The 144,179-nt window shown below is 35.6% G+C and overlaps 2 protein-coding genes and 2 long non-coding RNA genes across 7 annotated transcripts; 2 read left to right on the top strand and 2 right to left on the bottom strand.

The window, feature by feature from the left end:
• Positions 1–33,915: 33,915 nt before the first annotated feature.
• On the bottom strand, positions 33,916–87,839 carry LOC126832379 (uncharacterized protein KIAA2012 homolog). 3 transcript variants are annotated; one of them, XM_050563130.2, is made up of 28 exons: positions 87,395–87,839; positions 84,147–84,452; positions 81,823–81,982; positions 80,824–81,009; positions 79,491–79,684; positions 78,287–78,376; positions 69,586–69,679; positions 67,863–67,988; positions 67,342–67,428; positions 66,358–66,492; positions 64,634–64,780; positions 63,203–63,367; positions 62,002–62,100; positions 56,475–56,584; positions 55,671–55,742; positions 52,399–52,498; positions 51,998–52,198; positions 50,749–51,116; positions 49,078–49,249; positions 46,746–46,826; positions 44,475–44,561; positions 42,916–43,212; positions 40,512–40,756; positions 39,715–39,870; positions 39,278–39,483; positions 38,767–38,939; positions 38,362–38,512; positions 33,916–37,732 (listed from the first exon to the last, which is right to left on the bottom strand). In XM_050563130.2, the coding sequence occupies exons 1-28, from the start codon at positions 87,497–87,499 to the stop codon at positions 37,483–37,485; spliced, it is 4,563 nt and encodes a 1,520-aa protein (XP_050419087.1). In that variant the 5' UTR covers positions 87,500–87,839; the 3' UTR covers positions 33,916–37,482. The 3 variants fall into 3 exon arrangements, with proteins under 3 accessions (XP_050419087.1, XP_050419088.1, XP_055959351.1); XM_050563131.2 differs by lacking the exon at positions 55,671–55,742; XM_056103376.1 differs by lacking the exons at positions 44,475–44,561; positions 46,746–46,826; positions 49,078–49,249; ... (16 more) ...; positions 84,147–84,452; positions 87,395–87,839 and having other exon boundaries at positions 42,916–43,311.
• Positions 87,840–89,886: 2,047 nt separating this feature from the next.
• Positions 89,887–92,673, top strand: LOC126832393 (uncharacterized). Its single transcript, XR_007684692.2, has 3 exons — positions 89,887–90,192; positions 91,183–91,335; positions 92,383–92,673. It is a non-coding gene; the product is annotated as an uncharacterized LOC126832393 (long non-coding RNA).
• Positions 92,674–94,726: 2,053 nt separating this feature from the next.
• LOC126832394 (uncharacterized) lies at positions 94,727–98,198 on the top strand. Its single transcript, XR_007684693.1, has 3 exons — positions 94,727–94,977; positions 96,618–96,770; positions 97,806–98,198. It is a non-coding gene; the product is annotated as an uncharacterized LOC126832394 (long non-coding RNA).
• Positions 98,199–110,056: 11,858 nt separating this feature from the next.
• LOC126832382 (catenin beta) lies at positions 110,057–143,894 on the bottom strand. 2 transcript variants are annotated; one of them, XM_050563135.2, is made up of 16 exons: positions 143,742–143,894; positions 121,186–121,258; positions 119,428–119,558; positions 118,897–119,014; positions 118,581–118,768; positions 117,524–117,828; positions 116,728–116,932; positions 116,384–116,528; positions 115,905–116,008; positions 115,301–115,507; positions 114,455–114,709; positions 113,802–113,963; positions 113,076–113,226; positions 112,634–112,758; positions 112,111–112,237; positions 110,057–111,458 (listed from the first exon to the last, which is right to left on the bottom strand). In XM_050563135.2, exons 2-16 carry the CDS (start codon positions 121,229–121,231, stop codon positions 111,277–111,279), a joined length of 2,451 nt encoding a protein of 816 aa, XP_050419092.1. In that variant the 5' UTR covers positions 121,232–121,258; positions 143,742–143,894; the 3' UTR covers positions 110,057–111,276. The 2 variants fall into 2 exon arrangements, with proteins under 2 accessions (XP_050419092.1, XP_055959130.1); XM_056103155.1 differs by lacking the exon at positions 143,742–143,894 and adding an exon at positions 122,654–122,672.
• Between the last annotated feature and the right edge of the window lie 285 nt (positions 143,895–144,179).

The raw sequence follows: 144,179 nt of genomic DNA, 5'->3' as shown, positions 1-144,179 counted from the left end.
AAAGAGTCTCCAAACTTCCAATGTACAATTCCGTTTCTGGCTACTATAAAAATTCTCTTTTCAAAGCACTCTAAAATTCTTTAAACTCCCTAATCATTCGTCCCTTATCAAAGCACCATTAAAATTATCCAAACCATCAATGTATCCTTGTTGAAGTTAGCGAAACAGGACTCATCTGAACTAGACAATTAGTTGTAGATGTGAATGTAATAGTTCCGTAGAGAAATCAAAACGCTGAAGCCAAATAATAAAAAAAGCCCTGTTTTTACGCTGTTTGAATGGCATTTAGTAATTGAACACATTAAAATAAACACAACAGTTCTATGGATAACAATTACTGCATTTCTATTAAAGCTACGGTCCAACAATGATTCTCTTGTCGTTATCAATCACGTTGAAATTTACCTGCGTGGCAGGTAACATTGACATTCGAGATTGTGTTAGACTTATGGAAAGGATATTAAACTCCCTTGAGTGGCATTTAGCGATTGAACACATTAAAAACACAACACAGTTTATATTATTAATACATTATTATAAATTTCTTATTAATAGGGCTTCAAATTGTGTTTATTTTGTCTATATCAAATATATGGCTTTGTTGCTCCCTGGTCACTGTTAACCCCCATCAATTAACTATATTTAAGTTTTAATTATCCTTTGATCAATTTAACTATTATCTTGTATTATAACAGCATTTATCTATGGCTTCTTTTTTGTTTTACTATAAATATCACCTTTTAGTTTAACTAAATATCATTTGTGCTTGATAACGATAAGAGAATACTTGTCGAAACGTCATGCTATACTTATAAACCAGTGATTGTATTTCCATATAAACTGTGTTGTGTGGTTTTTTTTTATATTAAACTCATTTATAATTGATTGGAATCCCATCGAGAACATAAACTAGACCTTTCAAATCATCACCACAATGCAATTAGCAAATTATGAATTCCCTTGTGGCTTGTTGCTATGGAAGACAAAATGATACAATTTTAATGATTCGTGTTTCTATACATTCTTATGTAGAGTGGGCCATGCTCTAAAAGTTTTACAACAAACAGATAATATTTCGGGCTTATTTTAACATTATATTAGACTGGAAGTCTGACCACGTTTGATTTTTGAGGATATAACCATTTGGGAATTTTTTACAAATGGCTCAAAATTCTGACCGGAAGGATCCACTTCAGTCGGTGGAAAGTCTACTTTTGATTTCTAATCTATATCCTGCATGAAAGTTGTACATAGGAAATTACTGAATATTTTTATATCAAGATTTTAACTTAGACTTTTTGAAGCAAAGAAAATATTTTCAAGTATAGCATTTTTAATACTTTAAGAAACCTATAATATATTAATTTCTTTGTCGTCTAAAATTATTTTTCTATTTTAATATTTTATGATATAAGAATGTTAAGGATAAAATGCCAAAAAAGAAAGTCAAAGACAATTTGTTGTTTAAAATGTTGATTTTGTGCAAAAAATGTTGACATAAGAATTTAGAAACAACAATTAATTTTAATCAGATTGGTTTGAACTTGCCGTAAAATGGATATAGTAACCATTGGCTATAAGTACATGCAATTAAGATTTTTCACCTTATGTGGTCTTTAAAATATTGCTTTCGTATGTGAATTAAAGCATTTGTAGGTTGTCGTTAGATGTTTTAGGTGTTATTCGGTGCTGGGTTTACCCATAGGCTTGGCAGACTGAACCCGTCGTCATCCTATCGGCTCAGATGTGTTTAAAACACGAAAATTAAATGGAGTTTAACGTCCTACTCCGACTGGACTTATGATGGCGTCGTATACGCCATACGGTTTCCTATGAAGAAGAATTTTGCCCGAAACCATGCCATAAAATCCCATTAAACATTCTCGGCCAACACCGGTAGAGAACCTACTACCTCCAGTCTAGCGAGTCAGCGTCTTACTCACTTAGCCACCGTGGCCCCTGTTTAAAACACACTTCAATCTTCCTCTATTCGTGAGGGTGGGAGATTGGGAGGGGTCTCATAAGTGGGATATCATATAGGGCCCATCTCTGCATTTAAAGGACAATATTGGTGCCAGTCATTATCACATATGTAATAGAGCTGGTTAAACACGTTCCAAATATAATTTTAACGCAGAGATCATTGCTATGATAGCTGAGTAATACAGGTTTCCTGAATCGGAAGTGACGAACGCCAAAGGAAAACACCAGTGATCCCTCTATATAACTGACTGATGTGACGAGTGATAACAGATACACGGCCGAATTTCTGCTCACTAATAATTCTTGCCAAGACCAAAAGTTGTTATATGGGACTGTAAGAGGATACCTGACAATTCAATAAAGTAATTGAATGTCATTAGATAAGAGTACACGAGAAAAATAGAAATAGTCCGTACATTCCCTTGTTTATATTCATTCTATACCTTATAAAAACATGGTAATGCACGGACTTTTTCTGTTTTTCTTTCGTGTTCACTTATCTAGTGGCAGTCAATTCTTTTTATGAATTGTCAGATATCCTCTCACAGTCTCACACAACAACTTTTGGTCTTCGAAGGAATTATTAGTGAGCAGAAATTCGCCCATATATCTGTTATCACTCATCACATCAGTCAGTTATATAGAGAGATGACTGGTGTTTTCCTTTGGCGTTCGTCACTTCCGATTCAGGAAACCTGTATTAGTCAGCTATCGTAGCAATGATTTCTGTGTTAAAATTATATTTTGAACGTGTTTATCCAGCTGTTTATGACTGACACCAATATTGCCCTTTAAATCCGGCATTGGTAATAGTGCTTTTTCAAATGCATAAAATGAAATGTGAAATTGTGTAACAATATTGTCGTTGCGACACTGTTTTCAAATTTATAGACAAGGAATGCCGAAATATGATGGCTGAAACAATACTGTTATCTTTACAAATTATTGATTCTAAATTCATAATCAAGAAATTTAGCAAGTGTGCAGGTTGTTTTGATAAGTTAACTAAGCTATATATTAATGAACATGTTTGTCATTTACATGTTTCTTTGTTATAAAACATATATCATATTTATTGACCAAATTAGGTAACAATCCCTATCGATATCCAGGGTTGAGTGCATGTCCATTCCATATTTGGAATTTAGCTGTTATCAGTCTTTTACCTAAACACCACAGACAAAAGAATAGGCGCCTATAAAAGAGGGAGTGAGGGCTAGAATAGTCAGACACGCATTGGTTTCTCTAGACGACTATTTCACGATGTAGTGGTTTCCTGGGTCTTGTAACACTGGTTAGACTTTTACAGGAGTGGGGTTGGAGAGAAAGAGATGTTAATTTTAAATATTGTAATGTAGACTATTGTTTAACTGTTATGATATAAAAACGTATAGAAAAAAAAGCTATCATTGTTTCTGTTACATATTTGAGAAAACTTAATGGTCAAGTCCTTAAGAAAAGAGATACAACAGTAGCAGCCCAGAGTCAACCACTTAGACGATCATGCCAAAAGAGAGATACTATCTGGCAGCGGTAGTGCTGCAATGGCTGCAACGATTGTAATACGACAAGAGGCAAAGAAGGATAGGCGTTGGGTTTGTTTTGCCAAAAAATAGTTACTGTCCTTACGGTAAAAGGAATAAATATATAACAAAATGATCCTGTAAACATATCTTATTTATTTTGCTTCTTATTGTGAACAATATTCAAATGGTAACACATCAATAACAACACATTTGTACACTTATGGATGTTTAATCTGTAATCAAGGATACAAAGTCAGAGGGGTCAAAACCAAAAGTACGACACAGATGTTAGTAGCGCGTGTGTCCTCCATGGGCCATCATCACGGTAGGCTACAGCATTAACGCGACCCCTATAAATGTGTAGGGTGGTCCGGTGATGAAATGTGAAGCCTCCCTACGCCATTACACTTCCCCCATCCCATCAATTCGTTTCGAAGACGCAGCAGTCTGCAAGACGTTCCCCAAGACGTGTCCACACACGTTGACGGCCATCAGCGTGATAAAGATGAAAGCGACTCTCATCACTGGTAAGCACACTTTGCCAGTCTACTCTTCTCCATGTCTGGTGTCATTGAGCCCATTCATAGGGTAACATACGAACCTGACGTTTCGTTTGCTGCTTAGTATATTAAAAGCAAGAATCGTTTGTTTCTGGGGTTTTTTCCCCAGCTCACATGAATCCAAAGTTTTCCTACCCGCCTAAGATCAAAGTTTTAAAACAACTTGTTAATTACGACTTTAAACATACTTATTTACCTATTAGACCATAAGTCCATAAATATCTGCGCGTTTGGGGGATGGGGGGAGGGGGTTGTGTGTGTTCAGCCGGGGGTTGGATGATCTGTCATTAAGTCAAGTCAGGTGGTTTCGATTCCGGGCTTGAACATGACAAGGAGTAGCTAGAGTCGCCTGTCCAACCTGGAGGGTTTTCTCCGTGTCCTCCGGTTCCCCCCACTGCTATAGACCCCAACGCGCAAGCGAAATATTGAAGTAAAATCGAACCACATGTTAGTCCCGAAATGACCCAATTTCTGTCGTGAACGTTTTTCTCTCTCTCTCTCTCTCTCTCTCTCTCTCTCTCTCTCTCGTTCAGCCGAATTAAAGAAAACGTCCTATAGCCCAGTCCCAGGGTTATTGATCAGAATATTTTGAAGGTTTCAAGATATAGAGGCATTCTATAGAGCCCCCATGAACATGTTAACTTTGCAGGATGACATTTTATATATATTTGTTCTATTTTTACATATCAAACATTTAGATTCATAAATATTTGCTAAGACCCAATATTCTAGAATAACAATTGGTCTCGCCCAAAAGCATATAGGTTATGAACATCTGAACATTTATATTCGTAAATATTTTCTAAGAACCACTATTCCAGAATAACAACTGGTCTTGCCAAGAAGCATATAGATTATGGTCATCTGAACATTTAGACCCAATATTCTAAAATAATAATAATTGGATTAAAATGATTAAAATCAATCAATCCTAATGTATATTATGGCAAACCAAATTTCACATTACTCTCTGAAGATTTCATGTCGCCATCTATATATCTCAGAATATCGACGTCTGAACAATAAACTAGCACTATCCACCAACATCGAGGCCAAGGTGGTATCTAACCTATGATTGGCTTACAAAATTGAAACATGGAAAAAGTTATATTAAGTATTAAAGGTTGTGAAGAGGATATACACACTGAATACCAACAATATGCCAAAAAAAACGAGAAATTAGATACATTTATTTTATATACCGTCATTGTATCATTTGTAAATCGAAAGAAAAATGAAATGTTATTTTGGCTCCTCTATACAGTTGATCCTAGTCTTGATGATAGAGACTAGTAATTTCAACGTCTTACGTCCGGCTTCTAAGAACCGCCTCGGTGCCAACACCCACAACATGCTTTCATGTTCTTATCTGTCTTATGAGATCATTATTCTGCAATACAGAATATTCATTAAATTGCCCTACAACCTATCCTATATGACGAAGTCTATTATATTGCTTATATTGCTCTGGATGATGAAGTCTATTATTGTTCCTTATATGGTAAAGTCCATGCAGAGGTCCAACATTTAAATACATGTTCGCTATCCAGATAAAACGCCACAGAATGAAAAAGTTATAGTTCAGCTGTTAACAACTGTATTTTGTCCATTTCTAAAAATGCATTTTTCTCAATAATTAATTAACCGAATTAACTGAATTATTTTTAGATTCCAACTAGACAATTTGCACAATCAGAAGAAAATTTCAAATCATATGTTCCATTTTTGCACCCGATTCTTTATCACAGAGACTAAAAGAGTATTTTAATCATCGATCGAAATTTTCTTTTGCCCTGGAGTCTAAAAGAGTATTTTAATCATTGATCGAAATATTCTTTTGTCCAGGAGTCTGAAAGAGTATTTGAATCATCGATCGAAATTTTCTTCCCATGGCACAATAAATGCAAAAATTGAACGCACAGGTTAATAAAACTGTGTTGTTGCAAACTTCAGTAAATACTAAATAATTAATCGTTAAGATTTTAGTTTTTGTAACCGACTCAATGGCACCGATGGTGAACAACAAAGTGAATGGAATCTCAACAATTAAAAATAAAAATAGAACAACAATTAGAAGAATATTCGTTCTTTTCGAATCTGTGGATTCCCGGCTTATTCCTTTAGTTAAATATTTTCTGGTCTTGTCGGCTTTTCTCATGGTTATGATTAGCTTCATAGTTATAAACAGCAACCCCGCCGTTGGAATTATTTGAATGAAAATTATTCTCATAATCTTCTGAATAAGAGAGTATGTGTATCGATTGCTCTTAATCCAGTCTTGGTATGTTTTCATGCACGTTGGAGTGAACCTGTTCTGTTCTTCATTCCACGCATCTTTCGGCTCGATTTTATATCTAAAGAAATCACTGACGAAGAATGCAACTGACAGTATGGCCATCCCAACCATAGCTCTATAGGCTAGCCTGTCTCTGCACCACGTGACTGTCCTGGTTGGGTGGCACACGGAGATGTAGCGGAACATCCCCAACAGCAATGTCAACCAAATCGACAAAGTGTGGCACATTTTTGGAAGCGTACCAAGAAACCCGAATATATAACACCATGTGTATGGGTAGAAAGACTTGTCATCGGACAAATATAAGAACATCGCTTCTGGAAAACTTGTCAATGACGTCAGAAGATCTGATACAGCAATAGCCGATAACAGGGTTGAGACCAGTGATTTCATTTCACTTTTCTTTAAAATAATCAGAAATAGAATATTGATTATTGTGACACCTATACTGATATAAGTTCGTATGGGGCCTTGGAGGTACCAAGATGTCGAGGATTTGTCCACACGTACAAAACCACCCATAGTCTCATTTCTTGATGTCACCAATGAAGATACGTTATCTAAATCGGCTATTTCCATGTTCACAAATTTGGGGGAATATCTTCCACATCAAACACCACACTTGTTGTAAGAATGAAAATAATTTAAAAGACGCTTTAAATATGTAATTCCTTTTCAAAGCACAATAATAGCTTTCAGAAATGTTAATGTATAATGTAAAAGTCCTCCAAACCTCCGCTCTATAACTGTACAGTCCACCAAACTTTCAATAAATAATTCCTTTGCGTGGCAGGTAACATTGACATGTACGCAGGTTTGTGTGTACGGATCTCATACACATAATGTTACAACAAAGGAATAAAAATACTTTTTATTAGTTGACCTATGTAATCGTCTTTATTAAACTCATTTATAATTGATTGGAATCCCATCGAGAACATAAACTAGCCCTTTCAAATCATCACCACAATGCAATTAGCAAATTATGAATTATTATTATTATTATTATTGTTCGATTTATATAGCGCTTCATTACACGTGAAGTGTTTCTAGGCGCATATCACAAACATATACTTCAAACACACAGAAACAATCAAAATCAGGAAAACATAATTAAACACAGCTGCCTGTTAGGCGCTATTATTCAAAGGTTTATATCCATCAAATCAACCGGCTAATCTCAATATTGAACTCAGTCGAGGTATTACCTGATGAACACCTACACCAAGTAGAGTTCAAAAATAAAAACGAAGTTTAAAAGAATCAACTTCATTAACAAAAATTAAACAATCAAAAACTAAACAGATAAATCAAATTTAAACGAAACAAATAAAACAAAGAAAATGAAAAGAGCAGTTCGTTACCATTCTACATTAACAAAATAAAGGAAATCAACTTGTGAAATTTTTAAAAAAAAATAAGAGCAAAGTAACACTAATGTTAATAATTATCAAAAGGAACCAAGATCTTAATGATAAAAACATATATTTAAAGTTTCATCCAAATTGGATAAAAACTGTGGTCTCTAGAGGGTCCACAACCTTGATATACCTTATCTATCTATTTCTTAATTAATTACAGGTATGTAAATTATTGTACCGGTAACCTAAATTTTATGAATATTGTTGTGATGTTATGACGATGTGCAATGCATATTGATATTGTGTTTACCTGTTTAAGATGAGTCAATAAAAATCTTTTCTTAAATATTTAGCACCCATGCCATTTAATTGGACGTACGGTATCCGAGACTTTGTTTAATATTATCATAGCAATCCAATAGTACATGTACCTATGCCTATTTAAAGATACATTCCTGTGTACAAACTGGGTGATTTATGGTATTATAATAGGACTAAACACATATTCAAACTAATTAATTTGTCATAATTTTGCTTCAAATCCTTCTCAAAACATTGTAATTTAGGCTAAATAAATCTTGTCAAAACATTCAAACATACGGTAGGCCTATACTGAAATGAAATAAAAAAATTCAAGATTCCCTTGTGGCTTGTTGCTATGGAAGACAAAATGAGACAATTTTAATGATTCGTGTTTCTATACATTCTTATGTAGAGTGGGCCATGCTCTAAAAGTTTTACAACAAACAGATAATATTTCGGGCTTATTTTAACATTATATTAGACTGGAAGTCTGACCACGTTTGATTTTTGAGGATATAACCATTTGGGAATTTTTTACAAATGGCTCAAAATTCTGACCGGAAGGATCCACTTCAGTCGGTGGAAAGTCTACTTTTGATTTCTAATCTATATCCTGCATGAAAGTTGTACATAGGAAATTTCTGAATATTTTTATATCAAGATTTTAAAAATAGACTTTTTGAAGCAAAGAAAATATTTTCAAGTATAGCATTTTTAATACTTTAAGAAACCTATAATATATTAATTTCTTTGTCGTCTAAAATTATTTTTCCATTTTAATATTTTATGATATAAGAATGTTAAGGATAAAATGCCAAAAAAGAAAGTCAAAGGCAATTTGTTGTTTAAAATGTTGATTTTGTGCAAAAAATGTTGACATAAGAATTTAGAAACAACAATTAATTTTAATCAGATTGGTTTGAACTTGCCGTAAAATGGATATAGTAACCATTGGCTATAAGTACATGCAATTAAGATTTTTCACCTTATGTGGTCTTTAAAATATTGCTTTCGTATGTGAATTAAAGCATTTGTAGGTTGTCGTTAGATGTTTTAGGTGTTATTCGGTGCTGGGTTTACCCATAGGCTTGGCAGACTGAACCCGTCGTCATCCTATCGGCCCAGATGTGTTTAAAACACGAAAATTAAATGGAGTTTAACGTCCTACTCCGACTGGACTAATGATGGCGTCGTATACGCCATACGGTTTCCTATGAAGAAGAATTTTGCCCGAAACCGGTAGAGAACCTACTTCCTCCAGTCTAGCGAGTCAGCGTCTTACTCACTTAGCCACCGTGGCCCCTGTTTAAAACAAACTTCAATCTTCCTCTATTCGTGAGGGTGGGAGATTGGGAGGGGTCTCATAAGTGGGATATCATATAGGGCCCATCTCTGCATTTAAAGGACAATATTGGTGCCAGTCATTATCACATATGTAATAGAGCTGGTTAAACACGTTCCAAATATAATTTTAACGCAGAGATCATTGCTATGATAGCTGAGTAATACAGGTTTCCTGAATCGGAAGTGACGAACGCCAAAGGAAAACACCAGTGATCCCTCTATATAACTGACTGATGTGACGAGTGATAACAGATACACGGCCGAATTTCTGCTCACTAATAATTCTTGCCAAGACCAAAAGTTGTTATATGGGACTGTAAGAGGATACCTGACAATTCAATAAAGTAATTGAATGTCATTAGATAAGTTTACACGAGAAAAATAGAAATAGTCCGTACATTCCCTTGTTTATATTCATTCTATACCTTATAAAAACATGGTAATGCACGGACTTTTTCTGTTTTTCTTATCTAGTGGCAGTCAATTCTTTTTATGAATTGTCTGATATCCTCTCACAGTCTCACACAACAACTTTTGGTCTTCGAGGGAATTATTAGTGAGCAGAAATTCGCCCATATATCTGTTATCACTCATCACATCAGTCAGTTATATAGAGAGATGACTGGTGTTTTCCTTTGGCGTTCGTCACTTCCGATTCAGGAAACCTGTATTACTCAGCTATCGTAGCAATGATTTCTGTGTTAAAATTATATTTTGAACGTGTTTATCCAGCTGTTTATGACTGACACCAATATTGCCCTTTAAATCCGGCATTGGTAATAGTGCTTTTTCAAATGCATAAAATGAAACGTGAAATTGTGTAACAATATTGTCGTTGCGACATTGTTTTCAGATTTATAGACAAGGAATGCCGAAATATGATGGCTGAAACAATACTGTTATCTTTACAAATTTTTGATTCTAAATTCATAATCAAGAAATTTAGCAAGTGTGCAGGTTGTTTTGATAAGTTAACTAAGCTATATATTAATGAACATGTTTGTCATTTACATGTTTCTTTGTTATAAAACATATATCATATTTATTGACCAAATTAGGTAGCAATTCCTGTCGATATCCAGGGTTGGGTGCATGTCCATTCCATATTTGGAATTTAGCTGTTATCAGTCTTTTACCTAAACACCACAGACAAAAGAATAGGCACCTATAAAAGAGGGAGTGAGGGCTAGAATAGTCAGACACGCATTGGTTTCTCTAGACGACTATTTCACGATGTAGTGGTTTCCTGGGTCTAGTAACACTGGTTAGACTTTTACAGGAGTGGGGTTGGAGAGAAAGAGATGTTAATTTTAAATATTGTAATGTAGACTATTGTTTAACTGTTATGATATAAAACGTATAGAAAAAAAAGCTATCATTGTTTCTGTTACATATTTGAGAAAACTTAATGGTCAAGTCCTTAAGAAATAAGATACAACAGTAGCAGCCCAGAGTCAACCACTTAGACGATCATGCCAAAAGAGAGATACTATCTGGCAGCGGTAGTGCTGCAATGGCTGCAACGATTGTAATACGACAAGAGGCAAAGAAGGATAGGCGTTGGGTTTGTTTTGCCAAAAAATAGTTACTGTCCTTACGGTAAAAGGAATAAATATATAACAAAATGATCCTGTAAACATATCTTATTTATTTTGCTTCTTATTGTGAAAAATATTCAAATGGTAACACATCAATAACAACACATTTGTACACTTATGGATGTTTAATCTGTAATCAAGGATACAAAGTCAGCCGGGGGTTGGATGATCTGTCATTAAGTCAAGTCAGGTGGTTTCGATTCCGGGCTTGAACATGACAAGGAGTAGCTAGAGTCGCCTGTCCAACCTGGAGGGTTTTCTCCGTGTCCTCCGGTTCCCCCCCACTGCTATAGACCTCAACGCGCAAGCGAAATATTGAAGTAAAATCGAACCACATGTTAGTCCCGAAATGACCCAATTTCTGTCGTGGACGTTTCTCTCTCTCTCTCTCTCTCTCTCTCTCTCTCTCTCTCTCTCTCTCTCGTTCAGCCGAATTAAAGAAAACGTCCTAGCCCAGTCCCAGGGTTATTGATCAGAATATTTTGAAGGTTTCAAGATATAGGGGCATTCTATAGAGCCCCCATGAACATGTTAACTTTGCAGGATGACATTTTATATATATTTGTTCTATTTTTACATATCAAACATTTAGATTCATAAATATTTGCTAAGACCCAATATTCTAGAATAACAATTGGTCTCGCCCAAAAGCATATAGGTTATGAACATCTGAACATTTATATTCGTAAATATTTTCTAAGAACCACTATTCCAGAATAACAACTGGTCTTGCCAAGAAGCATATAGATTATGGTCATCTGAACATTTAGACCAATATTCTAAAATAATAATAATTGGATTAAAATGATTAAAATCAATCAATCCTAATGTATATTATGGCAAACCAAATTTCACATTACTCTCTGAAGATTTCATGTCGCCATCTATATATCTCAGAATATCGACGTCTGAACAATAAACTAGCACTATCCACCAACATCGAGGCCAAGGTGGTATCTAACCTATGATTGGCTTACAAAATTGAAACATGGAAAAAGTTATATTAAGTATTAAAGGTTGTGAAGAGGATATACACACTGAATACCAACAATATGCCAAAAAAAAACGAGAAATTAGATACATTTATTTTATATACCGTCATTGTATCATTTGTAAATCGAACGAAAAATGAAATGTTATTTTGGCTCCTCTATACAGTTGATCCTAGTCTTGATGATAGAGACTAGTAATTTCAACGTCTTACGTCCGGCTTCTAAGAACCGCCTCGGTGCCAACACCCACAACATGCTTTCATGTTCTTATCTGTCTTATGAGATCATTATTCTGCAATACAGAATATTCATTAAATTGCCCTACAACCTATCCTATATGACGAAGTCTATTATATTGCTTATATTGCTCTGGATGGTGAAGTCTATTATTGTTCCTTATATGGTAAAGTCCATGCAGAGGTCCAACATTTAAATACATGTTCGCTATCCAGATAAAACGCCACAGAATGAAAAAGTTATAGTTCAGCTGTTAACAACTGTATTTTGTCCATTTCTAAAAATGCATTTTTCTCAATAATTAATTTACCGAATTAACTGAATTATTTTTAGATTCCAACTAGACAATTTGCACAATCAGAAGAAAATTTCAAATCATATGTTCCATTTTTGCACCCGATTCTTTATCACAGAGACTAAAAGAGTATTTTAATCATCGATCGAAATTTTCTTTTGCCCTGGAGTCTAAAAGAGTATTTTAATCATTGATCGAAATATTCTTTTGTCCAGGAGTCTGAAAGAGTATTTGAATCATCGATCGAAATTTTCTTCCCATGGCACAATAAATGCAAAAATTGAACGCACAGGTTAATAAAACTGTGTTGTTGCAAACTTCAGTAAATACTAAATAATTAATCGTTAAGATTTTAGTTTTTGTAACCGACTCAATGGCACCGATGGTGAACAACAAAGTGAATGGAATCTCAACAATTAAAAATAAAAATAGAACAACAATTAGAAGAATATTCGTTCTTTTCGAATCTGTGGATTCCCGGCTTATTCCTTTAGTTAAATATTTTCTGGTCTTGTCGGCTTTTCTCATGGTTATGATTAGCTTCAGGGTTATAAACAGCAACCCCGCCGTTGGAATTATTTGAATGAAAATTATTCTCATAATCTTCTGAATAAGAGAGTGTGTGTATCGATTGCTCTTAATCCAGTCTTGGTATGTTTTCATGCACGTTGGAGTGAACCTGTTCTGTTCTTCATTCCACGCGTCTTTCGGCTCGATTTTATATCTAAAGAAATCACTGACGAAGAATGCAACTGACAGTATGGCCATCCCAACCATAGCTCTATAGGCTAGCCTGTCTCTGCACCACGTGACTGTCCTGGTTGGGTGGCACACGGAGATGTAGCGGAACATCCGCAACAGCAATGTCAACCAAATCGACAAAGTGTGGCACATTTTTGGAAGCGTATCAGTAAACCCGAATATATAACACCATGTGTATGGGTAGAAAGACTTGTCATCGGACAAATATAAGAACATCGCTTCTGGAAAACTTGTCAATGACGTCAGAAGATCTGATACAGCAATAGCCGATAACAGGGTTGAGACCAGTGATTTCATTTCACTTTTCTTTAAAATAATCAGAAATAGAATATTGATTATTGTGACACCTATACTGATATAAGTTCGTATGGGGCCTTGGAGGTACCAAGATGTCGAGGATTTGTCCACACGTGCAAAACCACCCATAGTCTCATTTCTTGATGTCACCAATGAAGATACGTTATCTAAATCGGCTATTTCCATGTTCACAAATTTGGGGGAATATCTTCCAATGTTATTCCGACTTATACGCCAAGACTCCTGTTTTATAAACGTTGATGGGTTTTTTTCTTTATATTATTGTAATTCCCAGCCTTTATAGTACTATATCTTTAAAATACTACGTTTTATTTCAGTTCGTTTTTGTTTGATATAATATTATAGAATTAATCCACATCAAACACCACACTTGTTGTAAGAATGAAAATAATTTAAAAGACGCTTTAAATATGTAATTCCTTTTCAAAGTACAATAATAGCTTTCAGAAATGTTAATGTATAATGTAAAAGTCCTCCAAACCTCCGCTCTATAACTGTACAGTCCACCAAACTTTCAATAAATAATTCCTTTGCAGGCTACTATAAAAGTTCTCCAAACTTCCATTGAATATTTTCTTTATAATATTTATATGCTACTATAAAGTGTCTCCAAACTTCCAATGTACAATTCCGTTTCTGGCTTCTATAAAAAATTCTCTTTTCAAAGCACTCTAAAATTCTTTAAACTCCCTAATCATTCGTCCCTTATCAAAGCACCATTAAAATTATCCAAACCATCAATGTATCCTTGTTGAAGTTAGCGAAACAGGACTCATCTGAACTAGACAATTAGTTGTAGATGTGAATGTAATAGTTCCGTAGAGAAATCAAAACGCTGAAGCCAAATAATAAAAAAGCCCTGTTTTTACGCTGTTTGAATGGCATTTAGTAATTGAACACATTAAAATAAACACAACAGTTCTATGGATAACAATTACTGCATTTCTATTAAAGCTACGGTCCAACAATGATTCTCTTGTCGTTATCAATCACGTTGAAATTTACCTGCGTGGCAGGTAACATTGACATTTGGGATTGTGTTAGACTTATGGAAAGGATATGTTGACATAATTCCTTGCATTATTCAAAAAAATTATGAATGTTTTCTGGTGGTCTTTAACTTGTGAAATTTACACAAATGACTATAATCTTGTCCAAGTGAAAATAATCAATCCCGTACAAAGTTATATTATTACATATTGGATTTGTTTTGTTTTGTTATAACGGTACGCTGCGTAGTTAGACATGTACGCAGGTTTGTGTGTACGGATCTCATACACATAACGTTACAACAAACGAATAAAAATACTTTTTATTAGTTGACCTATGTAATCGTCTTTATTAAACTCATTTATAATTGATTGGAATCCCATCGAGAACATAAACTAGCCCTTTCAAATCATCACCACAATGCAATTAGCAAATTATGAATTCCCCTGTGGCTTGTTGCTATGGAAGACAAAATGAGACAATTTTAATGATTCGTGTTTCTATACATTCTTATGTAGAGTGGGCCATGCTCTAAAAGTTTTACAACAAACAGATAATATTTCGGGCTTATTTTAACATTATATTAGACTGGAAGTCTGACCACGTTTGATTTTTGAGGATATAACCATTTGGGAATTTTTTACAAATGGCTCAAAATTCTGACCGGAAGGATCCACTTCAGCCGGTGGAAAGTCTACTTTTGATTTCTAATCTATATCCTGCATGAAAGTTGTACATAGGAAATTTCTGAATATTTTTATATCAAGATTTTAACTTAGACTTTTTGAAGCAAAGAAAATATTTTCAAGTATAGCATTTTTAATACTTTAAGAAACCTATAATATATTAATTTCTTTGTCGTCTAAAATTATTTTTCTATTTTAATATTTTATGATATAAGAATGTTAAGGATAAAATGCCAAAAAAGAAAGTCAAAGACAATTTGTTGTTTAAAATGTTGATTTTGTGCAAAAAATGTTGACATAAGAATTTAGAAACAACAATTAATTTTAATCAGATTGGTTTGAACTTGCCGTAAAATGGATATAGTAACCATTGGCTATAAGTACATGCAATTAAGATTTTTCACCTTATGTGGTCTTTAAAATATTGCTTTCGTATGTGAATTAAAGCATTTGTAGGTTGTCGTTAGATGTTTTAGGTGTTATTCGGTGCTGGGTTTACCCATAGGCTTGGCAGACTGAACCCGTCGTCATCCTATCGGCTCAGATGTGTTTAAAACACGAAAATTAAATGGAGTTTAACGTCCTACTCCGACTGGACTTATGATGGCGTCGTATACGCCATACGGTTTCCTATGAAGAAGAATTTTGCCCGAAACCATGCCATAAAATCCCATTAAACATTCTCGGCCAACACCGGTAGAGAACCTACTACCTCCAGTCTAGCGAGTCAGCGTCTTACTCACTTAGCCACCGTGGCCCCTGTTTAAAACACACTTCAATCTTCCTCTATTCGTGAGGGTGGGAGATTGGGAGGGGTCTCATAAGTGGGATATCATATAGGGCCCATCTCTGCATTTAAAGGACAATATTGGTGCCAGTCATTATCACATATGTAATAGAGCTGGTTAAACACGTTCCAAATATAATTTTAACGCAGAGATCATTGCTATGATAGCTGAGTAATACAGGTTTCCTGAATCGGAAGTGACGAACGCCAAAGGAAAACACCAGTGATCCCTCTATATAACTGACTGATGTGACGAGTGATAACAGATACACGGCCGAATTTCTGCTCACTAATAATTCTTGCCAAGACCAAAAGTTGTTATATGGGACTGTAAGAGGATACCTGACAATTCAATAAAGTAATTGAATGTCATTAGATAAGAGTACACGAGAAAAATAGAAATAGTCCGTACATTCCCTTGTTTATATTCATTCTATACCTTATAAAAACATGGTAATGCACGGACTTTTTCTGTTTTTCTTTCGTGTTCACTTATCTAGTGGCAGTCAATTCTTTTTATGAATTGTCAGATATCCTCTCACAGTCTCACACAACAACTTTTGGTCTTCGAAGGAATTATTAGTGAGCAGAAATTCGCCCATATATCTGTTATCACTCATCACATCAGTCAGTTATATAGAGAGATGACTGGTGTTTTCCTTTGGCGTTCGTCACTTCCGATTCAGGAAACCTGTATTACTCAGCTATCGTAGCAATGATTTCTGTGTTAAAATTATATTTTGAACGTGTTTATCCAGCTGTTTATGACTGACACCAATATTGCCCTTTAAATCCGGCATTGGTAATAGTGCTTTTTCAAATGCATAAAATGAAACGTGAAATTGTGTAACAATATTGTCGTTGCGACATTGTTTTCAAATTTATAGACAAGGAATGCCGAAATATGATGGCTGAAACAATACTGTTATCTTTACAAATTATTGATTCTAAATTCATAATCAAGAAATTTAGCAAGTGTGCAGGTTGTTTTGATAAGTTAACTAAGCTATATATTAATGAACATGTTTGTCATTTACATGTTTCTTTGTTATAAAACATATATCATATTTATTGACCAAATTAGGTAACAATCCCTATCGATATCCAGGGTTGAGTGCATATCCATTCCATATTTGGAATTTAGCTGTTATCAGTCTTTTACCTAAACACCACAGACAAAAGAATAGGCACCTATAAAAGAGGGAGTGAGGGCTAGAATAGTCAGACACGCATTGGTTTCTCTAGACGACTATTTCACGATGTAGTGGTTTCCTGGGTCTAGTAACACTGGTTAGACTTTTACAGGAGTGGGGTTGGAGAGAAAGAGATGTTAATTTTAAATATTGTAATGTAGACTATTGTTTAACTGTTATGATATAAAAACGTATAGAAAAAAAAGCTATCATTGTTTCTGTTACATATTTGAGAAAACTTAATGGTCAAGTCCTTAAGAAAAGAGATACAACAGTAGCAGCCCAGAGTCAACCACTTAGACGATCATGCCAAAAGAGAGATACTATCTGGCAGCGGTAGTGCTGCAATGGCTGCAACGATTGTAATACGACAAGAGGCAAAGAAGGATAGGCGTTGGGTTTGTTTTGCCAAAAAATAGTTACTGTCCTTACGGTAAAAGGAATAAATATATAACAAAATGATCCTGTAAACATATCTTATTTATTTTGCTTCTTATTGTGAACAATATTCAAATGGTAACACATCAATAACAACACATTTGTACACTTATGGATGTTTAATCTGTAATCAAGGATACAAAGTCAGAGGGGTCAAAACCAAAAGTACGACACAGATGTTAGTAGCGCGTGTGTCCTCCATGGGCCATCATCACGGTAGGCTACAGCATTAACGCGACCCCTATAAATGTGTAGGGTGGTCCGGTGATGAAATGTGAAGCCTCCCTACGCCATTACACTTCCCCCATCCCATCAATTCGTTTCGAAGACGCAGCAGTCTGCAAGACGTTCCCCAAGACGTGTCCACACACGTTGACGGCCATCAGCGTGATAAAGATGAAAGCGACTCTCATCACTGGTAAGCACACTTTGCCAGTCTACTCTTCTCCATGTCTGGTGTCATTGAGCCCATTCATAGGGTAACATACGAACCTGACGTTTCGTTTGCTGCTTAGTATATTAAAAGCAAGAATCGTTTGTTTCTGGGGTTTTTTCCCCAGCTCACATGAATCCAAAGTTTTCCTACCCGCCTAAGATCAAAGTTTTAAAACAACTTGTTAATTACGACTTTAAACATACTTATTTACCTATTAGACCATAAGTCCATAAATATCTGCGCGTTTGGGGGATGGGGGGAGGGGGTTGTGTGTGTTCAGCCGGGGGTTGGATGATCTGTCATTAAGTCAAGTCAGGTGGTTTCGATTCCGGGCTTGAACATGACAAGGAGTAGCTAGAGTCGCCTGTCCAACCTGGAGGGTTTTCTCCGTGTCCTCCGGTTCCCCCCACTGCTATAGACCCCAACGCGCAAGCGAAATATTGAAGTAAAATCGAACCACATGTTAGTCCCGAAATGACCCAATTTCTGTCGTGGACGTTTCTCTCTCTCTCTCTCTCTCTCTCTCTCTCTCTCTCTCTCGTTCAGCCGAATTAAAGAAAACGTCCTAGCCCAGTCCCAGGGTTATTGATCAGAATATTTTGAAGGTTTCAAGATATAGGGGCATTCTATAGAGCCCCCATGAACATGTTAACTTTGCAGGATGACATTTTATATATATTTGTTCTATTTTTACATATCAAACATTTAGATTCATAAATATTTGCTAAGACCCAATATTCTAGAATAACAATTGGTCTCGCCCAAAAGCATATAGGTTATGAACATCTGAACATTTATATTCGTAAATATTTTCTAAGAACCACTATTCCAGAATAACAACTGGTCTTGCCAAGAAGCATATAGATTATGGTCATCTGAACATTTAGACCAATATTCTAAAATAATAATAATTGGATTAAAATGATTAAAATCAATCAATCCTAATGTATATTATGGCAAACCAAATTTCACATTACTCTCTGAAGATTTCATGTCGCCATCTATATATCTCAGAATATCGACGTCTGAACAATAAACTAGCACTATCCACCAACATCGAGGCCAAGGTGGTATCTAACCTATGATTGGCTTACAAAATTGAAACATGGAAAAAGTTATATTAAGTATTAAAGGTTGTGAAGAGGATATACACACTGAATACCAACAATATGCCAAAAAAAACGAGAAATTAGATACATTTATTTTATATACCGTCATTGTATCATTTGTAAATCGAAAGAAAAATGAAATGTTATTTTGGCTCCTCTATACAGTTGATCCTAGTCTTGATGATAGAGACTAGTAATTTCAACGTCTTACGTCCGGCTTCTAAGAACCGCCTCGGTGCCAACACCCACAACATGCTTTCATGTTCGTATCTGTCTTATGAGATCATTATTCTGCAATACAGAATATTCATTAAATTGCCCTACAACCTATCCTATATGACGAAGTCTATTATATTGCTTATATTGCTCTGGATGATGAAGTCTATTATTGTTCCTTATATGGTAAAGTCCATGCAGAGGTCCAACATTTAAATACATGTTCGCTATCCAGATAAAACGCCACAGAATGAAAAAGTTATAGTTCAGCTGTTAACAACTGTATTTTGTCCATTTCTAAAAATGCATTTTTCTCAATAATTAATTAACCGAATTAACTGAATTATTTTTAGATTCCAACTAGACAATTTGCACAATCAGAAGAAAATTTCAAATCATATGTTCCATTTTTGCACCCGATTCTTTATCACAGAGACTAAAAGAGTATTTTAATCATCGATCGAAATTTTCTTTTGCCCTGGAGTCTAAAAGAGTATTTTAATCATTGATCGAAATATTCTTTTGTCCAGGAGTCTGAAAGAGTATTTGAATCATCGATCGAAATTTTCTTCCCATGGCACAATAAATGCAAAAATTGAACGCACAGGTTAATAAAACTGTGTTGTTGCAAACTTCAGTAAATACTAAATAATTAATCGTTAAGATTTTAGTTTTTGTAACCGACTCAATGGCACCGATGGTGAACAACAAAGTGAATGGAATCTCAACAATTAAAAATAAAAATAGAACAACAATTAGAAGAATATTCGTTCTTTTCGAATCTGTGGATTCCCGGCTTATTCCTTTAGTTAAATATTTTCTGGTCTTGTCGGCTTTTCTCATGGTTATGATTAGCTTCAGGGTTATAAACAGCAACCCCGCCGTTGGAATTATTTGAATGAAAATTATTCTCATAATCTTCTGAATAAGAGAGTATGTGTATCGATTGCTCTTAATCCAGTCTTGGTATGTTTTCATGCACGTTGGAGTGAACCTGTTCTGTTCTTCATTCCACGCGTCTTTCGGCTCGATTTTATATCTAAAGAAATCACTGACGAAGAATGCAACTGACAGTATGGCCATCCCAACCATAGCTCTATAGGCTAGCCTGTCTCTGCACCACGTGACTGTCCTGGTTGGGTGGCACACGGAGATGTAGCGGAACATCCCCAACAGCAATGTCAACCAAATCGACAAAGTGTGGCACATTATTGGAAGCGTACCAGTAAACCCGAATATATAACACCATGTGTATGGGTAGAAAGACTTGTCATCGGACAAATATAAGAACATCGCTTCTGGAAAACTTGTCAATGACGTCAGAAGATCTGATACAGCAATAGCCGATAACAGGGTTGAGACCAGTGACTTCATTTCACTTTTCTTTAAAATAATCAGAAATAGAATATTGATTATTGTGACACCTATACTGATATAAGTTCGTATGGGGCCTTGGAGGTACCAAGATGTCGAGGATTTGTCCACACGTGCAAAACCACCCATAGTCTCATTTCTTGATGTCACCAATGAAGATACGTTATCTAAATCGGCTATTTCCATGTTCACAAATTTGGGGGAATATCTTCCAATGTTATTCCGACTTATACGCCAAGACTCCTGTTTTATAAACGTTGATGGGTTTTTTTCTTTATATTATTGTAATTCCCAGCCTTTATAGTACTATATCTTTAAAATACTACGTTTTATTTCAGTTCGTTTTTGTTTGATATAATATTATAGAATTAATCCACATCAAACACCACACTTGTTGTAAGAATGAAAATAATTTAAAAGACGCTTTAAATATGTAATTCCTTTTCAAAGTACAATAATAGCTTTCAGAAATGTTAATGTATAATGTAAAAGTCCTCCAAACCTCCGCTCTATAACTGTACAGTCCACCAAACTTTCAATAAATAATTCCTTTGCAGGCTACTATAAAAGTTCTCCAAACTTCCATTGAATATTTTCTTTATAATATTTATATGCTACTATAAAGTGTCTCCAAACTTCCAATGTACAATTCCGTTTCTGGCTTCTATAAAAAATTCTCTTTTCAAAGCACTCTAAAATTCTTTAAACTCCCTAATCATTCGTCCCTTATCAAAGCACCATTAAAATTATCCAAACCATCAATGTATCCTTGTTGAAGTTAGCGAAACAGGACTCATCTGAACTAGACAATTAGTTGTAGATGTGAATGTAATAGTTCCGTAGAGAAATCAAAACGCTGAAGCCAAATAATAAAAAAGCCCTGTTTTTACGCTGTTTGAATGGCATTTAGTAATTGAACACATTAAAATAAACACAACAGTTCTATGGATAACAATTACTGCATTTCTATTAAAGCTACGGTCCAACAATGATTCTCTTGTCGTTATCAATCACGTTGAAATTTACCTGCGTGGCAGGTAACATTGACATTTGGGATTGTGTTAGACTTATGGAAAGGATATGTTGACATAATTCCTTGCATTATTCAAAAAAATTATGAATGTTTTCTGGTGGTCTTTAACTTGTGAAATTTACACAAATGACTATAATCTTGTCCAAGTGAAAATAATCAATCCCGTACAAAGTTATATTATTACATATTGGATTTGTTTTGTTTTGTTATAACGGTACGCTGCGTAGTTAGTCATGTACGCAGGTTTGTGTGTACGGATCTCATACACATAACGTTACAACAAACGAATAAAAATACTTTTTATTAGTTGACCTATGTAATCGTCTTTATTAAACTCATTTATAATTGATTGGAATCCCATCGAGAACATAAACTAGCCCTTTCAAATCATCACCACAATGCAATTAGCAAATTATGAATTCCCCTGTGGCTTGTTGCTATGGAAGACAAAATGAGACAATTTTAATGATTCGTGTTTCTATACATTCTTATGTAGAGTGGGCCATGCTCTAAAAGTTTTACAACAAACAGATAATATTTCGGGCTTATTTTAACATTATATTAGACTGGAAGTCTGACCACGTTTGATTTTTGAGGATATAACCATTTGGGAATTTTTTACAAATGGCTCAAAATTCTGACCGGAAGGATCCACCTCAGTCGGTGGAAAGTCTACTTTTGATTTCTAATCTATATCCTGCATGAAAGTTGTACATAGGAAATTTCTGAATATTTTTATATCAAGATTTTAACTTAGACTTTTTGAAGCAAAGAAAATATTTTCAAGTATAGCATTTTTAATACTTTAAGAAACCTATAATATATTAATTTCTTTGTCGTCTAAAATTATTTTTCTATTTTAATATTTTATGATATAAGAATGTTAAGGATAAAATGCCAAAAAAGAAAGTCAAAGACAATTTGTTGTTTAAAATGTTGATTTTGTGCAAAAAATGTTGACATAAGAATTTAGAAACAACAATTAATTTTAATCAGATTGGTTTGAACTTGCCGTAAAATGGATATAGTAACCATTGGCTATAAGTACATGCAATTAAGATTTTTCACCTTATGTGGTCTTTAAAATATTGCTTTCGTATGTGAATTAAAGCATTTGTAGGTTGTCGTTAGATGTTTTAGGTGTTATTCGGTGCTGGGTTTACCCATAGGCTTGGCAGACTGAACCCGTCGTCATCCTATCGGCTCAGATGTGTTTAAAACACGAAAATTAAATGGAGTTTAACGTCCTACTCCGACTGGACTTATGATGGCGTCGTATACGCCATACGGTTTCCTATGAAGAAGAATTTTGCCCGAAACCATGCCATAAAATCCCATTAAACATTCTCGGCCAACACCGGTAGAGAACCTACTACCCCCAGTCTAGCGAGTCAGCGTCTTACTCACTTAGCCACCGTGGCCCCTGTTTAAAACACACTTCAATCTTCCTCTATTCGTGAGGGTGGGAGATTGGGAGGGGTCTCATAAGTGGGATATCATATAGGGCCCATCTCTGCATTTAAAGGACAATATTGGTGCCAGTCATTATCACATATGTAATAGAGCTGGTTAAACACGTTCCAAATATAATTTTAACGCAGAGATCATTGCTATGATAGCTGAGTAATACAGGTTTCCTGAATCGGAAGTGACGAACGCCAAAGGAAAACACCAGTGATCCCTCTATATATAACTGACTGATGTGACGAGTGATAACAGATACACGGCCGAATTTCTGCTCACTAATAATTCTTGCCAAGACCAAAAGTTGTTATATGGGACTGTAAGAGGATACCTGACAATTCAATAAAGTAATTGAATGTCATTAGATAAGAGTACACGAGAAAAATAGAAATAGTCCGTACATTCCCTTGTTTATATTCATTCTATACCTTATAAAAACATGGTAATGCACGGACTTTTTCTGTTTTTCTTTCGTGTTCACTTATCTAGTGGCAGTCAATTCTTTTTATGAATTGTCAGATATCCTCTCACAGTCTCACACAACAACTTTTGGTCTTCGAAGGAATTATTAGTGAGCAGAAATTCGCCCATATATCTGTTATCACTCATCACATCAGTCAGTTATATAGAGAGATGACTGGTGTTTTCCTTTGGCGTTCGTCACTTCCGATTCAGGAAACCTGTATTACTCAGCTATCGTAGCAATGATTTCTGTGTTAAAATTATATTTTGAACGTGTTTATCCAGCTGTTTATGACTGACACCAATATTGCCCTTTAAATCCGGCATTGGTAATAGTGCTTTTTCAAATGCATAAAATGAAACGTGAAATTGTGTAACAATATTGTCGTTGCGACATTGTTTTCAAATTTATAGACAAGGAATGCCGAAATATGATGGCTGAAACAATACTGTTATCTTTATAAATTATTGATTCTAAATTCATAATCAAGAAATTTAGCAAGTGTGCAGGTTGTTTTGATAAGTTAACTAAGCTATATATTAATGAACATGTTTGTCATTTACATGTTTCTTTGTTATAAAACATATATCATATTTATTGACCAAATTAGGTAACAATCCCTGTCGATATCCAGGGTTGGGTGCATGTCCATTCCATATTTGGAATTTAGCTGTTATCAGTCTTTTACCTAAACACCACAGACAAAAGAATAGGCACCTATAAAAGAGGGAGTGAGGGCTAGAATAGTCAGACACGCATTGGTTTCTCTAGACGACTATTTCACGATGTAGTGGTTTCCTGGGTCTAGTAACACTGGTTAGACTTTTACAGGAGTGGGGTTGGAGAGAAAGAGATGTTAATTTTAAATATTGTAATGTAGACTATTGTTTAACTGTTATGATATAAAACGTATAGAAAAAAAAGCTATCATTGTTTCTGTTACATATTTGAGAAAACTTAATGGTCAAGTCCTTAAGAAAAGAGATAGAACAGTAGCAGCCCAGAGTCAACCACTTAGACGATCATGCCAAAAGAGAGATACTATCTGGCAGCGGTAGTGCTGCAATGGCTGCAACGATTGTAATACGACAAGAGGCAAAGAAGGATAGGCGTTGGGTTTGTTTTGCCAAAAAATAGTTACTGTCCTTACGGTAAAAGGAATAAATATATAACAAAATGATCCTGTAAACATATCTTATTTATTTTGCTTCTTATTGTGAACAATATTCAAATGGTAACACATCAATAACAACACATTTGTACACTTATGGATGTTTAATCTGTAATCAAGGATACAAAGTCAGAGGGGTCAAAACCAAAAGTACGACACAGATGTTAGTAGCGCGTGTGTCCTCCATGGGCCATCATCACGGTAGGCTACAGCATTAACGCGACCCCTATAAATGTGTAGGGTGGTCCGGTGATGAAATGTGAAGCCTCCCTACGCCATTACACTTCCCCCATCCCATCAATTCGTTTCGAAGACGCAGCAGTCTGCAAGACGTTCCCCAAGACGTGTCCACACACGTTGACGGCCATCAGCGTGATAAAGATGAAAGCGACTCTCATCACTGGTAAGCACACTTTGCCAGTCTACTCTTCTCCATGTCTGGTGTCATTGAGCCCATTCATAGGGTAACATACGAACCTGACGTTTCGTTTGCTGCTTAGTATATTAAAAGCAAGAATCGTTTGTTTCTGGGGTTTTTTCCCCAGCTCACATGAATCCAAAGTTTTCCTACCCGCCTAAGATCAAAGTTTTAAAACAACTTGTTAATTACGACTTTAAACATACTTATTTACCTATTAGACCATAAGTCCATAAATATCTGCGCGTTTGGGGGATGGGGGGAGGGGGTTGTGTGTGTTCAGCCGGGGGTTGGATGATCTGTCATTAAGTCAAGTCAGGTGGTTTCGATTCCGGGCTTGAACATGACAAGGAGTAGCTAGAGTCGCCTGTCCAACCTGGAGGGTTTTCTCCGTGTCCTCCGGTTCCCCCCACTGCTATAGACCCCAACGCGCAAGCGAAATATTGAAGTAAAATCGAACCACATGTTAGTCCCGAAATGACCCAATTTCTGTCGTGGACGTTCTCTCTCTCTCTCTCTCTCTCTCTCTCTCTCTCTCTCTCTCTCTCTCTCGTTCAGCCGAATTAAAGAAAACGTCCTAGCCCAGTCCCAGGGTTATTGATCAGAATATTTTGAAGGTTTCAAGATATAGGGGCATTCTATAGAGCCCCCATGAACATGACATTTTATATATATTTGTTCTATTTTTACATATCAAACATTTAGATTCATAAATATTTGCTAAGACCCAATATTCTAGAATAACAATTGGTCTCGCCCAAAAGCAAATAGGTTATAAACATCTGAACATTTATATTCGTAAATATTTTCTAAGAACCACTATTCCAGAATAACAACTGGTCTTGCCAAGAAGCATATAGATTATGGTCATCTGAACATTTAGACCCAATATTCTAAAATAATAATAATTGGATTAAAATGATTAAAATCAATCAATCCTAATGTATATTATGGCAAACCAAATTTCACATTACTCTCTGAAGATTTCATGTCGCCATCTATATATCTCAGAATATCGACGTCTGAACAATAAACTAGCACTATCCACCAACATCGAGGCCAAGGTGGTATCTAACCTATGATTGGCTTACAAAATTGAAACATGGAAAAAGTTATATTAAGTATTAAAGGTTGTGAAGAGGATATACACACTGAATACCAACAATATGCCAAAAAAAAACGAGAAATTAGATACATTTATTTTATATACCGTCATTGTATCATTTGTAAATCGAAAGAAAAATGAAATGTTATTTTGGCTCCTCTATACAGTTGATCCTAGTCTTGATGATAGAGACTAGTAATTTCAACGTCTTACGTCCGGCTTCTAAGAACCGCCTCGGTGCCAACACCCACAACATGCTTTCATGTTCTTATCTGTCTTATGAGATCATTATTCTGCAATACAGAATATTCATTAAATTGCCCTACAACCTATCCTATATGACGAAGTCTATTATATTGCTTATATTGCTCTGGATGATGAAGTCTATTATTGTTCCTTATATGGTAAAGTCCATGCAGAGGTCCAACATTTAAATACATGTTCGCTATCCAGATAAAACGCCACAGAATGAAAAAGTTATAGTTCAGCTGTTAACAACTGTATTTTGTCCATTTCTAAAAATGCATTTTTCTCAATAATTAATTAACCGAATTAACTGAATTATTTTTAGATTCCAACTAGACAATTTGCACAATCAGAAGAAAATTTCAATTCATATGTTCCATTTTTGCACCCGATTCTTTATCACAGAGACTAAAAGAGTATTTTAATCATCGATCGAAATTTTCTTTTGCCCTGGAGTCTAAAAGAGTATTTTAATCATTGATCGAAATATTCCTTTGTCCAGGAGTCTGAAAGAGTATTTGAATCATCGATCGAAATTTTCTTCCCATGGCACAATAAATGCAAAAATTGAACGCACAGGTTAATAAAACTGTGTTGTTGCAAACTTCAGTAAATACTAAATAATTAATCGTTAAGATTTTAGTTTTTGTAACCGACTCAATGGCACCGATGGTGAACAACAAAGTGAATGGAATCTCAACAATTAAAAATAAAAATAGAACAACAATTAGAAGAATATTCGTTCTTTTCGAATCTGTGGATTCCCGGCTTATTCCTTTAGTTAAATATTTTCTGGTCTTGTCGGCTTTTCTCATGGTTATGATTAGCTTCAGGGTTATAAACAGCAACCCAGCCGTTGGAATTATTTGAATGAAAATTATTCTCATAATCTTCTGAATAAGAGAGTATGTGTATCGATTGCTCTTAATCCAGTCTTGGTATGTTTTCATGCACGTTGGAGTGAACCTGTTCTTCATTCCACGCGTCTTTCGGCTCGATTTTATATCTAAAGAAATCACTGACGAAGAATGCAACTGACAGTATGGCCATCCCAACCATAGCTCTATAGGCTAGCCTGTCTCTGCACCACGTGACTGTCCTGGTTGGGTGGCACACGGAGATGTAGCGGAACATCCCCAACAGCAATGTCAACCAAATCGACAAAGTGTGGCACATTATTGGAAGCGTACCAGTAAACCCGAATATATAACACCATGTGTATGGGTAGAAAGACTTGTCATCGGACAAATATAAGAACATCGCTTCTGGAAAACTTGTCAATGACGTCAGAAGATCTGATACAGCAATAGCCGATAACAGGGTTGAGACCAGTGATTTCATTTCACTTTTCTTTAAAATAATCAGAAATAGAATATTGATTATTGTGACACCTATACTGATATAAGTTCGTATGGGGCCTTGGAGGTACCAAGATGTCGAGGATTTGTCCACACGTGCAAAACCACCCATAGTCTCATTTCTTGATGTCACCAATGAAGATACGTTATCTAAATCGGCTATTTCCATGTTCACAAATTTGGGGGAATATCTTCCAATGTTATTCCGACTTATACGCCAAGACTCCTGTTTTATAAACGTTGATGGGTTTTTTTCTTTATATTATTGTAATTCCCAGCCTTTATAGTACTATATCTTTAAAATACTATGTTTTATTTCAGTTCGTTTTTGTTTGATATAATATTATAGAATTAATCCACATCAAACACCACACTTGTTGTAAGAATGAAAATAATTTAAAAGACGCTTTAAATATGTAATTCCTTTTCAAAGCACAATAATAGCTTTCAGAAATGTTAATGTATAATGTAAAAGTCCTCCAAACCTCCGCTCTATAACTGTACAGTCCACCAAACTTTCAATAAATAATTCCTTTGCAGGCTACTATAATAGTTCTCCAAACTTCCATTGAATATTTTCTTTATAATATTTATATGCTACTATAAAGTGTCTCCAAACTTCCAATGTACAATTCCGTTTCTGGCTTCTATAAAAATTCTCTTTTCAAAGCACTCTAAAATTCTTTAAACTCCCTAATCATTCGTCCCTTATCAAAGCACCATTAAAATTATCCAAACCATCAATGTATCCTTGTTGAAGTTAGCGAAACAGGACTCATCTGAACTAGACAATTAGTTGTAGATGTGAATGTAATAGTTCCGTAGAGAAATCAAAACGCTGAAGCCAAATAATAAAAAAGCCCTGTTTTTACGCTGTTTGAATGGCATTTAGTAATTGAACACATTAAAATAAACACAACAGTTCTATGGATAACAATTACTGCATTTCTATTAAAGCTACGGTCCAACAATGATTCTCTTGTCGTTATCAATCACGTTGAAATTTACCTGCGTGGCAGGTAACATTGACATTTGGGATTGTGTTAGACTTATGGAAAGGATATGTTGACATAATTCCTTGCATTATTCAAAAAAATTATGAATGTTTTCTGGTGGTCTTTAACTTGTGAAATTTACACAAATGACTATAATCTTGTCCAAGTGAAAATAATCAATCCCGTACAAAGTTATATTATTACATATTGGATTTGTTTTGTTTTGTTATAACGGTACGCTGCGTAGTTAGTCATGTACGCAGGTTTGTGTGTACGGATCTCATACACATAACGTTACAACAAACGAATAAAAATACTTTTTATTAGTTGACCTATGTAATCGTCTTTATTAAACTCATTTATAATTGATTGGAATCCCATCGAGAACATAAACTAGCCCTTTCAAATCATCACCACAATGCAATTAGCAAATTATGAATTCCCTCGTGGCTTGTTGCTATGGAAGACAAAATGAGACAATTTTAATGATTCGTGTTTCTATACATTCTTATGTAGAGTGGGCCATGCTCTAAAAGTTTTACAACAAACAGATAATATTTCGGGCTTATTTTAACATTATATTAGACTGGAAGTCTGACCACGTTTGATTTTTGAGGATATAACCATTTGGGAATTTTTTACAAATGGCTCAAAATTCTGACCGGAAGGATCCACCTCAGTCGGTGGAAAGTCTACTTTTGATTTCTAATCTATATCCTGCATGAAAGTTGTACATAGGAAATTTCTGAATATTTTTATATCAAGATTTTAACTTAGACTTTTTGAAGCAAAGAAAATATTTTCAAGTATAGCATTTTTAATACTTTAAGAAACCTATAATATATTAATTTCTTTGTCGTCTAAAATTATTTTTCTATTTTAATATTTTATGATATAAGAATGTTAAGGATAAAATGCCAAAAAAGAAAGTCAAAGACAATTTGTTGTTTAAAATGTTGATTTTGTGCAAAAAATGTTGACATAAGAATTTAGAAACAACAATTAATTTTAATCAGATTGGTTTGAACTTGCCGTAAAATGGATATAGTAACCATTGGCTATAAGTACATGCAATTAAGATTTTTCACCTTATGTGGTCTTTAAAATATTGCTTTCGTATGTGAATTAAAGCATTTGTAGGTTGTCGTTAGATGTTTTAGGTGTTATTCGGTGCTGGGTTTACCCATAGGCTTGGCAGACTGAACCCGTCGTCATCCTATCGGCTCAGATGTGTTTAAAACACGAAAATTAAATGGAGTTTAACGTCCTACTCCGACTGGACTTATGATGGCGTCGTATACGCCATACGGTTTCCTATGAAGAAGAATTTTGCCCGAAACCATGCCATAAAATCCCATTAAACATTCTCGGCCAACACCGGTAGAGAACCTACTACCCCCAGTCTAGCGAGTCAGCGTCTTACTCACTTAGCCACCGTGGCCCCTGTTTAAAACACACTTCAATCTTCCTCTATTCGTGAGGGTGGGAGATTGGGAGGGGTCTCATAAGTGGGATATCATATAGGGCCCATCTCTGCATTTAAAGGACAATATTGGTGCCAGTCATTATCACATATGTAATAGAGCTGGTTAAACACGTTCCAAATATAATTTTAACGCAGAGATCATTGCTATGATAGCTGAGTAATACAGGTTTCCTGAATCGGAAGTGACGAACGCCAAAGGAAAACACCAGTGATCCCTCTATATAACTGACTGATGTGACGAGTGATAACAGATACACGGCCGAATTTCTGCTCACTAATAATTCTTGCCAAGACCAAAAGTTGTTATATGGGACTGTAAGAGGATACCTGACAATTCAATAAAGTAATTGAATGTCATTAGATAAGAGTACACGAGAAAAATAGAAATAGTCCGTACATTCCCTTGTTTATATTCATTCTATACCTTATAAAAACATGGTAATGCACGGACTTTTTCTGTTTTTCTTTCGTGTTCACTTATCTAGTGGCAGTCAATTCTTTTTATGAATTGTCAGATATCCTCTCACAGTCTCACACAACAACTTTTGGTCTTCGAAGGAATTATTAGTGAGCAGAAATTCGCCCATATATCTGTTATCACTCATCACATCAGTCAGTTATATAGAGAGATGACTGGTGTTTTCCTTTGGCGTTCGTCACTTCCGATTCAGGAAACCTGTATTACTCAGCTATCGTAGCAATGATTTCTGTGTTAAAATTATATTTTGAACGTGTTTATCCAGCTGTTTATGACTGACACCAATATTGCCCTTTAAATCCGGCATTGGTAATAGTGCTTTTTCAAATGCATAAAATGAAACGTGAAATTGTGTAACAATATTGTCGTTGCGACATTGTTTTCAAATTTATAGATAAGGAATGCCGAAATATGATGGCTGAAACAATACTGTTATCTTTACAAATTATTGATTCTAAATTCATAATCAAGAAATTTAGCAAGTGTGCAGGTTGTTTTGATAAGTTAACTAAGCTATATATTAATGAACATGTTTGTCATTTACATGTTTCTTTGTTATAAAACATATATCATATTTATTGACCAAATTAGGTAACAATCCCTGTCGATATCCAGGGTTGGGTGCATGTCCATTCCATATTTGGAATTTAGCTGTTATCAGTCTTTTACCTAAACATCACAGACAAAAGAATAGGCACCTATAAAAGAGGGAGTGGGGGCTAGAATAGTCAGACACGCATTGGTTTCTCTAGACGACTATTTCACGATGTAGTGGTTTCCTGGGTCTAGTAACACTGGTTAGACTTTTACAGGAGTGGGGTTGGAGAGAAAGAGATGTTAATTTTAAATATTGTAATGTAGACTATTGTTTAACTGTTATGATATAAAACGTATAGAAAAAAAAGCTATCATTGTTTCTGTTACATATTTGAGAAAACTTAATGGTCAAGTCCTTAAGAAAAGAGATACAACAGTAGCAGCCCAGAGTCAACCACTTAGACGATCATGCCAGCGGTAGTGCTGCAATGGCTGCAACGATTGTAATACGACAAGAGGCAAAGAAGGATATGCGTTGGGTTTGTTTTGCCAAAAAATAGTTACTGTCCTTACGGTAAAAGGAATAAATATATAACAAAATGATCCTGTAAACATATCTTATTTATTTTGCTTCTTATTGTGAACAATATTCAAATGGTAACACATCAATAACAACACATTTGTACACTTATGGATGTTTAATCTGTAATCAAGGATACAAAGTCAGAGGGGTCAAAACCAAAAGTACGACACAGATGTTAGTAGCGCGTGTGTCCTCCATGGGCCATCATCACGGTAGGCTACAGCATTAACGCGACCCCTATAAATGTGTAGGGTGGTCCGGTGATGAAATGTGAAGCCTCCCTACGCCATTACACTTCCCCCATCCCATCAATTCGTTTCGAAGACGCAGCAGTCTGCAAGACGTTCCCCAAGACGTGTCCACACACGTTGACGGCCATCAGCGTGATAAAGATGAAAGCGACTCTCATCACTGGTAAGCACACTTTGCCAGTCTACTCTTCTCCATGTCTGGTGTCATTGAGCCCATAACAAACGCCACTGACGGTGATGATCCCTGAGGATAGCTCCAACATAAGGTCGTCGTGCACGGAGTATTACTTCTCTTAGACGTCGTCTTACGGTGTTGGCACTTACTGGTCCTTGTCTCCCGACGACTGCTGCACCTGTTCGAGTCGCTGGGCGGAATCTGTCACGCAGATCAGTGACCCGGATGTAGCGGTCTTGAGTCTGGGTTGTAACGCGTTGTGGACCAGGACGTTGACGGTCACGTGTTGATCCAGTAACTCGAACACGTTCCACCAACCTTACAATAGTGGACTGATGACAATTGAAGTGTCTGGCAATAGCACGTGTAGACATGCTAGCCCTGGACATTCCCATGGCTTCATTGCTTTGATTTTCAGTAAGTCTCGGCATCTCTAGCTCGATTCTTTCACACGTCCAACAACAAATTACGACGGATTGACGTTTCACAGTTTATGTACTGCACATTAAGTTGAAAACATGCTTTTAAAGGGCTCACACACAATGCTGCATCTCGTGCAATTTTTTTTTTTTTTTGCACACGGGCCGATATTTTTTGCGTTTGGGAGCATTGTGTGAAACAATAGTTCATAGTATTGCATAATATTATACATACAAAACCACCTAGTAATAAAATATTTGGGAAAAAAAAGTGATGCGTTTTCTATGGCGCTCAGTATACAATGTTCCAAGATGATCAATTCAGAATTCCAGCCCCTACAACCCTATGATGATTCATGCCTGAAAAAGATAGACCAATTGGGGTGAAACAATCATTGAATGAATCATAGACATCAGATAGTCATCAAGTACCTGCAACTGAAAGGACCAACGCCAAAACAGGTACATGGCGACATTTTCCAAGGACTGATTACGTTATGTCAGCTGTGAACGATTTCTTCATGACTGGCATCCAGGCCTTGCAAGGTCGTTGGCAAAGATGTGTACACCTCGAACTCGAAGACACACACACAAAAAAAGAAACTATCGACTTTATTCAGGTCTTTTACAGATGGTCTTAGAACTTTTTAGCCAGCTCTTGTACAGTGCAATTCGAACTCGAACACTCTTCTTCGAGTCTAGACCAAAAAATCAATAAAATGTGCAATGCTAATTTGTGTGTGGGGTGGAGAATTCAATAAATAGAACTACATTACTGGTATTAAATATTTACAACATTTACGATCCGATAGTTATGAAATTTGATCGATAACTCTCTTATACTAGTCCTTTGTAGTCCGAAAAGACGCACCGACGAACAATGACAATACAGGTTTAGATATGTGGGCAAATAAAAACTCAAAATGATCTCATTTAATAAATTTTTTAATTGAAATATATCAGATTTCATTTTATTTATTTGTAAAGCATTCACATTCTGATTACAGACAATATGAAGGCCTCCTTTAAATATTTCTATAAATAAATGTTTTATTTATTTTAAATAATTCATAATTGAGCATTATATAAATACAATTAACAGAATATCACAGGATATTTATTTATTACCACCCAAAAATGCATTCCGGGGGGCACTGGCTCACTGTCCAACAAATCTCGGGTATGATTCTGATGCTGGCCAAGAAAGTTCTTCTGTATGTTATGCGGAGGGCCTGGCAAGGAAAGTGTCTACTTGTTGGGATAAACGTAAAAGAAACTGGCCAGTTGAAATTCGAAATTAGAGTAGGCGGTAGCGCTGCCGTCGGGTCCAAACTGCCTTCATAGCACACTGGCGTATACCTGTCTTCATTAGCCTAGTCAGTGCAAAATAGTAGGGGTCTTTAGCAGTGGGAAGACCCAGAGAAAACCCACGAGGTTGGACAAGCAACCCTACTCCTTGTCACGTACAATCGAGGAATATTTATCTAAAGGAAATGAACCGCCCAACCGTCTCCTACCTGTGCGGGACAAGCTTCTCATTTGGCTCCTCTTGCAAGTTTCCCTGGCAACACTTGTCTGCGATATCACCCAAGGTGAAAGCGGACATTAAGACTCAAGGAAGAAGAACTAACAAGAGAAAACTTGTCCAAACGTCGTTTTGCTATATGTGTACAAGCCAGTCATCGTTTTCTATATAAACTATGTTTTTATGCTATGTTAATATCCATCATGTTAAAATATTAATATAACAGATAATGCTGAGATACGGTATCTTGTAACGGTGGTAACCGTTATGGAAGCCGGTTATGTCAAGATGCAAATATGAAGACCTGTCTATTATACGCCTCAAAATTTTTTTTAAAAAAAAAAATACAATTTTTGTCTTTTTATTTCTAATCACACCTATCTATTTGATTTATAATTGTATTTTATATTTATTTTAAAAGATTTTAGATTTAGTATGTCATCAAGATGTCGTAAATTTGACCAAAACTGCTGATTATTTTGGAGTTAAAATGTCCATATCTGACATCATTAGTTTATAAAAGGATGAATTACTCAATTTTTCTCCGACAACTGGGTAACCTCCAAATCTGGTACATTGTATGTGCACAAAATATCATATTGGTGAGATTAGAATCATTGTATCTGACTTGTTTAAGGCAAGAACATGGTAAGGAAATCCCTTATGTGGATCCAGGAAGTGGCCCAATAGTCTGATCTCAACATCAACATGCGTAAAGTCTAAACATAAATATTAACAAGCGGTTGCCATGCAAGATATGCCCACATTTTGCAAGAGATGGACAGAGAACAAGTTAAAAAAAAAATGATGTGAATTTTTGTACAATCAGGGGCCATAATCCATGAAGTTACGGTCCGTTACATGCTAATTTTGAAAGTAACCGAGATCTTTGGGAGATAGATCTATATTTCGAGTTTCGTCAATTGTGACCTGTAGAATGTCCACAAACAAATTGTGGACAGACGTCCAGATGGACGAACAGGGATGACGTCAACATATGTCCACGTGAAAATGTGGGCGTATAAAAACAACAAAATCTTTCCAAAAATATGACAATGAGAACAGGCGAATTTTTAATTATGTAAGAAAGCATAGACACCCTTTTTACCCCCAGCTAAATTAATTGGTATCATTATATACTAATAGGCCCTATACAAGTGCCTATGGTCTGAGCAGGTTTACAGCTCATACTATGAGCCTCATAGATTGATCAATATATATATATATATATAGAGAGAGAGAGAGAGAGAAAGAGAGAGAGAGGGTTTAATGTCCACTCGACACAAACTAGGTCATATTGGGACTAACATATGGTTCAATTTTATTTCAATAACTCGCATGCGTGTAGGGGTCTTTTGCAGTGGGAGGAAACCGGAGGACCCGGAGAAAATCAATGATGTTGGACAGGCGTGATCAATATAGGATAGTCAATAGAGCACTGTAGTATAGACTATATTAGTGTTATATTAACAGACATTACCAAGCTTTCACAGCCCTTCTTTTAACTCTATACATGATAACAGATCTTTAAGGTCACACCCAATATAGTACTACATGTGACGTCACATTATATGGTGTTGATAACACATGCATTTTTTTACATCGGACCTAGTGATACAAACTGATTGAGGGGGGTTAATATAGGCTATGCCTATTCCCTATTTTGAATAAAAATATTGTTTATAAAAATATACAAACTGGTCCGGGCAGAATTGGTGCTTTTTTCTCATTTTATGTACCATACCCATTTTCACTAAATAGGAAATTGTTTTAGAATTTAATTTGCAGAAGAAAAAAGTTATCATCAAAGGCTAATTAAATGGCCTCAATATTATCCCTATCAGTGATATTGGCAACCAAGCTATTATTTACTCCTGATAAGTTTAAGACGTTATATGTTGCAAAACTCAGATGGAGTGTGCTGAATGTTACAGATGCATATTGCTTTAAATGTTAAAACAAAATGAATGCAATAAAAAATATACAATCACTGGTTCCCCCAAATTACACCATAATTTGATTAACAAATCAGTTAAAATGTTTGAAAGACTCAAAATTCTACACAGAAGTATTAAATAGTTTTAAACAATATAAAAATCTCTTTGATAATAATATTTGAGCAACGTATAATTGAAAAGTATCGTAATTGAGACATTTTCTTAATTAAAATACATGGACTATAATGCTTTAAAATCTGAGACAACATTCATTATGTTTAAAAATAAGACTTCCCTTAACATCTGAAACAATAGTCATTATGTTTAAAAATAAGACATCCCTTAACATCTGAGACAATAGTCATTATGTTTAAAAATAAGACATCCCTTAACATCTGAGACAATAGTCATTATGTTTAAAAATAAGACATCCCTTAACATCTGAGACAATAGTCATTATGTTTAAAAATAAGACATCTCTTCAATATACAACTATATACAATAAGTAAACAATAAACTACAGAAATTTACAAATTAGCTATATATACAAATTGAAATAAAATACTTTATAAACAATACTTTTAAATTGAAAACTTTATAGGCATTTACTACATACATTATTTGAAACATTGGTCCAGCAACTAATCCAATTTAAATACAGATCTATATTTTGATGACCTCCACTACATGAAGATCTGACCGGTTGTAGCGATGGTGTTTTAAGTAACTATTCATAAATACAATTTTTGCTTTGTTTGGTTTTCTATTGTTACAAATATGTACCCACAATTATGCAAATAAAAAGATGAGAATTTGACGCCACAAACTATTTGATTGGCTAATTCCTCATGTCACCCAGAAAGCAGGCTATTGAACAACTTCTCCAGATCTAAGTGTAGTAAAACAAAATTTGAAACTATAAAACTGTCCAACAACAATTTTATTGTTGGAGTATTAATAAAAAAAGAAACGTAAATGTTATGCAAAAGGAGTGATAACTTCATGATTAATTGACTAGTAACTTATGTTTTCCTTTACATTTGCTCCAACTTCTGTAATTCGAATTCTGGTATGTCTAAACCTAACCATTGCAAAATCTCATAATACGAGAATACAAAAGCTTCGCTGATTTGATGAGAATGCTCAGACAAGCCCTGGGATTCCAGTTGTAAAGAGCGAGTGAATTTTAATCTAGCTTCAAGTTCAGCTCTCTTTCTAGCTTCAGCTATAGCTTTCTGTCTCTCTTCTTCTATCAGTCTGGCTGCTTCTTCTTCCCGGCGTTGTCTGGGAAAAAAAATCATTGTATGAGAACACTTCTGTAAATCTGACAAAGTACTTTCAATATCTATGGTATGGAATGTAATTCCTACCTACCCTACTCCAAAAACTGTAGAGTGTTTCAATGCCATGAGCAGTAACTCTGTGAAAATGTGTTATATGATTTTGAATTTTGATAGGGTTCCTCCTTAGAACTAGTTAAACAATTCGAGCTAGCTTGACCTGTAGAGCATTCCCCAGAATTCTGGACAGACCAAAGGACAAATGATTTAAGAGGCAACGGCAATATACTCCCACACAAAATGTAGATGTATAAAAAAGATATGGTAGCAGAATAATTATTACTTTGTGTAAAACACATGGCAGTGTTAATCAATAGAAACCAGTGTAAACTTCAAATGACCATGGAAATAAGCCTACACAGCGCCAATGTCTCGAGAGCAGCTGATCCGAAAGAAAAACTTGGATGTTTAAAAAAAATTGATATTTTGCGAAGGGGGATAACTCTGCTGAATATTGATAGTGTTCCTCTCATCACCCAATACTTCAAACCAAATATGAAAATAATCTGTTAAAAACTGTAATGTGGACTATAATATTGATTGATGCATTAGGAACATAATTAAAACAATTACTTTTCTAAGGCCTCTTTTTGCTTTCTTAATTCTTCCTCTTCTTTCATCCGTCTCTCATATTCAATTCTTTCTTGCTCTTCCATCTGTGATTTCTTCTCTTCTTCTAATCTATATAATTCTTCTTCTTCAGCTTGTCTAAGCAGCAATAATTCTGAAGATATATACAAAATGTTTTAGAATAGTTTAGCTGTTGGAGAGAGAGAGAGAGAGGGGAGAGGGGGAGAGAGAGAGAGAGAGAGAGAGAGAGATGCTTCAATTTTATTTCAGTAATTCGCTTGTGGGTAGGGGGTCTTTAGCAGTGAGAGGAAATTAAATTCAGTTTATTCTCATCTGCAAAATTAAACATAAATTAATAAAGAAATGGTGCTTATAAAGTTTGTCATTAATTCGGTCAGGTGGGCGTACCTAATCTCTTCTGTTCCTCTTCTAGTTGTCTTCTTCTCATTTCTTCAAATTTTCGTTGTCTTTCCTCCTTTAATCTTTTGTCTCTTTCTATTTCCTGTAGTCTTCGCTTCTCTCGTTCTCGAGATTCTAGTTCTTCACGCAATCTATCAGATTCTTCTTGCTGCTTTCGCAATCTATAATTTAGAACAAACTTTACAGAATTTGTTACAATTAGAGTTTTTGTAAATCTGGCAATGGTTTAGTCATTTCAAAAAACATTTTATAATTTATGCTGTTTAACATCCTATGGGCTAATGAACGATGGGCATATGCCTTACAGTGTGCTATATTATTCCAACTGTCAAGGGTTCTTTTACATGCATACCTCTGTTTATCAACCCATCCTATGTCCAGCACCACCACCACTGAAAATCCTGGTGAACTTTCTTGGCCACTACCAGGATCAACAGGTCGATCCACTGGTTAGCAAGCCAGCCACCTCTGCTCTCCAACTGCTAAGAACACAACTAACCTTCTTTGTTCTTCTTGTCTCCTTCTAGCATCTTCTGCTTCAATTTCTCTCTGCCTATCTCTTTCCTGTTTTTCTCTTTCTCTCTTGGCTTCCTCCTCTCTTTCTTTTCTCTTTCTGTCAACTTCTTCTCTTCGTTTAGCAGCAGCTGCTGCACGTTTAGCTGCTCTAGCATCTTTGTTTGAAATTAAATTTAGTTTATTTTCATCCTGCAAAATTAAACATAAATACATAAGGAAATAGAGCTTATGATGTCCACTGAACTGAAACATACTTTGTCATTTATTTCTTTGCAATTGGGTTTCTTTAGCTGTTTGAAGAACAAAGGGAAAACCAGTGAGACCAGAAAGACAATCCTACAAACATACATATTACATACATCCCAGGATTAAGACATCCTTGCCCCAAATTTGACCTGTACCTGCTAAAAGTTGACTTACATCAGAATCTTCTTTTTCTTCAGCAGGTTCTGGTTCTGCGGTTACATCTGGTTTAAGAGGTGATGGTGCTTTCTCTGATTCTGGTTCTGGTTCAGGTGTAGGGGATCTATCTCTTATAATGATAAACTCCATACCATCAGATTCAGGTGTAGCAAACTGCAATATATATCAATCTTTAATTACAGTTCATATACCAGGACACCAGATATAATTCCACAATCATATTACAGATGACACCTGAATCAATTCTAAATGTGGTACTTACAATAGAATCAACCACTATCCAGAGTGGACATGTACAACAGAATAAACCCTACTATCAGATATAACTCACTAGAATGGACACCAGAATTAACTCCACTATCAGAGTGGACACCAGAATTTACTCCATTATCAGAGTGGACGCCAGAATCAACTCTTCTATCAGGATACATATCATAACTAACTCCACTATCAGAATGGATACCAGAATTTACTCCATTATCAGAGTGGACGCCAGAATCAACTCTTCTATCAGGATACATATCATAATTAACTCCACTATCAGAATGGATACCAGAATTAACTCTACTATCAGAGTGGACACCCAGATCAACTCTTCTATCAGAATATAAACCATAATTAACTCTACTATCAGGATGGATACCAGAATTAACTCTACTATCAGGATGCATGGATACCAGAATTAAATCTACTATCAGAATGGTCACCAGAATCAACTCCGTTATCAGATCAGAATAGACACAAGGATAAATTATAGAAATAACCACAAAATCTACTCTAAATGGGACACTTACACTTCTACTATCAGACCGGACTCCAGAATCAAGACGTGGGGTGATGGATTTTGGTGGTACTGGTGCTGTTGGTTCTTTAACTGGACTAGGTTTGTCTTCTGGTACAGGTACAGCAACAGGGGGGCTAACAGAAGCGACTTCTTCAGCTTTCTTTGACTTCTTCGTTTTCTTTCCTTTTTTCTTCTTCTCTTCTTTCTTTGGTGGTGGTGGAGGGGGTGCTTTAGCTTTCTTTTCCTTGGGTTTACCTTAAAACAATCAAAAATAAGGTTCTTTAGAAATATTATGATTTAAAGACCTATCCATAAAAAGAAAGAGTCATTGGTAAGGGAAAACATAATGAAGACTATCTCTTTGGTATGAATAACAAGCGCTTTTTAAATTTGATTTATCTACAGTATAGTTGGGATATTTCTTCGCAATAGAAGTTTTAAATTCCTATATTCAGCTGATTTTGCTTCAGCTGTTTACAATTTCATTCCAAAAAAGTTCACTGATTGAATTCCACTAAATCTTCACAAAACAGAATTAAATTGGATGGTGGTGGGAGTTCTTATCTGAATCTGAAAAATCTCATCTGATATAATAACAAAACCGTCTTTGTTGTACATAGATCAATGAGTAATCAATAAGGCATTGTTGTTCTTTTTTTAAAATACACAAAAGCTTTCGATAGATAACTCCACACTCACAATAACAAATTAAAAGCGACAGTACCCTATATAAGCAATCAATTATTCACAGAAAGCAATCAAGCACAAATCAAACACAAGCAATTATCAAACAATATCAATACATATTATCATACATAACTGATACAATATATTGGACAATATTTATATTATATATTTTAGACAATATTTATCATATATTGGACAATATTTATCATATATTGGACAATATTTATCATATATTGGACCATATATAAGTTGTTCAAATAATGTATCATTTAATGTCACATCCGGTCATTTTGGGACTAAAACATGGTTCAATTTTATTTCAATAATTTATTGCTTGCACGTAGGGGTCTTTAGCAGTGGGAGGAACCGGAGGACCTGGAGAAAACCCAAGAGGTTGGACAGGCGACCCTACTCCTTGTCACATACAACCAAACTGCAAAGAACTAAAAATTTGATTGGCTCAGCCTTAGACAAAACAATAACATTTGAATGATCATTGTATAAACAAAATATCAGTTGATATGATCAAAGTAAAAAAGGGATTGATTATTGTTAGAACAAAACAACATTTGAATTGATCATTGTTAGAACAAGGCAACAAAACATCATTTGAATTGATCATTGTTAGAACAAAGCAACAAAACAACATTTGAATTGATCATTGTTAGAACAAAACAACATTTGAATTGATCATTGTTAGAACAAAACAACATTTGAATTGATCATTGTTAGAACAAAGCAATATTTGAATTGATCATTTTTAGAACAAAGCAACAAAACATCATTTGAATTGATCATTGTTAAAACAAAGCAACAAAACAACATTTGAATTGATCATTGTTAGAACAAAACAACATTTTAATTGATCATTTTTTAGAACAAAACAACATTTGAATTGATCATTGTTAGAACAAAACAATATTTGAATTGATCATTGTTAGAACAAAGCAACAAAACATCATTTGAATTGATCATTGTTAGAACAAAGCAACATTTGAATTGATCATTGTCAGAACAAAACAACATTTGAATTGATCATTTTTAGAACAAAACAACATTTGAATTGATCATTGTTAGAACAAAGCAATATTTGAATTGATCATTGTTAAAACAAAGCAACAAAACATCATTTGAATTGATCATTGTTAAAACAAAGCAACAAAACAACATTTGAATTGATCATAGTTAGAACAAAACAACATTTTAATTGATCATTTTTTAGAACAAAACAACATTTGAATTGATCATTGTTAGAACAAAACAATATTTAAATTGATCATTGTTAGAACAAAGCAACAAAACATCATTTGAATTGATCATTGTTAGAACAAAGCAACATTTGAATTGATCATTGTTAGAACAAAACAACATTTGAATTGATCATTTTTAGAACAAAACAACATTTGAATTGATTATAGGTAGAACAAAGCAATATTTAAATTGATCAATTTTGAAACAAAGTTTCAATTAATGATTGTAAAAAAAAAAAAAAAAAAAAAATTGAATTATCATTGCCAGAAAACAGCAACATTTGAAATTATCATTTAAAATGAAACAAAGCTCAAATCTCATAAAAATGGGATTTAAGAAGCCCTAGTTCCTGTTTATTAAGCAATATAACATTTACATTAAATAAAAATTGTTAGTAGAAGACAACATTAAAATTGATGAAATATTAGAAATTAACAACATTAACTGTTAATGTCAACCATTTTATAACATCTCACCAGTTGGTTCAGAGTCAGGCTTAGTTTCTGGGACAGGTGCCGGTTTTGCTGGAGGTGCTGGTTTTACTTTCTCTTTTCTGGCTCCAGGTGGAGGTATAAAGGGTTTCTGTTTCTTGGCTGGTTCTTCCTTCTTGACTTCTTTTTGAGGCACTTTCTTGGGAACTGGATCTTCTTTTGGTTTTGATTTATATTTTGTGTCTTTTGGAATCGGTTTTACAGGTTCTTCTTCACTTTTTTCTGGCATTGCTGGTTGCGACGTCTTCTCTGGTTCTGGAACTCTTTCTATAATTTCTGGAGCTATTATAGAAGATTCAACCATCTCTATATAGCTAATCCTTTAGAGGCATTTAGTAACTGGATAGATCAATAAACTATAACACATACGTATGTAAGAACAGAGAGAGAGAGAGAGAGAAATGGGGTTTAATGTCCACTTGACACAAACTAGGTCATTTTGGGACTAACATATGGTTCAATTCTATTTCAATAATTCGCTTGCACGTAGGGTCTTTAGCAGTGGGAGGAAACCAGAAGACCTAGGGAAAACCGATGAGGTTGGACAGGCGACCCTACCCCTTGTCACGAACAACAGGGAAATCGAAATCACGCCAGTTGACTCAATGACAAACCTTTTGATACAGCGTGCACATGTTAACCATTTGGCCAATCCCCCTCCCCCCCGTATGTAAGAACAATTTAGTATGTTAGGTAATTGTTCTTCCAAAAGTATATACTATGTATTATAGATTATAGATCTATACAGCTTATTTTGTTTTAATGAGAATGAATGACGATAATCAATATGCCTTATGTTCAGTCAGTCCATCATAGCACAAACATCATGTTCTTTCTTTGATTATGAGAATGGCAATAACATAATTTAAATAAAACATAATCATTAAGTCAACACTGTTCAGTATAATATACTCTTTTTGCCATAGCTGTATGTAGATACCGTGTTTGTTCGTTTCCACCAGAAATGTTATGTTCAGAACAAAATGTTCAGTTCAGAACATGAGAGACAAAGAATGTTGTTGCACTCAGGTGCACACTGGGTGGCTCAAGATCCTCGGACCAAATGGTGTCCTTGGGCCTCCATCACTGGGAAGAATACCGACATGATAAGATAAAGGAAATAGCTTTATTCACCTTTCCCACACCCCACTCGTTTATCATTTTTCTCCTCTTAATTAAGCCATTATATTTTTCAGGCAATTTGAAGATATACTTTATTTTGAAACAAAATTATGTCAATTTTTCTTTCCAATTGGTACCGATGGGCCACTGCCCCACCGGGCCCTCAGACGATTTGAGGCCCAGTCTGCACCAGTTTGTAAGTTATGAAATTTACATGCCGTATCTGTAACTTTGGGTGCTCTGATATTGATCTTTTCCTATTGTTTTATGATAGCACGGAAATTAAATTTTTTGAGGTATGTTTAACAAGGAAATCAATCAGCCATTAATTTTGGTTTGATTCTTATTATGAAATTTTTATGAAATTTGTTGTTGAATGACTATGTTGCTCTCTTTACTATTTTGCATTGGTTAAATCTTACCCTCTTCCTCTTTTTGATCTGGAACTGAAAGTGGTTCAGTTGTAGGTTTTGGTGGCTGTGCATTTTCTACAGTAGGTCTTCTAGGTACTATATTGACAGGCAGAAAGACAGACAAAGGTGGAACGAATTAAACTACATACATTACAGAGGTGTTTATCTGTCTACAATAAAATTATTACTAGGCCACACCAATTTGATTTTCTTTTCTACGGTAAAAAGAGAGAAATGGGGTTTAACATCCACTTGACACAAACTAGGGTATATTGAGACTAACATATGGTTCAATTTTATTTCAATAATTTGCTTGCGTGTAGAGGTCTTTAGTTAGCAGTGGAAGAAAACCCAAGCCACTTGACTCAATGACAGAACTTACGATCCAACGTGCAGTCGTTAACCATGACGCCACGAATCCTCCCCATCGGGAAAAGACTAATTTAAAAACTAAGAGTACTTGGTTTCACGATTCTAAATCTTTTGAAATTTTAAAGAAAACATCTTTCATGTGATTCAAGTGACTATTTATCTATCAAGACCCTGAAGAACTGAAGATTAAATTGGTTTGGCCTTACCTAAATTAGGTTTTTGTTTTCTTAGGATTTAATATGATATTACTATTTGCAAGAAACGTCTAGTATCTTATATCAGAAATTTAATATTCTCTACGTTACACAGCATAAAATTTGAAAAGAAAATAAATACCATTAGTAATTAAAGATAAAAACAAAAGATATTCTTTATCAAAAAGGGACTGAACCACTAAAGTTTGAAAAAGAAAAAAACATTTTTAAATCTGTCCAGGAAAAAGTCAAAATTTTTAAGACATAAAACAAAACAAAAAGAAAAAGGACACATGAAAAAATGATTTACAAAAAGAATTTGGTAGTAAATTTTACAAATTGGTGATAGAAAAAGGATTAAATGTGAGCACTCAGAAATATTAATTTTTTAAAACTAGATAAGAATTTCAAAGGTTAAAGAAATCGGTAGATAGTGTTAGTTTGTATAGAGAATTTGTTATAGTGCACAGAAAATATAGAAATAGGCAATGGTAGTATTGATACAGGTAGGTGTATGAGAAGCTGTCGGATCAACAATTAATGTTCTCTACCAGATTATTACATTCATTTTTATACCCAAAACCCCAGAAAAATGGTTTCCTTCCCATTTTTACAATGTTTGCCACAGTATCAGTACCCATCCTTAATGGGAAATGTCATGGTTAAAGTGCAAAACAATAACTGTTATTTCATCGAGAGCAAAACAATAACTGTTATTTCATCGAGAGCAAAACAATAACTGTTATTTCATTAACCATTCCAGGGTTATAAAAGCAGAATGTGGAAATTATGATTTGAAAATGAGTATATATATTTTTTCAAGCCATGCCGAGTTTGTTAACCCATTAAGCACCAAACTGTCTTCTGACTATACTAAAACGCCCCAACTGCCACTAAAACAGTAGGCCTAATTTTACCCTGTTGTAGCAAAACGAGTTGGAAGTCACAAATCTTTACGATGTGAACAAAAATGTTAAAATAGGCTACCTTTTGAAAATGAAAGGAAATGGGGTTTAACATCCTACTGTTTTGCTCCGAACTGGGCTAATGAAGACGGGCATACGTCATACAGTGTGCTATGAGGGAAATTTTGCCCGGACAGCGGCACTATGGCCTACTCTTATATCGAATTCCAACTGCCAAGGGATCTTTTATGTGCACGCCAATGTGTACACGGGACCTCGGTTTTCCGTCTCATCCGAATGACTAGACAGCTGTCCTTGTCAGGCTCTCCGTCCTGCATCACTGACAAGGGGGAACCATGCCGGAAAATCTGGGTGAACTTTTTCGGACAATGCAGGGATCGAACACCTGACCTCCAGGCTAGCGAGCTAGCGTCTTACCCACTTAGCCACCGTCACCCCAGGCTATCTTTTAAATGATATATGATAAATAGGGTTTATCGTCCTACATGTTGTGTACCGTCTGGGCTAATGAAGACGGATTTACCAGTAATGATATAAGATGAAAGGTAAAAGTATAGACTTGACAAATAAACAATTTTTTTTTATTTTATAATTATTATCATTTTTAGCCTATATTGACATTTTTGTTCATATATCATAAACAATGACTTGTGACTTGCAATTTCCAACTCAATTTGCTGTCAAGGTTAAACATTTGATAACACTTAGAATTTTTCAGTCTGGTACCTAAAGGGTTAATATGAATGTTATTCAGGTCATGCAATTAATACCGCACGCATTAATCCTACCCTTTGGCAAAGATGACTTTCCTTGTGGTGGCTCAGTACGGCCATATAATTTCTCATTTTCCTTTTCTTCTTTAACCTTGCCTGAATTTCATTAGATGTTTTTTTATTGAAGACAATTGATGTGATGACAATAATAATAATAAGTTACAATAACAAGTCACATAAAATTTTATAATCTTTAGTATATAATACATGAAATCGTACAATCTTTAGTATATAATACATGAAATCGTACAATCTTTAGTATATAATACATGAAATCGTACAATCTTTAGTATATAATACATGAAATCTGAACAATAAATAAAGACAGCAGGATATACAGTTGAGCATATGAAAATTACAAAAAAATTGTATTTAAAAAAAAAAAAGACAAAATCATTCGACTGAATGTATATTCATAATTTTGCTCAAACATGCCCACACAGCAGCAATGTCTCGACAGCAGCTTAACTGAAAAGGAAAACTTGGATCTTGACCAAACTGGGTATTTCAGCAAAGAGAGGAAAAAATTGAAACTGAAAACTGCAGAATGCTGTATATCTATAGGGATCGTTCACAATGCTTTACACCAAATTTGATAAGAATCTGTCAGTGTTAACCAGTGGATACGCCCACATTTTCGAGAGATGGATAGAGAACAAGCTAAAAAGAAAGTGATTTTTCGTACAATCAGGGGCCATAATTCAGGAAGTTACGGTCCGATATGCGAGAATATCGAAAGGAACCGAGATCTTAGGGTGATTAACCTATATTTCAAGTTTCATTGAAATCGGATAAAAACTGTGACCTGTAGACTGTTCACAAACAATTGTGGATGGACGTCCGGACGGACGGATAGGGGCGAAAACAATATACATCCACATGAAAATGTGGGTGTATAAAAACTATAGCTTTTATTCTGTTCACATATTTTTCATCAAGTAGGGGAAATGGGTGCAGTTCTGGAACGGAATATTGACAAATGCTGGATAGAGATAACATTCGTCCTCTCATGACCTCAATGCTTCCAACCAAATTTGAAAAAATCTATTGCGTTCACAAGGTGTTCAACAAAGGGGGAATAACTATGATACCGACTGCCGTGGAACACCGAATATCTATAGGGTTCTTTCTCTCATGATTACTAACAACTTTAACTAATACACATTATGTATATAAAATGACGACTTTGATTTTTTAGTGTTGTATATTTTCATTTATAAAATTTATATTTTGCTTACTCAACGATATTAACTTTACAGTGTAGGACAACTAACTTTGTCTGAAAATATCTCAAGGTTACTTACAATCTTATTAAACATACATTATGCAAGAGCTAAATCTGCCCACTGCAGGTCTTTCTTTAGGTCTGAAATGTTTTCTAAATTATTAATTAGGACATTAATTAACTTATCCAGGCCATAATCAACTCTCGATCCCATCAGATTTCTCTGATATTAAATAGATTAGAACATTTCAGCCATATTTTGATTTAAGCTAAAAATGGGGGAGCGAGATTTAGCTTCAAACAACCAGTACGGTGGTTGAAATCATTGTGCACGTCTTGCCAAACCTTCAAATGCTAATATCTTTGCTCGCAATAGAGTAATGTGAATGAAATTTTCAAATTATTCATTTTACATTATCTATTTCCGAACTATTATAGCAAGAATTGAATCTTTATTTTGTCTTTATTTCATGGATCTGTTTTTTTTCACAACATAAGATATATTATATATTCAGAACTGGTGCTATATATTGACAAGGCCTTCAGTGTCTGTGGAATAACTTACCATTTGAGATACATAATTCAAATATATTAGCTATGTTCAAATCCAAACTCAAAACCCATTTGTTTATGACTTATTATCAGGATTAGTCATTATCTTCCATATGCTTAGAGCATGCAATAATCATTATTATTATTATTACAATCAGTAGGCTGCATTATGCATGTGTCTTTAATGAGTTTATATATAGATCAATTCATATCATCTTTGTTCTTGGTGTGATGGAAACAGATGACTTTTAATTGGCTGATAACAGTTCACAATTGAGAACACAACACAATGATAAAACTTTGTGATGTCATCAGTTGGGGTTTAACTAGATCATTTCAGGACTAATATATGGTTCAATTCTATTCCAATAAATTGCTGGTGTCTAGAGGTTGTTGCATGCGCAACCCATAAAGTAGGACAGATGACCCTAGTTCTTGTCACAACCCTACTTCATTTGATGACAGATCTTATGATCTAAAGTGTAGACATTAGACCATCTGACCACCCAATCCCAAACTTTTTGATTCACACAGGAGAAATTTCTATTGTTTTATTTCATTTCAACTTACCTACTACAAATTCTTCTCTTTCTTCAAGTTTAACCGGTTTGGTTTTATTTTTATCTTGGGATCTTATAGATTCAGAACTTCTTCGGCTCTTAGCGCTACCATGATCACTTGTATTAACTTTCTTTTCTTCTTCAGGCGAGGCTGGTTTTGATTTAACTGGAGTGGTTTCCTCCTGTAAGAAAGATAATGTAAGTTAAAGCCCTAACATGTCAGGATAAAGAGAGGGACAAACTAGGTCATTTCGGGACTAACATTCTATTTCAATAATCCGCTTGCACATAGGGGTCTTTAGCAGTGGGAGGAAACCGGAAGACCAACAGAAAACCCACGAGGTTGGACAGGCGACCCTACTCTTTGTCACATACAAGCGGATAATCAAAACCATGCCATTTGACTCAATGATAGACCTTGTGATTTCACATGCACGCGTTAAACCACTAGACCATCCCCCCCCTCCCCCATGCCAGAATAAGGCCACACCAATTTGATGTTCTGTTCTTCAGGGGTCTTGATAAATAATATTCACTTAAAGATACATTATGGGAGATTAGATAAAGAGCTGGCGGTTCTCACTATAACAGTTAAAAACTTGATAATGTAAAGGGAATTTGCTGGAAATTTCAGTCAAATCGATCAACTCTGAACTGAGAATTTAGCAATTAAATTTTGGGCCAAATCTCGATCATTATTACTAAAGTTGGTATGATAAAAAACATAGTCTCGATTATCCATTTGTTTTATTTAATCATGAATGAGTGTTGGGCAGCAGATCGGAATATAATCCAGTAAATATCGCAGGCTAGCGATGACATCAAGAGTTGATTATGGTCTGGATAAGTGAATTAATGTCTAATTAATAATTTAAATAACATTTCAGGCCTAAAGAAAGACCTGCAATAGGCAGATTTAGCTCTTGCATAATGTATGTTTAAATAACACAAAACATGTTTTGCTTAAAGTTACAATTTCATATTTTTAAGTTATATTTTTAAAATGTATTAAAATAAAGCCCTAAAATAGATGGTATCTATAAACAGTCCTACCTTGTTAAAGAATAATCCTATTAATCCTATAATTCACTATTGCCAGTTGAGAAATTGTCAAAAATATCATTTTCAACTTCAAATTCAAATGTTTGAAGATAGCTATTCCATGGTGGGAATAGGAAAACAAGGGAGGTAATTGGGAGTTAATTGTGTTATTATTTCCGGTGTGAAGATTTTTAAGTGTGAGAAAGATAACCTATGATCGTATAATAGTGAGTTTACAACCTATTGAGCAAAAGACATAGAAATAATTATGTTTTGACTTTCTTAGAAAATATGAAATTGTAACTTTAAAATTTCAAAACTGCAAAATCACATACTCTTGGTTTTTAAATAAGTCTTTTTCCTGAAGAAATAATAAGGACAATTTTTACAGGTGTTACTGAAGAAATCAAAGGAAAACTTGGATGTTGAATAGATATGCTATTTAATATGTTAACGCTAAACTGGAAAATCAAGTCTTCGTTTATATATCTTCGCTCAGAATAAATTAATTTGACTGAAATTGTCAATATATTCATTTTTTAATATTTATTTTTAAACCATTATAGCAAGAACGGCCATCCCTTTACTATATCTTACATAATGTATCTTTTAATATATTTCTCATTTGTTCTCAACTTACATCTTTTTCAGCTTCAGCAACAGTTGGTTTAACTTCTGGTGATGGCTGTTCTACTTCTGTGTCAGGAACTTCTGGTGATGGCTGTTCTACTTCTGTGTCAGGAACTTGTTCCAGTTCCCTTTCCTCAACTTGTTGTTCTTCTGTTACACTTTTCACAGATTTGATATCCTGCTCACTGGAAACAGAAGAGGCTTTAGAGCGACTCGCCTTGGATTTGGTATCAGATCTGTCTGATTTTTCTGATTTGATAGTTTCTGCTAACTCTATTGTCTCAGATGCCATATAACTGATAACATCAACATCACCAATATCTTTTACAGATGACCGTTCGGATGGTATGGAGGCTACTGGTCTGTCCGTTACATTTCCTGTTTATCAAAGAGAAGTCATGTAGTTATAAATTATTAATGCACTATGTACCAAATATAGCAAGAGACAATGCTAATTTTAAATTAAAACATAAACAGACGCTTCTCAAATCCCCTAATAATCCCACCAGTAGCAAGTTGTGCTAGCTCTGAAGTTTAAATTTCTGTTGAGAACAATAAACTGTATCAAAGGTAAAAAGTGGTGGATTCAATCAACAATTTGTGATCCATAGATTCTGGAATTTAATAAGGTTTTTCCGTACAACCAAATTAACAATCCTTGCAAATCTGAAAAAAAAACCTCCATAAAAAGAACTTTGACCTGCAGGGTGTCCACAAGAGATTGTGGACGGATAAACAAAGGTGACCATACAAAAATATAATTGTACACAAAGTACCCTCATTAAATCCACCAGAATACAAAGCCAGGTAAACTTATTACAAGACAATATTTTTCTGAGAGATGAACCTAGTGGCTAGTGGATGGCTAAAAAAGTGAGACCATGTAGGGCTGTTCGACGAAATTATATCCACCTAGAACTTTTCTTTCCACTCAAAATGAAACTAGTAAGCCAATGAAAATTCATGACCACAGTAAAGCACTCCTTAGATCCTAAGGACTGTAAAATTTGTAATGATAAATCAGGTTGTGTGATACCTCAGGAGCCTCGGTGGCTTAGTGCCCACGAAATTGGCTCCCCAAACTGTGAGGTCTTTGGGTTGCTCCTGATGCTGTGTTGGCCAAGGAACTAGTGCCACTCTTCGAGCAAAATTTCTCTCATAGCACACTGTATAGCGTATGATCCTCTCGATTAACCTGGTCTGTGCATAAAAGCAGCATGTTAAACTCCCCCATTTCATTTCATATCATTGTGTCATACCTCCATTTGGTTCTATATAAAGATGACCATCTTTTAAACTAGTTCGAGATGTTGTAAGTTGACTTCGTCCAGTTAAAGGATCTTTAACAATCTTCACATCATCTGGGGACACATTTTGTGTAGCTAAAGCTTCAAGCAGTTCATCACTAATATCAGCATCTAAATTTAGAGCTGTTATATCAACACCTGCTGCATTAGCAACTGTAATTAAAATAGAAATTGTATTCATAGAAGAAGAAAATGTTAAAGGTACATCAAGTTACATTTAGATAAAGAGCAAAATGAATCTACTGCAAACTTGGGTCAAATTACTTCATCAAAGAGGTAAGTTATGAGTGTTTGAAGGTTGTCATCCCCACTAAAAGACAAATCAAAAGAATCACAACTTTTTGGGCACTAACCAGCAGATGTGATCGACTTTTTAATCATTTCTTTATATTCAGCAGTGGTAGGTGCAGCACTGTTGATTCTCTGAGATTTCATTACGGTATCAATAGCTCTCTGTAAAATATAATCATCACAATCACAGAAGACAAAAAATAACAGTTTAATAGTTTATAATAATACACAGGGTACACTCTGACTTTGTCAATCCTTCACATCCAAAAAAAATTGCAGCTAAGCAATTTCTGAAAGACTCGAAACCCAGGATCTATTCCACGACTGAAAGGCCAATTTATAACAAATAGATTTTGAACTTAATTATCAACACAACACTCGAAACAATCTCGAATCGTGTGCAATATTCTATACAAAATTCTAGTTACATGGGGGTGGAGTGGGGGTGGAGATGGAGGGGGGAGGGGTCGTAGCCATTATTGAAAAATTTGGTTTTGAATGGGTCCCGGACCCCCGAGACATATCGTTAAATTTTCACTCGCAGATACAGTCAACCTATATATAGAACCCATGGTTGGAAGGAACATATTGACTCATTAACCTGTTACAAATATGATGCAATGAAATGGGGTTTAACGTCCTACTATTCTGCTCTGACTGGACTAATGAAGACGAACATACACCATACAGTAGTGTGCTATAAGGGATATATTGCCCAGGCAGCTGCACCATGGTCTACTCTTATATCAAATCACAACTGCCAAGAGATCTTTTATGTGCACGCCAATGTATACACGGAACGACTAGACAACTGTCCTTGTCAGGCCCTCCATCCTGCACCAATGACAAGGGGAAACTATGTCCGAAAATCACGATGAACTTTCTCGGCCAATAGTGGGATTGAAATTGTGACTTCCAGGCTAAAGAGCCATGTCTTACCCACTTAGCCACCATGGCTCCCATATATGATGATAGAGAGACATACCCCCATGTCAACACCTCTTATCTTTACTACCTAGCTATACTACATAAATATCACACTAAAATACATTACCTACAATATATATATATAGAGAGAGAGAGAGAAATGGGGTTTAATGTCCAGTGATAAAACTCAGATCATTTTGAGACTAACATATGGTTGAATTTTATTTTAATAATTTGTTTGCATGGAGGGGTCTTTAAAAGTGGGAAGAAACCGGAGAACCCACAGAAAACCCACAAGGTTAGACAGGCGACCTTACTCCTTATCGTGTACAAGCAGGATTTAAAACCACTCCACTAGTCTCAATGACAGATCTTATGGCTGGTTTCATGCGCATGCGTTTAATCACCAGACCATTACTCTCACCTACCGGAAATTAAAGGAGCTATTTGGGAGCTAATTTACACAAATGGATCGCAATGCATATAATAATGTAATATGAATGTATATAAACTGATTTACATTTAATTGTTTCTTTTTTTACCGCAATTTCTAATCAATTATGTTTGGCAAAATATGCCAGAAGTCTCAATCGAATGGCAATCTCTAGCATCTTGTTATTCCAGTCTACACTGATAGTATTTATTGTACTTGCTCTTCAGATTAGAATATGCCTTCACCGTTTGACATTACTTGTGAACCAGCGGCTGCCAGGCAGAATACGCCCACATTTTCGAGAGATGGATAGAGAACAAGCTAAAAAGAAAGTGATTTTTCCTACAATCAACGGCCATAATTCAGGAAATTACAATTCGATATGCGCAAATATCGAAAGAAACTGAAATCTTTGGGTTATAAACTTACATTTCAAGTTTCAACAAAATCGGATAAAAATTGTGACCTCTATAGGGTCCACAACCTTGATATACCATATTTTTAAGCTATTTGAGAAAGAGGGGCGGCCATTTTGTCTGTCAGTTTTGGGCCGATTTTCACGAAATTCGAAGTCAGTCGTCCTTATGGTGTAACGGTGATATAATAATACGTTTTTTTAAATCAGATAAAAATTATGACCTCTATAGGGTCCACAAGCTAAAAACGTGATTTTTCGTACAATCAGGGGCCATAGTTACGGTCCGATATGCGCGAATATCGAAAGGAATCAAGATCTTTGGGTTATAAACTTACATTTCAAGTTTCAACAAAATCGGATAAAAATTGTGACCTCTATAGGGTCCACAAGCCAAAAACGTGATTTTTCGTGCAAACAGGGGCCAATATCGAAAGCAGCCGAGATCTTTGGGAGATACACCTATATTTCAAGTTTCGTTAAAATCGGATAAGAATTGTGACCTGTAGAGTGTCCACAAACAAATTGTGGACGTCCGGACGGACAGGGGCGACGGCATAATACGTCCACATGAAAATGTGGGCGTATAAAAATGTATAGCCTCATTCTTGGAGGTCCCTTGCTACAAATGGCGCTGTAACGCATTATGGTACACGATCCATGTATCAATGGTAAAATATTCATTTTATCTTAAATATTAGATATCAGAAGCCCATCTTTTCCCCGGTAAGATCACAATTAATGAAGACAGGTTATATTGACAGATAGACCAAACCAATGCAATGTTTCAGTTCTTCAGGATAAATAGTCACTTGAATCACATAAAAAATGTTTTGTTTAAAATTTCAGAACTTAAAAATTTGGAATTAAAAGCTTTTGAATGGTACTTTTGGTTTTGTAATTAATTGTTTTTTTCCTGAAGAAATACAGAGCCTAATATTAACAAATGTTCCTGAAGAACAGAGAATTAAATTGATGTGACCTTATATATAAAATATAGACATACAAAAAGAAATGTCAGGTGTTATTTGTAGAGACAGAAATTTAGAAAAAAAATGAAATGAAATGGGATTTAATTGTGCTACTGTCCTGCTCTGACTTGGCTAATCAAGATACACCATACAGCGTACTTTGAAGGAAATTTTGCCCAGACAGCAGCACTACAGCCTACTCTTATATCGAATGCCAATTTGTACACGGAACCTTGGTTTTGCATCCTATCCGAAGAACTACATGTTGTCCCTTACCAGACCCTCCATCCTGCATCACTGACAAGATGAAACCACAGCGCAAAAAGCTGATGAACTTTCTCGGTCAAAGCAGGGACCGAACACAAGACCTCCAGGTTCGCGATTTAGAAACGGGGATAGGTGTACCAGAAGGAGTGGGTGCAGAATATAAAGTGTATGTGGAGTTTTAGGGTCAACAAAATTAATTACACAGACAAAAGGTGAAGAGATAATCGCAGTATAACACGACAGTGAACACAGAACATCTAATAAACAACCCATCAGTATGATAGTGCAACACAACTAGTGCCAACTTTAAAACAGGCTTACATATTCTTGCACAGATTGACTTCTGGATAATTTTCTCGGAGGATGGGTTTGCATCCACAAATTAGCAGCTTTCTAAAGAAATTAATTTGAAATATGAAAATATAAAAATTAGCAGCTTTCTAAAGAAATTAATTTGAAATATAAAAATATAAAATACAAGTGTATTGTTAATTTAACTTGTCTATAAAATTAATTTGACATATAAAAATATAAAATTAAATAATCAGCTGCTAGCTAGTATTGTTAACTTTAACTGGTCTATGAAAGCAACTTGTCATTAATATACTACTAAATACATTAAAACATTATTAAAGATGCATTATGTAAGGTTAAGATAAATAGATAATGAAAAGGGAATATGTTGAAAATTTCAGTCAAATTACTTCATTCTGAGTGAGGTTAGGGTTGTTTGGAGAATACACATGTAAAGGAGCCTAGATTGTCATTGCTACCATTGTTACGATAGTAAACAAAGTCTTGATTATCCTTCTTTTAATTAAATCATTAAGCGCCAATCGTGTCAAAATCCTTCGAAAATCTAGAGCATTTTATGGCATCGGTAGTTGATTATAGTCTTCGTAAGTTAATAAATGTCTAGCCGATTTAGCTCTTACAAAATGCATCTTTAATATACATATTCGATTTATCAGAATTCTAGATATAATTATTATATAAATTTAAATGCGTAAAAATGTAAAATCATATTATTCAGACAACAAAAAAATAAGACAATATTTTAATAACTAATAAAATATAATTGTTTTTTAAACTCACTGAAGTGTTACTAAAGCTTAATAAACGTACCCTTATATCATCTTCCAGATCTATTCCCCCGCCTTCACCTAGAATATGTTCAGCTATAGCCTGGGCATGTTCAGTTAGAGCATTAACAATACTTTGTTCTGTTATAGACTCTGAAACAATTATATTATAACTGAAAACCACTGGAAAACTTAAAATCTTCATCAATAAAATAGCTGTCTTATCAATATCTGATAGTTAGCAAATATTTAGAAGAATCATTTTAAAAATTGTAAAATTCAGTCAAGTTTTTATTTTTATTTGATTTGTGTATTCTTGTAAAGATTTAATAATTTTTGGGGGAAATAGCTGAATATGATTTATGAAATTAAAAAAAAAATGTACAGAACACCAAAAAAGACAAATGCCTTTTTGAATTTCATTTTAAATCATATATTATAATAGAATTAACAAAGACAATACAGTTAACGTGACAATGAGTGCTAAGTAAACATGAGTGCAAATAATTCAACATTTTTATTTTGAAAAATAAACCTGAACAGATTCCCTTCCTTTGAAAAACAAAACAAAACAGAGAAAATAAAGAAAAGTCATGATAGGGGTCAAAAAAAAAAAATACCTATGTTTATGGTTGACGAGCCCCACAAAAATAGGGTCGGTCAGTCGGAAAAATCGTTTGTTTCGTTTTTGTTTTTGTGGAGTTTGTTTTATCTATTACCAAGCATTTCTAGCTAAATTACTGACTAAAGTTCCTGAAAATGTTATCTAAATTTCAGTGTTGGATTTTGTCAACAGAAAATCAAACCAAAACTTGAGTTATAGATACAGTGTCTGGGAAATAAGGTCGGTCAGGTAACCATCAACAGTCATTAACATAGGTAATTTTTATTTGGACTAGGAATAGTCCTAATTATAGAATGATCAACACCAGTATAAAAAAAAAACAACAATTTTACTGCCATGCACCTGAAATTAATATGACGTAAATCTTAAACATTTGAAGTGATGATGCGTGTAAAATATTTTTAAAAAAGTGTTGAAAATGTTGAAAAATATAAAGTGTTAGCTCTTATAAACTGTGAATCCCACACCAAATCATCGTGAACACCAGTTTCTTGTGAGTTCTTGATGTGAACACCTGTGTTTTTGTACCAAAATAAAAAGTGTTAGCTGTTATAAACTGTGAATCCCAAACCATACCAATGTGAACACCAGTTTCTTGTGAATGCTTGATGTGAACACCAGTTAATATAACATATAATACCTTCAACTTCGATATTAGCAATCTCTGTAATAAATGATCCTGATTTATCCGAACGAGTAGTGTCAAGCTTAGTCGTCTCGGGAGGACTTGGAACCATAACGCCGGAGCCAGTTATTTGAAGATCCGAGATTCCTGATTCATTTAAGGATGATAATGACCTTGAGAACTCCTTCTCAAGTTCTTTAAGATCTGTTACTACTTCCCCATCTTCATAATAGTATTCATATTCAGATTCACATTCAGAAGAATCATCCCAAAATGGAGAACTAACATTATCGGAGTGTGTTTCATCATTATTGGTATTGAAACCATTACCAACACCTGTGGGAACGCTGGCCATTTCAGTACGGACTTTTGCAGCCGGTCTTCGTCTCTCTATAACTGGTAAAGATTTTTTTCTAATTTTTCGATGTCTTACTTTTCTTCTTTTTCGAACACGTGTAGAAAGAGGGTGACCATCCTTCGATGTATCTCTGTTGGTCTTTGGTTGGTCAGTAATTTCTTGGATTCCATGAGATGTTAATTCTACCTGACCTAAAGATTCAACTGGTTTTTTAGCAGACACAATTCTCCTTGCTGATAAACGTCCTGTACTGCATGGTAGTGGTGATAAACGTGCATTTTCCGTCAACACATCTTGGTTCGATAGGTGTCTTATATCCAACAATGGAAGTCCCAGCGATTGTGAAGGATTTTTTTCCACCACATTCACTTCTGGGGCCAATTTTTTATTCTTTTCTTGTCGATTTGAGTCTTGCTTTTTCTTCTTTTTTGTATACTTTTTCTCTCTCTGAGACCAGGAACCATTTTGATTTGAGTCGCAACCACAAGAAGACTGGGCTTCACTGAAAGATGTTTCAATGACTACAACTTTCTGGGGCACTGTTTCTTTGGTAATTTTAGCAACAGGTTGTTGTTCGATTGGCTTGGTTGGGGATGATTTAATTGTTTTCAAATCAGCCTGTAATGTACTGCCATTTGATTTGTCACTGACAAAAACACTGTCAGAAAAGGAACCAGAATTATCAAAAGGATTTTCTTGGATGCGTTCGCTTTTAGCAGATTTGATGCATTCTTTATTAGCAGGTGAATTCTGCTTAGGTTCAGGAGTCGGTGAAAGTTTTTCTGGTTCTTCAATGATTGGTTGTGCATTTGCAGATGCACCAAGTCCAGATTCTGGGGTTTTACAAGCTGCTTTTTTAGGACTTGGCGTCATACTATCCTCTGTTACAAGTTGACTACGATTTGTATCCACACCTTCTAGCTCAGGATATTCGGTGATTTTTTCCCAGTGGTTTTCATCGCTTTCATCTTCTCTGTCATTGGAACCTTTAATTGTGTCCTCAACAGAGCTGGATGACTTCCTACCTAATGACAGCAAGAATGTAAAATGCATGCTAAAATGTAATTAATTCAAATATAAAAGAAATAGCACTTTCAAATTTAAGTGTTAAATAAACAGAAGTGATACATACCAGACTATGAAGCATACGATACACCCACCAGCAGATAAGTCACTGAAGCAGTTACAACCAAAGCAGCTCATAATTGAACAGAATTGAACTTTTATGGTGCTAACAAAATTTCGTAACCGGGAAATGACTTTGGATGTTCTTACCAAAAATCGATCAAAGACTGGTTTTCTTTTACATTGGAAAGACAACTAACATAAATTTCACAAGACAGGTTAATAATGGCAAACTATAAATTAATAACAAAGGTGAATAACTCTAAATGTGATTATTGAAAAGTTGCAATAATAAAGACAACCCAATTTCAAGACAATATGGATAACTGCAGTCTCCACTGTGGTAAAATAAGAGAAGTGGATGACAAGCGGAGAGAGAAAGAGAGCGAGTTTAACCTCAACTCTACACAAACTATGTCCTTTCGGGCCTAAAATACAGTTCAATCTTATTTCAATAATTTGGTTGTGCATAGGGGTCTTTAGCAGTAGGAAGAAACCAGAGGTCCCGGAGAAAACCTAAGAGGTTGGACAGACGAAATGACAGACAGACAGATGTATTGAGAGACGGCATTAAAATGTGGGCGCATAAACAGAGATTTAGTAACATATTAGCAAATTGTTATACATGATGTAACAGACGAAGTAGAAGTTGGTATGTTTTGGTTTTGATTAAATTGTCGCTAGATGAAAAATAAAATCAACCCTATCTCAACAATTATATATACCCAAAACATTACATTTATCATTATTTAATTATAGTAGGAAACATGTACATATACAAGGGTTAAATGAAATAAAATGGGGTTTAACATCCTACTTTTCTGCACCAACTGGGCTAATGACGACAGGTATCCACCATGCAGTGTAGTATCAGGGGAAATTCTGCTCGGACAGCGGTGCTACAGCCTGCTTTTATATTGAATTCCAAATGGTTACATGTTTGCAAAAATATGCAGATTGCTGAGTATCTCCCCCCCCCCCCATTTTTTTTTTTTTTTTAAAGAGAACTTGACAAATGAATTTTGATGGTTTAAAGCTGCTGATCCTCAATTAAACTTTTCAGGCTAAAATATACTCAAATTAATCCCAGCTAAAACATACTCAAATTAATCCCAGCTAAAATATACCCAAATTAATCCCAGCTAAAATATACCCAAATTAATCCCAGCTAAAATATACCCAAATTAATCCCAGCTAATAAATTATACCCAAATTAATCCCAGCTAAAATATACCCAAACCAATCACACCAGTCAAAATCTAATGAAATTGATTATATCAAATTACCAAAAAGACAGTCTTAAATATCTCTTGATTGGTACTTTTATTTGCAACAAGGTCACAGAATAAAGTTGTAATGGCAACAAAATGTAATAGAAATTAATCTTTCTTTACATTAAAAATTAAAGAACAGTATTTATCTGAAGATTAGAACAAACCAGAAAAAATGATTGGATTAAATTTCATGAAACCAGTAAAAATGATTGGGTTAAATTTCATGAAAAAGAGTAAAAATGATTGGGTTAAATTTCATAAAAACCAGTAAAAATGATTGGATTAAATCAAGTCCACAAATGACACATTGTTTTAAAGGAGAACTTCTACCAATGATTTTTTTAGAGGGGGGGGGGGGCAGATAACCATCAATCGTGCCCATGCTTGAACGTTGTCAACATTTTGATGTAGTGAAACTAGTATACACTAAGTATTCTAGCTCCATTAGAAGCAGAATTATTGTTTTAATATGTGTGATGGACAGGAAGACGGTTAGTGCTAAATGATAAGGCCAACTCAATTTTTTGTCATAGATCACGAGATGTAAGTAGGGCTAGCGCTAATCGCAACCCTAACCCTGGACCTAGCCCCAATGTTTACCCTATCCCTAACCTACAATCTCGCCAAAAATCATGAACCTAACCTTATTTATAGCTCAATCAACTTGACAAAAATTGGGCTGGCCTTAACAAATAGATTTAGCCCAGGAACACAGACAAACACGATAATCGTTCCCTGCTTTCTTCTAAGGCCATGGACAATAAAATTAAGTTCTCCTTTAATGGAAACAATGACAGATTAAAAAATCCACACAGCACGTTCAAGTTTACCTCCATCCAGTCTTAAAAGAGATAGATTAATAAGGCTTCCTGTTGTCGAAAAATTAAAATCATCCTCATCTTGACCTTTGCGTGAGAAACTAAAACTTCTTAAAGACATGCTAGCATCTAGATCTCCTCCTGATATATTTCTACCTACAGTCATATTTCACAATCAGTTACAGTGATTAGACAAAGCCATTCTTTAAGTTTGTTCAAACTGCATTTGCCTTTGTTACTAGTAATATGTCTGGTTTAGATGGAAAATGTTTTCAGGTATTCAGATGGGACTAAAAGCGAGGTAGAGAAAGAAATGTGGTTTAACGTCCACTCAAGAAAACTATGTCATTTTGGGACTATCATATGGTTCAATTTTATTTCAATAATTCATTGGGGCTAGTGGTTTTTAGCAGTGACAGGAAACCAGATGAACATGAGAAAATCCACATACAAGTAGAGAATCAAACCCACACCATTTGATTCAATGACAGACCTTATGATCTAAATCGCACATGCTCAACCATTCGGCCACCCAACATCCCGGGGTCCAAAAGAGAAGCTCACCTGAAAACACTAGTACTAAAACTACATCAATTTGAAACTAACAAAATAAAAAAGAAATTCAAGAAAGAAGTGACAATAAGGAATTTACATGTAGAAATTCATTCAATGCAAATTTTATTTCTCTGCCTCATTATTAAAATAAGTAATAGTCACTACAGTATCCAGGAATATATATACTTACTTTTACCGTAACCATAGAGACCGGCTGATTTTTTATCTGATTTTGATGATCTCCAGGCTTCGGGTTCTTCTGTATCAGAATCATCAGTTATATGGTAAACTGTGGGTAAAAATACAAGAAATGAATTGAAATGGGGTTTAATATTCTACTGTTCTACACTGACTGGGTTAATATTGTTTAAACGATATATCATGATTATTTACAATACTGATATTGTGGATCTGAAAACAAGCCGTAGCTTATATACAAATTTCAAAGGTATTATATCTTACATTTTTACAAATAAATAAATAAATAAATATATAAATAAATAAATAAATAAATAAATCATCTTCATGGTCATCATCACCAATATAGATGGGGATATACCATGCAGTGTGCTATGAGGAAAATCTTGCCTGGGAAGCAACACCACGGCCTACTCTTATTTCAAAAGGGTTCTTTTCCATGCATTTCAATGTATACACGGGACTTTGTTTTTGCACCATCGAAACAACTAGACTGTTCCTGGACAGACTCTTCGTCCTGCACTACTAACAAGGGGGAACCACAACGGAAAATTCTGAGGAATTTCTCGGCCAACACCGGGAGCAAACCCTAGACCCCCTGGCTAGTAAGCCAGCATCTTACTCACTGAGCCAACGTGGCAGAGAAAAAACTTTATGATTTTTCAAATCCAGTTCCCATTTATTGTGGGTGTAATCAGAGGAATGGTTTAAGATGCAATAAAAGAAACAGGTCCACCCATATACAGATTGGCAGTGCCATATTAAACTTAGGCTGTCTACAATTATCTTCGCTTGAGAACAGAAACTAAGCTAGCAGGGCCGTAACTAGCTCAGAGCAACCAGAGGGGTGGGAAGAGTTCTCAGGGGTGCTGTCGACATTTTTTAAGGAGGGGGGGACTTTTTTAAAGGGGTGGCGGAGGAGAAAATCATTTTTATTGTTTCAGTTCATCATAAAAATGATTTTTATTGTTTTAGTTCATCAAAAAAATGATTTTTATTGTTTTAAGAAAATGATTTTTATTGTTTTAGTTCATCAAGAAAATCATTTTTTATTTTTAGTTCATCAAGAAAATCATTTTATTATTTTAGTTCATCAGTAATGATAAGAAAATTCTACCAATAAATATTGATGATGGTCACGAAAACATGCAATCCGCTGACTTGTCTATACCTAACATTTGAAAAGTTTTTACCTGATTTTGATTCTACTGGAACTCCTCTTGGAGTTACTTCTCCTAGATTGGCTACATCACCTTGACTACCAGAATGTGCTACAGAACCACCAATACGAATAACTTCACCACCAGGAGCACAGATTAAACTTCCCCTCATAGACCCATCTCCTGTCACACTACCAGCTGTAAAGAAAATGTATTCATTTAAATATACATTTTTTATTTCAATCAACCCTTTAGTACTTGGATCACCCCAACCAGGGGCTATATGAGAGAGCCGCAAAGCTCATGGTTTTGAGTTTTTGCGCCCCCTTGAGTTTTTGCAACCCTCGCAAATGTAAAAAAATCATCCAGCTTCAATGTGGTTTTCAATATTATAATCATAATCATAATGTTTAACCAGTGTCAAACATATACCGTGGGTCAGATATGCTACAAATCAACTTTAGCATGTTCCACACCCCTCAATATTACCTTGTGGCACTGGGAGGAACTGCCACCCCACCCCTCCACGCACACACATAGAAATATTATTTTTTGGGGGCCCAGGACATGTTCTTTTTTCACATGCAAAATCATGGATCACCATGCCCCTGACCCAAACTAGGGCTCTTTAGACCCAAACCGCCTTATCACGTGCACAGCTGTACATGAGGCACCTATACAAACTAGTAAATGGTGAAAGCTATTCACATAGATCTCAGATCTGTCTAAGAAACTGTTCAGGGGTGTAGGCTTACTGTTGTTAATATATCACATTTCTCGAATTTTCTTCAAGGAACTGGAGCAGTCAATATTGACATATACCAAATGATAAAAGCCTATAAAGGCGTATATCTTGTAGTATACTGCATATTATATTCTTTAGTTCTTCTAAGTTGATGAAGGGGGGGGGGATGGCCGAATGGTTAGCACGTGCGTACTGTATCATAAGGTCTGCCATTGAGTCAACTGGCATGGTTTCGATTCCCCGGTTGTATGTGACACGGAGTTGGGTCACCTATCCAACCTCGTGGGTGTACAATGCGCACACGCTAACCATTCGACCATCCCCCAGATGAATTTATGAAAAACATTATGCACCTTACAAGAGATAACTTTTATTTTTCAGAAAATTGTTCTGTGAATTAATTTTAAGCAATCGAAGATGACAGCAAGTTTAGTGATAAGGGTTTCGTAATTGTTTATTGCTCAGTTTTGGAGAAAGTAAAAATCTCCAATTTACAAAGTAGATGGCTCAGATAGTAACTTTCTTATAACAGGCATGAGACTACAAAACCTGAGGAAAATGGCTACAGAGAGAGAGAGAGAGAGAGAGAGAGAGAGAGAGAAAGAGAGGTCCATTCAACACAAACGAGGTCATTTCGAGACTAACATGGTTCGATTTGTCATAAACCATTCGGCCACCAAACCTCACCTAAATATCAAATTAAGACAAAATCCACTTACGTCCACGTTTAGATGAATGACTTTTCAGACTGTGAGTTGATCCTGCCCATTGGCGTTTCTGTAAAGGACGCGGTATAGGAATATTGCGTGATGATGATAGACTTTCAGTATCGCTAGCAAACTGGAATTTTGCAGCTTGGAATGGGCCTGAAAATAAAATATATTGGATATACTTTGTTACCAGAAATTAAATATGGAATTGGTGATCACATTATTATAATTGAAAACAACAAAAAGTTTAAATGAATTAATATCCTCAAATATATATTCTATACTACAGACAGGAAGTTCCTATATTCCATACTACAGACAGAGAGTTCCTATATTCCATGCTACAGGCAGGGAGTTCCCATATTCCATGCTACAGGCAGGGAGTTCCCATATTCCATACTACAGACAAGGAGTTCCCATATTCCACACTACAGGCATGATTCCACACTACAGGCATGAAGATCCAACATCCTATATGTAACAGTCAGTCATGAGGTTCCATATCCCACATGCTACAGGTAGCAAGGTTCAATATGTTGAAAAGCTAGGAAACTGCTGGATAAAACTATTGAAATCGGTTTTGTGGAAACATAAATGCTTTCTGAAATCATTGTGATCAATTATAAAATAATTGCATTATTTTCATCTACTATAACATAAATGTATAATGAAATAATTGTCATCAACTATGACATAAATGCATCATGAAATCATTGTGATCAACTATATTAACTCTTAAATAACCCAGAGGTTTGACGTCATAACGTCATAAAAACCCACATCATAATGGTCAATAGTGTTAAACAAAACAACTGTAGATAGCTAGGCCCTAAATTTAATGTTACTTTCATAAATTATGAATTTTATACCAAAATTAATTTAGACATTTCATGCAAAATTCATGTATATAATGGTTAGTTCTATTTTTTTGTTCGGCTGTTGTGAACTAAAAATCATTCATCATGAATCTCTTTTAATTTAAGCTTATTTAAGTAATTTGTTATCACGTTCTAACGCAAAACTATAAAAATCTACACCACCGATAAAATCTGAATCAATGTCATCCAATAAGGATGATAATCCGTCGTTAGGAGAACATTGTCATATAGGCCTAGGCATATCACCGTTTTATTAATATTTTTCAAGACGAAACAGTAAGATTTTTAACTTTCAAAATCTCATGTAAACAAACGAAAAAAGTCGTCTGTTCATAAGGGAAGTAACTCTCATTACGCTAGAAATGTTGCATTCAGCTAACTCGTTTTGTCGACAAAAGTCGCTGTGGGTACTTAATGGTAACGTTATAGGTGTCGACAAAAGTCGCCGTTGGGAGAGTTAAATAAATCCATGAAATTATTGTGATCGACTATAACATAAATTTACGAAATTATTGTGACCAACTGTAATATAAATCCATCTTGAAATTATTGTGATCAACTATAAACATAAATTCATGTAATTATTGTCATTTACTATAACATAAATGCATGAAATTATTGTGATCGACTATGACATAAATGCATCATGAAATTATTGTGATCGACTATTAACATAAATGTATAATGAAATTATTGTGATCGACTGTGTCACGTAAATATTCTGAATGATCACCACTGCGGTTTTTTTACATTCAGTTTAAGCAAGCCGTCTTCATGTTTTGAAGTATTAAGACAACAGTTAAGCCAATGATCAACTGGAAGATAAGTCTATGGTATATATTTCTAACAACTGACCGTCTACTATACTGGAAGATGAATCTTTAATCCCTTCCGTTTCTTGTTGTAGTAAATGTCTTTTTTGTTCAGATTCTTTCCTCGCTTTTCTTAAAATGGCTTCTTCTGTCGTTGCTAATCCCCATTCTTCATCATCTATAAAATAAGAACAAAGGAATAAATGAATAATAAATATGGGGATTAATGTGCTACTGTTCTGGACTGACTGGGTTAATAAGGACGAGCGTAGGTCCTGCTGGATATTTTGCCCAAAGAGTGGTGCTACAGTATACGCTTATTTCGAATTCCAACTGTCAAGGGTTCTTTTACGTGCATGCCAACATGTACACAGGACCTTAGGGTTTTTTTTGTCCTATCTGAATGACTAGACATGAATAGAGCAACTATCTTAAATCATGGTTTGTATTTCAGAAGCAAACAAACCAGACTATTGAGAGAGAGAGAGAGAGAGAGAGAGAGAGAGAGCTTAATGCCCACTCGACACTGATACTAACATATGTTTCAATTTTATTTCAATAAAGCACTTGCGAGAAGAGGTCTCTATCAGAGGGAGGAAACCAGAAGACCTGAAAACCCCAGGAGATTGGATAGGTGACCCTACTCCTTGCCAAGTACAAGCTGGGAATTAAAACCATGCCACTTGACTCAATGACAACTGTTATGATTTAAAGTGAATGTGTTAGAACATTTGCTCCCCTTCTCCCCCCAAGGCTATTGAAGATGGACATATGCCATGCAGTTTACTATGAGGGAAAATTTGCCCTAATGGCATTGTTTTTGACTGCTCAGTACATCAATATTTTTAAGAAGAGCAAACAAAATTCTCATGAACTCGGAGGCAAAACTTTCATATCAGGTCCTGAAGAACAAAACTGATGTGGCATTATTATCAGACATCTTGGTGAAGTAGACCATATCAAGCACTACGGCAATGACTTCACTCTTCAAGGCCTGGTGATAGTTTTCTAATTTTTGTTGTCTTACCTTCATCTGGAGAAGTCTGAGTTACTTGATCTCTGGCACCATCTTTTGGTGTTGGTGGTGCCACATTTAATAACGGTACTCTATCACCTGTAATTATATAATATACAATGTTTAAATTTTCTATAGTAAGGGGTGGCTGCAGTAAGTAAGACACTGGCTTGCTAACCTTGAAGTCTTGAGTTTGCTCTCCACGTTGGCAGAGACAGTTCCTCGGAATTTTCCAGCATGGTTTCCAGTTTTCAATGGTGCAGGACAAAAAACCAAAGTCCCAAACTTACAACACACTGTATAGCATATGCCCATCTTCATTAGCCCAGTCTGTGCTCAGAATTAGGGCATTAAATTCCATTTCATTTCATATTCATTTCTATGCTAAGGCGGAGCTGCAGTGGCTCAGTGATAATTTGTGTCTGATAAAGTCTGTGACAGGTGCCTTATGGCTTGTCTGGATTATAAGGGGAACATTATGCGAATAAATCTCAAATGACATTTTATTTTTCAGTGATTTAATTTCTACTTACCATGACCAATAGGGGGAAGAACTCTCATACCAGTACCTTCACGACTTACATCTTCAATTGTACTCAAATGTTGTCGATCTAAAGCAGGCAGTTGAACTTTTGATGAGCTACCATCTTGTGGCCAGGCTGTAAAATATACACAAATATTGTTCAGGAGATTCTATTCAACCGAGAACTTGACCACAGAAAGATTACACCTTTATTACTTAGACCGCCCCAAACCACCCGGCCATGTACACAGGTGTTCATTGTAATCCCTGGTACCATGTAATCTTGTGTATCTAGCACTAATTTCTTTCACATTCATTCAAAATCAAATCCTTGTTTAAAAATCTGTAAAAAATGTTTAAAATCATCTAATTTGGACTTATGTCCAGTTTAAAGCTGACCATTCAATTTTTGATAATGAGTGTCCAATTTACAATTGTTTAATTTCTCTATCATTGTTAGAAAATAAACAACCCAATTGATTATTGATGTATAATGATTAATTTTTAAACAGTGGTCAGGAAATTAAATACTTGTAAACTGAACATTCATTATAAAAATTAATCAGTCATCTTTAAACTGGACACAAGTACAACTTAGATGATTTTTGGTGATTTTAAATAATTTTTACAAATTTTTAAACAAGGATTGGATATTAAATGAATGTGAAAGAAGTAAGTGCTAGATACACAAGATTAAATGATACCTGGGTTACAGTGGTTGCACCCACACAAACAAGTAAATGATCCTAATAATACAGAAAGGTATTCATATATCTATTTTTGATATTCTAAAATGACCGCAGCAATAACGTGAGAGAGAGAGAGAGAGAGAGAGAGAGATGCGGTCTTTAGCAGTGGGAGGAAACCGGAGGGCCCAGAGAAAACCCACGAGGTTGGACAGGCGACCCTACTCCTTGTCACGTACAACTGGGGATTCGAACCCACGCCAGTTGACTCAATGACAGACTTTATGATACAGTGCACCCGTGCTAACCATTCTGCCATCCAAAACACACACACACACACCCACACACACACCCAAACACGTGAGAGAAATGAAATGAAACGAAATGGGGTTTAACGTCCTACTGTTTTGCTCTGAACTGGGCTAATGAAGACGGGCATACGCCATGCAGTGTGCTATGAGGGAAATTTTGCCCGGACAGCAGCACTACGGCCTACTCTTATATTATGAATTCCAATTGTCAAGGGATCTTTTACGTGCACGCCAATGTGTACACGGGACCTTGGTTTTCCGTCTCATCCGAATGACTAGACAGCTGTCCTTGTCAGGCCCTCCGTCCTGCATCACTGACAAGGGGAAACCACGCCGGAAAATCTGGATGAAACACGTGAGAGAGAGCGAGAGAGAGAGAAATTGGGTTTAACGTCCACTCGACACAAACTAGGTCATTTTGGGACTAACATATGGTTTAAATTTATTTCAATAATTCGCTTACGCATAGGGGTCTTTAGTAGTGGGAGGAAACCGGAGGACCCGGAGAAAACCCACGAGGTTGGACAGACAACCCTACTCCTTGTCACGTACAACTGAGGATTCGAAACCACGCCAGTTGACTCAATGACAGGCCTTATGATACAGCGTGCGCGCCGCAATAACGTCACAGACCATAATGGTTGGCTGCTGGTTCATAGTATGGTCGTATTGTTTGTGGTATTCTAGTGTCATTAATTTATAATGATTTGTGACAATAAAACACTGTTGTACTTACATGACTGAATTTCATGAGGACTGGTTAAATTTTGATTTGTATTTTGAGTCAGTTTATCAAATTCACGATATTCTTTTTCTGTTTCTAGTAAGGACTGAAAAAAAACCACATATTTTATAGACAAAACCACTGATATTTTCAATCATCCATAACAGACAGTTGAAATTTTATTCATTGTCTGCCTGGAAAGTTTGATGTAACTGTGATCAAGTGACACAGAATTTTAAGCCTATCACAATTCTACAAGTAGGCGTACAACAAACACGTTTTAAGTAGTATCATGGCCATAAGGAACGAGTCGGCAAAACTTCACTTGTCAGTGTCAAAGAACTGAGGTTCTTCTCCTGGTGATATGATTAGTTTCCTTATCGTTTATATCAGTGGTTCTCAACCTTTCTTTGCCAACGGAACACCTTGGAACACATAAAAAAAATAGTGGCACACCTGGCTAAATATATATGAAAAATATTTGAATCTTGCAAAATAAAAACATGGCAAGTCAGACAGCATACAACCAAAGACAGAGACTAGTCTTAAACTAAATGAATGTCTTAAACTAAATGAAGAAAAACACATCCATGAATTTATCAGCGAATACTTAATTGAGATCATGTGGTTTTTCGATTTTTCTTAGTGTGCCTTTCAAAATTATGCGGCACACTGGTTGAGAATCACTAGTTTATATTGTTATCTTAGCCAAACCAATTTAATTTCATGTTATCTGGGGTCTTGATACATAAATAGCCACAGATGTCAAGTTCAAAAATTTGGAACTAAAAGTTTTTGAATAGAGAGAGTGACAAAGAAGAAGAAAAATTTAACGTGTGTTCCCGAAGAACATAAAATCAAAGAGGTGTGACCATGCCCTAATGCTATGTTCCCACTGTCATGCAATGCGCTACAATAGAATTGACCCTATTAAGTCCACGATCTGGTAAGTGTAGATACATTCCGACACGTTTCAATACGATCAACACGATTACTACGACCGACCTCAATATACAAGAAAACTTGATATGATCACCACAATTAAAACATGATTTCAATCGTAGCACGAATCGTGATAGTGGGAACTCCGCATTAAATGAATTAAAATATTATGTACCACAATATCTGTCAGTATCAAACTGTCCAATAAATAATGTGAGAATAATCCGCTACCCAGACTTCGACATTTACGACGATTCAGGCGTCTGCTTCTGATACCATGTTGTCGTGGAGAAAATTTTACACAACTTTTAACCAGTTGAATTGGAGGAAGAATACAGGTAGCCGTGGTAACCATTTTAAATGATATCACAGTAGTTAATCATTAGATAATTTCACACAAAATAATAATAATAATAATAGGATTTTTATATAGCGCTAAACTCCAAACAATTTAGTCTGCTCAAAGCGCACACAAAGTCAATTCTAAGTTACTTTAGAGTTTGTTTTTAATATTTAGAAAACAGGAATGTCCTCGATTTAGATTTAAATATTGAAAATGTTGGAGCAGATTTTAAAGCTAACGGGAAGGCATTCCAGTTCAAAGCCGCTGAAACTTCAAATGATTTAAAACCAAATTTTTTCAGTTTCCACTTTGATACTGTAATATAATGTTGAGATTGAGATCGCAGAGGTCGTATTGACTGGTAGGGATTAACAAGTTCCTTTAAATACAAATGAGCATTTCCATGAAGGCACTGACACACAACTGTTAAAATTTTGAATTCTATCCTTTCACTTATACACGGCCAATGCAGAGTAAATTCACAGAGAATTGTGTAGTCCAAACTGAATAATTTTCATGAAGACAGTTTAATATTAACAAAATCAAAGATATTAAAAAAAACTGTTTTCATGAAATCAAAATAAGCAATACTGAACTAATTTCAACTGCTGCACAAAGATAAAAATAAAAGATAATGTCCTGAAGTTAAGGAATACTTCTCAAATTTCATAATCCAAAAAATATAACAGTTCTCACATCAAAATATTGAAAACATTTCAAATTTCACAATCCAAAAGATTGTGTCCTAAAGTTTAGGAATACTTCTCAAATTCCATAATCCAAAAAATATATAACAGTCCCCAAATCAAAATATTAAGAACTTTTCAAACTTTCAAATTCCATAATCCAAAAGATTCGGTTCAGAACAATATGCTACAGTCCACCCACAAATCAAAATATTAAGAACATTTCAAACTTTCAAATTTCATAATCCAAAAAATTCTGTTCAGAACACAACGCAACAGTCCACAAATCAAAATGTTGAAAGCATTTTCAATTCACACTGCAGGAAACCAAATTAGTGTTATCTACTTCTGAAAAGTGGTGAAACAATAAATCTGTCTTGGTGCAGTTCTCGATATGTAAAAACTAGTAATAAATATTACTGTATTAATTATCGACAAATTGCTTGTTTGTACAAAACTCAACATAACACATGATTAATCAGAACTCAATACTTGATGCACAGAAACCATGTGTTGATGTTACAATACATTTGTATAATTCGAGTCCCTGCAACAAATATCAATTTTCACTTTCAGATATTTCTACTACACTGATAATCAAGAATCACGTAATGCAATTTTACAACAAGATTACAAATATATTAATTCTCCTAGGTTCTTTTCCGTAAATCTATAATAAACAGAAAATAATAATTCTTTAAAATATTCCAAGAAACAAATTAATAAGTAATTTGTCAATTCTGATATAGATTTATATTCAGTTCAATGACGTCTTATCGAAAACAAGCAAGCAATTTCACTTAAAACCAAACATATTCCCAATTTCATATCAAACATATACTCATAAATCACACACGCACAAAAGACAGTTTATCTTTTGAAAAACAAAAGTTTCTGCCTGAATTCAACTGCCAAGGCAATAATATTAAGCCTACGGATAACAAGAGCAATCAAATTAAAACTGGGTTTATGTGGTGATTGAATTGACTGGTATAAATGACAATAGTACAATATACACACAGTGTAGTAAGAATGTAGGGATCAGAGCTATCTATATATTGATAACATCAAGGCCTGTCTACACCACAGTGTAGTAAGAATGTAGGGATCAGAGCTATCTATATATTGATAACATCAAGGCCTGTCTACACCACAGCCCCCAGATCCATTCACATAATTTGATATGTATGTTTGTTTGTGATTTCTGCGTATTGTGTCTTGTCCATAGATTTGTTTTGTATAACGCGTGTCTGAAACCATAAAGTCTATCATTGAGTCAAGTGACATGGTTTCGATTCCTTGCTTGTACATGACAAGGAGTAGGGTCGCCTGTCCAACCTTATGGGTTTTTTCCGGGTCCGGTCTCCTCCCACATCTAAAGATCCCTAAGCACAGTGAATTATTGAAAATTTTTTAAAAATATATGCTATCCCAAAATGACCTAGTTCGTGTGGAGTCTTTGTCTCTCTCTGTAATTCGCTTGCTTGTAGGGGTCTTTAGCAGTGGGAGGAAACCAAAGGACCCGGAGAAAACCCACGAGGTTGAACAGGCGACCCTACTACTTGTCACGTACAAGCAGGGAATCAAAACCACAAAACTTGACTCAATGACAGACCTTCTGATTCAATGTGCACGCATTAACCATTCAGCCCCCTCAACCCCCACTTTTACTGAAACCCACCTTATAGACAATAACACTATATTGACATCCTAGTGTAACCTACAAGCACATAACAGTATGTAATATACCTCATTTTATTACTTATAAAACATATATCAGACAGAAAAACTACATGAAAAATGTATAGCGATCATTTGATCTAACATAACTTAATCTCTCATGTCAAATAATATTGTCAATAACTGTGAGACAGCAAGAATATTTAATATACTGGTACTATATACAAGACTTGAACAGATAATGAACACAGGAATGTCAATATTGGAAAATAGACAATAGTAAAACGAAACAGTATTTCAATACCTTTACAGGTAGTACTTATAAAAAAACATAATATACTGCTACTTCATATATAGGTAATAGAAATCATAAAAAGATCTAATATATTTACTCTTCACCAAGGTGTAAATTGATTTTCAACCTTTTCACAGGTAAACAATATAACACAGATGTTCAAAATCTGTTTTTGGTGAATGTAATAAATTATTAAAGTAACAATGAGTCGTTTGCATTTATCGCTAAAATATCAAATTTCTCAGCGCGTAATCCATGCTTTTATGTACACAGATTGATTATCTAACATTTAATAAAGAAAACAAAATGCCAATGCTAGATAATATTCTGGTTTAGATTCATGGAGGACAACAAAATGGTGGTGGGTTTAATACAAAGCAAACAGCACAGATTGATGAAAATTCAATTCCACACAACACTGTTAATAAAATAATACTGACTGGAACTGAACCTTTTTTGGAGTGATATTGATATTCCTATCAGAGCTTCATCGTTCACAATATTTTAGTTTAGACAGAGAGAGAGAGAGAGAGAGAGAGAGAGAGAGAGAGTGTTTAACGTCCACTCAACACAAACTAGGTCATTTTGGGACTAACATATGGTTCAATTTTTATTCCAATAATTAGCTTGCGCATAGGGATCTTTAGCAGTGGGTGAAAACCGGAGGACCCCGAGAAAACCCCTGAGGTATTTTAGTTTGGAAGTAAACTTATACTAGTTAATGTAGTTATAGCACTAAAATGACACATTGTGACTTTATCTTCAAACATTTGGTCTGTGGTAGTCATGTATTAGTTACGAAGATGTGGTCTATCTGATGTGTTTGGGTGGCAGTCATGTATTAACTATAAAGACATGTTCTATCTGATGTAACAAAACTGACACAGTTATAATATCTGCTTGAAAATGATAAGAGGATATTTATCAAAACATCGTGCTTGTGTATAATAAACCAGTGATTGTTGTCCAATATAACTGTGTTAGTTTTGTTATGTTTCCCATTGTTAAATGCCACTAAAGGATTATATAGCTAATGTGTTTGGCTGGAAGTCATATATTGGCTGCAAAGACTTGGTCTAACTGATGTGTTTGGGTGGAAGTCATATATTGGCTACAAAGACTTGGTCTATCTGACGTGTTTGGGCGGAAGTCATATATTAGCTACGAAGACTTGGTCTGTCTAATTTGTTTTCGTGATAGTCATGCTACGAATATTTAGTCGGTCTGATGTGTTTGAGAGAAAGTCGTATATTAGCTACGGTACAAAGATTTGGTCAATCTGATGTGTTTGATTTTAGCTACCAAGTGGAAATTTGTTCTTCTCATTCCAGCCTATCCAAGACGTGGGTTCATGAAGATAAACTTTACATTGCCATAATAACACTAAACTAAACTTTACTTGCTCAAAAGAATTATAAAATATCACTACTGTCTCTAATAATGGCCAATAGCTAAATTAAATAGTAATTCACACTTCCACTCCGAAATTAAATATCTTATTCTTTATCTTCTGGCATTTGGTTTGCACACTTACGAGACAAACTTTTATTTCTGAGACCCTTTAACACTGGGAATTTTACTTCAAATCAAAATAATAAGAAGAATGTACATTTATGATAGTGCATATTGCATGCTCTAAGTGCATGGAAGATAATAGCTAATCATGATAATAAGTAACAAACAAATGAGTTTTGAGTTTGGATTTGAATACAGCTAATGTTTGAGTACTCTAGCCTGTATCTCCAAATATGGCAAAAGAGGACTTGATTGGCAGAAATTCATACTTGAATCTACTGGTCCACCACAACATGAATTCTTGTCCATTTTTCAGGCCCATTGGAAGGCTTGGTGGTGCCAGCGTAGTGAGTCAAATTTAGTTTCTGGGAAAATATTTGTCAATTATTGGGGGACGTGTATTTAATTCTCTCTGAAACTGTAAACAAGTTTTTAATCAAACTCTAAACTGTAACTAAAATTAATGTTTAAATAAGGGGGAGGCCTCAAGAACCTGGATTAATCTTATATCTTGTTTATCAATAGGGGCTTTTAATGGCTTAAAGATACATTATGTAAGATTTAGATAAAGCGCTGACCATTCTTGCTATAATAGCTGAAAAATAGATAATGTAAATGAAAATATTGAAAATTTCATTAAAGGCATTACTATTTGTAGTTTTGACAAGATGTGTGCATTGTGGTTACCAGGGCACTGGTATATTCAAGACTTAGCCTCACTTTCCAATTTTCAAATTCATTTTTTAAATGGGGAACCGTTCTAATCTAGTTAAAATCTTAAGTATTTGATGCCATCAAGAGTTGATTATGGTCTTGTTTTGTTAATAAATGTCTAGTTAATAGTTTATATAACATTTCAGGCCTAAAGAAAGACCTGCAATAGGCAGATTTAGCTCTTGCATAATGTATGTTTAATGAAATAATAATGTAAAAAAAGCAAAACGCCAGAAAAACATCAAAACTTAAATCATACGTCCTAATTCACAAAAAAAAAATATCACCATAATTCAAAATAACTTGAATTGTAAAAAATTTATAATTGAACAAAAACAATTGCTCAATTCCATATTAGTAATCATTTTATCAATAATAAATAGAGGATTATGGAATCTATTCAAGTGGTTGAATACAAATCGATAGCATTATTGATTTATGGATCTACAACTAGACAGAAGAATTGAAGGTATTGTGACTACAATCAGTTGAATATCACTAGGTTTCACTGAAGACCAGACATTAAATAACACTTATTATTACATGATTAAACCGAGTGACTGTTGGTAAATATAATTTATCACAGGCCATTATGCTCATTGTTGTTTGCTCAACAATTTTCTCGTACACAGAAAAGGTTACCGGGAACAGCAGAGTTTTAATCGATATTACATGCAGGGCTTTTATTTTGACGGTCATAGTTTCAGCTAAGAACTTTATTTATCAGTAAATAAGAGGATATTCCAATATTTAACATAAATAGAGAGAGAGAAATGGGGTTTAAAGTCTTTTTGACACAAACTAGGTCATTTGGGGAGTAACATATGATACAATTTTATTTCATTAATTCGCTTGTGCATAGGGGTCGGTGGGAGGCAACCAGAGGACCGACGAGGATGGACAGGCAACCGTACTCTTTGTCACAAACTGGGAATAACATCCAGGCCACTTGACTCAATGACCAAACCATGTTAAACCATTTGACCACCCAACCTCCATTTAACATAAAGCATTAACATACCAGAATTATGGTTAAATATGGAGTTTACAACCATAAAAAAAACCCAGATTGATTCAATTTCACTTTTGAGCATTTACAGTTTACTGTAGTTTACTGCCTCTCTATGTCAAATAAAGTAATAATCTGCACTGTTTTTGGTACAAGTCAATCTATACTTCATGCAGGTATTTTTATACTTTTATTGCATAATAAGAACAGTACAGTTTTTTACTTTTGAGATATGCGTGAAAAGTCGAGATTTTAATTACACAAACAGGCAAACCATACAGCGGGCCTTCATGAACTGACGTCTAAAAAACAGTGGGGTGCTGATAAAGCTTTCCTGGGATTGGAAAAAAAGGAAAATTGGTCTTCTAGAATTATGGACAGGGGATCGATGACACGTGCAATCATATGGAATACTCTTTATTTGAAGAATAAAACACTGTATTGCTATTATTATGTTTCTTTTATATTTTGAATAATAAAGAAAAATTGATGCACCTCGATATTTTCTATATTTAATTCACGTACTGGCACATACAGGTGTCATGTCTGGTGCAGAATATACTTACTTTCTAGAATACCTAATACAAATTGTCTATTATCTATAACAGTATCATATGTCATTCTCTTAAAGATCACAGGAAAAGCTTTATAATTTTTTTAAATAATGCAAGTAATTATGTCAACATATCCTTTACTTAAGTATAACATGATCCCGAATGTCAATGTTACCTGCCACAGGTATATTTCCACGTTAGCGATTTCAATCGTTCTCCGTGAGTAACTTTCCACCAATAAAAAAGCTGTGACGTCATTTTAGTCCTTCTGCTCATAGAAATACAGATTAGAATATGAACAGAAGATCTAAAATGACGTAACAGCTTGTTTATTGGCGGAAAGTTACTCACGGAGAATGGAGGAAATCTACCTGTTGAAATTTACCTGTGACAGATAACATTGACATTCGGGACCGTGTTATACTTATGGAAAGGATATGTTGACATAATTACTTGCATTATTTAAAAAACTTATGAAGCTTTTCCAGTGATCTTTAAATGGAGCTGCAGTGGTTCACTGACCAGGAGGTCCAGGGTTCGTTATTGGCCGATAAAGTTTCCCAGGATTTTCCAGCATAGTTTCTCTTGATAGCATCTAAACGTTCTGATGGGACCAAAAACAAGGTCCCTTGTACACATTGGTGTGCCTTGAACCCTGAAGGTCATCCTGTTCTGCTCCAACTGAGCTAAAAAAGACAGGCTTACGCCATACAGTGTGCTATGAGGGAAATTTTGCCCGGACAGCAGTGCTACGGCCTTCTTTTTATTACAATTCCAACTGCCAAGAAATCCTTTACATGCCCGCAATGTGTACATGGGACCTTGGTTTTTCGTCCCATCCAAACATCTATGTCAGGCCCTCTGTCCTGCACCACTGACATGGGGGAACCACGCCGAAAAATCCTGCTGAAGCGAACATGGCACTTAAAGGTTAACTTCCCCTTTAAATAAAGAAAAACATTTAAAATACCTTACCTCCACTGCTTCTTTCATATCAAAAGCTTCCATTTGATCATTTTCTTGGATATTCTCTGGTGAGGGGTTTTTCATATTCTCTACAAATTCCTATAAAAATATAATCGGACAGCATCATCTTGATGTTCAACAGTACATTTAAACAGAGGAGGTTTGGGTGGACGAATGATCTAACATGTGAGCTTTAGATCATCAGGTCTGTGATTGAGTCAAGTACTGCACATTCGAGCCGACACTTGTATGTGACAAGGCCGTGCAACCAACCTCATTGGTTTTCTCCAAGTCCTCCTGTTTCCTCCCATAGCAAGCGAATTAGGGGAATAAAATCGCACCTAGGGGTCATTAACAATGGGAGAAAACTGGAGAACCAGGAGAAAACCCACAAGGTTGCACACGCGACCCTACACATGTCAAGTTCAAGCTCGGAATCTAAACCATGTTACATGACTCGATGACAGATTATATGATCACAAGCACACACGTTAGACCATACAGCTACCCAACCCCCACTTGACAACATGGAATCAGGCTTGATATGGCTTTGGACATCTTCACAGATTGATGACAATTTAATTTTTGATATGTTGGTATTTTACCATAAAGTTCCATTTTGGGTGTTCCAAATAAATCATACATAATCTGTGACAAATCTGTCAATCCATCACCAACAAGTTTTAACTTAAAAACGTGTTATGTCAATCTCGGGTCCCAGAGATAAATTTACCCTTTGTTTATCACTGGGAAAACTCGCCAGCCATACGTCGGCCATTTTGAATGTCATGTGATGTATCTTTCCGTCGGTTGCTTCACAAAGATCCAAGATAGCGGCTCAAATTCACATTTCTTCAACTCTCGATGGCATCGCTAGCCTGTGATGTTTATTGGATTACGTTCTGATTTGCTGTTCGACTTCCATTCATAATTAAATAAAAAAATGGATAATCGAGACGATGTTTTTTATCCTACCGACTTTAGTAATGATGATTGAGGCTAGCCCCAATATTCAATCGCTAAAATCTTGGTTCATAGTGGATCAATTTGACTGAAATTTATAGCAAATTGCCTTTACATTATCTAGTATTTAACTATTATAGTGAGAATTGCCAACTCGTTTACTAATCTCCCATAATGTATCTTTAAGTTTATGTCATTTATTTAACTGGTTAAAGGAACCGTGCATCTTCAAGCAGAATTTTGTACTTACATGTTGTTTTTGAAGAGCAAAATTAACAGCACTTTTAACCAATAGATCAGTAAGAACCTCTTTCTGACTTTGTCTATCTAAACTAGCATAACTAACTTCACGTTGGACGCCATCTTTGGTTTTAACTACGGTAATGGACGGTTTTGTATTTCGTTGTAAATCGTCTTCTGAACTATAATCATCTTCATCTTCCACTAAAATTTAAACATTACAATTATTAACCCGTTGCTCAAGCTCATTTATATTTATAAAATACATTGTTTGTGTAATTATAGGATATGATTAGGTCATTTTGAAACTAAATGTCGTACAATCTACACTAAAAGGGTTAATGACCCATATAATACATACAGTGTGCTATGAGGGAAATTTTGACCCAGAAAACAGAATTTCCATTTACGGTAGTCTTATTTGAATTCCATTTATGTGTATATTAATCTCTATACTGAATAGACATATTTCCTTTTCAACGGCAACAGCTAGAGCTCTAATAATCTAACAAGAATCAGAGAAAGCGAGATATGGGGTTTAACTAGGTCATTTCAGGACTAACACATGGTTCAATTTTATTTCAATAATTCTATAGGGGTCTTTAGCAGTAGGAGAAAAACGGTGGACCTGGAGAAAACCCAGGCGACCCTACTCCTGGTCACATACAATCGGGGAATCGAAACCACGCCATTCGTCCATCCAACCCCTCTAACCAGAATCAGACTTTTGGCAGAGGTGGGAACTCAAGGTGTAGCGACTTGGGACTTAACTTGGACTCAAGGTGTAGCAACTTGGGACTTAAGTTGGACTCAATGGCAGACCTTACAATGTAAAGTGCATGAGTTAGACCACTCCCCCACTGCATTAAACCAATCACCCACCCAACCCCCACATGCTAAGGCAAACCTTATGATCTAAAATGTATGAGTTAGACCACTCCCTCACTGAAATAAACAATCCACCCACCCAACCCCCACATGCTATGACAGACCTAATGATCTAAAGCGCACGAGTTTGACCACTCCCCCACCACCCTACCCTAGAGTAAATGATTTAAAGCGCATGAGTTAGACCACTCCCTCACTGAATTAGACCACTCCCCCACCCAACCCCCAAATGCTATGACAGACCTTATGATCTAAAGCGTTTGAGTTAGACCACTCCCTCACCACCCTACCCTAGAGTAAATAATTTAAAGCGCATGAGTTAGACCACTCCCTCACTAAATTAGACCACTCCCCCACCCAACCCCCAAATGCTATGACAGACCTTATGATCTAAAGCGTTTGAGTTAGACCACTCCCCCACCACCCTACCCTAGAGTAAATGATATAAAACTTACGAAGATCTAGTTGCTGTATTTGCATCCTGTAGAAAGTATATCCAGACAGACTACCAGGTGATATCAACATATTTCTCATTAATCTATAAGGCGCTGGATAATGGGACAAATCATCATGAAATATTCTTCTTCGCAAATGTGGTGCCGCCATACTCCCATAAAATAATGACCGCTCTGTAATATATCCTGAAAAACCAAAAATCATTCAGATGGGATCTTTTACATGCACGCCAATGTGTACACGGAACCTCGTTTTTTTGTACCATCCGAACGACTAGACAGCTGTCCTTGTCAGGCCCTCCATTCTGCATCATTGACAAGGGGGAACCACGCTGGACGAACTTTCTCGGCCAATGCAGGGATCGAACACCCTACCTCCAGGCAAGCGAGCCAGCATCTTACCCACTTAGCCACCGTGACCCCAATTCTTTAAAGATTTAGCTAATGTCTTGAAATAGTGTAGATAATGAAGTACACTTTAGTCACTTGGGCTCATTTTCTTGGATGTTGATTAAATGGACTAAGAAGTATTTTTTAAGCCAGAATCACAATAAAGCTGTGTAGAATTTATCTATTATGACTTGAAAGAGGGAGAGACCCCATAGCCCTGTAAATGATTTAAATGTTGGGTTTTTGTGTCCCCTTGGGATCTCATTCTAAAAGAGAAACCATCTTCATCGAAAAAAAAAAATGAAATGGGGTTTAACATCCTACTTTTCCTCAGATTGGGCTAATGAAGACGGGCACGCACAAGCTATGATGAAAATTATGTCAGGACATCAACTACGTTTTTTTTTTATCATACAAACTTTAGTAATGAGGCTAGGTCTAAAATTCAATCGCTAATATCTTGGTTCAGAGTGGAGCAATTTGACTGAAAATTTCATTATATTCCCTTTACATTATCTAGCTTTTAACTATCATAGTGAGAATTGCCAGCTCTTTATCTAATCTCCCATAATGCCCCTTTAAAGACTGAGAGATCTATTGTTAGCTCACCTTTACTGATAACATTTTCTAGTAAAGTATCATCCCATATCCTCGTCCATGTTGATAGATATCGCTTGGCAGAAAATCCAGGTCGTATCTGGCGTTCGTTGTGAAATTTTCGGCGATTGTGAATAAAACCAAGATATACATCATTACTTTCATTCACTTGCTGTAAAAAAAGTGACATAATATACAGACTGTCTGAAAACACAACACAATGTGCAAAATGCAAAGCTCAAGGTTACCTGGTGATGGTAATGCATCCATGAAATCAGATAGAATTTGATGTCTAGAAAATCAAAATCAGATTACTGCGAAGAATCACACAGACCCAAAGCATTCTCTGACTAGAGTTACGAATTTACTCAAAATTGTTCGCCTTATTTTAATTAAAATATATCCCTATATAAAACTTTTGTTGTTTTAATTTATCAAATTGTGAACTCGGTGCCTGAATCATTCTTGATTCTCTAAGTTTCAAAACATTAGTCTCAATATTTCAGTAATCATACATGTGCTCCAGTTATTTAAAAAGGAAACTCAACCTTTAGTTCTCTACAATATAAATTTTTCGAGCTACGAAATTCTCATAGATTCCTGTTAATATGATTCTGGTCAATTCTTCCTAAAGTTAATGGATGTCAAGAGAGAGAGAGAGAGAGAGAGAAATAGATGTCAAGAGAGAGAGAGAGAGAGAAATGGGGTTTAACCTCCACTCCACACAAACTAGGTCATTTTGTGACTAACATAATAATATGGTTTAATTTCATTTCAATAATTCTCTTGCGCGTCGGGGTCTTTAGCAGTGGGAGGAAACCGGAGGACCCAGAGAAAACCCACGATGGTTGAACCGGCGAACCTACTCCTTGTCACGTACAACCAGGATAATGGATAGCAATGCAAACCAGAGAACCAAAAGAAATCCAAGCATCGCAAAATACTCATGACTGACAAAGAGGGACATCGATAGGGTCTAACATGCACTTGACACAAACAAGGTTATTTCAGGACTAACATATGATTCAATTTAAAAAATTTAATTCAATAATTTTCTAGTGCGTGGGCGTCTTTAGTAGAGGGAGGAAATGGAAGGACCCCATGAAAACCTACAAAGTTTGACAGGAGAATCGACCAAGCAGTTGACCGAATGACACACCTTATCATGTAAAGCGCATGCCATCCAACCCCCTGACTGTCTGAGATGACAGACGGTATGATCTACACAGCATGCTATATACTCTTTCAGAATATACCTAATATTATTATTTTGACAGTTTATCTCTTATTCATAGGATAAACTTGACTTGGCTAGATCATCAACTGTTTTAATATTCAGCCCTGCCAAAGATAACACACGATATGATCTACACAGCATGCTATATACCACACTTGCCAAACACTCAGTAGACTCTCCATTAAGCAGCCACCCAAGGGAATTTTCACAACTGACCGCTTAACGGGAGTGGCCTCTTAATAAAATCTTGGTGCTTTATGTGCTGACATAAATTTAATATATAACGCTTGGATGCATTGGAAGCGAACATCAATACTTGCATCGGTAAATTTGACCGTCGCTGAATCTTGCGCAGAATGAAAATTCTTTACTCAAATCTATTTGGACATAACTTCTGTAAACTTGTCATTTTTTAACAACCTTCGATACTACTGTCTACCATTGTGATGCATTCGATAATATTTATCCATTTTTGTGAAGAAAATTGATGAATTAATTTTATTTTATCAAAAAAGCACATGAACAAAAAACCATCGCTGATTTTATCAACTATTTACAGGAGGTGTAACTCTGTATGTAATATTATAGGAGGCGCTAAAACGTCTGTTTAACAACAAAGTGGCAATGGAAAAGAGATACTAGATGATCGTGACAAAACTCGGTACTTTTATTTTATTCAATCAGTATCAAATAATGTGTCGTTACGCGTGAAAACAATGATCAGGCTAGTTGTTTAATAAAACAAAAGATTAATTAACAGATAATCCCGGGTTGATTGTTTTTAATTTTTACATTTCTTTTTACCTGATCAGTTGGGGTCCAGTTAATTAACTACTACTCATGGGATTAGCGGGGGTGTTACAAAGAACGACAAGATGGTATCATTCAACAATGGCCGTTGAATGGGCGATGTTTTTTTAAATTTATTAGTAAAATAGTGACCGCTGGCCGCGTTAGAGGAGTGACCATTGAATAAAGAGATGAAACAACAGATTTTTTATGGGGGGGATTTATTGTGACCGCTTACAAGGAGATGTCGCTGAATAGGAGTGGCTGCTCATACAGATTCTACTATATTATTATTATTTTTATAGTTTACCTCTTTTCCATAAGATAAAATTGACTTGGCTAGATCATCAACTGTTTTAATATTCAGCCCTTTGGTTGCATTAACACTTTGTGATAACGGTGTGACATGATGTTTGTGTGCACGATCACGATTTCGAAGCGCCAAATCTTCTGAGAACAATAACAATGCTCCACGTCTGGTTGTAAAGGTTTTGGGTAAATCTATCTTTTTTGATTCTCTGGCCGATGCTGTTGAAGGGGATGGTATAAAGGGACATCTTGTTTGAATTGGTGGAAGATAAATTCTCTTTGGATCCTTCACAAAATTAAAATAGTCCTGTAAAATAATAATAATAATAGTGTATATTTATAATGCGCAAAATTCCATACATGTATGCATACTCAAAGCGCCAAAAGAGAACAGATTTCATGCTACATTATCATGAATCATTATTCTACAAGCATTGTTACACTATTCATATATAGAATACATAAAGTACTGATTATAAAATGTTCTTAAATATTGAAATGAAATGAAATGAAATGGGGTTTAACGTCCTACTGTTCTGCTCCTAACCTGGGCTAATGAAGACGGGCATACGCCATACAGTGTGCTATGAGGGAAATTTTGCCCGGACAGCGGCACTACGGCCTACTCTTATATTGAATTCCAACTGCCAAGGGATCTTTTACGTGCACGCCAATGAGTACACAGGACCTCGGTTTTTCGTCCCATCCGAACGACTAGACAGCTTTCCTTGTCAGGCCCTCCGTCCTGCATCACTGACAAGGGAGAACCACGCCGGAAAACTGGATGAACTTTCTCGGCCAATGCATGGATCGAACACCCGACCTCCAGGCTAGCGAGTGTTAAATATTGAATATTAGGATGCCATATTTTCAGGGCAAGATAACATCAATATTTATTGAAATTGACCAAGATTGAATTCTAATTCATGTTTTTAATTTAGAGTAGTATGGAAAATATTGAGTTAAGAGAGAGAGAGAGAAATGGGGTTTAACGTCCACTCGACACAAACTAGGTCATTTCGGGACTAACATATGGTTTTTAATTTTTTTATTTCAATAATTCGCTTGCGCGTAGGGGTCTTTAGCAGTGGGAGGAAACTGGAGTACCCGGAGAAAACCCACGAGGTTGGACAGGCGACCCTACTCCTTGTCACGTACAACCGGGGAATCAAAGCCCCGCCAGTTGACTCAATGACAGACCGTATGATACAGCGTGCGCGTGCTAACCATTCGGCCATCCAACCCCCCATTGAGTTAAGAGGTTGAGTTAAGAGGTTTAGCTCCAGTAATACAGGTTGTACTAACAGACATTATAATGGCTGTAGACTTTACATTAATACTAACTGATATGTCATTAGATACAACAATTACAACTCTAGACTCATTCTTATCAAATATTTATTAGTTTACATCAGGTTAAGAGACCTCTTAACCAACGTAATAAGATCTAAACATGCAATGTTACTATAAACTATTGATGTCTACTACTTATATCCAACTATAATCATAGCATGAATCTTATCATATAAACATAAACTAAAAGGTGTCTTTAGTTAAACATACATTATGCAAGAGCTAAATCTGCCTTTTGCAGGTCTTTCTTTAGGCCTAAAATGTTATACAAATTATCAATTAGACATCTTATCCAGACTATAATCAACCCTCCATGAAATGTTTACAGGATTTGAATACATTTTGTGATGGATGATTTAAACATACATTATGCAAGAGCTAAATCTGCCTATACAGGTCTTTCGTTAGTTCTAAAATGTTATATAAATTATCAATTAGACATGTAATAACTTATCTAGACCATAATAAACTCTTGATGTCATTGTAGCCTGCGATGTTTACTGGATTTGAATACAGTTTGTGATGGATGATTTAACGTCAAAATCGATAATCGAGAGACTTTGTTTTTTATCGTACCGACTTTAGTAATGATGATCAAGGCAAGACCTAAAATTTAATCGCTAATATCTCGGTTCGGAGTGAAGCAATTTGACTGAAATTTTTAACATATTCTCTTTATGCTATCTATTTTTTAACTGGTATAGTGAGAGCTGTCAACTCTTGATCTAATCTCCCATGATGCCCCTTTAATATCAATTAAATCAGAAATGGCCTAAACAAATTATAAGTGATAGCAAAATGAGTCAGAAGTCACAAGTTTACAATACAGTAACAATATATGTTCAAAAATGTCCAAACAGGCTAAAGAAATAATTGGAAAACTTATTTTGTTATATTTGTTAAATTTAAACTTTTACCTTTCATGTTAAAAATATATTTTACGCCAATTTTAACCATTTTTTTTCATATCTACCAGTAAAATACCAATCTGATTAAAACACAGGTTCTATTTCATTTCGTTTTTTGTAGTTCAAAATTTCGTTTTACTTGTCTTTACTACACTAGGATCTGGAAGAGTTGTTGTATAAACCACATTCTGGATGATGTGAGGGATTAGCCAATAAAACGATCTGTTACGGCCAGTACGTATGTATGTTCGCCCATCACGCTTCGTCGCTACACTCCACCCCCATATTATATGGTATCAAATTAACCAGCATGACCCCGTAAATGTTTTAGGGCATCAAATTTGGGCCTGGGAATTATGCTTTGTCCCTGCACTCCACCCCCACATATGTGGTATCAAATTTGGGCATGGGGAGAATTTGGGCCCCGTACAAATTTGCGCCCCTGGAGAATTGGGGAATTTGGGCCTCAGCAAGGCTGGATATCATGCTAGTTTAGATTAATGTTATTTTACATTGGTTCCCTTTTTATTAATGCTAGTTCTACCATATGCCAACAAGGAACCCACCTCAATGGTTTTCTGTTGTTATATAATTGCATATCTTCTTCAAAAATATGAATCACTTATTGCTATATATTTATGCAAGGAGCAAATTGGTTTTGCCTGTGTCTAATTGTTGGGTTATGTTCTTTCAAAATTTGTTATGCCTATGGCTTGTTGGGCTATGTTCTTGTATATATAATTTGTTTTGTCAATGTTTTGTTGTGCAGTTTTCCTGATTTGTATATAATAATTAGTCTGTAGGCCTATGTTATTTATTGTAAACAAGGGAAACTATATATTTATTTACATTCAATCACCACTCTGTTGAATGATTAATGGTTCTGCATCTATATTAAACAAAATGAATGAAACGATATGTATTTGTAACGGAAATGAATTTTATATCGTCAAATAACATTTCATCAATATCTATTATATTATCATACCTCCGGCTCTAAAAACACTTCAACCCTTTCATGACCATTCTGTTGTATTTCTCCAATACCTCGACTTAACAGCGAAAGGTTTAATGCAGTTCCTCCACCAACCATTTTAACAATTACGAATTAATGGTACTTTCTGATCTCTCTCTATATAATAACTTTGTCAGTTAGTTACACCAGTTAAAAGTCTATTACTTATGCTGGCCATTCTTCTTGCAAGAAAGGCGAAATAAAACTTCATTACATAAACATTTACATGGCGCTCGTACAAACACAATAATAACAGAGAACAGTAAGTAATCACATAGTTGACAACAATATTCAAATACGGTAAAATATTTTTATAATATTGAATATTATTATAAATCTGTTAACCAACAAAACGACTCAAAAAACTTTCTCCTGACAAACTTTGTTTTCATTTGGAGCGCTCACATCCGCCATGTTGTTTATCGTTGCTGGGTGTCATGACGTCACAGCAGGTGCGCGTTCTATTACATGGGGAGAACGAGTTAGACGTTATGCTTAATTGTTTTCTAAATGATTAGCATGGCCCTTCAAGTCGTATTATTATATCAATTTAATGCAATATATATATTTTTTTTTATCGTTGGTGACAATACATTTTTATATCTATTGCTGTAAGCAGATAAGATTTATTCTTTGTTCCCCCGTTCTCAAAGTGGGCTTGTCCTAATTCACACTAGCCATGTGCTCGAACCTACCTGTCATCGGAAATCTACTTCAGTTAAATAAAAGTAGATCACACATAGAAGACAGTTTTATCAGGGATCAATACAGTTTATGCAACTGGGCATTTCCCTGATAATACTTATTCGGCCAATAGGCCTACTGCTATTACTGATGTAATAGGCTTTTCGCATAAAATTGTATTGCATAATGCTATATGGTTTATGGTGGGTGGTTTAATACCATTCACATTGACGGCGGGGGGTGGACGTGTAATTTCCGGAAGGAAAATCCCAACTTTGTTATCTTGAGTTCATAACTTCCAATGATTACTCTGAATACGGAGGAAAGGATCAGCCAATAATCTTCACTGAAATACAAAAATTTGATGTCTACAAAAATAGAAATATCCATGACTGTTCAAACAAAAAGTTCGGTTTATTATAGTGGTCAACCTCCATCTAAAAATTAAACCACGACGTTTTGCGGAAAATAAATCAATTAGAATATCTGTGGTTTTGTTTTATTTTCGCCCGGGTACAGCATAGATCACAACAATACCTAATACATTAATGTATGACAACTCATCCCCAAGCCAAATTATCTCAAGACCACTCGGCCCAATAGAAGACAACTCATCCCAAGTTTCCAAGACCACCCACTATTAGACCAGGAGTCCAGTGGGTCTACCTAGCTGAAAAGTGTACCAATTTTCTCCTATATGGTATCAATGCATGTATATCTGGTATCATCAGAATGTAAGTCTGTCGGGTTTCTGGTGGTGGGTGTGGTATTCCACGCCCAAAATGCGATGCCCCCAACTAGGCTAGATTAGCTCAAAAGTGTACCACATGAAAATCGTACAGCAGTGTACCGTACATCTTAAGATATTACAAAAACACTCTGGCAGACATTTCTAGTGGTGGGTTAGGCCTACCCCTGACAGAGGTATGTAATTGCAAGACATTTGTAGTGGTGGAGTATCCCTGACAAGAGTTGGGCCTATCTATTTTCCTGACCACAGCTAGGCTAGATTAGCTGAAATCTGTACCACCTAAAACAGCTTTGGAGTTGTTCAGTACCACGACGGGAATCATGAATGACCACTGCCAGACAATTTGTGCGGTGGGTAACCCCTAACAGACACGCCCAAAAATGCCACGCCCCCAACTTGGCTAGATTAACGGGCACTGTTCCCGTGTTTTAAAAAATTAAAATTTTAGCCAGGATGCGTAGAATACTAATACCTAGCACATATGGAAGAGGCGATAAACTGACAGGCTTGCATTTTTATGATACCAGATATACATGCATTGATATAGGAGAAAATTGGTACACTTTTCAGCTAGGTTAACCCCCTGGGCTCCCGCTCTATATAGTAGTGTTTGTTTCAATACTCGCACGGACCAATAAAATGATCAATTTATTGTTTTTTATTTATTAAATTAAAATTTAAATAAATATATATTACACAAAAAATTGTTACATCAACAATTTACAAGAATAAATTAAATTAATAAACATGAATGAATTTAATTTAGTTTATTAAATAATTAAAATATATGTTTTTTTATTATCTTTTTCTTCGCTTTCTTATTTAGTTTTTGCTTCACTTTTTGTTCATTCAGTTAGTTTGTTGGCCCGTAGATGGCTCCATATCTTTTCAATAACCGACTTTGTTCATTACATAATTTCACCCGAAACCACAAGTGATTTAAACCCAATTTCTGTTTCTTTAAACGAGGTGTTCAGAAGGGCGTTGTGGATGATCGAAGAAACAGTGTGTACGGGGTCATGACCCTATGACGTAATGAGTTTACACAACACGGAGCTCACCTGAGAAAAATCTCCAGCATTGTCGGAGGCTTGATCAACTTTCTCTAACGTAATGCTGCATCTACCTGGTAAAGTCACTGTTTTCATACTGCTATGTTTGGCAGTAAGTGCGATTGGTTTTATAATGCACCTGGTTGCTGTGTGTACACCATTTTGGCTAATTTCAAAAAAGGGTGGGGAAACACAAGCTTGGACTGGATTATGGAAAGTTTGTAAGAGAACTACTAAGTGGACTAAATATTACTGTGAAGATGTTCCCGAGGAACTTACTGGTAGTAAGTATTTAATATATAAAATATGTTTAACAACAGTGGCCTGCTCCATCACAATAATGCCATTTCCTTTTCGTTTAGACATGGGACATATGATCATCATGGTCGCCACTCGCGCAATTGGCAGTTGTAGGCTACTAACTTATTGCTTTTACGTTCTCTGACAGAGAGTATGTCTACTGTGCACGACGTTCACAAGGATTCGGCAGGACAGTGACAAAAACAAATCGGTATATCCTGCATTTCACACGATACCCGTCACTGCGCCAATTTATGGCTTGGACGCTTCTGACAATTTTTTGATAGATGTAAAGTAACCAGGGTCCGGTTTCAGGGCGATATACACCCCATTTCATTTCTTTTCAAATTAAAGATGCCTCCCCACTTCCTACAAACTGTCGGATTTGATGATATACATGTACTTGGACTAAAAATTACTTTATCTATAAAAAGTTTGCTTCAATTCCTTCTCCAAACATTTGAATCCGAAGAAAACTGCCAGCATCCTTGTTTCTCACGTGACTTGATGAGCTTCTACAATTTGTCGTTAATAGCTGTCCGTTTACCATAAATATCGAATCCGAAGTAATTTTTTGGATTATCCCCCATTTAATCACAAAGTCTGCAGCACTTGATCTGATAGATCCGTTTGTTATTAATTGTGGTGTCAGTATATTGTGTTTTGACCGTATTTCTATCTTGGATAATTGTTTGTGTGTGGCGTTGTCCCCGATGCACTTACTATTTAAGTATCCTGCTATTTTCACAATCTCTAGCAATTCGAACACCAAAACCAAACGCCCCCTACTTTCTCCTGTGCGCGCCTCATGGATGTTTTCTACGAACTCCAATATTTTTTCTAGATCGATTGGGTGTCTCTACTTCCCATATATACCAAATATGCCATAGTTTTATTGGAAATAACTACCCTATAAATATTTTCGTGGAAATGTATCTTTAAGTAAATGACAGTGTCTTAATTTTGTGTTTCAGCAACGCTTCGTGCTGTTCAAGGAAGTGTATTGGCGAGCCTGCTGTTTATATTGGTTGGAGGTGTGGCTACAGTAGCAGCATTAGCAATGGCGCGTGAAAATCTAAATCACACCAATTTACTGCGATTCTCATCTGTGGTCAATTTCTTCGCAGGTGACCATTATAGGTTTTCATTTAAAGGGAAACAATTCCCAAATTAAAGTAGCGAAGTCTCCAACTCAATATCGTCCAAAGCCTTCAACATTGAAAACGCGAATTATTTGTCAATTTAAATCAACACTGATGTTGTGATCTTACCGGGAAAAGGCGGGCTTCTGATATCCAATATTTAAGACAAAATAAACATTTTACCATGGGTACACGAATCGTGTACCAGAATAAGTTTCAGTGCCATTTGTAACAAGGGACTCGAAAAACGAGGCTAGACATATTCCACAGGTCATGCCAAACTTGATGCCACATTCTCATCTGGAAAGCATGCGCAATAGATGCTATCGGTGTAGACTAAACCACACGCCAGAGATTGCCATTCGATTGAGACTTCTGGGTATTTCGCCGAACATAACTGATTTGAAATTAGAGTAAACACGGAAACGATCGAATCTAAACCATTTTTATATATACATTAATATTAGTATTACATTATTATATGGGTTGCGACCTATTTGTGTCAATTTCTACGTCCCAAATATTAGCGATTTAAATCCTTTAAACATGGGTCTTTCCTATTTACAGATAGGAGCCGCGATGGCTTAGTAAGACGTTAGCTCGATAATCCCGAAGGTCCCGTGTTCAATCTCGGCGCGGTTGCCCTCGTCACTCACTGGTGCAGGACGGAGGGCCTGACAAGGGACAGTGTTAGTCGTTCGAATGGGAGGAAAACTCGAGGTTCCGTGTACACATTGGCGTGGACTTAAACGAACCATTTATAGATGGACCCTTGACAGTTTGAATTCGAAATAAGAGTAGGCCATAGCGGCGTTGTCCAGGCAAGATTTCCCTGCAGATTTGGTCAAAGGTCACGAGATGTAAACAGGACTAGGCCTAATCCTTAATATTTAGACCGGACATAAGACAAGTAAAAACAAAATTTTGAACTATAAACAAACGAAACGAAATATGCTCTGTGTTTTAATCAGATTATAATTGATCCGACTTTAAAACATAATTTAATTTTGTTCAATTTGTTATCTATTATAGTTATATCATCACTGGCATCAGCAGTTATATTCTGGGTGAAAACAAACTACTTCAGAGATAGCAAATATGTAGACCAAGATAGTACAACTACAATTGATACGGGATTTTCATTAAAGCTAGAAATTGCCACAGCCATATTTATGTTCTTGGCTTCCATAATGGCGCTCATACATATCCGAGTTAAAGATGGACTCCAACAAATGGTGGGCAATAATCAAGTAATTCGTGTGTGAAGTTTGTTTCTAAACATATAAAGGGAACATTTAAATGAATAAAGTTCTTTGCATAGTATTTGTTTGTTGTCTTTATTTGTCAATCACAGGTCTTGTCCATCTCATATCACACATGAGAGCCACAGTGGTTAAGTTCACCGTGTTCAAAACCCTGGCTTGATCGATAGTGTACATCGGAATTTTTGGCGTGGCTCCCCCTTGTCAGTGATGCAGGATGGATGGGATGGGATGAAACACCGAGGTCCCATATAAATGTAAAAGAACCCTTGGCAGTTGAAATTCGATATAAGAGTATGCCCAAGTTCCGCTGAACGATCAAATTTCCCTCATAGCACACTGTATGGCGATTGTCCGTCCTCATTAGCCCACTCGCAGCTGAACAGTAGGATGTTAAACCTCTTGTGTGCCAACCGGGGTGTTCCCTGCGTTTTACCCCTTTCACTCCCTACACAACATAAAACAACACACACCAAATATACTTCAACTTCCTGGGCCCTTATTCACGAAAAATTAAACTAAGATACAATCGAAATTTTAAGAAATACTGCAATTCGATTGGCTGACCAGTAAAATCAATCTGCATATATCCAATGAAGTTGCAGTATTCCTTAAAATTTCGGTTGTAACTTAGTTTAAGTTTTCGTGAATAAGGGCCCTGGAAAGTTAAAGTTATGTATCCTTATACTGTCCTGATAGAAATGCATCACACAAAATCCCCCGCCCCTGCATCAATTTAGGTACGCTGAGATCGAAAGCTCTTTTGTGATCTTTTTTGTCGAGGCTTTTGGTCTTTGCCTTGTGTTACCGAAGTGCGTACTTGTGTCCGGGATGTTTAAATCCATTTAAAGGGACAATAACACTTGCTGGCTTGACAGCTCCAGAAAATAAAAAAATAGCCTTATTCTAAGTACTAGATGTGTTAGTGTCCTATCTGTTGTGTAAATTATCCATTAGATCCTATTTTACTTGTCCAGAGGGTTCATAAATATTTTTAAATCCAAGTCACATTTGAAAAGCTTTACGTCAGGCTTTTCAAATCATTTAGTTGAATTTTTCCAATTTTTTAAATTAGGTGTGTTAAGATGAAATTTGAATCATCAATTAATTGGAATATTGTAAAATAGTGCAATTTGTTGACCAGAATAAAGATTGGGACATATTATTCAGTTACAAGAGTGGTATTGAGCCTTTAAATATCGGTCATCCGTTGGTCTAGAGTATTAATACTAATTCATGTAACATTTGAAGCCAAAAGAAAGACCTGCAATAGGAAGATTTAAGTCTTAACTGATATGAAACTTGGACACTTACTAAGGCCGTCACATTACCGGAAACAAAACCCGGTTGGCGATGGTCTATTACACTTGTTTCTTACCACGATTTCTCATCCTTAGATAATCCCGTAAAACAATCGGACATCCATTCATTGGCGGGAGCTTGCAATTCTGTCGTTCAGAATCCCTCCCAGACAAAGGCCCAGCAAACCAGTAAGACAAATATAATGACGTCACAGAGGTAAACCCTATGGCTAGACGAGAAATGAATCGGACGTTGACTCATGCGCCATTGCCACAGTCACTTGTGCATCACTTCTGCTATCGTTGGACACAAAAGTCGATGCATTATTCCATATGCAACACAGCAACACACCCAGGTGAAAAACGAAAACACATCCATGTTCAAAATGGCAATTACGCCCAATGAATCCTTGAGATAATTATCAAAATCGTGAAAAACCTGATTTTTGGACCGGAATCGAGGTGTATATTTGGGTTATAATGTCTATGTCGTACTAAACGCCAAATGAGGGGCTGACAGCCGTCTAGTCGTTCAGATGGAGCGAAAAACCGAGTTCCCGTGTACACTCTGGCGTGTACGTAAATACAAGATCCCTTGACAGTTGGAATTCGATATAAGAGGAAGCGGTAGTGCCGCTGTCCGGGCAAAATTTCCCTCATAGCACACTGTATGGCATATGCTCTTCTTTATTAGCCCAGTTCGGGGCAGAACAGTAGGACGTTAAACCTCATTTCATTTCATCGCCATAATGATTTCTACTCACAAATTGACAATGTAAATTGTTCTCAACACATTTTGCTGTCGACAAAAACACACCAGTTTTCAAGTCTGGCCATAGGAATGCATCTACCAGGAAAAGTTACATATTTTATCCTACTGAGTTTAACGTGTAGTTCTATTGCTTTCGGAATTCATATGATTGGACTTTCAACACCTTATTGGCGTTTGGTGTCTGTTCAAGGCCAAGAAGTTATTCGTTCTGGACTATGGAAAACCTGTTTTGTTTCGACTCGTGTTTTGGAGGACTTTGCTTGTAGAGACATTTCGAAGAAATATATGGACAGTTAGTTTATATTTATTCCTTTTGGGTTATGGGGTTGGGTGGTCGAATAGTCTAACACGTGCGCTTTAGATCAAAAGGTCTGTCGTTAAGTCAATTTCCCCCTCTCACAGCTAAATACCCCCACGCGGCGCATTCGAATTATTGAAATAAAACTTGAACCATGTTAGTCCCGAAATGACTATCTTCATTTTGCTTTATTTTTATTCACAATGTTACATTCTTTTACTTGGCAATGGCGCGGAGAAATCACTCACGTAAAAGAATCCTTAACATTTGCAACTTGAAGAAAAGTAGAGAAAAATTAGAATCTTCTGGCAAACTTTTCCATCTTCACATTGCATAGATAAAGGTAGATAATGAAATAAAATGGGGTTTAACATCCTACTGTTTTGCTCCTATCTGGGCTAATGAAGACGGGCATACCCATACAGTGTGCTATGATGGAAATTTTGCCCGGAGTGGCACTACGGTCTACTCTTCTATCGAATTCCAACTGTCAAGGGACCTCGGTTTTTCGTCCTATCCGAATGACTAGACAGCTGTCCTTGCCAGATTCTCCGTCCTGCATCACTGACAATGGGGGAACCACGCCGGAAAATCTGGATGAACTTTCTCGGCCAATGCAGGGATCGAACATCCGACCTCCGGGTTAGTCTCGAAATGGCCTTCTTTGTGTCGAGTGGACGTTAAACCCCATCTCTCTGTCTCTCCTGAAAGCATGATATTTGTAATGGCCGTGAAATATCAAATTACTAGCAGGATACCCGGCTTCGCTCGGGGGTCATAACTCCGCAACCGGTAGTGGTAGACTAACGCCACCTGGCCTATGTTACTCCCCGGTCCGAGCTACCCCTATACCCCAAATTTCAGACTCGGGGCAGACCTAGTGTAGCCGCCAAGCCCGAACAGACCGGCTTCGCTCGGGGATCATAACTCCGAAACCGGAAGTGGTAGACTAACGCCACCTGGCCTGTTACTCCCCAGTCCGAGCTACCCCTATACCCCAAATGTCAGACTCGGGGCAGACCTAGTGTAGCCGCCAACCCCGAACAGACCGGCTTCGCTCGGGGGTCATAACTCCGAAACCGGAAGTGGTAGACTAACGCCACCTGGCCTATGTAACTCCCCGGTCCGAGCTACCCCACCGGAAGTGGTAGACGTTAAACCCCATCTCTCTGTCTCTCCTGAAAGCATGATATTTGTAATGGCCGTGAAATATCAAATTACTAGCAGGATACCCGGCTTCGCTCGGGGGTCATAACTCCGCAACCGGAAGTGGTAGACTAACGCCACCTGGCCTATGTTACTCCCCAGTCCGAGCTACCCCTATACCCCAAATTTCAGACTCGGGGCAGACCTAGTGTAGCCGCCAACCCCGAACAGACAGACAGACAAACGACAGTCACAAATAGATAGATAGATAGATAGATAGATATATTGACGGCTAGGTAGATTACCAAAATAATTTCTCCTGAAGCACCTCGATCTATTTCCAGGTATTTGGATATGGTTTTCAATCTATGGTTAGCGGGGAGATGGGCGTAATCCAGTGACGTGAACTCTGTGACGTCACATTATAAGGAATGGTTTATTGGGCACCGTGACTTGGGGAGTAAACAATAAATATATTATTTTTTTAGGTGCTTTTAAGGCTGTTGAAAGTTGTGCATTAATTAGTTTATTACTAATATTAGTTGGTGGTGTGTCAACGACTACAGCTTTAGCTCTGGCCCGTGAAAATCTATCTCATACAAACTGGCTTCGATTCTCAACAGTCATCAATTTCTTAGCAGGTAGGATGTATTCATTGATATGTATCAAACAGCACCCTTGTGTAGGTGGAGGGGCCTGGGGGATGTAACTGGGGTGACACTTCTTGGGGTGGGGCGGCAAATTATCAAAGTGCATACCAGAAATATTTAAAGCGGGCACCTTGGAACATTCATGGACTCCTTAGAGACTGGGTCACTGAGTTAGCAAATCACCGGCCTTCTCTTCCCCATAAGCTGTCAGTTCATATTTCAGCAAATAGAGAGGGTAGAATTGTGATTCAATGGAGGATTGAAGGGGAAATAAAAAAAATTACATATAAGTTGATTTAATAAATAGTTATTTAGATAAATTGTTAAAAGTATAAAATCTTTAACAATAAAAAGTCAACTGTGCGTAGGTACTGAACAAAGTAGTTACAGTATACAAGCGGGGGGGGGGGCACTGAAACTGTTGGCCTCGGCGCCACATAGGCTTATGAGGGCCCTGGTTACACAAAGGTCAAAGCACAATGTGACAATGCGTTAACATCCCAAAACTCCTCTAAGGTTGCCGAAATTCAAAATGTTTTTCGCGCCCAGCGGAGGACAGCCTACCTAATCCAGCCCATGCTCCAGTGCTCAGATTCCTCTGTCTAGAATCTGAATAAAAAGAACCACGCGGTCCTTAATTTGGGAGCCACTTTGGCTAAGTGAGTGAGACGCTGGTGTGGGCCAAGAAAGTCCATCGGGATTTCCCGGTGTGGTTTCCCCTTGTCAGTGGTGCAGGACGGAGGGCCTGACAAGGACAGCTGTCTAGTTGTTCGGATGTGACGAAAAACCGAGGTTCCGTGTACACATTGGCGTGCACGTAAAAGATCCCTTGGCAGTTGGAATTCGATATAAGAGTAGGCCATAGCGCCGCTGTCCGGGCAAGATTTCCCTCATAGCACACTGTATGGCCGTCTTCATTAGTCCAGTCGGAACAGAACAGTAGGACGTTAAACCCCATTTCATTCATTTCTGTCATTAAATTATAACTGATACAATTAAAATTCTCCGTCATTTTTTTTTTCTCAGTTATTTCATCCCTGGTTGCTATAGTTATGTACGGTGTTATTACCAACAGATACAAGAAGAAACGAGAAGAATTTACGAGAGAAACCGTCATATTTGGTTGGTCTTTCATCCTTGAGATAATTACAGCAGTTTTGGTGTTTTTGGCGGCGATAATGTCACTCGTTCACATTCGAACAAAGGATGAATGTTTACCAACTTTAAGCTATGACACTGAAATAGACGCCGTTTAATTGTTTAAGCTATGAAACTGAAATAGACGCCGTTTAATTGTTTAAGCTATGCAACTGAAATAGACGCCGTTTAATTGTTTAAGCTCTGAAACTGAAATATGTGCCGTTTAATTGTTCCAGATCATATAAAAAGCTTATTTATTAAATAAACTGTTTAAATTGCTTTTGTAGTATTTTTTCTTGGCAGGACGAATTACCCAATACTGCCCAATACTTACTAAATAGGCTGCATGTACTCCCAAATACATCCACATGGCCCTACCACCTCATTATTATGAAAACTAACAGTTGTTGAATTATGCAAAATAATATTTAGTTAATTCGCGGAATTAGAAAAAGTTTTACGGTAAACTGGAAAAGATTATTTATAGTATCAGTAACTTACAGCCAATGAAAACCTACAGCAGAAATAGCGCTTTACACGGTGTAGAGATATCACGGTGTTTGTACTGTGCGTCAGAGCCTTATATCTATTTAAAATACAGATGTGACGCCGTCCTTTGATGTTGGCATACCATTATTTCCAATAATGTGCGGGCAACTTGCCAATCGTACATTATCTATACTAGATGAAATATTGGACTCGCATGACGTATTTCATTGAAAAGCACATGCGGAATAGTGTTTGTATTTTAAGTTGTTTAATGGTCTCGAGCTAAAGACATGACGTAATATATTGAAACAACACTCGGCTAACGCCTTGTGAAGTAGGCCTATCAATAGATTACTTAAATGTCTCGCTCTCGACCATTAAACCATACATATAAGGCTCTGCTGTGCGTGATATGGACTCAATGCGTGGTTATCCAGTAACCGTGCTAGTAACAGAATAACTTTGGTTGCAGAGGGCACATTGTAACAAGGTCGTTGTACTGTCAATAATAAACGACTGTTTTATAATATGTTAAGATTCATAACAATTTTATAAGATCACCGCGCGTGTAACAATATATATTTTCTAGATACATGTGCATGATGCCATTAACCGGGTCGTATAAAATCTGAGTGTCTGGAAAATCAAAGCTTCTATTTGCCTTTTGTAAGCGTTCGATTTGCGCTCTGTGTGTTCATAATATACTGTATGCGAGGAAATATTTTTAAAGATGAACTGCCACCTCCACTCGGACAGTAAATGTTATTTATTTGAGATCATATCATATTAACCGTAGACTCGCCTGTTATAAAAAAAAACCTCTCAGATCGTATTGTGTGTGTGTGTGTGTGTTTGTGTGTGTGTGTGTGGGGGGGGGGGGGGCTTACACTGTCTGTCTACAACTAGCTCCGCTCGTTGGCCGACATTTTAATTCCCAAATCGACGGGGGGGGGGGGGGGGGGGGGGGGGTGGATGGCTGAATGGTTAGCGTGCGCGCGCTGTATCATAAAGTCGACTGGCGTGGTTTCGAATTCCCGGTTGTATACTTCCTATACTGATCCCTGGGTTAAGAGACTCCCAGTTGAGAGGGTCACTGGAGTTAACCATCGACTGTGTTTGTATGGTAAGGGACTTCAAAAAGAAATACAATTACATTTAATTGCTGAGTAATTTTATTATAGACCCCCAGAAGCTTCGGGGGCCTAGGTGGCCCCTGGACCCGCACCTGAAATCTTAGGATGGCACTCCCCTAGATAAGTTCCGCACCCGGATTCAATGTTGTTGTTTTGTTTTGTTTTTTTTGGGGGGGGGGGGGGGTAAATACCCATCAAAAGAATTTAATAGTTAATTATGGGTGACGCTGGTTTGGTTTTACCTTTTATATCGTCTGCGGAGGATGACTAATATTGATAAATTTTCAATTCATCATAGCCTATCTTTGCAAGGCCTACCGGTACCAGTACTGAACGAAATTGAACCATTAAGCAACCCAGCTTGGGTATGGGCGGTCTGACTTAGCCGAGTTGGCTGCCATCCGATTCGTTTTCGTCGCCTTATCGCTAAAGCGTTATCAATCGAACACACCCAGCTCACGGTTTATATATAAAGCGAGTCGGCGTGCGATTCATCAGGGCTTACTTTGACAAATCCAAATGTGTGATGTCAGACATATTATGTACATTGCTAAAATAGTCCTTTATTTCTGGCTTTAAGATAGATACATTCTTACCCATTTCTCAACTGTCCATTATTAAGACTGAAACTGAGACTGGGGTAGTGGTGTATAACCCATCGAAACCTATTAGTATTAGAGAAGGGTCATCTTAGACTAGAGTAGCAAAAAAAAAGTTAAAACAAGTAGTTCGGAATGCACTACTTTTTTTATTTTTAGACTTCAAATATTTCATTCTAATTTAACTACACACACCTTCTGAAGCAGTAATGAACTCTTAAAATGTCTCAATATGCGATGTTGATTAACGTAATAACCAGTTTTAGGCATGTATGTTAAACCACGAAGCTTATCATAATTGGAGGTAAACGGTATTAGCCGTTGAAGATAACAGTGCACAATAGGAAATAGTTCTCCAATTCAGACAAGATGGGTGAAATGACGTATACTTATATTAAAGACCTGAGACCCGGTTTGAAGAATATAAACATAATGTTTATCGTCTTAGAAATAGGTAGGTAAAAATCTTCATATTTACAATCATTTATTTCTTCCTGTTTATTGTGTCGTTTGCCCTAACGCGTATGAATATATGAATTCATTATAAGGATATGTTTTGGATTTTTGCCAACAATGATAAACGCGTCGTTAAATCAATAGATTTAAAGGGGCACTATTCAGTGTGATAAAGATTTAAAGGGGACTGTCAACAACTGTAACATATATAAATCGAATTATTTGTTTTATGTGAGACAGAAACACTAAATAAGTGATTTGTTGATTTTACGAAAAATAAAAATCTGGCAACTAATTTTCCAGGCAATAATTTGAATAATGCCCTAGGCTGTGTCCAGTAAAATTTAGGCAGTGACTGTTTGCCGCATGTGGTACACAAGAATTTCAAAATAGCCTTACAACTACAGACTGCAAATATTACCCGATTTCAATGAAACTTGCAGATTATTATAACATTGATAAAATCTCTCTGAGTAGACAAAATTTCATCCACTTCTGGTTAGCAGTTTCCAAGATATGGGGTTACCACTTATTTCATGTAGCACGGCTACAGTCCGCAATAATCAACCGATTTCGTGAAACTCACAGATTATAATAACATTAATAATATTTGCAGAGTTGCTAAAATTTCGAGGTCTCAGCTAGCTATATATATATATAACCACACATTTCATGTGGCACAGCTACAGAAAGCAATAATCACCTGATTCCAATGAAACTTACAGATTATGATAACATTAATAATATCTCAGGATATAGACAAAACTTCGGCCACACCCGTTAACAGTTTCTGGGATATGGGGTTACCACACATTTCATGTGGCTCTAGTCCACAATAATCAACTGATTTCAATGTAACCCACAGATTGTAACATTAATAATATCTGGGGGTAGCCAAAATTTTGGCCACCTTCAGTTAGCGGGTTTCAATATATCAGCTTACTCAGCATATTATTTCATTTATCTGGTTCATTAGAAGAATAAATTTTAGGCTATTTGGCAAGACTATTCAGAGACTATTTACCACATGTGGTTTAAGCCAGCATAAATGGGGTACCATGCTTATCAGGAAAAACATCGTGTAGGTTTGTATCATCATGATATTTGATTAATTAGGAGGGGAACATGTGCTGTTTCATTTATATTTGGAAATAAAATTAAATAGAACGAGAACCGATTTGAATAAATTTAAAAACAATTGCAAATTGAAGTTAGTGAATCGAGGAGCAACAGCAATCCCTTCCCCAAAATAAGTTAACTTGAATAAATAAAAATTATTATTGATTATTCTTTTATTTGAACAAGCTATGCAAATTAAACAAAATATTCAAACATCAAATTGGTATCCGAAAAGTCCAATTTCTGAGTGAAGTCACCTTCAATGTTCCTCAATGCAGAACATTTCATTTATTGTTGATGATTATTTTGTAGCTAAACCTACTAGAACAAAAGATGGCCATGAAGTTAGATCGTGTAAAGTTTCAGATAAAACTGGTTGTGTTAATATATCCTTGTGGGATGAACTCGGTGAAGCATTACAAACAGGAGACATTTGTCGATTAACGAAAGGGTAAGTAAAAAAGAGGCGTGGGGTGGGAACATCCACTCAAAAAAACCTAGGTCATTTCGGGATGAACATATGGTTCAATTTTATTTCAATAATTTGCTTGCGCATAGGGGTCTTTAGCAGTGGGAGGATACTGAAGGACCCAGAGAACCCACGAGGTTGGACCCTTCTCCTTGTCACATACAAGCGGGGAATCAAAACTATACCACTTGACTCAATGACAGACCTTATGATCTAAAGTGCACGGCTTAGACCATTCAACCATTTTTACTTGTAAAATGGGCTTTGATTTCAGAGCTAGCATGGATGACCTTGTGCTGGTGGGTGACTGACTAGTATGGATGAACTTGGTGCTGGTGACTGACAGTAACGTAATCTACAATAATTCTAAGCTGAAACTTAAACTTGCTAACTTTTTTTATGGGTTATTTTTTAAATTTTACTTTCAGATATGCAAATGTGTGGAAAGGTTCTTTAACTCTGTATTCTAGTAAATTTGGTGATATTGTCAAATTGGGAGAGTGAGTAAATAAATTACATTTACATCAAATATTCTATATATGTATATAAATGGAATTGCATCAGGAATTTCTTGTCAGAAATAAAATAGTCAGAAAGGTCTCTTACAAAATTCACATTTACTTAACTGTTGGGTCAGTAATAATTATTTTAGTTATGAATTGTGTTAGCGTCAGATTTAAATGAAGAGAGGTCCCAGGCTATTCTGAACCCCCCTGCGTTTTAAACACAATTGAGCAAAGTCAAGGATGATGAAGGATGTTTAAGACTAGTCATCAGTGGTATCACTATACCCTTGGTTCATCTATGGGGTATTCACGTATTCAAATTATCTGCTCTTGATAAGGAGCTTGATTCTACGAACCAATCAAAAAGAAGTGAAATGAGCACAAAAAGATGCCCTAAGTCGTTATGCTGTGTAAAGCATATTGGTCGATAAAAGTAGCACAATCACTATAATTTGATGTTTTGATTAGGTGTCTATTCCATGGATGAGCCCCGGGGTTAGTGGAGTGGAACGGAATGAGACAACTGGGGATACCGAAGATGCACTACTGTGTGTGTAAGAAAGACTTATGACAGAGTCAAAATATTATACACCTTGGCCGGATGCCCATTAGATCTTGAGGCCTTATAGGCTTCTGTCTGCCAAGCCTGTAGGTAAATTCTATTTAATAATGAAGTTTTTTTATTGATTTTAAGATTTTGTATGCAGTTTTCAGAGACACCAAACATGAGTGAACCAAATCCAGAATATTTAAAAACAGTAAGTGACAAAATTCTAGGACAGTTATAGATACATGGTGACAAAATGATGGATTGCATTAAAAAAATATTGCTTGGCAAACCTTGCACACATTCTTCAGAGAAGTTGAGATATCTTTTAAAACCGGACTGCTCCGATTTGGTTATCTCAAAAAACAAGTCGCAATTCTCCTTGATTTGGTATGTAATACTGCTTCTCCTCGAATTGCAAAGTTCACATAGGGTACAATTTCCATATTTAGGAAAGCTGTCTAGTCGTTCAGATGGGACGAAAAACCGAGGTCCCGTGTACACAATGGCTTGCACGTAAAAGATCCCTTGGCAGTTGGAATTCGATATAAGAGTAGGCCGTAGTGCCGCTGTCCGGGCAAAATTTCCCTCGTAGCACACTGTCTGGCGTATGCCCGTCTTTATTAGCCCAGGTTAGGAGCAGAAAAGTAGGACGTTAAACTCCATTTTATTTCATTTCATTTATTTTTTGTAAACAATATTTTCTTGTTGTAGTTTAGTATTTAATGTGGGATTGGATGAGCGAATGGTTAGCATGTGCGTGCTATATCATACGATCTGTCATTGAGTCAACTGGCGTGGTTTCAATTCCCCGGTTGTGCGTGACAAGGAGTAGGGTTGCCTATCCAACCTCGTGGGTTTTCTCTGGGTCCTCCTGTTTCCTCCCTCTGCTAAAGACCCATATACGCAAGTGAATTATTGAAATAAAATTGAACCTTATGTTACTGTTAGTCCCAAAATGACCTTGTTTGTGTCAGTGAACATTAAACCCCATCTCTCTCTCTCTGTCTCTCTCAATATTTAACATTTACTCCTAAAATTACAGCCAGAAGGTCAGCAGTCACAGCGGAAATCTCCAACAGATTCTAATGATCCTAATAATGGTGGAAACAATACATCTACTCAACCTGGCAGCAGACCTCTGCCATCATCTAATTATGGTCCACATAATGGTAACCCGGGTAATTCAAATGTTGCCGTTTCTTTTTTATATGCCCATATTGAAATGTGGTTGTACATTGTTGACACCTCCACCCGTCGTGGTCCACAATGCCGGATTTAGATGAAGGGAGGCCCTTTGTGGTCGTCCACAAAAGCTTCATCAATTTAAAAATTACTTTTCAACAATTTGCGATAATTAGTCTGAGTTATGGCTCTTGGTCATTTTGAAAAATCTTATTAACGCTCTCTTTAAATTTTCATTGGATCAGTTTGAAATTTATACACCGTTTTTATGTTCTTGAGAGATTTTTTATCTCAAACTGCTATAGTTATCATGTGATTAGGGTACATACATGTAGAAGATGCTCAAACCTTAATTATTTCTGATAATTACTTCATGGATTATTAGTTTTTAGGGTTTGGTCAATGCACTCATTGCGTGCAAAGGAATAAATATGAGACAACCTTTAATTGTGGACTGCCCTTACAACTTAACAGCCGTGGGCTCATGTTTCGTTATTGGGCGACCTATCTTTTTCTCACTCTTACAAGCACACTGGAAAACCGAGAGTTCTGCAGCTTAGCAGAATACATAGTAGTTTAGAGCAGATAGAAGGGATCTGTTGGTATTAGAACACAGATCTTTTGTTTTCTATTCAAATAACCAGTAAATGTATAAACACACTATAACACCTGTCTTCATTAGCCCAGTCAGTGCAGAAAAGTAGGACATTAACCCCCATTTTTATTTTATAATTGAAGATAAAATCAGGCCCCGGTTTCTCAAAGCATTCTAGATTTGAAGGGGCATTAGGTAAGATTAGATATAGAGCTGACACTTCATGCTATAATAGTTAAAAAAATAGATAATGAAAATGAATATATGCTGAAAATTTCATTCTGAACCAAGATATTAGGCTAGCCTTGATCATCATTACTAACATTGGTACGATAATAATGTCTTGATTATCCATTTTTACGTTAAATTATCCATCACAAAATGTATTCAAATCCACTAAATAACGCAGGCTAACAATGTCATTGAGAGTTGATTATGGTCTGGATAAGTTAATTAATGTCTAATTAATAATTTAGATAACATTTAAGGCCTAAAGAAAGACGAGCAATAGGAAGATTTAGCTCTTGCATAATGTATGTTTAAGTTAAGAATTTACTCAACGTTCAATCACAGTATATGAGAAATATCTTTTATCCAGAAACACAAAACTTTGCACAGTTTCTTATTGATATATATGATACATTAAAACAACAAAAGTTTTATATTTTAGTTAAAATAAGTCGAACAATTTTGAGTAAATTCTGAGAATGCCTCATGAACTTGGGGTCAGAATGGGTGTGACATTGTGGATTGATTATTTAGATTTACCTCCCTTTAAACAATGGTAAATGATAAAATCAGATATTTCTTTATTTTACAGCTGGTTTCCCCCAGAACACAAATAATCAAAGAATGACCCGACCGCCTGTACCTCAAGGTCGTGGAGGTCAGACGCAGATAAATAATGGGCGTGGTCGAGGAGGAAGAAGATAGCTAATGAATTCAAAAAACAATCATAGACATTATCAAAAATCATTATCACAGAACTTGGAATAAGTTTCAAGGACTGCTTCCTTGTTATGTATTCAAAGGAGGTATCGCCCTATTGTTGTGCGTCTTTGTGTGTCTTTAAACTGAAAGAAAACTGGGATATAACAAAGAAAATTACCAGTTATGATGGCCGCCATTTCTTTTCAATAGAGCTATGGTTCATTCATGGGGATATAAGTTAACCAAATCAAAAATTAATATCCATATGAATCTGTTTTGCATGAAGTTTTCCATTCTGTGACTTGAAACCATCCAGTTGATGAAGAAAGGGGTCTTTCAAAGAGTCACCTTTGGATTGATTTACTGCAGAAATTTTCTAAAATTACAAAAGTGTTTGGCTCTGCCAGTTGTCCCCCTTATCTTACAAAATTAATTTGTTTAATATTATGGCATCTTGTGTAACAGTAGCTACGTTACAAATTCTATACAAGTAACTATTATAATGCTGGGACCAGGTACTTCTGAATGATTTTTTTTTGTCCGAGTGAAAAATTCAACCTGAAATTTTAAAAAGATGGTGCTTTAATAAATACAAATCCATCCAAGAACAGCCATACTAATATCAGAAACAATCACATCTCGCATCATCCTTAGTATCTCCAGTGGTCTCATTCCGTTCTGTCCACTCACTCCTGGGTTCATAGGGACTCAGACTAGTAATTATTTCCCATTATTTCATGATGGACAAATGTAGTGCCAGTTATAAATAGACAATTTTTTCCTTAATTTTTTTCTCCCCTCTTCCTGCATTTTTTGGTTGACTTTTCGGTCTAGAATTGGAGAAAAGGGATCAAATTTGCAATTTCATAGCAGTTTTGGGTAATACTGATGATATTAGAGCGGAGGGATAGGGGGTGTAAAGTGTCTTTCTGCAGAGCAATCATGTCTGAAGTGAGATTTTCACCCGTCAACTTTAAATCCCTGTTGTAAAAAATCTAAACGGTCAACCCCCTACAAAATTATGATGAGGAGATTGCCAAATGTGGTCCCCATTGTGCCGATAAAGATTGGAACCAACGGAATGTTGAGCAAAAAGCTACAGCCTGTGATGTTACAGCCATTTAACATTGAAGTCAATGGGCAAATAATTGCTAGTCTGAGCCATACATAGGGGAGACACTTATTCAAATTATCTACCCTTGATGATTGTGCAATTTTTATCAACAAATCAAAAAAATTGTTAAACCCATAAAACTGACATCTTTTTTGTGTGCATGTCAATTCTTTTATATTAAATTTCTTGCAAATTTTCTCATCGAGCGAACAAGCCACCATAGTGTTATGAATCTAAATTTGATTGGTTCGTAGAATCGAGCTATGATCACAGGCTGATAATTTGAATATGTGAATACACCATGGACGAACCCAGGATATAATGGACTAGAATGGAATGAGACCACTTGGATATCAAGGATGGACAAACCTAATTTCAACACAAAATTTATGTTTTACAGCCAGTGACAAACTTAATTCTGTACTTACTTACATGTCTGCAATCTTTGATAGAAGGTATTCTTGGAAACCCATCCATACAGTACGCATCATAGTCCCATATTTTCCAGGGATGTGTCCAAGAATCTGAGCAGTGGAGGGTCCAACGTAGAGACAATGTCAAGTTTGGAATGGGGTCTGGGGTATTACCCGAGAATTTTATAAAATCAGAAATACTGGAGACCAAACTCTGTTCATTTATATGCATACATGTATAGGATTAGAGTGGAATGACTTTATTTCAATTTGCTCTGCGTGAGCATGGGAGGGTCCGAGCGAGTTAAAATACAGAGTCACTGACTATAACTGTCTGCAATATCACCTCGGTGGAGAGAGAGAGAGAAAAAAAACTAGGTCATTTCGGGACTAACATGGTTCAATTTTATTTCAATAATTCGCTTGCGTGTAGGGGTCTTCACCCCGGTGGAAGCGGACATTAAATAAAGCAATTTCACAAACACTAAAACTGCAATGTTTTAGAACAGTCTTCTGGTTTTTCTCTGTTTGAAACCACCTTACATTATAGTAACACGGTGTATTGCTTTAAATATTTCAGTTTTAATACTTTATGAATGTCTTCCTTGGAAGCTAAAATTGTCAGGATTTCCTGGGCAATTTATGTAAAAAAAAAAAAAATGGTAATTTCCATAATCTGAAGCACCATTGGTATTTTTGCACATGCACACATCTCATTAATAAAAATCATTTCACTGCTAAATCCATTTATCTTTGTATCATTCTATTAGTTACCTGCCCCTGGATCTGACTTCTGGAAAGGTCTCTACATGTAGATAGCCTCGATCTCCTTCCCAGAGGTTCTACTTCACTAACACCTGGGTGCGTTCACAAGGTATTTACGGATTCAAATTATCTGCCCTTGATGATTTCAATAGCCATGTAGGGTGTTTCTACGAACCAATCAAAAACAGATTTACATATCAGTCTTAGCATCATAGTTTATGTTCACCACAATATAAAGCAGCTTGTAGGTTCGATTAAGAGAAAGTTTGAAAGAAATTTAATTTCATCAATGTGACATTCACACAAAAAGATGTCCTAAAGTACTTTTACAAAGTTTACGATTCAACAAAATGTGAGTTACTTCCCTTTGTCCTCTTTCTATTTATGGAATTTTTTGATTGATCCATAAAACAGCACAATTATTATCCATCCAGTAGATGGATTGCTGTATGCACAATTATCAAGGGTGGATAACTTGGCTGTGTCTCTACTTTGAATGGGATATCGAGGATGTGTTTGCTTATAGTTGCTACAAAGGCTGATTAAAATGAATGATCCTGTAAGATTTCAAAAGTTTAATCAATGCCCATTGTGAGTGACAGATGAAACAACTTAAATAGAGCTAAATAAGGCCCCAAAGGATCTTTCAATCCAGATTGTTATGATTAGTCGGCAAACAGTCAGTAATGCAACCAAGATTTTCAATATCCAGTATTAAAGACACTGGAAGCTACAGTTTAGGGCCATATTATCAAATAATGGCTTCAGCAGTTAGGGTGAATTGACAGATCTTTTAACTTATTTCTTGGTAATTAATAGTTTTCTTCAATGTGCCGATAGTACATGGCCCATCATGACAGTGGGGAAATATTTCAACATTTTTTCGTGGATTATTTAAAATGACACTGGGTGGGGGGGGGGGAATATTTCCACATTTTTTCGTGGATTGTACAGAGAATCTTCTCTATCCGGTAATTTGTTACCACATTCTGGCTAAAGAAAAAGATAGGTTGCCAGACAACAAAACATAAGCCCACAGAGAGAGAGAGAAATGGGGTTTAACGTCCACTCGACACAAACTAGGTCATTTCGGGACTAACATATGGTTTAATTTTATTTCAATAATTCGCTTGCGCGTAGGGGTCTTTAGCAGTGGGAGGAAACTGGAGGACCCGGAGAAAACCCGACCCTACTCCTTGCCACGTACAACCTGGGATTCGAAACCACGCCAGTCGACTCAATGACAGACTTTATGATACCGCTAACCATTCAGCCATCCAACCCCCCCATAAGCCCACAGCAGTCAAGAGATGAAACTTAGCTGAACATTTATAAAAATATCTATACCAAATCACTGACAATCAAAATGACAGGCACCTGTGACAGGTACTTGCTGTAAGCCCTCTTTCTTCAAGTACACATAAATATCTTTGGACACAAAACATAGAGAGAACCGTCAACAAAACGTGTTCAATTTTATGTTTGTGTTTTATTACACATCAACATGTTAGTAGCCAAATGACAATATGTGCAATGCAAGGTGTGCAGATTACTCAATATTTAGCCCGAAGACAGACTTTGTCAGCACAGCATTCTGTTCCAGGATTAAAATAAAGAGAAATGGGGTTTAGCGTTTACTAGACACAAACTAGGTCCAAGAGGTTGGACAGGTGACCCTACTTGTCACGTACAACCAGGGAATTGAAACCATGCCATTTGACTCAATGACAGACCTTATGATATAACATGCTGGCACCTGCTAACAATTCGGCCATCCAAGCCCCCAAAAGGATGGATTTAAAACAAGACAAAATTAATTATATTACAAAACACCATTTTATTAATGATCATGCACAAAGAGCTACAAAAGAAGAGTATGATTTTAGAATAAAATATCAAAGAATAAACATTATAAAATGAAATGACTGGCAAATATACCATATCTACGACAAAAAAAAACTTATCTAAATTTGTACACTACATTTGTGATTAAAAGCATGAAAGAAAATAGTCTAATATAAAATATATATATATAATTCTCCTATCTTGGAGGGACAAACATTTACGTTTTGTTACTTCTTTTTTAAAAAAAAAAACATTTCACATAATAATGGCCATTTTATCAAATACACAGTAGTACACTTATATTATCGTATTCATTTTAAAACTCATCTCCTTAATTTCATCCAAACAGACAAAATATTTAAAATATCGAAATAGATCGGATTCAATTTTGGAAAAAGGAAGAAAAAATGGAAAATGAACCAAATAATATTACTAAAAAGACAATTTGAGACATTTAAAAATATAGATATTTATAATGGACTCTTGTGTGTTTTTAGAGTTATGTTAAAACTCTCAATATATTATACTATGGTTATACAATATAAAAATGATAAATGCACAAAAAGCCTTCTAGATAAGTATATATGTAGTGGTGTATCAACGATATGGGCAGGGAGGACACAGGCCCTGGGCGCGCGCGCCACTGAGAGATACTACCAGAGTACCGATAGCACAATTTTGCGTAGACACACCACTGGGTATATGTTGTATGGTATAGTGGGTTTTTTTCTTCAAAAAATGTTAAAAATGAAATTTTTGTAGAAGGAATGATGTGAATAGAATAAAATGATTGTATATTTACAAATATTGCTCTGTACTGGTCCAGGTTTTATTTTTGTATATTTACACAAGATTTTACTCACTGGTCCAGTTTCTTACAAAAACCACGTTATTAAATGTTAGTACAAAAAAAAAAAAACATAAAATATAATAATAAATGAATCTGGTCTATTTTACGTCAGTCTGCTTTCTCCGCTTAAAAATTCTTTGATGATATGTATGCAAATCTGATGTTCTTAAGACAAGAAGTGAAATTGCTTTTCATTGTTTTCTTTTCACAAAAATAGTATCGGAGAAGATTATATCAGTATAATTTAAAATTCTTTCCATGGGTGCACCGTTCACATGTTATACTTTCTACACAAATGGTCTTTTGTAGTCTTTCGAGATAAAAGTCATTTCTCTGATAGTTTTACAAGTCTGTGTCAAACCAGGACATATGTTGGTTTTCGCTTTGTGGCATGCTCGAGTCGAGATTGTAGTCCCCAGATGTAGCACCTAGTTCGGTCATATTGTCCATTGGTCCGTAAGCACTCCCGGGATGGCTACCCAACTCTAGCCCTTGCATAGAATCTGTTGGCACGTTTTCAAATCCTAAAATAAAACAATGTGTAAATTTTATGGAAATTTGTTAACGACACATCAGTGTGTCTCATTACAGAGTTTCATTCGATAGTCAATAGGAAATGAAATTGTGTTTAACATCCTACTGTCCTGCATCAATGAAGACGGACATATGCCATGCAGTGTGTTATGAGGTTAATTTTGCCCCGACAGTGGTTTTCCGCCCCATCTATGTTTCCGATACAATGACCATACTTTTGTTGTTTAAAGAGAATTTATGCTGAACATTTTTTTGGCTTCAAATGTTAAAGATGCATTATGTTAAGAGCTAAATCAGCCTATTGCAGGTTTTTATATAAAATTAGCATAATGCCTTTTTAAATAACCACTTGAATTACTAATTATTTAACAAATTTCTGTTTTCTTAGTTATTTTGTATATGAAAGGGAGTTAAAGTCGTCATACTGTTCTAATGAAGACTGGCATACACCACACAGTTTGGCCTTACTCGTATTTCAAATTCCATCCTGCACCACTTAAAAGATATTTTGCACCGACTGGGCAAATGAAGAAGACAGTTATTTTGCAGCAACTGGGCTAATGAAGACGACAGTTATTTTGCACCAACTGGGCTATTAAGTGTTATTTTGGAAGCTGGTATATATTTTTTATATTGACTTACCATGTCTGTTGATATCAGGTTGACCAGAATACATACTACCCTGACTACCATGATGTGGTGGTTGATACATCTGTTCTCTTGTACCTTCTCCCATAGCCATCTGATTTACATCATCAAATCCTGGTGGCTAAAAAAAAAAAACAACCATTAATACAACTTCTTTATACATTTATAAACATTAACGATGCTAAAATTGAAACTAGACCATTTTGGGACAAACATGGTACAATTTTATTTCAATAATTCGCTAGCACATAGGGGTTTTAAGCAGTGAGAGGAAATCCCAGGGAAAATGCATGAGGTTGGACAGGCGACCCTACTCCTTGTTACGGGATACGAAACCACACGAATTGACTCAATGACAAGACCATATGATCACCCACCCGGCAAGCTAGTGTTTGCGGCTCAGATGTAACTACTCCAGAATCAATCTAGTAGAAGACACGTTTTCCATTTTGATACTTTATCAAAGATTAAAATCAAAACAAGAATTGACAATAGCGTGGAATTAACAGATACTTACATCACTCCATGCTTGATTCTGATCACCTCGATACAATGAACTTGTCAATTCCATGGACAGACGTTTTTTATAATCCTGTGGTTTATCTTCAGACATACGGAATAGAACAGCTGCAGCGTAAGTAGCTGTAATAATAATAATACTGTTTAATTTTAACTATAACGGCAGACATTGTGGCATAGAATACTAAATCGTTAAGTTATCCAACAATAAGGTCCCCATGGCAACAATATGTCAGATAATTGAAAACTTTACCAAAGATATTCAATTTCAATTAATGTGTAATAATGATTCAATGTAACATAAAACACCAGAAATCATTCAGTTTTTTTTAATCCTTCAAAAATTGAACAATAACTAAAGGCAACCTAATTCAAAGGTATTACTTCCAGAAAGTGGAAAAAAAACAGCCTAGTGAAATTTGTTGAAAGGTTGAACTTACCAACTCCCTCGTTTCTTGAGTGTAGTAGTTCAGTTAATGGTGCAGTTGCTCCCTCTTGTTCAATGATTTCAGCACCTTCTTTATCAGCAGCTAGTTCACACAACACACCAGCAGCTACTCTCTGTATATTTTCAATTGGTGAATACAAAAGCTGTAAAATATAAAAGATAATATCTGAAAGCTACTGTGGATTAACTTATAACTAACTATGAAGCAGTGTTAGAATTCCGTCCGTATTTCAGACATGCCCTACGCTATTTTCCAAACGTCCGACCAAGAATATGCTCAATCAGACATCAAGATATGATGAAGCTAAGAGGTCTATTTGTGTTGAAACATATTTTATTGTGATTTCAGTGACAATTTGAGAGGGAAAAAGTGACTCAGTGCAAGGAAGGCGGACATTGATTTGAATAATTAATCATACATAATGATTCACCAGTTACTATTAAAGCAGTGATATCTAAAAAGTGAGAAATAGGGTTTCATGTCCACTCGAAATAAACTAGATTTTGGGACTAACATATGGATTAATTTTATTACAATTATTTGTTTCTGCAGCGTAGAGGTCTTTAGAAGTGGAAGACACCGGGAGACCCGGACAAGATCTCAAATTTGCAGTTTCTATTTAATATCTAGCAATAGGACTTGAATCAAGAGAGTGCAACCATGAAAGTTTTCGCAACTTACTGTGTGAACACACAAATGTTAAATAACATGACTTACTTGAACGAAAAGTGGGATACAGTTCAATCCACGGATGACAGCACGGTTGTGAGGTTCACGGGCCAAAATATGGAGAGCACCACCTGTACCTTCGACAATATCTTCCATTCTAACACCATCAACTAAACTAGGTCCACCATTGGCAGAGCTTACGGAAGCTCTCTAAAAAAAAAAACCAAATAAACAATTGTTTACTGACAATCATCACTAATTAGTAAAATATAAGGAAAATGGCCATAAACACTTTGTTAAACCGATACATTCACTTTGTAGAATTTTTATGTCGATGGTGCCACTCGGGGAAATGTTGATTTCCTTGCCGACTAAGATTGTGAAAATAGAATCTCTAATAACAAATATCAGTCATAAAATGATGAACTAAAACTTTTAGAAGATTTAGCATTCTCTGCAGACAAGAAATAATCCAGTGCCACCTGTAACTGTTAGGTCAAATCTTTTTATCTATCACTGATATTTTGGCTCCTATTGTTTTCATAATTAAATGTTAAATAATCTATCCTAAGTACATTTTAGCAGGTAATAAACCGTTAAAAATTTGATATGCAAAAAAGGGCAGCATTAACTTATTTCTGTGCAAGTGACTGAGAAAAACACAAATTATTAACAGTTTGAGAAGTAATTAGTTGACTTACCCTTTGTGTATCTTGGTGGGCACGGATCAGAAGTTGAACAATACGAGGAAGAGCACCATGTTCTCTAAGAGGAGCATGATTGGCTGGACATAGAGCCAAGTTGTGGATTAGACCAACCACGGCTTTGATTAGTGGCCAACGGCTTGGTGGGTGGAGTAATTTGACTAGAACAGGAAGTCCATAGTGAAGACGCACAGCATTCTGGGCCATCTCAGCTTCTGGGTGACGAGCAGTCAAATGACGCAAGGCACATACCTATAAGAAATTGAGAAGAATTAGAATATTTTTAATGGATATCACATGAATTTTTAATTATTGATTGAAAGATCATAAGTATAAATTGAAAACTAAACTTTAGTATGGTGAAGAAACTAACGCTAGGTTCTCACTATCAAAATTATTTAACTGTGGAGCAATCGTGGTGTTCTCATCCTATATTGAGGTCAGTCAAGGCAATCCTGTTGATGGTATCCGAATGCATCTTCACATACCAGATCGTGGACACAATAGGGACAATCCTATCGTAATGTATCGCATGACTGTCTGGACCGAACATAAAAGATTTACTTAAAATTCTTATAAAACATTTCTCTGTACAGCGAAATCTAGCTCAACAACCACCACAGGTCACTCACGTATACAATATATAACCATATTTTAACAGAATTCATCATATTGAAATTTTATGTGAAATGAACACATATCGTATAATCTAATCTAAAATGAAAAGATTTCAAAACTGGAGACTTTGATTTGCACAGTTATAAACAGTCAATGTTTTCAGAGTTTATCAACTCCTTATCCTTGAATTTATATCAGGAATGAAACTGGTTATAATCAACTTACTGTTGGTTCTGTTATGTCCTCTCGATCTCCAGCCTGCATAATAGTACGAACAAGCGCCTCAATACCTCCGACCTGGCACACGATCACCTTATTACGTTGGTTATTACATGTCAAGTTAGACAAGATACCAGCAGCACAAGTTATTACATTAATATCATTGGATGATAATAACTGGGTCAACACTTGTAATATTCCTTCTAATGCATCCTGAAATACATAAACAGATAATGTCAAATATAAAATACTTCAACAGATACGTCAAATATAAAATACATAAGTCATGATTTTGCAATAACAAAGTTGCAAGATTGGGTCTGAAATGTTCTGAAAATAAATTCCCAAACTGCAACCAATATCGAATCCTGTTAGACTACTATTGTCAACAGAATTATGATTTTATCAAAACAAATCTGCTTCAGCGATGATTGATAGGTATTATTTTTTATTTAGATGCCATCTGAAACTCGTGCTTTTACTCGGCATCTCCTAGGGTGTGCACAACACACAGAACAGTTAAAATACCAGGAGTTTTCCAAGAGTTATTTACTAGATTCTACGAGTCCCTGTATAGAATTCTACATACAAGGTTTGAACCTGTACTTACCACTTTAGTTGCTGCATCTGACAAGTTTCTCAATGTCCACAAACAATTCTGTACCAAACGTTGACTTTGATGACCTAAATGCATAGCCAAAGCTTGCATGCCACCTAAAAATTATATAAATTAAAAAGAGGACATTATTTCTAAAAGTATCAAATCACATTTTTAGATAGAAATTGGGTTAACATCCACAAACTATCATTTCGGGAATGACAAATAGTTCAATTTTATTTCGATCATTTGTTTCTGCATAGGGGTTAGCCGGGAGAATAAGACAGTGAGCCTACTCCTTTTCACGTACAAGCGATGAATTGAAACTGTGCCACTTTACTTAATGACAGACCGTATGATCTGAAGCACATGCATTAACCCATTCGGCCAACATATCCCCTAACAATTTAATACTTTTTATCAAAAACTTCGTCCATAAAGATTTTTGACTTGACTAATTCTGTTTAATCATAGTGACAATTTCGACTTACCGGCTTCAACAATGGCTGGTTTGTTGCTTTGACAGACAGATAAAACTTTTAACACTCTAGATGTAGTCCACAGTAGTTTTTCATACGTGTAAGATTTCATGATACGAACCAATTCACCTGGGCCACCACTAGCTAGTATTATCAACTGGAAAAAAATTCAAAATGGTTTAAATGAAATGTGGTTTAACATCATACTCTTCTGCACTGATAAGCTAATGATGGTTAAAATGGCTAGAGCTCTTGTTGGGCCAAAAATAAATCTTTCGACTTCATTGGACTATCGTAAGCTACCTTTGTTAAATTTCCTAGAATAAATCTTTGCATAAATATCAATAGAATCATACCTTGCTTTCTTGGTTTCCATAAGCCAGAATTTGTAAACAATCAGTTGTAATAGCCAAGAATTTCACATTGTTGTTTCTTTGTAAAAGAGCCACCATCTTTTGTAAACCACCTGCTAATCTGACCGCCATTTTGGATCCCTCCTGATGAAGTAGCAAGTTGTGTAAGGTTGTTATTGCGTAAAATAAAACAGATTCAACTGGTGAACTGAAAAATAATAAAAACAAAAATAAACACCATTTTCTTTAAACTTAATATTAGCAAAGTTAACCATATTGTTTCCAAGAATAAAACCATGAGACATCTTTCTATACTAAAATCATTTTTACAAAGATCAATAATAGAAAAATGTTCTAATTTAGAAATGATATCTACTGTACTAAAAGGAATTGATTCAATGTCATTTAGTAATTGAACTGGAAATACGCAGGACACAAGTTCACAGAATACAAAATGAAATGAAATGGGGTTTAACGTCCTACTGTTCTGCTTCGACTGGGCTAATGAAGACGGGCTGAGGGAAATTTTGTCCAGGCTGCGGCACCATGGCCTACTCTTATATCGAATTCCAACAGTCAAGGGATCTTTTACATGCACGCCAATGTGTCTACGGGACCTCATTTTTTCATCCCATCCGAAACAACTAAACAGCTGTCCTTGTCGGGCTCATAGAATACAATGATTGCTCGAGAAGCCTAGAGGAAAAGATCACTCAGTAATAAATAGTAATTGTATCCATAAAACTGTTTCCCCTCATTGTTCTAAAAAAAAGTTGGGCAAGATAAAAGTAATTTTTACCTCAGGAGTTTGACAAGAGCTGGTATACCACCCGATTTAAAGATGGCGAGTAAACCCTGTCGATGATGAGAGAGATTGTGTAATGTACCAGCAGCACATCGGGTGATTTCTAGATCATCAGTGTTGTTCATAGCTCGCACTAAAGCTGCCAATATTTGTGGAGAATTCATAATAGCGTGACGACTAGCTTCCTTCTTAGATAGCTGATGCACCATCATGGCTGCTTGTGTTACAACAACTTGGTCTTCATCATTCAGTAGTTTAATCAATTCAGGGATTGCTCGTGTAGCAAGATCTGCATCATCCTAAAACAATCAAATAAGTCATTTTTAATTATAAAATCAATTTCTAATAGTTAATTATCTAAACTTTCATATGTAGACAGAATAATGAAGTCAAGTAACCAAAAATGTAATCACATGCATTACAAAAACATTCTCTTCCAATCTTCAATTCACAAGTTTAAATATTCAAATAGTTACGATTGTTCAGATTTTGAAACAGCGTTCAACAAAATAAAATGGGGTTTAAGTCCTACTTTTCCGCACCGACTTGGCTAAAGAAGACAGGCATACACCACAGAGTGTGCTATGGGGTGAGAATTCTTATTCCAAATCATTGTTCCTTGTCAGACCCTCAGTCCTGCACCACAGACAAGGGCAATCAAATATTTGAACACTGCACCTCACTGAGCCACCACAGCTAGTGAATATTCAAATACAGGCATGAAGGCTGATTACAATTTTCTCACAGTATAATATTTACAGCATTTACTAGTAAAGACAGAAATGGGGTTTAACGTCCACTCGACACAAACTAGGTCATTTTCGGACTAACCCTGGGTTCAATTTTATTTCAACAATTCGTGTCTTTACCATTGGGAGGAAACCAGAGGATCCGGAGAAAAACCCACGGGGTTGAACAGGCGACCCTACTTCTTGTCACGTACAATCAAGGAATCTAAACGCCAGTTGATTCAATGACAGACCTTATGATACAGCGCGCATGTTCCAACCATTCGGCCATCCAACCCCCTAGTATTTACTAGTAAACCTACCTGGTAATTAATCAGGTTAACAACAGCATGTTTTAACATTTGAGATGGTTCTGATAAACGTTGTACGGCTGTTGGTTGATCGGGATGAATCTGTGTTGAAGGTATCTGAACTCCCTCAGGAAGAGTCTCAGGAAACATGGCTGCTCTTACTCTCTGGGACCGAGTCTGATTCAAGGTTTGGTTGATATCTGTAAAGGGAAATTTTGAGATTAAGAAAATTGCGTGAATATATATTATTTCTAATTTTCTTTTCTTTATCTCTGGAAGAATTTGTCAAACAATATTTCTATTAAAATTTATAAAACGATTCACTTACCATCAACCTCATTTTGAGAATAACCATCACCAAATCCAGCGGACTGAGACCACTCATACATCAACTTTTCTTCATCGTCCAGTTCCTCTCCATGACTTTTGCTACTTATTGACGGAGCCTACAATCATACATATATTCAACATTATCATCTGTTTCTATTTTACTTTTTAACACACAAACACCAAACAAAAGGCCAAAAAAAGCAAAACATACGTCGAGTCGCATCCCCAATTAAAGTGTATGCAAGCCAGATGACTTCTTACAATATATCAAGTTACATGTACATGCAGTAGCAGGAAATCACAGGGCTCTGAGAAAACCCATGCGATTCAACAGGTGACTCTACTCCTTGTCACGTACAAGTGGGGAATTGAAACACGCCACTTGATTCAACAGGCAACCATACTCCTTGTCACACACAAGCAGGGAATCTAAATCACGCCACTCTATTCACTCTATTCAATGACAACCCGCATGATCTAACGCACCATTCAGCCGGTCAACACCCTCTAAATATGATATAATAATTACCTGTGTGGTTGTACCAGAGTGAATACCAGAATCTATGTTATACTGATCGGGCCACATCATGGTTCTTTGTTTATCCATTGGCATATTTGATAAATCCATATAATTACTACCTTCATTAGCATTAGAACTCACTGAAAATAACAAATTATTTATATCAGTTTCAATTCCCATACACATATTTTGGACATAGCAATCTGCTCCAATCCCATACACATACTACCTCAAGTCTCTGTAGCCTGAATATAAACGATTTTATCCTCTATTCCTCATTTGAAACGTTATGAGTTTTTTTTGTTCTGATGGTTTCTGTTTTAATTTCCGCTCAGAAAGTAATGATTTATATTGGCCACTTGAAATGTTGTGCAAGTTGATTGTCTGCATTCATCAGATCATTTAATGAGATTTAAGAGGAACAATTAATGACAACTTGTCTGGGATTGTTTTTTTTTAATCAAGAATGGTTATAACTTCTCCAAATAACATTTCATGTATATTTTATTCACATTGTTTTGGATTTTTTTGTTTGTTCCACAAAAGGTTGTAAATGCATACATGAAGTTTATTGAATGAAGAGAATTTTTCAGATTAGTTCTTTACTAAACTAAGTATAGGAAAGGATTATTTGTATGTGAAAACTACTACATTGTATATGGAATATAACTTATGGCTTAACAATGTACGACTGATAAAGTAAATTAACTAAGGTTATTCTAAAACTGCTTCCTGAATCCTGGCAATGTCATGTTACTTTCAAACACCGTAAACTAAATATCATGAGCTCAAATTTTCATAGTTAATCATTTAAAAGGTACGACTATAACTAGAAACAAATTTCTTCAGTTGAAGATTTTACAGTGTACTATCCCAGATATCCGCTTTCAACACTTTTACGGATATCTGGCATAAAAAAAAAGAAAGTAATTGTTAAAATAGACTTTGAGCTAATCCATAGATTTGAATTATATTTGATGATGTTTATAAACTGGTATGTAATCTAACAAGATTAATGAGTTATGTCAATAAGATGATATCTATAACAATGTCAGGTATTAACGTCATTACAACCACTTGATATCAAGCCAACACATTGCCTACAGCTTGTGATAAGTGTTTAGATATAAAACTGTAGATAAAGATATTGAACAAGATTCTGACATGTATTTGTTGACAATTAGTTATGACATGTTCAAGTACAGTATTTACTTGCGTCAATTGTTACAAGTATCAATTCAATTCACTTTTATAACATACCTAGTACAAATGGGGTTTATAATCCTACCTTTTCTATACAGACTTCGGTAATGAATGCAAACATACTCCATACAGTGTGCCACATGTATGAGGGAGAATTTTGCCTGTACAGTGGAGCTACGACCTACTCTAATTCACTCTTATGAAAAGGGTTTTCTTACATTCCCACCGATGTGTACACCTGACCTCAACCGATCCAAATGACTAGACACTGTCCTTGCCAGGTCTTCTATCAATTACGCTACATAATACAATACTCTTACCATTTGAACAAGGAAAAGAATATCACAGTTCATGAAATATGAACACCAGTCATAAAATGAAATATGAACACGAGTCATTTTGAATTTAAACCGGACAGGAAACATTTCCGAGGTTTATTTTTATCATTGCCTTTGAAAAAGCAAGTATTTTGTATATCCACCTTGAACTATATCATGTTCAACTTCCAGTGGCAGTTAATAAATTAAATTTTCTTATTGAGCAAATAGTTTAATTTATACTTACTGGTTCTTGACTGGCCTGAGGCACTCATCTGTTGATAGCTACTCATTTTAAATGTCTTTGTTTATAATTTAATCTGAAAAATACAGAAACCAAAAGTTAAATCTCTATTAAAAAAATAAATAAAATATAAAACATGTTCTTTATAATTCAACGTATCACAAAAAAAACAATAAACAAGGCTTAGTTCAACTGGTTCTACTTCAAAACAATGTCCACAAATGTATATTTCAGACAATAGAATTTGCATAAAAAAACATTTGATACAACGACCGTTAACAAAAATTGCGGTAATGACCAGAAATTTTGCTTTTGACTGTGGCAATTAAATCTGCCTAGAAAATGTCTTTGATACAACGGCTGTTACGACCAAAAAATTTGGCTGCCTAACCAGAAATCTTTGTCCGTTTTTGCTTTAGACCATAGTCCCATAGAAGATCATAATAAAGTTTTACAATAACTAAAACAACTACCAGTAAACCAAACTTTGGAGTCACAGAGTCCTCTTTATTATGGCAGGCCATTAAATATTCATTCAAGTTGTGTCATAACATGAGCGCAGAAGTTAAAGGGGAAATTAATCTGACTAAAAACTCCTGTTTATTATTTAATTCATATCATAAACTCCATTTGTCACAACACTTTTCATATCATTATAGCACGGCCCATTTCACTTTTGACAGTTTTGGCAGGTCATTAAAATCTTGGAGATCAGGTTTCAAAATCTGTCAACCATCCTAGGTTAAACCATATTCAAAATTCACCAATCAATAATGAGTGAAATACATAATATCCCATGAACTTTGACCTGGTATAAATGATGTATAATTAACATCTGTTGAATCAATTAAAGATATATATATACATACATACACACTATGTATGTAAATATATATATAGTGTACTGGTAATGAAAATATGGCAGCATGGCATGTTTTGAAACGTAAAATAGGTCACTTTTGGCAGGTTTTTTTTATATCCCTTAAGCCAGGGAAATTATTTAATATATTTAGTCCAGAACTAAAGACGTTTTTGACAGGCAAATGACACTTAAAAATTGGCATATATTATATTATTTCTATAAATATTTACACTTAATAATTCCTTTCAATATTGTATTCATACAACATGTGTTGAATACATACATGTACATAATTATATATGCAGTTATTGTAAACAGACAAAAGCTGTCAAATCTATTCTGGATGAATGTAGTTTGTTAATGCATGCTGAATATTCCCACACTATTTTAAATGTACATATTATTAACTAGAAAATGAAGTAGGGTTTAACGTCCTACTGTTCTGCTCTGACGGGGCTAATGAAGACAAGGTTAACTAGATAACTCATCAATATTCATTACAATTACATGTATATAGGCACAAGTTATTTAAACTTTTCTATTTTCATTACACCTTGGAAACCTTATAGAATTTCTGAATCCAATTCTTTTAGTAAAAGTAAAACATACCATGGACTAATTGCTCACATTTAATATAAATCCAATCAGCACTCAAGAGAATAGACTCACTTTACATTTCACAAAATTACTAAACACAAAGTGTAAATATATAAATCCTTAATGATATCACTTCCACTAATGTCTGGCCAATATTAATAAGAGCACTAAAAACATTACAATCCACTACTACATGTAACTATAAAACTGTCCACCCATGTGTACTGGAAAATCAAATTATAACCGATATTTTCACTTGCTGTAAGAGCTGGGATGAGTGGCTGGCAGACAATGGTAGTGTTAAACACTATTAGCCAGCTGCAGAGGCTGACCTAGCTTCAAACCTGAGAAACCAGACTTGCCAGGATCAGTGAAGCGTGCCAGCCCCCATTCATCAGATGTCAGAGCCAGTAAAACCTACATGAAGGCAGGCACAACCGATGTATCATTACACTAGTGTCAGTGGGTTTTATTTTTGGCCTGCCACTGTCTGTCAAGTCAGCTTGAAGCCTTCAGGCCAAACTACAGCAAGGCCAATACAAAATTCATCATATGGGTGGACATTTCTGTCAACTTTAATATTAAGTCTTAATTAATAACTGTCCGAAAGATAAAAATCTGAATTTTGTAGTAGAAAACAGTTTTTTTATTTTTAATTTTTACCAGATTTTAAAATTTGAGTAAATAAAACATACCTACTTACAATAAATTCACAAGTAGTTATACGCATGAATTCATGGATCAATTTAATAATACACTACATTTACCATGTATAAGCATGAAAAAATAACCAGACTTTGTTGATATTTTCAAGCAAATTATTTTTGACATTTTCAAGCCATTTAGCAATCAAACTGTCATAACAAAATATAAGTGTAAATATTTGTACATTGTTACAAATAAACAGAATTACATTTACACCCAAATACCAAGAATATTTTTCTATTTGTTCAAATATTAAACTGTTGACATAATTTTCTTTTAATTTGCCAATAAATAGCAGGAAATGTAACTTGGCAGTCAAATTAACTTAAAAATCTAACTAACCCTAAAAATAATTTAAATCATAATCGACTACATACCTTTTTGCTAATAGAATATTTTTTTTATACCTGTTTTTATACAAGTGTTGATATTTTTTTTCAGATGCCAGGGAATTGCAGGGAATGTACATGTAACTTTGCATTCAAATTAACTTTAAAATCAACTAAACCGATAAAAATTTAATCAAAATCAACTACATACCTTTCTGCTAATAAATAGATTGAATATATTAATCCAAATAAATATTAAGACGCTATATACAAGAAACAAACTAAAAACTCTAAATTCCTAAAACACTAGTTACTACTAGGCTGACAAAGTGATACTGATATACCTGCCGATATCCCTACATATATATACATGTATGGTGGCTTATAACATAATTACCTTATCCCTACACTGATGGTTGACCGACCACCAGGTAATCTCAACCTTATTTTACACCTGACACTAATTATTCTTTCAGATTTTCCAGCAATACCATATCATACCTTGCTAATTGATGTCATCAGAAATTGATCTTTAAGTCTGTCAATCGTTTTTACTTGAAGTGGAAAAAGTGGCAAATGACAATAGAATTAGGGGTGTCAATGCATTAACAGCTTACAGATTTCAATGAACACCCTGACAACATTCACAAGTGTCCAAGAGACCCAGTCTTTTGTCTCCGGCGAGTGATCAAACAATATTAATTTGTAATGTAATCAAAGAACTAAGGATTAGTGATTTAATTAACATGACTTGATGATTGAAATGATCGACATCCCCATCATGATTTCTTTATTTGTTTAACATTATTAAAAACCTAGCTGTCAGAGGATTATCACTCTCTTCATATGTTTGAAATGAACTGAAGATAAAATGAAAAGGGTGACTGACAGTTGAGTAGTAAATGACATCTATATATGGGATACCTTTTTTGTCCGCGACAGCACCCTACGTGGAACCGGACGTAAAACCCCTCCACTAATGGGTGGTGAGTGATCATTCGATAGACGGAATATAAAAAAGGTATTGATACACGTATGTAATCTGATTTGATATGATTTTATTTGCCCCCGAAAAAATGTCAATACTGAATTTTTACACGATACATGTATATGAATTTAACTGACCCACAGTTTTATGCCCACTCAAAAGCATACAAACTGGGTCACTTCAGCAAATCTTGCCTGTGCAGCGGCGCAAAGGCCTACTCATATTGAATTCCAACTGTCAAGGGATCTTTTATGTGCATGTGGGACCTCAGTTTTTCATCCCATCTGAACGACTATACGTTGTGCGTTGCCAAGCCCTCTGACCTACACAACTGACAATGGGGACTACACCGGAGAATCCCGATGAACTTTCTCTGTCAATGCAGGATCAAACACTGCACCTCCTCAGTCCTCCTGGTTAGTGACCCAATGGCTTACTCCGTGAGACACCAAGGCTCCCCAAGCAACTTCACCCCCCCCCACCACCAACACACCCCAATTGACAAGGTATATAATATACCTGGGAGTGTATATGTGTTAAACTAACGGTGTACATGTACCTAAATAACCTGTATGTATATATATGTTGATATCTACCAGGTATGACAGTGATAAATATCTACTACAATCTTTTCACTTTTATCTAAACTATGACATAGATTTGTTACTACCAACAAGTGATTCATATGCTGGAAATATAAACCCAATAAATTTTCTCATGTGAACACACACCAGCAAATAAATTTTAAAGATGTTTTTTTTAAAAAAAAATCCCTTAAGATACAGGTCATATACATGTATACAAAGTCCTAGCTTGTTCAAGAAAAAACCTATTAATCCTATAATTCACTAGTGTCAGTTGAGAAATGGGCAAATATATCATTTTCTATTTGAAACATTAACATTGAGCTTTGCCAATTCCATTGAAACCTGTATAGAATGGAGGTTATTTTTGCTGGTATTTCCAGAGTTATTATTTTAAGTGCTAGAATGACATCTAGGATTGTATAACAGTGTTTGACAACCTATTAATAGATATAGAAATCATTATGTTTTTACTTTCTTAGAAAATATGAAACTATCGCTTTAACGTCTACTCAATACACACAAGTTCATTTAGGGACTAACATAAGTGTCCTCTTCAATTTAATTTCAATAATTCGCTTGCACGCAGGGCTGGAAACCTGAAGAAAACCCATGAGGTTGGACAGACGACCTTTCTCAATAACTCGCTTGAGCAAGGGCTGGAAACCGAACATGTACAAACAGAGAATTGAAGGTGTTAAACCAATCCCGACTACCTGTTCTAGAAAGAGTGAAGCATATCCTGTCTTGGAACACAAATCAATAAACGTTTCTAATTACATGAGCAAACAAAATAAATAGTATTGATTCCTTATCAATAGTAAACAAAACAACACTTTAATCTCTCTAGCTCAAGGCCATGTATTTTGTAAAACTTTCATTTCAAATGTAACCATATAATAGCCATTTCTTACAAACACACACCAGGCCTGACATCTTGAATTTCTTAGTTAGCTGAATCTTATTGTATAGAGCAATGTGTATTTACAATATGGCCGACTGATTAATTCCACAACACTTCAACCATTTTTTGTCACGACACATAACCTAATGTTTCACATAAGGGTGATTATAATAATAAGCCAGTGAAGGTAAACTGTTACCAGATGGAGCTTCAAACAGAATTTTATCGCGACCAAACACCATGATATAAGGTACAACATGTTACTACAAATATTATACAACCAAATTCCAAACTTTTTGAAATTCTTGGCCAATGACAAATTATACAGCCTATGTCAACAGACAGACAAGAATAGCTATAAAAATATGAGGAGACGCAGGACTTGATTTGTTCCCAGATAGCCTAAACATAAAGTTGACCTAGTCAGATTTAACAGTAAATAATCGTGTCATTAAGACAGGCAAAAGTTTCACGATTTTTATTCTTGCTTCATTTGTAATAGTTTGACAGCTCTACTACCAGGGAAACGTTCTGTCAACTTTTAATGTTTGCATTTTAAACAAATCCTTATTATTTTCTCTTCTTTTCCCCTCCTCATATAATGTTTGAACTGTACCGGTATGTTATGTCTATAAATTCATTATTTATTCAACAATTTTTTGACTAAAGGAATTTTGAAGGTCAAAGGTTGGATTTTTAATGATTATCCAAGAACGGGCACAGGGTTACATGTATATTTAGAACCTAAACATGCTGGATCACAACAATGTATTCTTTGATATTCTATAGGGATTTTTCTACGTACATGTACATATATGCATGTACCAGAGCAGCTTTACTTAAGTTCTATAAATTATGATGTATTTACATGTATAGACCAATGTCTCAATACAATTCACATCAAAAAAATTTGTGCAGAATATTAATAGGTTTTAACACAAGAATTTTGAACTGATATAAATGTCAAACAAAATTTAAGATTACATACTATACAGCAAGACAGAGCCATCAGAAGGAAAATGTCAATTTTTGAAATGCACATATTTAGCCAATTTTATAGAGTTTTGTTACACAGTTTTTCTATTATTATTATTATTATGTACATGTACTTTCGATGCATCACAGTCTTTTTCCCCCTGTTACATGTCCTACTATCAGCCAAATAAAAACTATTGATTTTTGTAACCAGACAGTTTCCACATTTCCATGTTTTTAAGTAAAATCAATAACGAGTCGAGGTCCCCTGGCTGCTTCTACACAATTACCCGTATACCACCCCTTTGATGATTTGTAGGAAATTATCAGTAACATATCATTCTCCCCTTGCACTGATCAATATATTGATCTTCTGGGTTTGAAAATATTCATTACAGTATATCAGGTAATATTTACTTTCAGTTACAATGTACATGTAGTCAAATCATTTATCAAAACTGATCGTTCAGTCACACCAATTTGATTCTTTTCTCCAGGGTCTAGATTAATAAATAATGTAGCCGCTTGAATAACGTGAAAGATTGTTTCGTTTAAAATTCCAAAACTTTCGAACTACATGTGCATTTTAAAGCCTTTCAGCAGCCATATCAAATACTTTTGGTTTTTAAATAAATTTTTTTACCCAAAGAAATAATAGGGAAAATTTTACAAGTGTTCTGAAGAACAGGAAATCCAATTTATTTTCCAAAACTAATATAAATACTGTATAATAGATATACCATTAGCATCTATAAAATATTCATTAATTCATATACATACAAATGTACATGTACATGTACAACCATTAACCCTTTGGTCACTGATGCCCTCAATGGCATTACATGTAGGCCTACATTGTACATACTAGCCTCCCAGGGTAAGAATGGACGAAAAATTTTTTTTGTAATATTATGAGAGAGAGAAAGAGAAATGGGGTTTAACGTCCACTCGACACAAACTAGGTCATTTCGGGACTAACATATGGTTTAATTTTATTTCAATAATTCGCTTGCGCGTAGGGGGTTTAGCAGTGGGAGGAAACCGGAGGACCCGGAGAAAACCCACGAGGTTGGACAGGCGACCCTACTCCTTGCCACGTACAACCGGGGATTCGAAACCACGCCAGTCAACTCAATGACAGACTTTATGAAACAGCGCGCGCACGCTAACCATTCAGCCATCCAACCCCCCTGTAATATTATGAACTTTTAGGACCTGAGCTACCGAAAAACTAGCTAGAATACGGAGCAGGCTGTGTACTTGTTTGCTACTGATTGGCTGAACAGATACCCGTGGCCGCCCGGTACTCCAGTCAATGGGCAACTGCGGACGGTCCAACAGATTAAGCAATTAAAAACACCGATCTTTTTTCATGGTAGAGTAAAGTTAATATCAAATGAAGCGAATTTACAATTCAGTTTGGGATTTTTAAAATGTTATCAGACATTGATTTTTTTTTTTGATTTTTTTTTGATGCTTTTTTGATGCTAAGACAGTATTATCTTTCAAAAAAATTAAGAGTGCGAAGAAAAATAAGAGATCAAGCCCGATATAAATGATGATATATAATATATAAAGTATACATGTAGATAATGTCAAATGATACATAATACCTGTTGATTAGGGTATTATCAATAGATATAGCCACCTTACACCTAGTCAATAGGTGTCAACATCAACAATCTAAACATGATAAAATCAGATATAGGCCTCCTAGGAGCCTCTATAGTTCACAGCACTATTAACAGCTCATAAATCATGGGTATTTTTAACACTGTCACTTGTCATATAACAATCAAACTCTTAATCTAACACAATACACCCCCCTTCAATAATCAGGTGCAAGATCAACTTATAAAATAGGCCCTCGGGCCGAATTCCGTGGATGCGGACGTTAAATAAAACTTCATACACACACAAATTTAAATTCAACCCAAATACAGTAACCAATACACCCCAGTTCAATAAAACGTGCAAGACCAACCTATAAAATATTTCCTCCAGACGAATTCAGTAGAAGCAGACGTTAAATAATCTTCACACAAACTTATATTCAAAGTCAACCCAAATAGAATAGATGTAGAGCTTCCAATGTAAATACTCAAATGTCATGAAAATATAGTATATTTGACCAAATGTGACAATTCCTGATAAAAAATTTACATTTTTTTTTTTTTTTTTTAAATGAGAAACTTTTGTTTGAGACTGAAGTCTAGAAGTACATTGTACTCTTAAAAGTTTACTTACATTGTAACCATTATATATTTCCACCCTGACTGAAAGTAGTGTTTCTTAGACCACCCCAACCTGTGGTACCCCAAAGAAATATACCATCCTGCAGAGCTATTCACAAAACTGGTGTTCCCGGGAACGGTCATTTCAGATGGTACATATTTCTGATGGTGCCGGGATTTAAGGATATAAAAGATTTTTTTTTTAATTCTAGGGTAAAATTAAATGCATAGGATGGGTTGCAAATTTGAGTAAAAAATCTATATTAGTCACAAAATTTGTTCACAACCATGGTTTGACCGTAATATATAGAACATGTAACTAAGCCTGATTATATCTAAATACATGACACCATCAACACAACAAGTAAATTTTATAATCTTTTTGTCACCACAAGTGTCTAGTCGTCTTCTGGCTACTTAACACCATTATTAGCCAACATTTAACACTTTCAAACAATACAATCACTTGATCTAGTGCCTAATTTAAAACATAATTAATATATGATTACTACTGTCACCATTAACACTTCAACAACAGTAGCTTCATTAGGATTCAACAGATAAGATATAAATTCATATTGCTCTACTGTATCGTGAAGGGGGTTGGGTGGGGATGGGATGGCTTGCCATCATAGTTTCAATTCCTGGTGCGAGTAATACATGTAGTTTATGAGGCTTGGAGATACAGGGTTCAGGAAACACCCCTGTGTATGCGCTAAGATATTAGAAATAAGAATTGTCTGCGATATCACCCCTTGGTGAAAGAGGATGTTAAACACCTAGAAAAACAACTGTATCGTGTTTTTAAAAAAATATACCTATGTTTACGGTTACTTGGACTCAAATATAGGGTAAGGTCAGGAGAAAAATTTTCTTACTTTTTTCATGGCGTTCATTTAATCTATTTCCTAGCATTGTAGCTTAATTGAGTAAGATTCTTGAAAATACAAAATTTGAGTGCTGGATACTGTCTAGAGAAAAATCACAGCAAGACCGAGTTATAAATCTAGGGCCTTGGGAATAAAAATTTTCAGGATCAAAGATTTTGGATCAAAATTATGTGGTACATGTAGATTGAGTAACCTTCAACACATGTATTTTTTTTTTTTTTTTTTTTTGGGGGGGGGGGGTGTATCTAATAAGTATAGAAAAGATACTAATTATTTATATATTTAATTCCAAAAAACAAACCATACAACAGGCAGATTTACCTGTTACATAATAGGTCTACATGTATAAGGACTATTTAAAGTAGATCATTGTATCATCATAATAAAGAGGTTTATATAAAATATTTTAAATGAATAAACTGATAATGAATAATGCTGGGAGCCACACACATGCTCAACCTACAGATGTCAACTATCACAAATCTGCCACTATACACCAGTGTCAAGTGTCATAACTATAGAGTGTGTCACATAGATACAATCCTACTAAAAAACTATTCACCAGCTTAGTCATCTTCCTTGCAATAAAGACACAAGATCCTTCAATATTAAACATCCACACACATTTAATTAGAGATTAAGAAATTTGACACATTGTCAGATAGGAGATAAGAGGGGGGAAAAAAAACCCCCCAAAAACAGTCATCAATTTGCACAGTGAAAGATTAACATCCACTCCACAAACTAGGTCATTACAGGACAAAGATATGGTTAAATTTTTTATTTCAAAAATTGATTCTCTTGCACGTTAGGGGTCTTAGCAGTGGAAGGAAACCATACAACCCATCGAAGTTTCTACTCAAATAAATGACCACAATTTCTCAAATTTCTAACAAAGATTTTTAAAAGGATGGTTTAGATGAACAAAGAGCATACTTACAACCTGATGTAAGATCATTATTAGAAGGTAAAGACGAGGATAGGAAGGGGACAATTTGAGTGTTTGGCATTATTTAAGGTACAAATATAACTCCACCTTGTGTCAGCTCGGCAGTAAATATTGATATCTTATCATTTCTCACTCTGTTTGACACATGCCATCTATACAATAATGGTTGAGTCCAACCATTGCCCCCTTCATAAACAAGTAGATGAACTAGTCCAGTTAAACATTGACATGTGCCAATCTAAATCAACTGAACATCTTTAACAATACTATTGGCAAGTTTACTACATGTACATAGGGAGAATTGAGGTAGAGGTTTAACCTCATTTCTGTGGAAGGGGACCTTACACAAAGCATAGGTTTAAACTCCACTCATTTTGAGACTAATGTGGTTTATTAAAACTATACTGATACAGTAATATGTATCTCTTATTCTCTTAAAACATAAAAGACTTGTGTACCGTGAAAAACAAAAGAAATTTTTATTAGATCAGTCGTCAATTCACAATTCTGTAGATGTATATATTTCTGCACTTCTCAAAGATAAGATTGCCAGGCAACGAAACACAACAGCTGATTACGAGTAATAACCCATGAAGTAATTATCAGAAAACATGAGAATTTGTTGCAACTGTTTGTCTCATGACCTTAAACAATTTATATTAACTTAAGCCTCTAGAGTGAATGAATGAAATGGAGTTTTAGCCTCTAGAGTGTCAACAAGATTTTTCCTAGTGATCAAGGGCCTTAACTCTGGCAGTAATTATCGGAAATTGTTGAAAATGAATAGGATTCTTTTCTCATAACCTTAAACACTGTTTATAAGTTTAAAGCCAGATATTAACTTAGCTTCTACAAGATTTTTCAAAGAGGTCAAGGGTCATAACGCTCGCAGTATTAATCGGAAATAGTTGAAAATCAATAGGCTTCTTTGTCTCATGGCCTGAAATAGTGTGAATAAATTTAAAGTCAATCGGATATTAACTTTAGCCTGTAGAGCATCCACAAGATATTTCAAAGTGATAAAGGGTCATAACTCTGGCAGTAATAACCGAAAATCGTTGAAAATGAAAGTTGATATTGCAGTTGTAGAATAACACTTTTGTAATATAACCATGTAGATTTTGGGGGAGACACAAGTATGACTGATTATCAATAGGATACATGTATGTTTATGGGTTAGGGCCTAGGACGTTTGATGAAAAAAATTCTCCAAAACTATTAATAGTAATCACTACGACTTCGATATGAATATTCCCACCACAATAAAATGTGGCCACAGGATGCAAAGAAAGCAGTAGTATTGTGCTATATGACTTTGCTAACAAATTGAAGAGTTATCAAATTCTTATGAATGTACATTTAACCGAAGCTGTGTATTTTTTTTTTATATTTTGACAAAGTCGAAATCAAAAGCGTCAGCATCCAGTCAATAAGGGTATCGATTCAATTAGACATGTATATCATAAGAGTTCATGAATGGTCATCAAATTTTCAAAAGCACCTTGAACTTATTCTAATGTTTACATACCTAAACTTAGACAGCAGAGAGCACAGTGGTAAAAATAAACATGCAGATTATATTATTTACACCATTCACAAGATCAACAAAGTGACTCTTCTAGAAGTACATGTACATGTACCAATAAATTTCACCAATCAAAAAACTTCATATCGATAATCTGAACAATGTGTAGAAATTTATGTATATCAAATAATATAAGCTCATGTATGTGCAACTAGTATCACAAGAATCAACAAAGTGAGCAAGGGGAATAACTATGGAAGTAAATAGAAATTGTTACATGTACATGTACATGTAATCAGGGCTGTCGGTAATTTTTCACAGTTGATTAGCAGCACTGCTAATCAAAAAGTCCAATTTTGCCAAATTTGATTAGCAAATTTAAAAATTGATTAGCAGTTTTTCAGTTTCAACGTAAAACACCTAAATAACAGGATATTACTTTAATTTATAACAAATATGATTAGATTCCATTCTGACTATTCTTTAAATTCTTAGATTTTTTAGCACTGCCACAAGAACTTGTGACAGTTTGTGACGTTAGAAATCTTCGTTAGAAAACAATTTGTCTGCTTTTTATCGTGTATTAGTAGTATTACTATTTTTTCGTTCAATCGGGCGCACCTCGATTAACTAGACACACGCAATATAAACAATATTTTACGGGAATTTTTACTTTGATTTATCATTTTACAATACGTTAACATGTATTTTATTTACAATGCGTGGGGGATACACTGGATTTATTTCTTTCAAAATGAATATGATATAATTACTTGATGTCTCGCAATGTGAGTGGTACTACTTGATTCCCTATTTCCGGTTTAATAGTCCCTATTCATAGAGTTATGTCCCTGTGTTATATAGTATTGTGTCTGGGTAGTTCGAGAAGAAAATGTCACGCAGAGAATTCAGTTTTGTTTATAAAATGTTATTCAACATTTTATACACGTTGAAAGTGTTTAGTAAGCCTTCTAGTCTTCAAAATGTGGATTGTTCTTGTGTCAATGTCCAAAATGACAGGCATATTAATGATTCGCAGTAACTGCGAATTAAAAACGTTAGATTTTAATTTTTGGTCAGCAACGGACAAAATATGTATCGCAAATTGCGCTGCGATACTGGTTGTCGGCAGCCCTGCATGTAATATGAACTTTTTCATACCAATAATGTATAAAACCTACATATTTTAAAATAAAATGCTTGCTGCTAAATGTACAAGGAGTTTCAAAGAGTAATCACAAGAAATAACTAGAACTGCGACGCAGTAATGACGGGTATCACCGGTGCCCCGTTACCCTTGAACATATGTCACTTCCGGTACCGATGAAACCATTAAACAGGTTTCCACGTAAGCATTGCACACATCAAACCAGCGGCTGCCAGGCAGGATACGCCCACATTTTCGAGAGATGGATAGAGAACAAGCTAACAAGAAAGTGATTTTTCCTACAATCAAGGGCCATAATTCAGGAAATTACAATTCGATATGCGCATATATCGAAAGGAACTGAGATCTTTGTATTATAAACTTACATTTCAAGTTTCAACAAAATCGGATAAAAATTATTACCTCTATAGGGTCCATAACCTTGATATACCATATTTTTACGCTATTTGAGAACGGTGGCCATTTTGTCGGTCAATTTTGGGGCAATTTTCACAAAATTCAAGCTAAACTGTCCTTAGGGTGGAACGGTAATATAATAATACGTTTTTTTAAATCGGATAAAAATTATGACCTCTAATGGGTCCACAAGCTAAAAACATGATTTTTCGTACAATCAGGGGCCATAATTCAGGAAGTTACGGTCCGATATGGGCAAATATAGAAAGGAACCGAGATCTTTGGGTTATAAACTTATATTTCAAGTTTCAACAAAATTGGATTAAAATTGGGACCTCTATAGGGTCCACAACCTTGATATACCATATTTTTACGCTATTAGAGAAATAACGGCGGCCATTTTGTCTGTCAATTTTGGGCCGATTTTCATGAAATTCAAACTCAGCCGTCCTTAGGGTGTAACGGTGATATAATAATACGTTTTTTTAAATCGGATAAAAATTATGACCTCTATAGGAAATGAAATGGGGTTTAACGTCCTACTGTTTTGTCCGAACTGGGCTAATGAAGACGGGCATACGCCATACAGTGTGCTATGAGGGAAATTTTGCCCGGACAGCGGCAACACGGCCTGCTCTTATATCGAATTCCAACTTTCAAGGGATCTTTTACGTGCACGCCAATGAGTACACGGGACCTCGGTTTTTCGTCCCATCCGAACGACTAGACAGCTTTCCTTGTGACCTCTATAGGGTCCACAAGCTAAAAACGCGATTTTTCGTACAATCAGGGGCCATAATTCAGGAAATTACGGTCCGATATGCGCGAATATTGAAAGGAACCGAGATCTTTGGGTTATAGACTTACATTTCCAGTTTCAACAAAATCGGATAAAAATTGTGACCTCTATAGGGTCCACAACCTTGATATACCATTTTCTTACGCTATTTGAGAACGAACGGTGGCCATTTTGTCTGTCAATTTTGGGCCGATTTTCACGGAATTCGAATTCAGTCGTCCCTAGGGTGTAACGGTGATATAATAATACGTTTTTTTAAATCGGGTAAAAATTATGACTTCTATAGGGTCCACAAGCTAAAAACGTGATTTTTCGTACAATCAGGGGTCATAATTCAGAAAGTTACGGTCCGATATGCACGAATATCGAAAGGAACCGAGATCTTTGTGTTATAAACTTACATTTCAAGTTTCAACAAAATCGGATAAAAATTGTGACCTCTATAGGGTCCACAAGCTAAAAACGTGATTTTTCGTACAAACAGGGGCCATAATCCATGAAGTTTCGATCCGATACATGCCAATATCGAAAACAGCCGAGATCTTTTGGGGATAAACCTATATTTCAAGTTTCGTCGAAATCGGATAAGAATTGTGACCTGTAGAAGGTCCACAAACAATTGTGGACGAGCGGACGGACGGATGGACGGAGAGGGGCGACGGCATAATACGTCCACATGAAAATGTGGGCGTATAATAAAATGTACGCAGAATCAACCAAATCCAGCAATATCAATTCATTGTATACATTTGTTACATGTAAGTGATACTGACAAAATTACATTACTTCTGGTGATAATGAAAATGTTAAATTAGTTTTATGAAATCAGAAATGGCATAAGGCATCACATGGAATTTTTTTTATGTAAATTGAATAATAATTGCCACTTTTATAGACCAAAAACCTTGAAAAAGGGACTTGTAGAAAATCGTTTATTTCTCTGCAACCGTACAAGTTAGAAAACATTTTTGGGTATCTGTATGATCGTATGGGTTCAATCTATTTGTTGATTGGAATCAAATATCATAATTTTAAAAACATTACAAATTAGACTCATTTGAATAAAATATCTGTTTTGAAGGCTAAAAATACAGTTTTTGCCAAAATGACATTTCTTCCGGTGACAGTAAAAGTGTTAAATTACTTGTATGAAATCGTAAATGGCATTAGGTATCACACGGTGAAAATTTATGAAAATCGAATAATAATTGACATTTTTATGGACCAAAAACCTTGAAAAGTTACCTGTTGAAAATTGTCTATTTCTCCGCAACTGAACAAGTTAGAAACCATTTTGTGATACCTATATGATCGTATGGGTTCATTCTATTGGATGATTGGGATCAAATATCAAAATTTTAATCAAATAACAAATACGACTCATTTGAATAAAATACTGGTTTTGAAGGCTATAAATACAATTTTTGCCAAAATTACGTCATTTCCGGTGACATTGGAAATGTTAAATTGGTTTGACCTTGTTGAAATTGACATTACGCATCAAATGGTGTCACTTTTATGAAAATCGAATAATAATTGACTCTTTTACAGGCAAACTAGCGTAAAGGGTGACTCCTGCAAAATTGCCCATTTCTCGACAACTGCTCATATTACAAACTAATTTTCACATACATTCTCTTCGTATGGATTATTGCTACTAGTTTATGAAAGTTTCGAAAAAATATATTAAAATATGAAAAGTCTGAATGGGTTGTGAATAGCTCATTTTTTCACCTTTAAATCGAAATGATCCGAAAAAGAAATAAAAATTTAAAAAACTGCGCCTTATCAGGGCACACCCTTTCAGTCAAATCAGATGACCCTTTAACCCTTGGTAAAATACCACATAAAAATATTCATTAATAAAAAAACATTTCGTAAAAATTTAAATTTTCAAAATTTGGCGCCTAATATCTCCGAAGATTCGTCGAAAATAAAAAATCCAAAGTACCTTAGCTATGTGCCTTGTCTCTGGCTATGTCAAAATGTATCAAATATTACAATCCGACAATTATTGATAACATTACGGCAAAAAATCGAAAGAAAAACGACAACTTCGGTGATTTCGGACATTTCACATTGTCGCAGAACGTTGGAAATAGCTTTAATGGAAAAATAATAATAATAATCCCTACGCAGTGTGAAACCCTAATGAATGAGAGATTGACAATAGACAACAACCAGATTTCAATACAGGTCAGTGAATAACAAAACAATACTGTCAATTAGGAAAGAATTTGGTAGTAACCATGCATATAAAGGTGTGGACAATGTTTAGATGAAGAAACAGACAATAACAGATGTAGATGTTATATGTTTGAAATGAACCAGATAACCTAACTTTGGTTACCATATGGCACCAATTCTGTACAGTGATACTGTTTACATAGCCTACAGTACTATTTTAGTCCTTTACATACACACATACAAGCTAAGTTTTCACATTTAAAATTCTGTAGACCCCTACATTTGTCTGCAGGTGCTAACTTATAACTACATGTAGTTCAATCATACACATACATGTACATAGTACAACCCAGGTTTTGAACGTAAAAAATCTGAATGTGATCAGCATATTAATCAGTGATGCGATTTTACCCGTATATTCCGGACTTGTCCGAATCTTTTTTCGAAACGCCCAAAATTGTCCGACCGGGAATATGCCCAATCGGACATCAAGACATGGTGAATAATATTCAAATTCCAAAATTAATATAGTGTACTGAGTGTATAACTACCGTGCAACCCGATTATCGTTGATAATAGGCTGTTTGATTAGGTAATTAAGTGATCGACTATTTATCGTGTTATATCGTCTTACACACCTACCTTATGAACTACTATTCTGCCTTGATTGGCTGAACTAATTCTTTATCGGACAATTCATCAAATCAATCCTGAACAGAAGTCATTGCTTCTCCTTTGTCGGACGATATATCAATCCAATAAGAGTTATTAGAAACTTAATCTGATTAACCCGTGATTTCTCCATTGACCATTGTCTCACGTTTTAATCTCCTTTGTGTCGGACAATAACACGTTGAAATTAGTCATATATGTCACATATCCTGATAGTATATAACTAAGGGTGTGACGACTAAGCAAAACTTGAACCGGTTAGTCGGCTGCTAAAAAACCGAACCGATTCGGTTTAGTCGGTAATGAAAACTAACTGAAAAATATTAGTCTTCCATAGTCTAGAATATACGCTAATATACTGGCCTTTATTAGTTTATATACGGAGCTTAAAACTGTAATGGCGACATACATACAGTTCTATGTTTTATGTGTCCAGTACATTTAAAAAAATTGGTTTTGTTTGTACTATGTAGTTTGTTCAAATCTCCTGTTTAACCTTTTTAATAAAAGTAATAAATACAACATATAAAAAACTTCAAACAATGACGTATTGATCAATATTAGTGATAAACCGACGAGAAAGCGTATCTGGGCATCAGCTCAGTGCGCATGCCTATTGACCTAACCTGGAGGATTGCTTGTTTCTGATTGGGCACTTCAACCATTGACCTTAGCGACGGACCAATCAAATAACGTATTCTTAAAATAACTTCATTAGGTATGCAAAAACACACTCGCTTGTAATCGCGAGAATATCCACAACCGATTACTGAATATAGTATATACTGTCTCGTTATTATTATTATTGTCGACCATTTATCAATGATGTAGCTTATTCGCCCCCATAATTGTCGATCATTAATACATGTATCTTTTTAAAAAAAAACCGTTATAATATTCGGGCGACTGGTTTATATCATGCTGTATTTTTTAGACGACTATCGATTTCCTGAAACTTGAACCGGTTTGTAGGTAAAACCGAACCGACTCCGACTAAACCGACTAATCGTCACACCCTTATATATAACACCTCAAATCAACATACATTGTATCCGATAACTTGTCTGTGATATATTTTCGGTGGAAGCCGAAGTTAAATAAAGATATTTCACACACATGGCGCTTATAGAGTTCAGTAATTAAAATGTAAGTACAAATCTCGCGAGACACGTGAAATTAAGAGATGTATACGTGCTGAATCCAATACGCCTGATGTTCGAGAAAAGATTCAATTTTGATAGCATATTGTCGGATTTATGATCATATTTTGAAGGGGGTTTATGTCTTTAAATAAATAAATAAACACGCTAAGAAATGTTGACGAATATTTCGATTGGAATGACGTAAGTAGTTAATTGTTTTAGACGATGGCGCGTGCTACAGTTGAATGCAATTATTTAGAAGTTGGTTACACTCGCTCATTAGGGCGTCGTTAACTGCGGTTTACTGCGAAATAAATTTCGGGATGTCATTTTTTTACCTTCCGTATATAAATCGAAACGGAGTATCAGACAAATGTCGGACTTTGCTGAAAAATGTACCGACGTATGACCCGAAAAATACGGTAATTTTGGGGGAGTTTGAAACAGATCAGCAGCAGTCGGCACGCTGCCAATTCTATAGTATTACGATGTCATGTAATTTTGTAGGAATATTATTGACATAAATTTGAATACCGTACGGGTTTTAAACATGAAATATAACGAGGTGCACCTATGTTTTTTTTACATATGAATTTGAATATATTTTGTTGACACATGATTCTTAGTTGTGTTTTGAAAACGTCTGCTTAAATTACGGTAAGATTTATGCCCCTTTATTTTCGAGAAAAATGTCTGACATGAAAATTTTGAAATCCCATCACTGGTATAAATGTAGTCATACAAAATATACATGTGCATGAAGAAAAATGTTTTTAACCCCCGTATCTTTTACAATGGCTTGTCTCAAGGTCCGGCATTGAAACTCTGATAATTTAACACCGGAAAAACAAATGTGGTTTGCAAGAATACATTTTTGACAATTAGAAAACAGTCAAAAAGGTTTATTCAGTTTTGATTAAAAAGGGATTAACAATAAATACATATGTAGGTGGAGAGCAAGAATCCCAATTAAACATTGTGACGGATGATGGAAAATGTCATTCTGAGTCTGTCAATAGTGAGTAAGTCTTTCCATATAATACACATGTATGGATGGTAAATTACCATTGGTAATCTAAGGCTATCGATGTACATGTATACATGTCAGTAATTGTGTCAAGAGCTTATTTCAGGTCTTCACATCTAAAAACATGGATAGAGAACAAGCTAAAAAAAATTTTAACTTTTGGTAAAATCAGTGGCCATAATCCAGGAGCAGCCATTTTCGTACAATCTGGGGCCATAATCCATGAAGTTTCGACCCAATACATGCCAATATCAAAAGGAGCCAAATCTTTGAGATAAACTTGCATTTCAAGTTTCATCAAAATCGGATAAAAATTGTGACCCTTAGACCTGTAGAAGTTTTCACGCCAAAATTAACCATATTACATGTATGTGGTGTGAAATGCTCTTGGAGAGGGGTGATATAGGCTTTGTCCTGTTCCCCAATCCTTTCAGTTATCTGAATAAATATTGTTTATATAAAAAAAAAATGCTGTATATGGCAGACCTGTGGTGCCTTATATGGTAATCAAAGAATAGTATTTTCATGCGAGATCCTGGAATAATGCCGCTATCGCCGAGAATGTAAAAATGGAGTCTTGGCAGAAGTTGTGCATAATGGATTAGCTGAAAATCAGTTACTTGGTGTTTATTAATAAATAATAATAGGGAACACTTTTGGGTGGGTTACTGTGTATGGTGTTGGTGTGTTAGGCACATTTAGTTGCCCACTGAATGTTTCTTTCAAGAGTTGGAAAATTGTTAAAATAGCGTGATGTCGACCACATTCATGACCAATTCTTACAAAGGGAAACGATAACAGATTAAAATACTGACATCGGTACAGAGCTAATTAATGGGAAGTAAATATGACTTTTGGGGAAATACATGTAAAATATACAGATGGGAGAGAGATTTTGGTTGATCGAGGAGAGCAATAAAATACGCACCTAGATTGGGATTTAAGCAAGCGCTAGAGTGTCTGAGTGACAGCATGCTTCAAACGTGAAGGTCTGTTATTTCATAGAGAAATATCATGCAGACAGAGTGAGCGGTATTTCCTGAATGCTCTTAGGCAATGGGATTTAGTGGAGGACAAAAATTAAAAAATATCTCCAGAACTAAATTCCAAATGGGATTAATTGTCTTCATGCCTGTAATATTCTGATTTGTAGAGTTTACAAGCACTGCAACAAGGTCCTGTACATGCAGTTCATTAATGCACCATATGACAACTACAGTGCAAGCGCTGAAATAAGCGTCCGGACACGGACAATGTCCGGGCGAATTGACCCCTTTTGACAGGCCAAATTGCCTTTCGTCCGGACATAATTGTCCGACCGTGTTTTTGTAAAACATTATGTCAAAAATATTTGAGTCGATCGCTATTTATTAATAGACTCGAAAGTCCAGAACCAAAAATATCAATGACCCGAGTCATAGTTAAAATGTTACTATTTATATCTCGGCCGCGTGCAGATAAAATCTTCAATAATTTTTAGAATCGATCACTCTTTTACGCTGGTTATATCAACGACCCGAGTCATAGTAAAAATATTACTATTTATACATGTATCTCTCTCGGCCACGTGAAGAAAAAATAATGAATAATATTGAGAATCGGCTCTTTTACACTGGTTATTCGAGTCTCGTAGCTAGCTTTGCGTTACTTTCGTATATGATTAGCTCTAAATCACACCTAACGTGACATGTAATTATATAAATTATTAGTAATAAAAGTAATAATATTTTAAAATTAGTTTACAAGAAAATGTCCAAGTTGACTATGGATGTAATTAGGGACAGATTTTTTTATACGAAAATATCTCACTTTGTTGGACACTTCCAATGTGAATGTAAATAGAAGAGCCGTGAAAACATGTCGAATAAAATAACTTCTTACTTTTCCCAACCCTCGGACACGGATATCCCGGCTAGTGGGACCGTTCCAGAAAATTCAAAGACTGGTACTGTGTCTTAATCTTATGTCTCTCATAAAGACACTTCTAAACGGGGGGCGTCGCCGTCACCAGTTGGAAAATTACAAAAACGAGCCGTAGAACTAGAAAAGTGGATCAAAAATGACTTGGCAGATTCTGAACCATTTACGACAACTCAAGATGTCTATTCTTTAGTTAAATTTGAATCTTAATCAGAGTTTTTAGGATTTAGTCCCCAGCCCCACCAAAGAGATTAATGACATTATTATATGAACTATAAAGTTGTATTCCATATACATATAAAAACTTTAAACTCCAGGTTGTATGTGAGTCATCAATTTATTTTATTAATAAATATGTATGTATAATAATATATATAAACATAGTAAATTTCAACAGTTTTTTGGTTTAATATACTTTATAAAGTATTTGTCAGGCTGAAAATCTGAAATGTCCGGCCGAAAATCAGTTCAGCCTGACATGATGTCAGGCTGAACCTTAGCAGTTATTTCAAGGCTTGCTACAGTGGACTGTCAAATCCAATATCGTACAGGATCGTTACAATATGTCGGATTACGCAGAGTGTCGGAATACTCAGTTTTCTCAAGGACGAAGTAACTTCGAAAACCGGAAGTATTATTATAATGTAGCTTTGAATTCCCAGAAAGTAGGCATTTTAAATAGGTCAAGTCTGTCGTTAATTTATCTTCTTCAGTTGATCAAACACTTGTCTTTGGTGTCACTTGTTCATTGATAATCTGTCGTTCTATGCCCAGGTTGTCGTCACAGTTCGGATAGATTCGTAGGGTGAACAAACTTAGGTATCCAAAGGTCGGATGTGACACGAGTCCACTGTACATGTAATACATGTAGGTACATGTATAACTAAAATCCATATTTCCAAGCATAGCCATAACATTGATTCTTCATGTACTAGGGCTGCAACGATATGCCGCGAGATGCTATAGTATACCACGGTTCGGGTCACTGTATTTTAAACTGTACAGCAGTTCGGTACACACGGTGCATGAGACGGGATACCGCTGTATACATGCCATGGTTCGCTTGTTAACTTTAAATCCTGTACTGTGATTCGTTAAACACGATATACTTGTAGATTTCTTTTTTTTTTAACCACCCGTTTTCTTCCCAAACTCAACTATCACACAGAGTTACAGTATGTTTCCCTGTTGTTCACGTGAAAATAAGGAAAAATGGCTTCTGGCAGTTTCCTGCCGAAGTTATGTTTACCTCCACTTAACCATAAATCTTGCATATTGCCAATTGGAACATTTTGGATTTAGAGATGGATAAGATCTGACCAATGATGTAATAAAGTGTTGCCATTGGGAAAACATCAACCATAGCAACACATGCAAAATGCCACCATCAACAAATAACCATTGATGTCAATCGTAAATTCGTAAGAACATAAAAAAAACACACACACCCCCCACCCAAACACAAATGTGCATGCCAAATGCGATAAAAATTAAACTACTCTGCAATTCTCCTCGATCTCTTCGTACCAGCTACGAATTTTCTGTTTCTCACGAGAAGAGACTATGATGATAAATTTTAGTCGATTCCCGACCCGAGCAAAAACACGGACGGTAAAATTGATAAATTTACAGATGAGATTGGTAGATACACTCATTCGCAATGCTATCTATTCTTTATTATGTAATACTAGCATAAGAATACGTACCGAAAAAGTAGGCCCTTACGACCACTTTCAAGCTCGAAATACTGTAAACCTCTCCAAGATTCTATTGTCTTTAGCAACTCCGTCCTCGTTATTCAAAATCCAAAATGGCGTTACATGTCAATACGCATGCGTCAGGAAGGGCACCTGTTAAACGATTTACAATGCTTGTTTATAAATACTCATGTAGAATATAGTTCCACATTTTGTTTTCACAAATGATTAATTTCTTTCGTTGCTGTTTTATTTATGATAATACATAAATTAATACCACGATTTTATATTTGAGTGCATATACTAACTGAATTCAGGTTTTCAATTTTGGGGAAGATTACTTGATATCCATACGCAGTGATTTGACAGTTTGGAATGTCAATAATAGATTGACACTAGAACAATCACAAGTTGTCAATTTCACGCGTGTATCATTTATTTCGTGCA

The sequence above is a fragment of the Patella vulgata genome, chromosome 9, assembly GCF_932274485.2.
Source record: "Patella vulgata chromosome 9, xgPatVulg1.2, whole genome shotgun sequence".
Taxonomy (NCBI): Eukaryota; Metazoa; Mollusca; class Gastropoda; family Patellidae; genus Patella; species Patella vulgata.
Note: the sequence above shows the minus strand (reverse complement) of the source record. Positions and strands in the feature narration are given on the sequence as shown.

Bases quoted from the DNA above. Each gene is read 5' to 3' on its own strand.
- LOC126832379 (XM_050563130.2), bottom strand. From the start codon at position 87,499: ATGGTTGGTGGAGGAACTGCATTAAACCTTTCGCTGTTAAGTCGAGGT. The intron at 44,562-46,745 runs GTAGGATTAATG...CTGTCAATATAG, and splicing joins AAAGTCATCTTTGCCAAAGG to TACCTAGAAGACCTACTGTA. The intron at 37,733-38,361 runs GTAATTGTTTTA...TTTTTTTCCCAG, and splicing joins CAAAAAGAGGCCTTAGAAAA to ACAACGCCGGGAAGAAGAAG.
- LOC126832382 (XM_050563135.2), bottom strand. From the start codon at position 121,231: ATGAGTAGCTATCAACAGATGAGTGCCTCAGGCCAGTCAAGAACCA. The intron at 119,015-119,427 runs GTAATTATTATA...GTATGATTGTAG, and splicing joins ACTCTGGTACAACCACACAG to GCTCCGTCAATAAGTAGCAA. The intron at 111,459-112,110 runs GTAAGTCAATAT...GTTTTATTTTAG, and splicing joins ACCTGATATCAACAGACATG to GATTTGAAAACGTGCCAACA.